Source organism: Lycorma delicatula, chromosome 2 (genome assembly GCF_047948215.1).
Source record: "Lycorma delicatula isolate Av1 chromosome 2, ASM4794821v1, whole genome shotgun sequence".
NCBI lineage: Eukaryota > Metazoa > Arthropoda > Insecta > Hemiptera > Fulgoridae > Lycorma > Lycorma delicatula.
In genome coordinates this window covers 192,136,543-192,280,721 of record NC_134456.1, presented here as the reverse complement: position 1 = coordinate 192,280,721, position 144,179 = coordinate 192,136,543, and the positions used below count along the sequence as shown (strand labels likewise).

The 144,179-nt window shown below is 31.1% G+C and overlaps 3 protein-coding genes across 3 annotated transcripts in view; all 3 read left to right on the top strand.

The window, feature by feature from the left end:
* Positions 1-39,980, top strand: part of LOC142320019 (uncharacterized) — a 51,053-nt gene extending 11,073 nt beyond the window's left edge. The window contains exons 4-9 of the mRNA XM_075357700.1: positions 4,334-4,520; positions 24,450-24,555; positions 25,537-25,608; positions 32,397-32,478; positions 39,617-39,709; positions 39,865-39,980. Of these exons, the coding sequence (XP_075213815.1) occupies positions 4,334-4,520; positions 24,450-24,555; positions 25,537-25,608; positions 32,397-32,478; positions 39,617-39,709; positions 39,865-39,980 (656 nt within the window). The remainder of the gene's footprint in view (positions 1-4,333; positions 4,521-24,449; positions 24,556-25,536; positions 25,609-32,396; positions 32,479-39,616; positions 39,710-39,864) is intronic.
* A 43,118-nt stretch (positions 39,981-83,098) lies between these two features.
* LOC142319532 (prenylated Rab acceptor protein 1) lies at positions 83,099-96,005 on the top strand. Its single transcript, XM_075356918.1, has 4 exons — positions 83,099-83,476; positions 85,096-85,296; positions 88,688-88,887; positions 95,720-96,005. Exons 1-4 carry the CDS (start codon positions 83,406-83,408, stop codon positions 95,809-95,811), a joined length of 564 nt encoding a protein of 187 aa, XP_075213033.1. The 5' UTR covers positions 83,099-83,405; the 3' UTR covers positions 95,812-96,005.
* Positions 96,006-108,946: 12,941 nt separating this feature from the next.
* On the top strand, positions 108,947-134,401 carry LOC142320344 (uncharacterized). The gene is made up of 5 exons (XM_075358048.1): positions 108,947-109,064; positions 115,062-115,233; positions 117,516-117,722; positions 122,490-122,672; positions 133,485-134,401. Exons 1-5 carry the CDS (start codon positions 109,062-109,064, stop codon positions 133,643-133,645), a joined length of 726 nt encoding a protein of 241 aa, XP_075214163.1. The 5' UTR covers positions 108,947-109,061; the 3' UTR covers positions 133,646-134,401.
* The last annotated feature ends 9,778 nt before the right edge of the window (positions 134,402-144,179 follow it).

The window sequence follows — 144,179 nt, the reverse complement described above, 5'->3', positions numbered from 1 at the left end:
TAGAACTCTTCCATGATTTGGTTCTGTCAGTATCGGCGCTTGCCTTTTCACCGTGAGCTTTTTTAAATTTTATTTCACATCTCCATTTCCAACGCAACAACCAACCGTCTGTTGCTTTGAAATCATAGTATCCCAATCATTTTGCAAGCATTTATGGTATTTGTTTTAGCATAGGACCACTGACACTTACTCCTTTATTAGTAACGGTAGAAAACCACTCGTTTAAAGCTTTCTCAACGAATGATCCTTTCCTTCATGTTTTCTTTTTTGAGAACTTCCGGCTCTTTCACGTTTGTTAGACCAGAAGAATTTCTTCTTGCTGTAAAATCTGAGCGATGTTTTTGATGCTCCCAGAAGTTCTGCAAGTTTACGCTGACCATTGTTTGGTGGATAACGTTTTATTTTGTCTAGCAAAGCAAATATATCTGCCAATCTCATGTCTTTACGCGGCATGGCGACGAATTGGATAAATTATGAACACCGACTTCTAACTAAACTAACATTTCAAAGTAAAAAGATTAAAGTGATTAAATGATTAACGAAAGTAAAAAGATCAGCAAAAGTGATTAAAAATAATTTCAGAAAAACGATAACAACAGCACCATACACAATGAACAACGGTCTCGCAATGAACAGAATAAAAACATTTGCTTCGTCATAACTGCCACCATAGATGTCATCTGTGTCACCACGCCCTGTTCTGTGCAGACCAGTGATAGAAGGAAGTTACCTCTCTCAATACAACATTAAGTAATAACAGTCAAGCGATTTAAATTAATAATAAAATTGTGATATTTTAGAAGTAAAAGAAAGAAACGAACGAGCTAGTGTACCTAATAAGCGGCATTTTTTATCGTTAAACCGGCGTAATTTTACATGAATTTTACCAATATTTTCTGTTTTAAAAAAAATTGCCCCAAATAACCAACTAACAGTCCGATAGGACTGGCGCTACACCTTTTTTTATACACTTTTTTATATTTGAAAAGTCGAGTTCCACTCGCTGTGTCTATAAGCTAAGTTAGTTGTTTCTAATGGGAGTTGTTAGATAAATAGGTGCTAAAAGGGCGTGAATCGCTTAAAATCGTTAAAGGCTTCAAAACTTTCTTTCCTGATACGGAAATATTAAAAAGAATGAGACTTAATATAAAACAAGAGTACTGGTTTGGTTACTGGTTAGTACAGAGTTACTGGTACCAGAAAAACTGTAAATAAAATAAAATGAAATATCGAGAATTTAAAAGTATCAAGATAGGAAAATAATTCAAAATCAAATACAAACGTGCCCGCACACAACGACGTTATGAGTATCATTGCTGAGAGTTAAAACCAGCTGTTGACGAATTGTAAAATAAGCATTCTTAGTAGCAAGACAGTACAAACATCTAGTATCAGGCATTGTGCAACAGCCCCTTGTTACTTGTTGGCTAAAAAAAAATGCTTGTCTTGCTAATAGTTATGTTACAAACGATGACGTCACTATTTAATTATTGGTTACACTTGTTTAATCACCTTGAATCTAATGATATTTTATTGACTTAATTATTTATTACTATAATAATTTAATAATTATTAAGGCTGGCGTAAATGCGATTCTACTTAATGTTGTCCGTTAGTAATTTCGGTAATTATTAATGCATGTCTCCATTACATTAGTAAAAGAAAATGTGCGTAATCTTTTTACCAAATGACAGTTTTACAACATAAGCTCAACTGCTTGTATATATAAAAAAAAAATACTCATAGAATTAAGAATAAATTAAAAAATATTTTAAAGGCGTTTATTATGTACGATGTGTAAAATAAGCTGAAGATAAACTGTTATATTTTTCAGCAAAAAATGTTTGCCATTTTATTTTTGAGATTATCCAGCTACTGTGTAACTTTCATAAAATAATTGTGTAAATTAAAGTTCCACTTACCAACAATTTTAAAAATATATATCCAAGTACTTTCGCAGCCGTTACTCCATCATCAGGGATTTCCCGTAAGATGTTAATTCAAATTCATATGTGTAATCATATTTAAATTAAAAATTGTTACGTTCATAATAGTCGGTCGTCAAGAAATAAAATTAATTTGTACGTCAATAAGACTGTAACGTCATGTCCGTAAGATGTTTACGACTATTAGATAATAGTCGTAAACATAATGTTAATATTTTCAGATAATAGCCATAAACATCTTCTCTAATAAACGTTATCTCTCTACGGACGTGACGGTAAAATCGAATTTAACGATAAAAATCGAGGGTTACACTTACAATAATAAGTTCAACATTACATCATAGATCTTCAATTCGTAAAGGTCATTATACTACTTTTATTAAAAAAGGAAAAATATGGTATGAAGCGAATGATATAACTATCAACAAAAAAAATTGGTAGTGAATTTAATTTGTATGTTCTAGAAAGGCAATAAATTTTAATAGTAAATCCGTAAGATAACAATCAGTAATTCATAAAAAAACAATAAAAGAATAATCTAACAAAACGCAGTGGAAGCCAAAAAAATTACAATGAAATTGTAAACCATACGGTAATAGTCTCGTAGATATTATTTCTTTCGCTCAAAAACAAACGTTTCTGTATAAAACTGTTTTTAACAAAACGATACTGATATAAAAAAAGGTAAGAAACTACATTTCTATTACCAAAATCTGTTATTAATTTAGAATTTTGTTTAAAAAAATACATGTTAAATATATGAAATAGACTATATATATATATACATACATACATACATACAATAATAATAGGTAAACAGTTTTTAAGCGTTCCATATAATGAGAAAAAAAGAAAAATTTGGTACAAAACTCTTACCGACCCGATTTCATTTATTAAACAATGAATAATACGTATCACATTTACAGAAATAATACAATTTTTATGATTATTTACTAGCCATAATAATCTTAAGAAAATTCTAAATTAAAAACAGATTTTGATCTTAGAAATGTAGTTTTATTACCTTTTTTGATATCGGTATCGTTTTGTTAAAAACAGTTTTATGTATATTAAAGAAATTTTTGTTTTATGAACGGAAGAAATTATATTTGCGAGACTTTACCGTATGGTTTATTGTAATTTTTATATTACATTGTAATTTTTTTGGATTACATTTACACATTTAAAAAAAAAAAAAAAAGTACATAAAATTTTATTTCATTAAAAGCTTCCGATGTTTTTTCATATTTTTTTTTTTTTGTTATTGAATTATTATTCCTCGTAAAACTTTTTTAACAATGACAAGTTAATAATTTTATTAATCAATCAATATATCTAAATTAAAAAAAAAAGGAGATGAAGTCTGATTTGAATCGATGTGCCTTCTCCTAAGATCTAAATATTGCATTAATTAAAATTTTATTTGGCTATAACTCTGGAACTAATGAAAATAAGTACCACTTAGGGATATATCGTTGAAAAGCTCTCAATGAGAGCTTACTACTGCTGTTAAGAAAAAAATCCAAAAATATTTGGTTTTTGGGCTTTTTGGACACATGGTTTCAGCAATCAAAAGAGGACGTACACAACTAGATGTTACAATAGTCCTAAATCCAAAATGTCAACAGCCTACGGCTAATCGTTTTTGAGTTATGCGTAATACATACGTACGTACAGACGTCACGCCGAAACTAGTCGAAATGGATTCAGGGATGGTCAAAATGGATATTTCCCTTGAAATCTGAAAACCGAAATTTTTCGCGATCACAATACTTACATTAATTCGTACAAGGAAGTAAAAACCCTTTAAACAATTACCATTCACTTCCAAATAGTATGAGTTTTATTATGCTACTGCTTCAAACAACGCAATAAGTTTTTATGAAATATGTTATTGTGTATTAGTCGTGATTACTTTTTTCTTTTTTTTTAATTTCCGGGGCACCGTTAGGTATTACTTCAGAGGATGAGATTAAATGACAATTTTTGTAGCGTGTGAAAATGCCATGCGTGACCGTGATTCGAACACGGGACCTCTGGATGAAAGGCTGAGACGCTACCATTCACGCTACAGAGGCCGGCTGTATTAGTGAATAAGGTGGTAAATATATAACCGTGGATATTTTTTTTTTTTTTAACTATGTTTTAATCTAAATTTTTACGTACATGGTTGATAATCAATAATATTTGTGAAAGCTCTAATAAAGCAGTAAATGATAAAAATAATATTTATAAATACAATGTATTTGCATTCTGCTTGGGTGCAAGTAAGTATTTAGATTGTAATATTATTCAGTGGGTTAGTTTGTCAACGTTAACTAGTATTGTTTACAAGATAAATTATATTGCAATAAATTAGTGTTATTGATTTTTTTTTTTTTTTGCAGATCCACAATTTGAAGACATGTTTGAGAAAGGCAACTATCGTCGTAGACGTAGAATGAAACGACCATACAGAGCAACTGCCGCTACACCCTACCCGAAAGCTTTGTTCCACGATTCCCCTTATCATCCACATCTTGGTAGTAGAAATATATTTGGAAGCCCTCCTTCTTATCCTGGACCGTATTCAAGGTACAATACATGTCACAATAATTTATTTTTTTAATATCGCGTTTTTAATCATCAGTTTAAGTTTGTTCCGTTGTACTTATTTATTTGCTCCTAGCTTTAGTATTTGTTTTAAAATTGTTTAACGTAAGATTCCTTTCTACAATCTTAGGAGGGTATTTTGATCTTCAAACCTTGGCCAATGGCAACACCAATCAGTATGATTTTACTTAATTTTTGAATAAAAGTTTTTGTATTTTTATTCACTGACATTTTTAACAGAATTTACATCATTTCTAACGTGAATTGAAAATTGATTTATTATTAGAGTTTACTATTATAATGAAAATTAAAAAAAAAAATACATGATTTTGCAAAGATAAATATGAAAATATTAATCTAAAACATTGTAAAATTTTATTAAAATTAAGAAGATAGCGTACTTGATTGTGCTAACACAAATAATTCATAATTAAATAAAAATAAATTTTAAGCCTATTTTTGTCGACTCAAACCGAGATAAATTTGATGTTACTATCTGTAATCTGTCACCTACACGGGGCTGTCTTGGCTTTTAAGGATTGATATAATATTTCTTCAGCGTTTGCTTCAGACCGTAGACTTCATACACACGACTCGTTTTGAAATCTTTTAGTGCGTACTTTTAAATCATCGATTTTTTCATTTTTAATGTTCACATGTAAGGGTTGCAAATACTCTTTATATGTATATTTTTTCAATTCTTTTCTTTTGTAATTATTAATTATCTAAATTCTTACAACTACAATCGGAAGATTTGTTTATGACATCTTCTACCTTTTTGTGGCATAATCTATATTATTTACGGACAAATGGAACCATGTCCATCTGTTGACAAAGAAGATAAGCTCTCTTCTTTATTCGGTGTGTTTTCACCGGATAAAAAAATTGTATTCTTCTTACTCTTTTTACTAATATGCAAACAAGTAATCAATTTTTTTTTTAATTTTTAGCTTGTCAATGAAGGTGTTTTAATGTTTATACATAAAATAATTCTGTTAATAATAATAGAAAAGTACAGGATTTGTTTAAAAAACATTGACAGTATTGCTTGACTTTCCCGCCTTTTACTAACAAAACTTGGAAGAGTCTAAAAACAGTGTATATATATTTTTTAAATTTTCTAAAAGAATCCATGTAAAGGTTAAACTTAAACAAATTTGCTTAAGTTAAATTTTCTCTAAATTTAACACTTCCTTCAAGAAAATCACAAGAGCAAGAAAAATAACATTTTCAAAATTTTTTTTGCATTTTAAGTCCGGGGTTTTCTAATTTAAAACAAATTTCAGACAGTCTTGATAGCTCTCTAAATGTTTGAAAAAAAATGTTGGAAAAATATTTAAACTGAAGGGAAATAAAACAAAAGAAGAAAATTTATATATTTCAATTTTAAGAGATGGGGGGTTGATTTTTTGAAAAAAGATTTGGATTATTTATATTTGCGTTAAAAAATTTTATTTTGATAATGTTTCTTCTAAAATGACACTGACGAAAATCAGAATTGTTTTTTCGCGATATCTCCCCCTTAAAAACGCTCTCTGTAAGAGATAAAATTCAAGAAAGATTCATATATAAAACTTTTTTAAATATTTGTAAAATCTGATCATTCTTGTATTCTTCTACATTTTTTCAATTACTCTACCATAAAAATATAATAATAATAAGTAGATAGTCTTTGTTTTCAACTACACTGTCACCTGCGATAAAAATAATAATAACAAATAGATAGTCTTATCATGACAATTACAATCTGAAAATTTCTTTGACACTAATCTACCTTTACTGACATCTAAAAGGAATTAGCGTTTATAATTACGAAAATATTTTAACACAAATATTTAATCCAAATTTGAAGAAAAGTGTTTATAAATCCTGATATATAAATCCAAAAGCAGTGCCACACACGTACCTAAATGCATACGTACACATACACTAACATATTTTCTTTTTTTTGTCTATATGAACTAGTTGAACCTTAAAACGTAAAGATTTTCAAAAAACTATACCTCATTACAATTTTATATTTTCCGGGAAAATATAAATAGTTAATTTAGCTTATTATATATAGGCAAAAAAAGAAACTATTTTTTTGTGTAACAGTAGTAGTTGTGTTCGTAACTGAATCTTGAAACATTATTATCGGATTTAATGGGGGAAAATAAACAGATTTGAATTTAGCTTCGATAAAATCCCTACGGATATCTTAGTAATTAATGTGGATTTTAGTTTTGTTATGAGGCGGTAGTTCTAAAACTCGTTTTTTTAATTCTTCATTTTTGTGTGGAACATTTACCAAAATAATTACTCAAAAGACGTAAACGGGTGCTCCAGTGGCATGTAAAATTGTACAAACAATTGTTAAACTGGTAAAAGGAAATCATAACTGCTACGATTTAAATATTTCTCGTATATTTAAGTTCTGATGTAATGAAGTATTTTAAATGCTACTAAAGAGGTAAATAAATATTTATTAGTAATGAAGGGCAAATTATTTTTTCTTGTAGATCATAATAGGCGAGCAACTTTTTTTTTTTTTAAATATATAAAATAAAACATTTATAGCATATTGAGTTAGTTAAATTTTCTTATTTATAATTTTTGAACTATTTTTCAAACATCGTGAACATACTTCTAAGTCAATTGCCTACCATAAAATCGTAATACGACTGCCGTTGGTAAACGATTAGTAAAGCAAGAGCTGTTTAAAAAAAGAGCGTAGTAACCTCTCTCACAGCTTTTTTATTAATAGTTTTTATGTCGGCTAGTGTAAGTCGTTGTTGTTTGTAACACCCATTTTATGTCTTCCTGTTTTATTCGAATTATAATTATGATAAAGTTATCATAATTGCAAACGTTATTATTTTTGTTTTTCAATATTTGGCAAATTAGTTTCAAAAATAACCCAAACGGTTAGGATTACAAAAATATAAGGTTATTATTTTAGTATTACATATAGAACTTTAATTAGAATTGTAACAGTTTTGTGACGTATGAATTTTAATTATGTGTTAATTAAGAAAAATAAGATCTGATTCATAATTTTTTGCGGATTTAATTGTTTGGCTGTCGTCGCTGATTTTAAATAATAATTTTTCATGATTGTGGTCTTTTCTGAAAAATTTATGTAAGCTTAATTAAAAATATTTACGTAGTTTCAATTTATCAGTTTGATACAGTCGTAAATAAACGGAGAAATTCGATTAAACATAGGAATAATTTGGTTAATCTTGATCTGTTTTGAATTTCAATCTCAAAACTATTTCCAGTTACGGAATACTTACAAGTTTGACTAGATTTAAATGTAATATGTTTAAAACGTTCTTCACTATCAGGTTCTTCAAGTGTTGAGGATTATTAAAGCCAGGAATTTAGGGTAACCCAGGAGAGCTTGGAAATGGAAAAGGTTAGCTATTAACGATGGTAATTATAAAAGAAACATTTTATTTTTAAAATTGTTATCGAAAATATGATACGAAGGATTTTACTTACAATAAACAGTGGATCCCGATAATTCATCATTCAATAATTCGTCACCCCTCTAGAAAATTTGTGATTTTTATTTTAGAGGTAGCTACAAAACTGATCCACAAAAGTAAATGAAATTTTTAATTATTAATTAAAGTACTCCTATCTGTTTAGGCCTACAGCATAAAAATTCACTTAATTGTGACCGATGTTTTTATATGAATCTACTGTAGTACGTTATGTATAAATTACAGTTATCGCGTGAGAAAGAACTGATAGAATTACTTTGCATATCTTTCATTCATATAAACATTTTCATTTGGGCTCTGTTATCTAATCAGTGTTTACGTATTTCTTGCACGTATAGTACTTTATCAAAAGCACTGTATTACGTCATTTCCTTTCCATTTCTGAAATTCATTACACTAGTGAACTTTGCTTCTTGTAAGTCTGTTGCTCGTACCAGAGTCCTATCTATTGCTGAACACTTAGCCAACGGAGCAAAATTCTCTAACAAACGTGGAAATTATAAAAGTTTAGAACTGACAAAAACGTTTGAGATTCTTCAACGTCTGCGTAAGGGTGAAAGTGCCGTTAAAGTATCATAGGAGTTCGGAATCCCTCGTACGTCAGTAAACGATATTAAAAGAATACTGATAAAATAGAAGAATGTGTGAGTAAAATGGAAGTTACTGACAGTGATGTAACAACAAGGAAGACAATGAAAATAGCAGAAAATGCTGAACTTGACGAGGCAGTGTACATTTGGTTCGCACAGCGTCTTAGTCAAGGCCTACCTTTAAGTGGCTCATTAATTATTGAGGCAGCTTTTCAAATGAATGAACGATTAAATGGCGTTCAAGATTTTAAAGCCAGCCAGGGTTAGCTTAATAGATTTAAAACAAGGCACGGAATTCGTCAGCTTGCAATTGAGGGTGAATAATTATCCGCTGATAGTCAGGTTATATCTGACTGTCAGAAAAACCGTTTTTGCCAAAAATTAAAAGTCTTAATTTGAGTAGTGCGCAGGTGTATAACTGCGACAAAACGGGATTGTCCTAGAAGAAGGTTCCTAAGAAAATCTTAGCATCTTCTTCCGAGAGCTCAGAGGCTGAATACAAAGTAAGGAAAGAACACACGTCTCTATTCTTGTATGTTGTAACGTAAACGGTTGTCATCGACATCCTCCTACTGTTATTGTCAAAAAACCCGAGAGTTTTAAAGCATATAAATCGTGACTTTACTCGTGAAATATTTTTTACAACGGAGTGCTTGGATGACGCAAGAATTTTTAACCAGTGGTTTTTCGACTGTTTTGTGCCTGAAGTCCAGGGATATCTTAACAAAAATAATTTAACAGAAAAGGCGTTATTTGTAATGGTTAACGCTACTTGCCACCCGGTCGACAAACTGGAAGCACTAGATGACAATATAATCGCCGTATTTCTTCCAGTAAACGCTAACTGTTAATTCCAGCCTGTGGACCAAAGGGTCATAGTAAGTATGAAGCGATGTTATAAAAAATTATTAAAGCGAAAATGTATTACAGGCAGAAGAATTTTGGAAGCAGTACACCATAAAGGATATAAATATAAAAATTTTAAGTTCGTTTGTGTACGGCTTCAAAAACTCAAAATGTTCTGCACCGATTGAGCTCAAATTTTAGCACGATATATAACCCGCATCAAAGATTGTTTTCATCTATTTTTAATAAATCTATTTATCTATTTTTAATTTGGAAATGTAAACAAAGGAAAACCGATCAGATCAATGCAAGATGGCCACTGTCAAACACAACGACCAATCACAAAGAGCCCGTATGGCCGTTGCCAATGTAAACAAAATCACAACTGATTAAGTAACAAATTTCTTTGAATTATATTTAACAGCTAAAACATCTGTATTTTATTTAAAAAAACAACAAAAAAACACCAAAACAAAAAGAAAAGCCACCAAGAAGGATGACTTATAGTAAATGAAATTAAACACCCAACTTTCTTATAGCCCAGATAGACTTAAGACTATGCAAACAAAAAAAGTCGAAATAACCAAATACACAGAAAATAATATCCCTACATAATGACTAAAAAATCCTTTGTTAGGTTATTTTTTTACATATATATGACCAAACATCGTTTTTTGGTCATTTAGCGTTCTTTGCTATGTAAAAGCAAAGAACAAAATTCACAAATAGTAACACTGAAACCACACAACTAAGTATTCTTCTTTTTTTTTCTTTTTTCTAACCTCCGAAACCACCGTTATGCATTGCTTCAGATGATGATATGAATGATTTATAGCATATGAAACAGCCATGCCTGACCGGGATTCGAACTCGGAACCACCGGATTAAAGTCCGAGACGTTACCACTCGCGCCACGGAGGCCGGCAAACATATTCGTTAGGAGCCGAATAAAAACACGACTTAACAATATGGCGTTGTGTGTCAAACCAATTTTATACGGACTATAATTACTTTTAATACGCGAGACCCTTTGCAATGATTGAACATTAACTTAAACCTCTTCAAAAATTATTCCTTTTGAACTAAGCCACATTTTGATATCATTGTTTTTCTATAACACGGCTGGAATTCTTTTCGTTTAATAATAAGAAGCGTTGTCGAAGACAATAACCGAATTCTCTTATGTCCAAAGGACATAATACACCGCTAAACTATTTCTAAATAATTCAAATTCGTATAATATTTATACGAATCGCGTTTTTATCAAAATCTCACCTTTTTCCCAATTGACCTGCGGGGTTTTACGGTCCCCCCTAGGGGGGGGGGGGAGACCGTAAATTCATTAGTAGATTCATACTCGAGAATCACGTTGTAAACTGAAGCATCATAACTTCTACTTAGGTTAGCAGTTTATTAACATCTGAAATCAACGCCGTTTGATTATTCTGTAATTTGTAAGCATTTAAAATTATGTGTTTTTTCGCACGACTTAAGGGCTTTTTTTCGCAGCCCACAAATCTTTATATATAAAAATGTTAACTTCGTTTGTGTACGCTTCAAAAACTCAAAATGTTCTGCACCGATTGAGCTCAAATTTTAGCACGATATATAACCCGCATCAAAGATTGTTTTTATCTATTTTTCGAATCAGTCACATACCCGCGACCGCGAGAAAACAGTTTTTTTAACGGTCAGCTGTGTACCAGTGACCGCGGCATCTGCCGGAAGCGAGGGGAACACTCGCCATACTGGCTAACGACAACCGCAGTCATATGTGAAACAATACATGTTCCCAATTACATTGTTTATTAACAAAAAAAAAAGTATCCACTTTCATCTGATTCAGATTATTATACAATCAGATTATTATACAATCTGAATTAAATATTCACTTTAATCGAGGTAATTTTGTGTGATCGTGTCGTGATTGAGCTGCACCTTTCACCAAGCTCTGAATTTATTAGAAAACGACCAACAGTGGGATATATGTATTAATGACGCGTGCAACACTGCACATCCAAACCAAATTCGCGCATTATTCGCAATTATATTGACCGCTTGCTTCCCTTCATCTCCCACAGAGTTATGGGAAAGATATCGATCGCATATGGCTGAGGATATTTTGCATAGAGTACGCCTAGAAAATACCAATATGACCATGGAATTTACAGAAGGCATTTACAACGAAGCATTGATAAATATTGAAGACAAGTGCTTAGCTATTGCAAATAAAGTTCTTAGTCAATTGGGAATGCCAGCACCCACCCGAGCTGCGATTGCTTCATTTGATGTGGATTTACGCCGTGAACAGAGTTACAACATCTTCAGTCATATGTCCAATCAAACATTCCCAAATTAAGGCGTGAACAGAAAGGCATTTATGATCGATCGCATAATGCAAATGATAAATGACGGAGTTGGGGGGACCTTCTTCTTGTATGCGCCAGGAGGAACTGGGAAAACATTCCTCATTAGATTGATTCTAGCAATGGTTCGATCAAAAAATGACAATTATCCTGTTGCGGAATATTAATCAGCCAAAACTCTGCAACGGCACGCGACTTGCAGTTAAGAAATTGATGAATAACGTAGTGGAAGCAACGATTTTAACGAGGCCTTTCAAAGGTGAAGATGTCCTCATTCCTCGAATACCCATAATCCCGACCAATACACCATTTTAATTTAAAAGATTGCAATTCCCAATTCGATTGGCATTTCCAATCACAATCAATAAAGCTCAAGGTCAATCTTTAGGATTGTGTGGGTTAGATTTAGATGCGGATTGCTTCTCACGTGGGCAACTGTATGTTGTGTGTTCCCGAGTCGGCAAACCAGATAGCCTTTATATCTACGCAGACAGTGGGAAAACAAAAAATAGTGTATATCCACAAGTATTGCAAACTTCTTGTGGATACACTACTGTGAATACCGCAGCGAAGCGTGGCGGGTAGAGCTAGTATATATATATATATATAGAGGGTTATCTTTTTTCAAGGTCGATTCGTCACGAAATTAAAACCACAGTGAAAATAAACAATTTTTTATTTCTAACAAGTACTTACATAGTTACGTTATTTCTCTACTTAGTCGCCATTCCGATTTAGACATTTGTCGTAGCGTGGTACCAACTTTCCAATACCCTCGTTATAGAACGGAGCCGCCTGTGTTTTCAGTCATGTTTCTACGCTGGTCTGCAGCTCGATATCTGTGCCAAAATATAATCCTCCTAGCCAGCGTTTCATGTGAGCAAAGAGGTGAAAATCGGATGGAGCCAAGTCCGGGCTGTATGGTGGGTGATCAAACACTTCCCAACGAAAACGCTGCAGGAGCTTCTTTGTTACAGCTGCAGTGTGTGGCCGAGCACTGTCATGGAGAAAGACAATACCTAATGACAACATTCCTCTCGCTTATTCTGAATTGTCCTTCGTAGACTTTGAAGAGTCGCGCAGTATGAGGCTGCAGTGATGGTCGTGCCACGTTCCATGAATTCCACCAAGAGAACTCCATTCCGGTCCCAGAACACAGTAGCATACACTTTCTGTTGGAGAAGGTTCGCTTGAACTTCTTTACTGGGAGAATGAGAATACTCATTCTCATTCTTTACTGGGAGAAACTTCTTTACTGGGTTTACTGGCAGAATGAGAATGCATCCACTGTTTAGATTGTTCTTTTGTTTCTTCAGTTTCAAAATGGACCCATGTCTCGTCTCCTGTGACAATTTTGTTCAAAAAATCTTCTGCTTCATTGTGGTAGCGCTGGAGAAACGTTAGGGAGGCGTCCGTTCTCATTGTTTTGTGATGGTCGGACAGCATGTTGGGAACCCATCTCACACACAGTTTACGGTACTGAAGTGTCTCACTCACAATGATATAGAGAGCTGACCTTAAAATTTCAAGAAACGAATCGCTCAATACAGAAATTGTGAACTGACGATTTTCTCTAATTGCCTCATCTACTCGCTCAACGAGATCATCGGTTGACACTCGCTTCCTTCCCTGACCGCCTGCATCATGAACATCTGCACGTCCTGCTTTAAAGTTCCTGCACCATTGTCGCACTTTGCTGTCACTCATTGAAGTTTCACCGTCCACATTACTCATTCGTCGATGAATTTCAGCTGCATTACACCCCTCAGCTTTCTACATTAACGGAAATAACTGATTACACGCGGAATCATCCGATGCTGCTAGTATCAACCTTTCTTTCTTTTTCCTGTTTAGCCTCCGGTAACTACCGTTTAGATAATACTTGAGAGGATGATATGTATGAGTGTGAATGAAGTGTAGTCTTGTACATTCTCAGTTCGACCTTAACTGAGATGTGTGGTTAATTGAAACCCAACCACCAAAGAACACCGGTATCCACGATCTAGTATTCAAGTCCGTGTAAAAATATCTGGCTTTACTAGGACTTGAACGCAGGAACTCTCGACTTCCAAATCATACCCCTCAGCTTGAAATCGAATTACCGCACGCACTTCACACTTGGCCGGGAGATGCTATTGTTTTAGACATGTTTACGTGCTAGCTGCGTGTTTAGAACTAAACGAACTGACACGACGTGATTGAAGGCCATACTAGAGACGATGCGGAACACATATGCGCAAAGGTTTATCCGATTTTTGTGCGGGTTTTTATTTCGCGACCGATCGGACCTTGAAAAATTAACCCTCGTATAATATATATATATATAATATAATATTGCTGACGCTTGGCAAGACATCCCGGGAAAGACGTTAAAGTTGAGCTGGAATAAACTGTGGCCTGACCAGCTACCAGAACGAGAGACTGAAGAAGAAAATGCAGTCAAAAATTTGAAACTGAAAGAAATCTGTGACAGCATTCCTGGTTTAAATGAGGATAGAAGAATGAGTAAAATTAGACGACACAGATTTAGGCTACGAAATATTAAATGATAATGAAATTGTTAGTCATGTAAAAATAAAGAAAACTTAAAGGAATGTGCTGAAAAAGAAGAATTCAGTGATAATCCAGTGATTAAAATGAGCTGCAAAGAAGTCGTGGAGTTGCTGACGAAATGCATCGAATGGTATTCCGATCAAAAAGAAGCACGGTTGGCGAAGTTAACTGCTATGCGAACAGTTCGTCTATTCGCATTAGAAGAATAAAGAAGTGTTAAAATGCAAAGAAAAGCTACAGATGTCTTTAGAAAGTAAGATTAAGTGTAAATATGTAATCATAAATTTAAGTACAGTACCTTTTATAGGTATTTATGGAATAGACGGAATACCTGTAGAATTACTGCGCAGTGCAGGTGAGGAAGCGATTGATAGATTACACAAACTGGTGTGTAATATTAATGAAAAAGCGGAATTTCCGTCAGACTTCAAAAAATGTGTTATAGTCATGATACCAAAGAAAGCAGGGGCAGATAAATGTGAAGAATACAGAACAATTAGTTTAACTAGTCATGCATCAAAAATCTTAACCAGAATTCTATACAGAAGAATTGAGAGGAGAGTGGAAGAAGTGTTAGGAGAAGACCAATTTGGTTTCAGGAAAAGTATAGGGACAAGGGAAGCAATTTTAGGCCTCAGATTAATAGTAGAAGGAAGATTAAAGGAAAACAAACCAAGATACTTGGCGTTTATAGACCTAGAAGAGGCATTCGATAACGTAGACTGGAATAAAATGTTCAGCATTTTAAAAAAGTTAGGGTTCAAATACAGATATAGAAGAACAATTGCTAACATGTACAGGAACCAAACAGCAACAGTAATAATTGAAGAACATAAGAAAGGGAGTCCGACAAGGATGTTCCCTATCTCTGTTAATTTTTAATCTTTACATGGATTTAGCAGTTAATGATGTTAAAGAACAATTTAGATTCGGAGTAACAGTACAAGGTGAAAAAATAAAGATGCTTTGATTTGCTGATGATATAGTAATTCTAGCCGAGAATAAAAAGGATTTAGAAGAAACAATGGACGGCATAGATGAAGTCCTACGCAAGAACTATCGCATGAAAATAAACAAGAACAAAACAAAAGTAACGAAATGTAGTAGAAATAACAAAGATGGACCGCTGAATGTGAAAATAGGAGGAGAAAAGATTATGGAGGTAGAAGAATTTTGTTATTTGGGAAGTAGAATTACTAAAGATGGACGAAGCAGGAGCGATATAAAATCCCGAATAGCACAAGCGAAACGAGCCTTCAGTAAGAAATATAATTTGTTTACATCAAAAATTAATTTAAATGTCAGGAAAAGATTTTTGAAAGTATATGTTTGGAGTGTCGCTTTATATGGAAGTGAAACTTGGACGATCGGAGTATCTGAGAAGAAAAGATTAGAATCTTTTGAAATGCGGTGCTATAGGAGAATGTTAAAAATCAGACGGGTGGATAAAGTGACAAATGAAGAGGTATTGCGGCAAATAGATGAAGAAAGAAGCATTTGGAAAAATATAGTTAAAAGAAGAGACAGATGTATAGGCCACATACTAAGGCATCCTGGAATAGTCGCTTTGATATTGGAAGGACAGGTAGAAGGAAAAAATTGTGTAGGCAGGCCACGTTTGGAATATGTAAAACAAATTGTTAGGGATGTAGGATGTAGAGGGTATACTGAAATTAAACGACTAGCACTAGATAGGGAATCTTGGAGAGCTGCATCAAACCAGTCAAATGACTGAAGACAAAAAAAAACCTTTTATAGATAGAAGTGCTTAGATAATAAAGCATAGGCCTACAAAGTTCTGTAGTTACTGTGTGTTACTATTTTACTTACGTATTATAGTATTGTATGTATAGTGATTTTTTTAAAGTAAAGTACAGTATATACCGTAAAAAGAATTGTGTTGGTAAATGGTTTAGTTATGGAAGTATACTACATGTTGCTGTGTAATAAAATACTAAATACTTCAGTAGAATAATGTAATTAAATTTCATCAGTTTGCGGTCTTTTTATGACACGTTTTAGGGGGGCGATGGTTAGGCCAGTACAGCGTTAATTTTTAATTAACTCTACATTAGTTACACTAATTTTTCATTTTCGTTAATTCATCACCCCATCGGTCCCAAAGGTGACGAATTATTGGGGCCCTACTGTACTTTTAGATTTTACTGTAATTTGAAACTTCACTCTCAAAGTAACTTGTGTTTTATGTGTGTGTTCCATGAGTAACTTTTTAATACTGTAGCGTTATGTATTTGTATATGAATTTGAACTCTCTTTGGTGGACGTAAAAAAGTAATGTCACTTGCGGTGTTGAATATAATATGGATTTTTGTGTGTTTGTAGCACGTGGTATGATATTCAATTATATATTTGACTTAGTGAATAAGGGAACTGAGAAACAATTTCATTCCGTACCTTCTCTAGTTGGCATGGTATTGCTTGCTATTCTTGATGATGTTACGCCAGATTGGAAGTGACGTGCGATTTATATCTCTTTTTTTCTGTTTAGCCTCCGTAACCACCGTAAGGTATTACTTCAGAGGATGATATATATGAATGAAAATGAAGTGTAGTCCTGTAGAGTCTCAGGTCGACCGTGCCTGAGATATGTGGTTAATTGAAACCCAACCACCAAAGAACACCATCATCCACGATCCAGTATTCCAATCCCTATAACTCTCGACTTCGAAATCAGCTGATTTGCGGAACGTTTGTAGTTTTCTAAATGCTTATTAACAACAAAAAAAAAACAGTTTTCATCTTTTCTGTTGCCTAAAAAAACCACCATACACGTCTTTGAAGAACTTTCATGCTGCTAACATTCGCTAAGTTTATCGTCGCAAGTTGAGTCCTTAAGCAGTTTCTTGATTTGCGGACCTATAAGTATATACTCTTCTTGAGCTTACCACCACTCAATTTAGAAAAACTTATTTTTAAATGATTAAATCCTGGCCCATCTTTATCTAGTGGCTTTACAAAATTTTTCACGAGTCTGAATTTTATGAAAAGCGACAATATGATTTTACCACTCAGTTAATGATAAATATTTTACATTTTACACCAGCTACAAAGTTCTGCCGCAATGACCAGTTCGTTACTAGGTAATCATGACTATCCCAAACACAAAGAAAACAGTATTTCGTAAATTCACCTTGTAAACCGAGAAGTAACCCAACAACTTTCACTGCAAACTACCACATACGCTCTTCTTATTTTATTGCTTCTAACATTGATGCCATAATTTTTTACGTTTCTTTCATGTACTGTATGAGCTAATGGAATGGAAAGCTGTTGGTTACCATTATGCAATGCTAACATTAGAAGAGTCAATTAAAAGACGCCATTCTTCTAGAATATGTTGAATTCCAAGTTCTTTCGCGTCATCGACATCACTACAAACGTACAATGAATTTTTCATACTAAAATAAGTTGAAAGAGTTTTATTTCGTATTCTAAACGTAGTAACTTTTGTTTTTCTGCTATAAGATTCTACTGTTGCATTCTAGACCCCCAGAAATAAGCTTGTTGCTTTGATTACTTTAAATCACAAACTAAATCATTAAGTTCATGTTGCTGAATTAGATGAGGAAATTTCTCATCAGATACAGGAATCAATTACTCAATATCCTCTTTATTATTGCTTCATTTTCAGACTGTTCTTTTAGCAGTGTTGGATTAGATGGTGGTACAGGTACAGGTAACGTCTGTCCGTGTGGAATCGGCTACCGAGTTGAAGATAAATCTGCATATTTTATGAACTTCTATTTTTGAATGAATATCAGAATTAGTGATTGCAATACCGACCAAAAATACATTACCGGTATTTAGTATTTTTTAAATGGTGTACCGGAATACCGGTCTCAATACCGATACTATTTTTAAAAAAGGTACAAAAATACAGCTGTCACTATAAAAAAAATGAACAATTTTGTTATGTACAAATGTAGAATAAAGGAATAAATGTTATAATCAAATATCATTAATAAGAGCAGTAAAATAATAATAACTTTAGAAACAAAAAATATAATATAAAAAATAACCATTACATTATTACATGCAATAAAGTAACAAAAAACATATGTATTATTATTAAGAAGAGTAAATATTACATGGAAATCTTGTTCGGTAGTCTATTACACAATATCTAATAGTAGAAAGAAAAAAATAACTAATTTATTAACTGCATATTTTTGAAATGTGATCGTAAAAAACATGCATCTATTGAACTGTCATTAAGCTTGTTACGTATTTTAGTGCACAAATTACCTGCAGTTGAAAATGCTCTTTCTCCATTCACGCTGGTTGGTGGTACTGATAATAATGAGCGATATACTTCCTCTTAATATTTGCCTCAAAGTCCTTCATTTTCTAACAACTCAGTCTCTCGTCAGACGGTTTTGGATAATCTATTTTTTGTATTATTGTTTTAGGCAATTTTTTTATTTATGGATAGTTGTAATTTCTTCTCAAGAGATAATTCTTTTTCGATTAACTTCAACATTATCTTCCACAAATTCCTGTGGATAGGTTTATGTTTGCTTATCATAAATGTTTTTGTGGAAATTAACGACAAACTTAATTAAATTTGGCCTTGTTGGTCTCTTTTCTTTTTCTTTAAAAACGTATTTAAATAACAGTAGATGCCCAATGAGTTAAATTAAACCCTTTAATTAAAAAAAAAATATTTACTTATAGCTAATACCGAGAATACACCAGAGTATTTTACATAAGCAAATACCGGTTTTACGAAATTGCAAAATAGCACGCAATACCGGTATTCGGTATACCGGTGTTGCAATATCTAATCTAAATATAATTGTCATACAAAAGTACAGGATGATTTTTTAGTCGTTTTACCCAATTGTTAATGTCTGGTAATTTTTTTCTAAGAAAGGGAAATTTTGTTTTGTGACACGAAGTTGGTAGCGCTACTCAACCTGTATAGATACGGCATTTTGAGCATATTCTTTAACAATTATGTAAGTAATAGCTTTTTATTAAATCTCTTTTGTAAGTAACAAATACATTTTTTTATTCCACCTAAATTTCCCTTTCTTAAATTACATTTAAAATTGGGTAACAGGACTAAAAAATCACTCTGTAGAAGCCGGTAAAGCGGCCCTTAGGTTCACGCCAAACCATCAGTACAACAAATGGCACGGCTCATTGTTTCCCCTTAGGCATTCAGTTACATTTACTGAGCTCGATATGCAAATAACATGAGGCGCCCAGATTTTATCTTGATCCCAAAGATTTATAAGCTGTTTTTATCAAATCAGAAATAGTCTCTCTGAGATTTAAGCTTAAATATACCAAATACAATAAAAATTGTCTCTATTTTACTGTTTAGCCTTCGGAATCACTGTAAGGTGTTACTTCGAGGATGAATGAGGTTGATATATATGAATGTAAATGAAATGTCTTGTACTGTTTCAGGTCAACCATTACTGAGATGTGTGGTTAATTGAAACCCAACCCCCAAAGAACACAGGGATTCACGATCTAGTATTCAAGTCCGTTTAAAAGTAACTGCCTTTACTAAGATTTGAACCTTAGAACTCTCGTCTTCGAAATCAGATAATTTGAGATGACGAGTTCACCACTAGACCAACCAGGCCGGTTGGTTGGCAAAAATTGGATGATTTGAATATCCACGAATTTTTGCAGAAACTATGTTGTAGCGAATAAAAACGAGAAAAATCACTTTTATGTTATAAAGAGTAGTTGAAAATATATCAAAACACTAATAACTCTGTGAAACACAACATACAGTGTAGACAAGTTAAGCTAAACTGAGTAAGATTTAAGCTCTGTAATAGGCAACAACAGATGTCTGTATGATGACATCATACTGACATTTGTACGTGTCTACTTCTGATGATACAGTGCATTTATATATTTTTTTCTTTATTAAGCATGCAGCATATTGTTAAAAAGAAAAAATACAGAAACTGTTCTTAACTGTTACCAGTAGTTGATCTAAATGAGTGATTATAAAAAAATTTACGATTTACGTAAAACCTTTACGTGGTTCACAATTTCAATAGCATATTCGAAATCAGCACCCAAATTACAGTGAGAATAGTTGTGTAACATGTTAGATACAAATACTGTGTTGACTAGTGTAATAATATAAAGCCTACCGAGGGCTGGTCTAGAAGTTAACTCGTCATCGCAAATAAGCTGATTTTGAAGTCGAGAGTTCTAAGGTTCAAATCCTAGTAAAGGCAGTTACTTTTATACGGATTGGAAATCGTGGATACCGGTGTTATTTGGTGGTTAGGTTTCAATTAACCACACATCTCAGCAATGTTCGACCTGAAACTGTACAAGACTACACTTCATTTACATTTATATATATTATCCTTTAAAGTAATACCTTACGGTGGTTTCGGCGGTTTAACAAAAAAATAGAGAGTGTAATAATATAAAACATCTAAATAAATAAATCACCGAATTTTTATGAACACTAACCGGAAATGTTTGGAGAAACTATATTAAACGCAATCTTGTACTCAAACAAATTTAATAGCTTATAGATCGATCGAGTTTTTCTCAGGCTCTGCTAATACATACACATATGTATATGTGTAATGTAATGCGTAGTAGCTAGAGGATCTGACCGAGGTATTGACCTTTAACGTGTTGACAGTATGGCACAGATTTCTTTGTTTTAAAAATGATTTGTGAGAAATGTTGGTTGTTTATAGCATTACGCTGTCGAAAAAAGTTTACTGAATAACATGAGTAACCTCTACTATTACTACTTTAGAAATCATTACCCTCCTATTTTTTCATATATATTTTTATATACATTTTTTTTATTTTTTTTTATTGATTTTGTTTATTCATCGTAAAATTTTTGTTGACAGAGGTTAATAATTATTAATAAATCAGTATATTTAAAGTAAAAAAGAAGTTCGATTTGAACCGATGTGTCTTCCCCCCTAAGATCTAAATACTTCATTAATTAAAATTTTATTTGGCTATAATTCTGGAAGCAATGAAAATAAGTATCGCTTATGAATATCGTTGAAGAGCACTCAGTGAGGGCTTATTGTTGCAGTTAAGAAAAAGTCCAACATCAGAACTTTTATGGATTTTAGGCTTTTTTTTTAACACTTGGTTCAGTCGATTGCAATCAAAAGGGAAGGTGCACAAGTAGATATTATAACAGGCCTAAAACCAAAATTTCATCATCTTACGGCTAATCGTTTTTGAGTTATGCGAAATATTTACGTGCGTACACAGACGTCACGCCGAAACTAGTCAAAATGGATATTTCCATTGAAATCTGGAAAACGACATTTTTCCTAATCACAGTGCTTCTTTTACTTCGTACAAGGAAGTAAAAGTAACAGCTAAATTTATTTTCATTTTCTTCGTTATTTGAATTATATTTTTATACATCAAGAATTCAATCGTGTAAGAATTATGTTTTTTTCCCTTTTCGTTCCGACCATTACAGATCACGTTTGCATAGTTTTGACTTATTTTTCTTTTCCTAAAAGATTTTCACATGTTTTTATTATTTTTTTGATTTTATTATTTCATGTCCTTTGCGTTTGTTGGTTGGGAAATTTGAAAATTTCGATTATTTTTCTGGAAGATAACGATTTCTTTAGGGTCGGGGCAATTCAGCAGGTTTTCAGAATATTTAGTTAATTGTATTAGATTTTCTTGATTATTCATTATTAGGACCGCTTTTTCATTCCCAAAATTAGTACAAATTTGAAGCCTGATAATATGGATTTAAAAATTTGCCATATTATTTTTAGCAAACTTTTCTTCTAAAATTTTACATTGCTGTTTTTTTTTAATGTCTTTTTTATTTCTAATGATTTTATAAGTTTCTTTTTTTAATTTTATCCAGATTTCAGTATTTTCTTTTAACTCTCCATATTTTCTTTATTTCGAGAGGATTTTCACAGAAATGATTCCATCAAACTTGCTTATTTCTTTTTAACTTAGAGAAGCCACTTTTGTCGACCCTATAATTTAATTTCTAAGTTTATTTCAATATATATCTTTTATCCGTAAAATTTTGTTTTTCAATTTTTCAATATTTTCTTCTTTTGTTAAGCTTATGGACAAAATCTTTTAGTATTGTTTGGTTTTCTTTTAATTTGATTTTGGGGAGAAATTTTAATTTAATTTGGGACAAATAGTAGTCAAAATCAAATTCTGATTTTCGTACTTTTACGTTTAAGATTTCTGTTAGATTAGCCTTAGAGATTGTAACATGAGCTACTTGAAATTCTCCAAGCATTTGGTTTGTACATTTCCATGTTGATATTTTTTGGGAATTTTCTTTATTAATTTTAAGTCAAACGTTTTATAGATTGCTATTAATCTTTTACTATTTGGATTTCTTTTCTCATGGGCTGAGTGTTTTCCCTTAATTTCTAAATCTTCTTTTTTACCATTCTGTGCATTAAAGTCACGTAATAAGATTTCTATATTTTTTGTTGTTTATTTCTTTTTTTAAAGATTCCCAACATTGCTACTTTATTTCGAAAGTTGTCTTGGTTTATTGGGGCATGACAGTTGATATTATCGTAATATTTATTTTTGTATTTTAAAGTTAAAATAGAAAGTCTATTATTTGGGGACTGAAAATTGATAATATTATTCTCATTCATTTAAAAAGACTGTTCCCCAAACATTTCAGATAATTATTATTTTTAACCGTTTCAGCTTGCTTTCGTTTTAGAATTTTCATAATTAAACTAATTTTCATTTTTAAGTCTTGTTTCTTGAATCGCGCCGGTTTTGGTTTGGAATTTATTTAACAATTTGGCGAGTTCCACTAATTTTCCGATTTTTAAGAGCGAATTTACATGTAGAGATCCTATGATATATTTCCTTTTAAAGTTCAGTTTAATTTTTAATTTTGGTTTTGTTCTAAGTTTCCAGAGTCCTCCGATCGTCTTTTCTTTATCTGGCCTCGCAGAATCAGAAGTGGCCAGTGTACACTCCTTTGGTATGATGGGGTTTTACCGCCTGCGGATTTGATTTTTTTATAAAAGAACTTTCCATCTTTACTACGATTGTTTGCAGACCCGTGAAAATCTTCTGATTTCCAAAGTAAGACTACAGTTGCAAGCTTTAGAATTCTCTTATTATTTAGTTCACCGAAACCTCCGAGGAGCTTTGGGTTATCCAGCAGCACCACGTGGGGGCAACCATCTTCATTTTGACCGTAATTAAGAATAAAATCTTCGCCAAAAGAATTTTCCGGAAAGAGAATCGCTACCGAATTATGTTTTTATTTTAAGAACCATAAATCACTCCATAAGAACCATTAACTACAATGCACTACATTAATACTACACTAATTACATCTGTCAGTTGCTAGATAACTCAGAATTTTCTGTTAGTCGCGTTGTATTTTTACAAACGAGTTTGAAGCTTAACTTATAATTGCATGACTGTAATAAAACAGTTGTGGATACTCCTACTTTACCTCCAGTTAATTTTCTGCTTTCAAAAGGTTTTTTAAATTATTTTTTAACCTTTAAAATAAAAGTGGTCAGAAAAGTTATTAAATTATGATGCCGTATTAGCAGCTTCCATAATATATATATTAATTGTTGATCATTTCCTTTTAAGTTGATTCCGGAATTGATGTTTATTAAATTTAAAAAATACTTGTAAGTTTGAAAAGCTAATTACGTAGAAAAAACCAATTACTTCGTATAATTTTAATTCGTGATTGAATTAGTTATTACTGATGATTGAAAAATAACCGTTAATGTTCACTGAAAGGTTTTGTAAATTTTAAGGAAGATGTATAATTTTAAAATATTTTACAGGATTATTTATTTTTTAATATTTGTGTTGCGTAAAATATTATACATTTAAAAACTAAGGGAATACAGACAAACATTGTAATATAAATTCCTATTTTCAGTTACTTAATTTTGAAAGAAGGATACGTTAAATTACTTTCAAATTAGATTTATGCATGTTACCAATGAATGTTAAGTTAAAGTTTTCAAATAAATAATAAAAAACGATTTTGTGCAATGAAGTGATTTATTTTGGATTGTTTCTCTGTTGCAGTGGTGCGTGGACAATGCAGCATTCTCAGTTGAGTTACCCTTCGTGTCAAGCTATGGTAGGTCGAAACACATCGCACACTCTTCCTTCATATCAGCTTCAGACTCAGGTAACTTAATCTTCTTTATTAAAAGATTGCTATTAGCATGCCCTTTAAAATTGAATTGATATGATTATGTTGTTAATAATGAATCGGTTAATAGTGTTATTATCGTATTGCAGGACGGTGTAACCTTAACCGTAAATGATGATCATCGTTATAGGCGGTTACTGTTTCCTCTGATATCACCCCCAGTGAAAAAATGTTATAATTGCAATTACATTAGCTTCAGATTTCCTTTTACTGCGTGGAAGGAACCAAAAAAAAAATTTTCTCCCGTTAAGGTGTACCCTCAATGAATACATCTAAAAATAAACCGTTTGTGATTTGAAATGTAAAATTAAATTTACAAAATATAATTCTTAAAAAAAAACATTGGTTAAATCAGAAACTACACGTTTTTATATTACATATAGATGTGTTTCTAAAATGTCCAATAATATTGTGCATATACACGCGTATCAAAACGAACGTATCCCAGAAAGATGCTTAAACAACCAAAAATTCTTATGAAACGTTATATACTGTATCTTGGTCAACATCAGCAAGAATACCGCAAATTACCTGTTTATTTAAATGTGTCCTGCAACACTGCTTGATCTAGCAGTCAAGAAGAATGCAGCGAACCGTTACACGGTGGTCACAATTAGGATTTTTCTACTGAGTGGACGCATTTACATTAAACGTTTCCTAGGGAAAGGGATGCATTGATTTTTTACATAGTTACCAATCTTTCTTATTATGGTGCGCGTGTCCACCATCTAAGGTACGGCTTGTTGCAAACCACATTAAGTATGTCCTTGAAGCGTTTCCATAGAAACACATTTTCAGCGGTGAGGGTATGTTTCGTTCAGTTGCTTCTTCGCTGTTAGTAGTGTGTTTGTGTGAGTGTATTATATTAGTTTTGTGAAAACATAGAGTTGTATTGTTTATGAAAATGATAGGCGTCGTTACATTTTTTTAAATTTTTTACATTTTCTGGGTTTAAAGGATTTACATATTAGTAGTGATCATGTAAGCGACGATGAATTATCAGGAATAGAAACATTAAGATTTGATACGGTAAGTAGCAGTTCAGATCAATGTTCCTAATTCCCGCGCCGCTTCTGCACCTTTGTTCTTTCTTCCTTCTCCTATGTCGTCAGTTTTCCTTCAAATTTATTGTGGTTTGCAATAAGCTCTACTAGCGTTGTATCTAAAATGTGGAGGTATTTTTCTGAGAATTTTATGTTAATTCAAAACATCCTGCAGTGAAGATATAAATTTTAAAGCAGAATATCATCGCCATTTTGATATACTTTGTATACTGATATGTAACTAACTACCTTGTGAAAACTTTTCAGGGAACTTCTGCTCACTTGTTCTGCAACTGTTTCCTTAGTTCGTTTAACAATGAATGTTGTTGACCTTGAGATTGGGTATGCTATCTTTAGATGACATTTTACATGTTCGGTTAAGATAAACGTAATTGTGTACACTTATTATCGAGGAACATAAGCTGACAACATAGAATTTCACGTACCATCCTGGTGAGCCGTGCATAGATCATAGACCCCAAAAAAATGTGTAATTGAATTAACCACTCGGTTTGAAAATATGTAATTTGGACCCGAAAGGATACCTGATGAAATATGAAAAATGAGAAATTTGGCAAATATATAGTGCCTTTCACACACACATTTATAAAAATCTATAGTCTTGTTTTGAATTCCAGAAATTTAACTTAATATTTTTTTTTTTATTGTTGTGCTATATGGAGTGAATACTTACTTGATAACTTGACGAAGGTAGCTACGGAGAAGTTTCATACAGTTAAAAAATCCAGCTGTACTGCAGAATTTTGAGTGTTTGGGTAGAGCATGTAACCGGCTGTGAAATTCAGGAACAAATACAAAAGAAGCAACATATAGGTCAACAAAACGATAAAGTTTCAATCTGTAGCCCATATAATGTGAATCAGCAATAGATATAAACTTATGCAATGAACTTTCGAGATAAATTCAGTAGTTGGCAAAAGGAGATAGTTTGAGGATTTTTTAAGTACATTTTCCTCTCGTGTCTTATTCTTACCTTTTATTTCATCTTTTAATTATTATTATTTTTTATATTATTCAAATTGTGCAGATAAATGTGTTGACCTACGTCAAAGTAAAAACTACTAATATTAATTTATGAGCCCTTAATTTGACTCTGACTGAAAAGTCGAAACTTAAATAAGAATTGAAAATGCAATTTTTACTTTTTAAAGTAGTTTTATTGAAATCTATTTTTTAATAAACTATAGTAGGCCTACGAAAACAAATCCTTTACGAAAAAAACCGTTTGCGTGAAATGAAAAGGAGAAAATCTACTTTACGATAAAAAAATGTAAAACAATTAGGAAAAACGACATAACCTATCTGCTAGCTATCAGTGAGGCTTTCCAGAATGCGGGAATTTGTAATATTTTTTGTAATTATTAAATAGTTTCTTACAAATATTTTTGAAATTTTGAGTGAAAATATTTTGGATAGTCGATTAATATCACGCTGTGTTAACATTTCGTCACAAAATAACAGCATTACGTAATGACGTCAAGAAAAAAGAAAAATATTTCTTAATATTAGCTCTTAAGCAATTATCTTTTTTTTTTAACTATCATCCAGCCATTTAAAGTATCATAGAAATTTACAAAGATAACATCAGAACAACTGAAAAATAAAAATAAATTTCACAACTGATTTATTTGGTAAAAAGTAAGGGTTAAATGTCTTTAAAAAACAAGTGAAACTAAGCAGCCCTTTAACTACATTATTTTGTAAAAGTATTTACGAGTACGCAAAGATAACAGATACTGCAATATAAATTACAACAACACTACACCGTTAGTTAACTAAAGCATCCACGGTCTTTTTTTAAAATTGCTATTTGTTTCCTTTTTTTGTTATAAGAAACAAAATACCCAATAAAACAACAACCAAATAATTAATTTGGTTCAAACTGATTTCAGTAATCGATAATGACAATTCTAGGAACAGAATCTTACAATTTTTCTAAACGTCAATAATATAATTGGTAATTTATTTTTACCAATTCGTGTCATTTACTTTTTTACTATTTAGCCTCTGGTAATTACTTCAGAGGATGATAAGTATGAATGTAAATGAAGTGTAGTCTTGTACAGTCTCAGGTCTACCATTTCTGAGATGTGGTTAATTGAATCCCAACCACCAAAAAACACCGGTATCCACGATCTAGTATTCAAACTACCTTTACTAGGATTTGATGGTTGGAACTCTCGACTTGGAAATCAGCTGATTTGCGAAGTCGAGAGTTCCAACCATCAAATCCTAACACATCCATCATCATTGCGTTCACCAATAGACCAATCCGATGGAGTCGCGTCATTTAGTTATACTCGTCGTAGCAAACTCTGAGGAAATCTTCATAACTCGATAAAAATTTTAAAAATAATTTCAGTAGTTGCAAATAAAAATACGTTACGAGGTGATGGATCGTAGAAATGAAATTTATTTCTTTGTCTTTTCATAACAACTTTCAGGAAATTTCCTATGACTTTATAGTTGTGTTAATGAAATTATTGACTTGCATTAATTACAGAATTTTTTTTACATGTGTTTCTTTAGCTGACTCTTCCACGTGAAATTACTAAATGATAAAATTTTCATCTCTATTTAATTTTTTTTTGTATCAATTAAGAGCACTTCTTTTTATTTCATTGCAATAAATGAATATTAAGTATTAATATAACAGTAACCGGTATCAACATATTTTTCTTGTTCTGTAACATTACTCGTTTAAAATAGTAAATAATATACGAACGAAATAAACCATGAATCTTAACTTTAAATAGAACTTAACATATTAGTTTTTAAGCTACAAAAATTACATATTATTAGTCTAGTCACTTAGATTTATTTATCTTTCCTTTCTTGCCAACTCCTTCAACTGTACTGTCGACTCTAGAAACCGTAATTTGTTTTAACTCACTGTATCTGTTTAAATGTTTAATATAATTCTCAAACGGGTGACAAATGTGAAATCAAAATAAAATAATTTAATTTTTTGATAGTCTTCTGGTATTGCTATTCGTAAAAAGAAAGGGAAAACATAAATATAAATTGTTACATTTCAGTGGCTTTCTATTTTGGTGATTTGATTGTACGAGTAACACCCAGCGGCGTTATTTTTAATTATGAATTCCGTTTGACTGCTGATTAATAAAACTTAATAGTTTATTAATTTTAAAATATACGTATAACATTTTACTCGCCGACTGTAATTTCTGCAAGGTAGCCATTCATTGTTGGAGTCATGCGTACCTGCATTCAGTTAAATGTAAGGTCGATTACAAGATAAATAACTTGAAAATTGACAATTAGATTTTCAAAATGTTTAGTCGCTATGTGAGAGGTTTTTTTTAGGTAAATTAGAAAAGAAGCTGTTTTTCAGCTCCGGTTCCAAAGGCCTTTTACTTATATCGAATAAAACTCGCGAATTACTCTACCATATTGCTTCAGTGTTGAAGCTTATTCGTTTTAAAGTTTTTATTGGATCTACTAAATTTCAAGTCTGTAAATGTATATTTTTTTATTTTTATGAAGGCGAGGTAGCACCGCAATTACAACTGCTAATGTATATATCATATCGCGTCGGCTATTTTATGAATTTAATGTTATAAATTATAGTAAATTAAAATTAGGAAAAAAATTGTTATTCTAATTTTCAAATTTAGTATTTTATGATGAAGGGGGGCACTGATTTCCTTTTCAAGTATGAAAGAAAATTGATTCTCTAATTATTTATTTTACAGTAATGTCATTAATCCGGTGATTATGCATAATTACGGGTGAACTTAATTAATCGCCTTGCCTCCAATTTTGGAGAATGGCATATATAATTTGTACATTTAACGTTAAATAAACGAGGTTATCGGCCGGCCTCCTTGGGGCAAGTGTAGGCCTTTCATCTGGAGGTCCCGGATTCGAATCCCGGTCAGGTATGGCATTTTCATACGCTACAAATCATTCATCTCATCCTCTGAATAATACCTAACGGTGGCTCCCGGAGGTTAAAAAAAAAAACGAGGTTAGCGAGCGTAGGTTATGTTTGGTGGCGATCTAGACATTGCAAATCAGCTGATTTCGAAGTCGAGGGTTCTGAAGCTGAAATCGTAGTAAAGGCAGTTATTTTTATATGGATTGAATACTAGATTGTGGATACCGCGTTGTTATTTGGTGATCGGGTTTCAATTAACCACACATTTCACGAATGGTCGATCTGACACTACAAGACTCGTCCTCTCAAGTAATACCTTACGGTGTTTCCTGAGACTAAACAGAGAAAGAAAGATTACGATAATAATCTTTTAACCTCCGGATCCACCGGTAGGTATTCTTCAGAGGATGAAGATGAATGATTTGTTGTGGCGTGTGTGAAAATGCCACGTCTGACCGGGATTCGAACCCGGGACCTCCGTATGAATGGACCTCAAAACATAACGTATGCTCGCTAACCTCGACTAAATAACAATAATTCTTGGATTATTTAAATAATAAATAGCAGTAATTACTGCTTATAATCGAGATGTCATTTTTATATGTAAAATGACTGATATGTTTAGTAGACTAGATTATAACTAATCTAGTCGATGCCCGTTGATATGTTTAGTAGACTAGATTATAACTAATCTAGTCGATGCCCGTAAAAATTCAGTTAAAAAAAATAATAAAAAAAATAACTAATCATAATTAACTAATAAGTTTATTAAATATTTATTTAATTCTCCAACACTGGATGCGATTAATCACATTCATCGGAAATTACACATAATACCGGATTAATCAAATTCACCGTAACATATATATATTACTTTTGTCGTGTAAATTTCCTAGGGTCCCTTTTAGAACATTTCAAAGGTTCATGCTTCCTGTTAACCTGTATGATACGCTTTACACTTGTTGTTTGGCAGTTGCTATTTGAAACAGCCTAAAGCTGGCCTACAGCAACGCACTGGTTGTTAAGATTATGTAGCCTAAGACTTGACACTTAAGTAAATAATATCCTTGTTATAAAACAAAACTAAACAGTAAAATCATACACACTAAATAATGTAATCTGTAATTTAATTCCTGATTTTAAATTAGAACCATATAATAATCCACAAACTGAAAATCACAAACACTAAGCACATTTCAAAACTACAGCTTTTTTTTAGTTTATTTTTTCTGTATAATATGTTAATTTAAACAATATATTATTGAAATATCCAAATCCTTTGTGTAGGTGTAAATTTTTATTGAAAAAACAAAGATGGAAAACAAAGCAAGATATGAGATTTGTTCATACGTTTTTTTTTTTGTTTTTTTTTTTTTAACTATTTCCCAAAATTTGTTAACCTATGGAATTGATTTATTTTATTTTATTTAAATGAGGCGTTTTCAGAATGAAAGTAGTTTTCATCTTTTGCTGTAAAGATTGAGATTGACATTAAATTTTGAGATATTAATTAAAAAATAATAATTTTAGTTCAGATATTAAAAAAAAAAATGTTCTAATTGTCTTTAATTATACTTTATGAAATCAGGATTTTCAGATATCCACAAATTCAGATTAGCTTTTTTTTTAACAAATAATTACATTTTTATAAATTTATTTAAGCTCTTAACTAAGCCTGTAAGCTCAATAAATTTTCAGCTTTATCACCTAAGAAAGTATTAATTTTATGTTCCAGAAAAATTTCCTGAAATGAATTTTTATTCTCAGAGTTTTTTTACCGCAGATGTTCAATTCGATAGTTTCAAAAACCTGTTTTAAAAGCCGTAGCTTTTGCCTCTTTTGATGTAAATAATTGAACTAAAGATGACATATAGATCTGATTTTTATCTTTTTACGCGAAAATGATTGCAAATATAACTTTAGAAGGTAGCTCATTTTTACTATCAGTACCTCAAAGTTTCTTTTCTAGTGTTTTTCACAAACATTTATATTTCTTGATGACTGTGACAAAACCCAACGTTTATAAATTCTAAAAACAAAATTTTACGATCTGTTTATTGTTTGTGTAATATATCTCTATAAGAGTTTTTTGGGAGATAAGAGTATTTCAGATTCATAACCTAGGAAAACAAAAATTAAATTGCTAATCTCCTTTGACATACTCGTAAATACATTTAAGAAAATGAGATATTTTTACATTAAAAATTATTTTTCAAACTATGCCTCACCGCGCAATCGGAGGACAATATATCCCAAATAAACCACATAAGTCTATTATACTTGAATCCTCCAAAGTTTCCTTGTGAAAAACGATGCCACATGTGGAAAATATGTTGCAAAATATGAAACACCATTTTTAATTACTATAAAAGCGTTTGTAATACATAAAAGATCGAGTGATTTTAATACCAACGTTCAATATAGAATGCAGAGCCACGAAAACACGCAAGTTTAATTATGTCTTTAATAGAAACTAGGAGTCGGTCGGTCATGACTGGTCCTCACGAGTCCTATAAATGCAGGATGACATTTTCCGCGTGGGAGTTTTTACTATTACGCTCAAGCAACATTTTATCGTATAATTTATATCTGTCGAGATAGCTGAACATTTGTTTTATGCATAAAGCTTGGCTTATCATAATAATGAATCTGATATTTAATCTTAATTATCATAAAACTTGCACATTACTTCCGTAAATTACTTTTTAAGGTTTTTTCTTTATTTACATAGGCTACTCTAATTTTGTTGATATGATTTAGTAACGTAGTAATTCATTTAAATTAATAACACTATTAAAAAATATATATACACCAATTTAATTGTAACTGATAGAAATTAAAATGTATTTCAGCTGCAAAGTCCGCTTGTGCAACCGATCCAAAATATGCAACTGTCTGGTATGAATAATTACAATCAGTTGGGAGCCAGCTTAGGTAAGTGCTGTTAGCGATTATCAGATCAATACATTATTTGCTATGTTACTCTATAAGTATTTAACTAATGACAGAAGATTAATATTATTTAAATATTAAAACAATAAATCCTGTTGTAATTGATGCTTTATTTTAAATAGTTGCATTTTATCTGTGTTAATGAGTTTGAAACTGTAATTCGCTTTATAGTAAAAAAATGAAGGGTGATTTTATTTTATCCCAAGTTCAAGTTTTTGTTCCAGTTTGAGGAAATGCTGCTAGATACTACTGAGGATGAAATAAATGAGGCCATTATTAGGACAATTGGAGATGAAGAATAATATAAAGTAACAACTACTAGACCGGCGTATAATGACACCCCTTAAACCCAACTTTCATCACAAGTATACGAGCAGCCCGAAAGATGACGGACGCCTGGCACAATATAGGTTGGGTTCTATGCAGAAGTTGTATTAGAGACAGATGGGTGCCTACGTTGTTGGGGACTTGGGCACACAAAAAAATGTACTGGTTCTGACTAGACACAGTGCTTCTTCAACTATGGTAAGGAGGGAACAGGAAGCACCAATGCACTAGTCCTACAGGAGAACCACGGGATGCATATGAGGTGCATCCAGCTTAATACAAACAGGAGTAGAGTGGCCTCAGACGTCTGCTGGATCGTAGTTTTGGAGCACAACTATGACTTGATGTTATGTCTGAGACTAATGAGGCTGCTTCTGCAGGAACACATTGGATGGCAAGCACCGACAGAACAGCGGCCATATGTTTTCCAAGGTCTAGTTTGCTATTAACGGCTAGCGGTAATGGATCGGGTTATGTTTAGGCCGAAGTTCGTGGCATGGTGGTTTACTCTTTGTACCATTCGCCTAACATTACATTAGTAGAATTCGAAGAACATATCGAAGCATTACAGGACTTGATAATGGTGTCATTCCGGCGATTTTAATTCTAAATAGCCGAAATTGGCAGAGCAAAGAAGGAATCACAGAGGCGTAATACTCGCAGAGATGGTTAATGCACTGGGACTTGCCTGCTTAAACACGATCCATGGATCTCACCCTGGTCTCCGAAAACCGTCTGGACATCTTCAGGGACTGGTCAATACTGCAGTAGGTTGGTCTCTTTGATCACAGATTGATGTCCATTGAGGTAGATTTAGCCATAAAACTTTAGCCTTACCCGAAGTGACTTGTTTCAAGAGCGGCATGTCTGCGCTTCTCACGAAGAATCGTTAAGAACCTGTGTGGTATAGAATCCCCCACGGAGTTTATGGATGTCATTATCGAGGAGCGTGATGAATGTAGAGTGTCCAAGACGGTGGACTCCACAATTATGCATGCCTACTGGTGGAAAGAGGAGATCGGGCAGCTAAGAGCAGTATGCTCGACCGCCAGAAGACTGCCAGAGATCCTGAACCAGAGGCGATTTGGAGTTAAGGAGAAATCTTAGATTCCGTTACGTTGTGGTCAGAAGACAATACAAGAATGTTATACTTTTGGGAAAGAGGAATAGCTGGAGAGAGCTGTGTTGGTCCGTTGATGGGGATCTACGGGGGCGTGAATTCAGAGTGGTTACGGGACGGATTGGTAGGAGATTTCTTCTCTTTACAGAAGAGCAATTCAGAGATAACATAGACAAGTGTTTTCCCAATTACTAGAATGTCGTATGTAAGGAGATTGTTGCTAACAACATCCCAGAATTCACTATTAGGGAACTGGTGGAGGATAAGGGCAGGATGAAACTTAATAAATGTCCGGGTCCGAATCTTGTTCCTACCGAGAGTGTCCGAATCATGGCTGACATGGCACCGTCCGAGCTTCTGGCAGTTTACAACAAATATTTTTAAAAATTATTTTATAACGCCTGCATGGAGGACTAGGCTGGTGAGGACGAGCGTAGTCCTACTCAATGGAGGCTTCCTAATCAGGATTATGAAGCCTGCTACGGGTGATGCTGTGCTTGTATACAGACCATTGAATATGGTCAACGGCTTCACCAAGTTAGAAAGGTTGATTGCTGGACGATTGCAGGCGGAAATTAAGAGAACGGGCGGACTATATGAGAGGCAGTATGGTTCAGGATCGGAAGATTCATTGTTGATGCTGTCAACAGACTAATGAGTTTGGTCGATGAAGCGACCCGCGGTACTTGGAGAGCGCGTCAAATTCCGGTCGCAGTTCTTTTATTGGATGTTCGTAATACCTTTAATATGGCCAGACGAGACGCCATTTTTCAGTCACTGGGGGAGAGAGAAGTAACATCCGATATAAGAATAATTATACTACGTTACCTGGAAGATTCATGGACTACTGTATGGGCGATGATTGCATCTCTTTTCGTGTTACGGGTGGGATTCCCCAGGGCTTTGTCCTGGGGCCCATTCTTTGGAATATATCTTTGCATGGATTTGTAGATTACTTCATAACATTTGTGTATATTGCGAGAACAGATACGCCAGCTCATACTGTATTTGAGGTGGGTAGCCGACCGCAGAACAATTGCACGTTTGGGTGGACAACTTCGTTGTTGATAATATAAGTAAAATGCTATGTTTAGAACGAGATTGTAACACGATCTTAGTTTATGTTACTTTGTTTAAAAATTAAAAACTTCATGTATTTTCTCGTTTTTAAAAATCGGAAAATAATATTAACCATGAAACAAGATTTAATATTATTGAAATAAATACGATTCCGGATGTTAGCAAAGAAATGTGGACAGTTATTACTCTCGTTCTATTCTATTAATTTCGGAGGATCATTCATCAAACGAAGGGACTCAATTTTTTTTTTTAGTTAAGCTAGGAGTTGACCGGTTTGTAAAGAGGGAATTACATTTGATATTAAAAAATGAAGTCCTAGCATATTACATATACGCCAAATTAAATGCGCAGTAAAAATATGCACAGACTTGTACTGCATATGCGTATTTTTCGGGGTTAATTCAGTTTAGACTCAACATTTATTTATTTTAAAAATTGGGTCAATTTTTTAAATTTATTAGGTCAGTAATATTTAAATGATGGACTTGTTTTAATAATTAAATTATATTACCGTTTTTCCTATATACTCGTACAAGCGCCATTTTCAAATAAGTAGCCAACTTTTTCCAGTTTTTACTATTCAGAATCTTAATCACTTCCTGTTTGTATAAAAACTCTTTACCTATACGTTCGCTCTCCTGTTTACCCCTAATATTGTAGGTATTTTTCCGTGAAATAAAAGATGATTCCTCTACTGGCACGTGGAGCAGAATCTGTTATTCAATTTCTGATATGGTATATTATTCAGTAATAACACAGAACCCTCTCACGAAGAATAAAATTCACGGAGTTCCTTTTGTGCCAGCATTAATAAAGATGTTAATTAAATTAAAATTTCTCTTAGAATACAATTTGTGGAAAACCTCTATCTGCTCTTTCTCTCCGTGACTGTTCTGTTTCTTCCTTTACGTTCCTTTTAATTCTAAGGACGTAAACTTCATACCGCTCGGTCCCTCATATCAAAATCAGTTTCTAAACCAAATTTCTCAATAATATTTTACCACGTCATAAAGTATCAGACTTTTCTTTCGATAACACAACAAGCCTATTTCTTGGACAACCTATTTATCACCTGTCAAATTAAGTACTTCTTAAAGTATATGTGAAATGAATTTCTTGTGCCTGCTTATCCATAACTCCAGTTCAGTTTCTAAGGATAATATATAATTAGGCGTGTTTACGGGAAGTTAAAATACTTTGTAAAACAATCTAAGCTTTCTAAATCGTTAAGTCTTTTTATAACCCCGTACTTACGTTACGTAGAATTCTTTTAGGTAGATTTCATAGGCCGGCCTCCATGGCGCGAGTGATAGCGTCTTGGCCTTTCATCCGGAGGTCCCGGGTTTGAATTATATATATATATATATATTTCACTTTCTTGTAGACCCGATAACTGCCGTAATTTTGCACCAATCGCTTTCAGATTGATACATAAAATATAATGACCCAAAATCTCGGTCGAGTTCGTTAATGGGCAAAATCGGACCATGGGGGTGGCTTTTTCGAAAAAATAATATCTATAGCTTTCTTATTAAGTAAAATATCAAAATCGTTTTAAGTTCTTACTATTCTTCGGAAAAGGGCCTAAAACTTAGCTAGGTATTGTTTTTTTTTATATCACCATTGGTCCAGGGGGTGGAAAAAATGGGGTTTCGAAGACAAAAAAATCGTACCTCCCTTAATAGGCACAGTATCGAATCGGTTTAAGTGGTTGTTAGTCCTCTAAACATTATCTTAAACTTTTGTCTAAAACAATTTTTGATATGACCAACCCTTACTGCAAGGGTTGACCAAATTGTTGCTGGAATTGTAAGAAGATGGGGCTTGTCGTATGCTAAACATGTGAAACTTTTTTCACATGCGACCCTTGTCGTATTGAGTAAGTAAGAAGTTTTTCTTAAATTTAAGGTGGAAATATTTTTTATTCCCTTCTTAGCACCGGTGAAATCTATCTCCGCCTTTCAGCGTGCTGTAAGGGATTTTTTTTAACTTAAAAAGTATTTTCCATCTAACACAATAATTTTACCTATGATTTTTTTTTTGTTGAGAAGCTTGGGTTTAAAAAATAAGTCATCCACATGAAGTAATAACCTAAACTTTAGAGTACCTTCTCGTAAATCCTCTTCGATCACAAATCTTTCAATATAAATAAAACCATAAAAACGACAAAATACAGGTTTGCCCCATTGGATTTACCTCATTGGTCCGATAATGTGATCTCTTTAACACATTTAGATAAATGTTTGACAAACATATCTAAGGTGCCGGTGCATATCGACAATAACGAAAGCTGTCACGAGATCGATGTAAAAATAGTAAATCTTTCGATCCCCTTTACGGACTTTTAAAGTGACAGTATTGTAAAATATAAGTTATCGGCTGCAGAATATCTCCTGCGAAAGCCCGCCTGATACAAATTCAGTGTATTATTTCTGCATACCCATTTTTCTAATCTTTGTATCAAGATTTCTGTGAAGATTTTTGACGAGGTTTCCAAAAAGGATATTACCGACTTAAGGGACCTTTTTTGTGCAGAGGAAATTGATTCCATTCGTAAAAGATCCGAACAATTATTAAATCCATTATGTTATTAAATACCTAATATTTCACGATATTCATCAGCGACTACTTACAGAATTCAAACCGGATTTTATTCAAGCCGGAAACTTAAATATTTATAAAGTCAATTTATCATTGACTTCAATATTTATCTATTTCATTCTTATCAAGTAGGCGATCTAAAGTCTCATCATGATTAGCTATAATAATAGCTGTTGAACTGGATAAATCTGAACGATTAAATAATTTAAAAAAATAACCTACCCAATGATTTCGGTTTAATATTAACTGAACGTTCAAACTAGCTATTTTAAAATGCTGTTTTTTTGCCGCTGAATTTTAAGACTTATTAGCTGTAATATAATCAAGTTTGACTAATTAAGAATTATTCGATTGGTAAAACTTATAACAACCACAATACCCCATCCACCTTCTTCCTACATTACGCATCAAACCATCTGTGTTACATTTCTATAATGCTGATTAGCTCCTAATTTAATTGTATGCTGCTTGATAGATAAAATTTATTAAAACACCTACAGTTCATTCAAATTTTCCGGTAGTTGTTTTACCTCAGAACACAATCTGCAATCTATCCTGGAAATAAATATTTTTCATCATTTATAAACCACTTTAATTTCGGCATAAGGGAAGTGTTTCAATACTTGTATGTTACCTTTTATGAAATATCTCTTGGACAGTCGGTAAATGATCTGAATAGCAAGACTGTAAATAATAATAAATTATTATTTATGGATTCGAGTCTAATGTAGACGAACCTGTTGACCCGATAAAAGTGTATTTCCCTGTATATCGCCCAATTAAATCTAATATCAACATCCAGTATGATTTCATCCGGAATAATCTAATAATCTGTTACTCGTGCATTAAAAACTCGTTTAACAAAATATTTTTATTTAATAAATGAGGCTTAAGTAATCGTTTACTCTTCACCTTACTGTTTCTACTGATATACAGCCACCAGCAATACTTCCCGATCTAAAATTTCATCGGTAAAACATTAAAAATCACGTAACTTACCGACTTTTAAGTTTATTTTCTATATCGTACTTATGACCTTTTTCGTTTTTCTGTTTAGCCGGTTACTTAAGAGGATGATATGTATGAGTGTAAATGAAGTGTAGCTTGTACAGTCTCAGTTCGACCATTCCTGAGATGTGTGGTTAATTGAAACCCAACCACCAAAGAACACCGATATCCACAATCTAGTATTCAAATCCATGTAAAAATAACTGACTTTACTAAGACTTTAGCACTTTAACTCTCGGCCTCCAAATCAGTTGATTTAGGAAGACGCGTTCACCACTAGACCAACCCGGTTGGTTCGTACTTATGACCTAGAACTGATCATCCTTAAATCACAAGACTCACGTATTATAGCAGGTAGCCAAAATACTCATGAAAATAATCACCCCAGTGATTCAAATCCAGCTTCTACACATAAGTTAGAAGGAACAAACATCACATTTAGTGACAAAAGCCCTGAATGGAATTTTTTTTGTTACGTAAGATAGAAATATTTTAAGACGAAATGGACCTTATTATTGTCATCATAAGAAAAATAATTCCTGGGATAAACTGTTCGGATAATCGTCGTTACAGCCTTGTAGCAGATATCAATACCAACCGCAGTTAAACCTATATCAAGACCATCTAATAATTTCTCTACTGAAAACATTTAGAAGTCTCTAACCTAGGCAATGCTAGTTTAAAATAATAATTATTAAATACGTTTTTAAAGGTTGTGCAAGAGTTTTATTTTATTAATCTATTTTAATTACAGTATGACTAAGACATTTCCCAAAAAGGAACTCATTCGTATCTTTTAAATCCGCATTTTTAGATTTCATAGTATTAAAACATGATACAAAGGACAGCTATGTTAAAATGATTTATGTTAATGATATAAATATTATGAATAATTGATAGCTCTACTTTAGAGTAAAATTTATAAGTCTACTTATAGATTAGTATTTATATATACATATATATATATATTTTTTTTTTTTGTAGCTGGCATGACTTCCGGTAGCAGCTTTTCTTCATGTGCATCAAGGAGGCATGATACCGACACAATGCGTTATTCCTATTGGCCTACTCCCGAAAGTAAGTATAACTGACTTTTCATTTTGTGCAGGCCTATTGTGCTGAAATAGGTATATAAACATTATAAATTAATGTGCAATAGGCCTACATACATTAAAAAAATATTCTTTTGAATTTTAAAAATAAATCAATAAGCCTAGTTACATTTTTTTCAGTTAAAGATGAAAGCGGTTCAGAATTAAATACTTCATCTAATGGTAGCCCATACTCCGGTTTGGCGGGAGTCGACTTTTCCTTAACTTCTGGAAGACCTAAGTGCTACATGACGTGAACTGGTGAGTCGAAACTTTTATCTATTCTCTTTTGACTGTAAGAAAGTAATTTTGAGGTAATGTTTGGTAAATATTATTTACTTACCCATTAATTTCCTTAACATGTGAATTAACAAATTCTTTTCACGGTCTGAGTTTATATATGCGCACTCCATCTTTGGCAGTGAATTTAAAACTTAATAATTTGTTTTTAATTATGAAAAAATAGGGGCCTTATTTTTTCTCTTCAGTGATTAATTTCTTTAACGATGAAATTTAGTTTCAGTATAGATAATTTTTCTTCAAAAACACTTTAAAAATGTACATTTTTGAAATACGTTTAACCAAATTCGAATGTACGTCCTTTTGAAAGGCGTAAAAAACTATCAATCTTTTCTCATTGTGTGGTATTAAATTTAGGCGCTTTTGTATAAACTGTTTTCGAATTAACAACTATTTTTTAAGTAATAGAATTTTTTAATTAGCCGTGATTATTTTTAAACAAATAATCATAACTGATAAGTTCGATTTGGTAAGTTCAAAAACAGTATGTATATAATATCAAAAAAATAAAATTACACGGGATTAAAGTGATGTTAAAAGAAAAAAAATTTAAATAAACATTATATTAATTGCTTTGGTGAGGAAAAATTACATTACCATTACGTACTTATTAACATTCACTGCTTGCTGCTGATTTTAAACACTTGCAAGTGCCGGTTAATCTATCTTACTAGAATAGGCTAGTTGACTGTATTATGCATCACGGTCTATTTTATTAAAATATAAAGATTATACATAAACGATCATTTACACGATGTATTTTGCATTTTTATAAACCAACTAGCTGACCCGGCAGTGCTTCGCTATTCTTAGATTTGAGTATCTATATAGATTAAATGAACACAATTGAAAGTTTGATAAAACATTAACAAAATACATTACAGAACTTCACACTAAATCTTACCTTTCCTCTTTTCCTTTCCCCATTTTCATTTTGACCACATTCCCTTACCCCCATTTTCTCTTTTCCCTTTTCTTTTTTCCATTTTCCCCTTTTTAACATTTCTATTTTTCCCTATTTCCATTTCTTCCTTTTCCCTGCGCTTAAATCGGTCCAGTAGTTGTTTTAGTCCATAGCGGCCACACATATCGGAAACAATGAAATAAAATCGTAAAATATTTAGTATACTGTGTGTGTTTCTTTTGCATTCAACAGATAGCACTGTTAAAAAAAAAAACAAACATGTTTTTACCCGTCACAGGTGTGACATCTTAGGTATATAAAAACGCGCGTATTCGAATGCAATATTGCGTCAAACTTTCCTAGCGATCAGTGAAGAACTTTCGGAGATTTAAGATTTTGTACAAACGAACATTTACATTTTTATTTATATAAATTAAAATTTTCCCGTTAAAACGCTCAAATTATCACAGCCTTTCGTATGACGTCACGTCTTGCAAAACAATCAGATGTTTAGTGGAGTGTTTCAGGTGTTTCGAAAATTACTAAGTATAAAATGAATTCAGTTTTACATGTACTGTGTAGTGCCACTGTGTGAAAGTACTACAATTAAAATGCCAAACAAATTGTTTATTTAACTCTATACAAGTTTATTTAACAAACTGTATATAATTTCTCACGAACTTTATGTTCCGGGCACATTTTACATACTTTGCTATCACGCTTTACCTGCACGTAGCTTATAGCATCATCTTCATACGATGCTCTAGAGGATCTAAAATCAAATTTAGGCATTATTACAACTATTTAATTATGAGATACGTTTTTCTTCTGACAACTAACCTCAAAAAACAATGCGGTCAAAATATCCTTTATATGCCCACTTAATAGTCCGTCGACCAATAATTAGTTAGTTCTTAGACGGCGCCACTGGATCGCTATATTGAAATAAAATAAATAAATAAAATTATAAACATATTCTTCTTTTTTATCCTTATTAACCACCCTGGGAGTAACCGGCATCACTTTGCAGCATTACCCTCTAGTTACTCCTATAGTGAAGTGGAAGCAGATTGCCCCACCCTAGCTTAGCCCCTTTCCGGGGGGCCCCCATAGAGAACTTCCGTGTGTCATCGAGACGTTCCGACCTCCTCTTCTAGATAGCCGAAACGCCCCTCCACAGGGATATAAACATAATGTAACCAAACTTAACCTACGTCGCTAGTCAAGGTTAACGAGCGTAGATTAAATTTGGTTATATTATATTTATAAACCCACCGGGTTGGTCTGGTCTAGTGGTGAACGCGTCTTCGTAAATCAGCAGATTTCGAAGTCGAGAGTTCCAACATTCAAATCCTAGTAAAGGCAGTTACTTTTATAAGGATTTGAATACTAGATCGTGGATACCGGTGTTGTTTTATGGTTAGCTTTCAATTAACCACACATCTCAGAAATGGTCGACCTGAGACTGTACAATACTACGCTTCACTTACACTCATACATATCATCCTCTGAAGTTTATGAAAATTTTCCACGCAATTTGGTTTGTCATATTCGAGTGTTCAGAAAGCTACTAAAAAATTAAAATTTTCTCCGTATCGCGTACGATTAATCCAAGAGCTTCAGCCTCCAGATTTAAACAAGCGATTGCAATATTGCCGTTGGTTTAGGTCTCTCGTAAATGATAACAGAATCGAATTTTTAAACACAGTGTACTTTAATGATGAAGCTTTGATCCATCTCGATAGTTATGTGAACAGTCAAAACCTTTCCGTGGAGAATCGAGCAATCTTGTTTTCACATTCTCTAAAACGTCATCTGTCAAGCGAGTTGGTCGACAACTACGTTTTCTGTCGCAAACACTACCTGTCTCTCGAAATCGGTTTGCTAGCCTAGAAACTGACATTTTTTCTGGCGGAGGAACACCAACAAATTTAATTTGAAATGATTCTTTTACACTCGCGTACGATTTCGTAGCAAAATATTGTTCAAGAATGAAAATTCGCTGTTCTATTGTAAAAGACATTCTGTTTGTAACACGACCGGAAACGGCACAAAAGTTTACACAGCTCAAGGAGAATCAACTCACACTGCCGTATCTATACCGGTTGAGTAGCGCTACCAACTTCGTGTCACAAAACAAAATTTCCGTTTCTTAGAAAAAATTACCAGATATTAACAATTGGGTGCTTTCCTTACTTAGTAGGAAAGCAGCACATATCTAGGTAGTGAGCGCAAGTTTAAACAAACCATCCCATTGAATCAAAGGTTTTTTCTTGGCAGAGGTAGCGCTATTTACGGAAAATACCTGTTATCTACTCTCTTACCTTTAAATTGTACAATTCATTATTTCGTTTAAAATTGAGGTAAAGTAAAATTGTCGTTTTAATACCTAATATCTTCCTAGAACAGTTTACATGAGTTTCTTTTTTTAAATGATACCAAAAATTGCCTTATTTTACCCGACTACGTACATAGGAGGAGTGGTATGTGTTTAACTTTATCTAAGTTTGTTTATTCCCTTCTGTAGCTTCGCATTTCCAACCAAGTACAACCAACTTTTGGGTAGTAACAGGTCTTCGGTCTGGAAGTAACATAAGGTATCTTAAATTGTCTGAACATAAAAGAAGAGAGTTACACACTGGGGTACAAATTAGAAAATTACGCTATTTTCAAATTTTAACGATAATATTCCATAAAACAAAGAAAAATTAACACTTTTTGCCTCTTGTGTATTTTTTTTAGAAAAATTCATCATTCTCGAGGAATAACGCGGCTAGCATCCGCCTGCACTCTATTTGTTGCCAGTATGCGTTGTACTGCATCGCTGTTAAATTCAAATTTCAATTTAAGTAGCACAACGTTTATCGAAAAAACGTATACCCGTATCATACCGTGATGTAATGTGGAAATAATAAAAAAACCTCTAAATAAAATAATTATTAAAAATAAAACAAAGCTACAATTAATTGTTCACATCTACCTGAAACCAACAAAAAATAGTTAAACAAGTTTTTCTTTTTTTTCTTAGTCATTTTTTCAAGATACAGTAAGTTAGTCAGCGATGTGAAATTTAATTCTACTTTTATATTTTATGTTGTAGTCGGGTGCCTGTGTAGGTTATGAGATTTTGACTTAATGACCTCCCCTTTAAGACTACCTGAATAGAACATAAAATGTAGAAGCAATATTAAATTTCACATCGCTGACAAACTTAGTGTATCCTGAAAAAATGCGTGTAAGAAAAGAAAAAGCTTGTAATTACTTTTGTTCGATTTTCATAATTATTCTAGGTAGATGTGTACAAATAATTAATAATTAGTAGTCGGGATTTTTTTTTTTTTTATAATTTGAGTATTTTTCAATTTTAACAACGAGAACCGTGTAACGTTGTAGAACATAATATATCGAACGACAAAAAAAATTACTGTACGAAAATGTTTTGTTTAAACTTTATTTTTCTTCCTATGATGGAGTTGTTGGTTGTAATTTATGCTTAAAATAATCTCATAATTCAATAAATAATGCTTATAAAAAAAAAAGAAAGAAAATGGAACCGACATCAAAATGCGCTAAAAAGTAAGAAATAATTTCTCCCAAATACTTAATTCATTAGCCGGTTTTTTTAATCGGCTCCTACTTCTACAAAATTAATTTGTAGATAATATAAATTTGTTCTAACGCTATATACGTATGCTTATATAAACCAATATCGATATTTCATCAGTGGAATTCATACTTATGTACTGTGATTGCTTTTCCGTTTGCGATTATTACGTCTTTTTATATACGCCATTTATAGGTCCATTCAAGTCCCACATAAGTATAATCATGTATTCTGGCTCCGATTCAAATAGTGTCTAAGGAATATATTTGGACGAAATTATTTCTTACTTTTTAGCGCATTTTGATGTCGGTTCCATTCTTTTTTTAAAAAATTATTCATAATTTTCTGTGCCTGATTAGGTTTTTCGGCGGATTTAATGCGTTCCTTTTTGGTGATACAACGCAGCTACCTCCAGTCAAAGGAAATTGGTGTTTAGTTTAACCTCCTTGGCGTGAAGCAGAAATTCTCCTCGGGAATGTTATTCCGGTAGTCGTCTATAACTGTGGTGGCCTGTTGCATAATTTAAAATTGGCAGAGGATGTAGAAATACATATGCTACCTTTAATTTTAGGTTGGGCTGTAACAGTGCACAAATTGCGCAAGGTATAACATTAAATAGAGCTGTACTAGATGTGGGGAAAAAAATTATTTGCAAAAGGACTAAGTTGCTCGAAGTCGCGTCACGAGTCAGAAGCTTAGATGGTTTAGCTTTGAGTGATTTAGATCCACGTGAAATATTGAATAGCCCTCACGATTAAAAACCACTTGCTGAGACGGAAAGATTGAGAAACCTTGTACAGAATTGAATAATATGCTACACTTCGCACAAGGCGTCGGTCGATACATTGATTACTAAGACCGTGCAATGTGATACATTATAGAAATAGGTCTGAAAGGTTTAAGACGAGATTTCTCGATTTTTGATAATTTTATTAACGGTGCTACATATCTTGTTGCTGAAACTCGCATTACCTATACTACAGAAGACCGTATAACATTATCTAACGTGACGCATACATATAGAACATCAGATTCCCACTGTCCTTACTTACCCACAGGACGCCGAAAATGTTTTTTTTTACTAATTTTTAGACCGAATTTTGTGTATAAAGTTTTTCCTACATCATAGTACCTCCGATAAAAGCAGCTGCGTCGATTGCAAAAATATTTATTTCAATCAGATTAATAGGAAAAGGTTATACGCGAACATAACAAAAACGTATACGGGCGAATAACATAACCTCCTTTTTTGAAGTCTGTTACAAAAAAATTGAAAGAATCATTCAGTTCAGCCCAATAGTTCCTGAGTTTATCAGTACGTACATGCAGACATATGATTTTTGTGCAAAGATACGAAATACTACTGACGTAAATATGTGAATATAGTGATGTTAAAATAGTAATTAATCATTACAGAATAAAATAAAATTTAAAGGCGAATTAAGTGTGGGTATATTTGTATACTTTTATCAAAACTGGAGAAAATTCAGATCTATTTAATCAGTAATGTTATTTAATATCTTTCCGCACTTACATCCTTTCTTTTAACTCGAATGTCACGGAGTTGTTTCGCGATTAATAATTTTCTTAATATAAGTTAAACTAAGATCTATTAAATAGTTTGTTGAAGACTGATGAACAGGGAATAACAGAAAATAATGAAATTAATTATTAATTTTTTTAAAACAGAGTTAAAGTTTTGACAAGTGTTTAGTAAATTAAAAAATATAAAACAAAAAATGTAAGAAAAAATAAGAAGTGGTATTTATTAATGCGTGTGTATGATGCAGTTGTTGAGGTCGGCGTCAAGTCGATAGATGTCTTAATGTTGACACTTCTTTAGCACTATTTTTAAAACATTTCCCCTTCTCTAATATGTTTCAAACCCAAGTGGCGGTAGAAATATTTAGTACCCCAACACTCGCTTTCAGTTAATCCGTGCTTGGCATCCACTACTTTTCCGACAGAATACTACCACCGCTACTACGATTTACTTAGGTTTTAAAGTACCATTTGTTCAGTCGTAAATGATATACGATAAACCAGTAAAAAAATCAACACTATTTATAAATTAGAAAAAACTTAAAATACTTAAAAAGGTTATATTAAGTATCTTATATAATGCAGTCCTAGACCCAACTTCCAATAAATTTTATCCCTGAATAATTGTTTCTTTTACTATAATTATTTTGTAAAATATATGGTACTTTTAAAAAAATATAAAGCCGTTGTTGTTTTTTTTAAATCGCACAAAAAAGTAATAAGAACAGCAGCAAGTAAGAAACTATTATAACCGTTTAAATTTTGAATTTTAGTAACTAACCAATGAATGCTAAATTACAGTAGAAAAAATTATCAACTACCAACCCGTAATTTCTCCAGTTTTATTCCTTAGGTAAAATGTAAGTAGCCCTAAAAATTTCAGCCCTTGCAAAAAAAGTACCATAAACTAAGCCAAAGTGAGAAACTTCCGTCTATATAAAAATAATTTAAACAAAAACAAATAGAAATAATATAGAGAAATTGCTATCGATCGTGAGATAAGCTCCTGAAATGGACTCACAGATGTTGATTAGTTTTCCAAGTAATTTTCGCGAGAAAATACTTGAAATATCTGAGATAAAACTTTCCCTTGTTACCAGTAACAATCTAATACTAGATGGAAAAAGAAGGAAAATAACGTTGATGAAGAGTAAAGCTGAACACATTAAAAAACAAATTGTATGATTGAATTGAGAAATTGTAAATCTCCTTTTTTGAAGTCTAAAATTAGCTAATTATCGAAAAATTAATATATCGAAGGAATAATAACTATATTTTATGATAATGTTCATACACAATTTCGAAATTACACGGATCAGCAAAACAATTCAATGACAGTATGTCGGCAGATTTTTCCAAAAATATACTGAGTTTAATTTCCGTAAATAAAAAAGAAAAAAATTGGTTTAGTTCCGGTTAATATCCCGTCCTTTCAATTTGACCAGAAGTACGAAACGAAGCTAAATTTTATTTTTCTTTAGCGTAAATGTGTATGTACTGTGATGTTTGATGTGAAGTACTTATCAAAAGAAAGGGAATTTAATTAAAATCACATCTTGTCGCAAAAAATCTTTTATTCAATTTTCAAACTACCAAACCTAAAAAACATGCTAAATATGCTGACTATATCTACCTGCAAAATTCTTTTTCACCTAATTTCTTCATATCTATCTATTAAATGAATTTTTACCGTGCAAAAACTTTATTGAGTTATATTATTGCACTTCTATTACATAGAAAGAGTGACGGAGAGCGATGATGTTACCTCAGGATTATTTGCGACCTAATGAAGAGGTAAACGTCATTTCGTAAAAAGATATTGCAGTATTTAAGAACAAATGGTATGCCTATTATTCGAAACCATCCGCATTAGGAATAATAATAATAAGTAGTAATTAAAGCAGTATCGTTGATTTTTGAACACAATAATACGTGCGTAGAAAACGACAGGTTTTTTCACGGTAATTACTCCGTAATGGTATGTATTTCGCATATTATATACAATAACGCAGTGAATCCCAAACTGTGCGCCGCGGCCCTTTCACAGGGACTCCACGAAATATTGTAAAAGCTTCATAATTAATTGAACCAAGACAGTTATAATTATTAATTTAATGTTAATAAAGTAAAAAAAGTTAAATAATGAAGATACCCGAGTTTTATTTTTTATTTTTTTCTTACGTACGTGGAGTCATTCTTTTACTTAGTGTAGGGCGCCATCGAAAAATTTTAATTGAAAAAGGGAGCCGCGACTCGGAAACGTTTGGGAACCACTGCAATAACGTAAATTATATTCATTTGTAGCCGAAAAAAAATTAACAAATAACACATTTTTATTAAACGAAATATGTAATTAATGAATAATAAAAAAAAATTACTTAAAAATGTGTGTACGCTCTCTGAATATTTTTCGTCCGTCTTGTCTTTGTTCTATATAGTTTGTTATCGCAAATGTTTTTCAATGAATTATAATGTAGAAAATATGTTTCTATTCGGGATTTTTTTTTAGTCAAGTCTTCTACCAAAAGGGTCTGGCTGAACAGTGTTGTTATATAGTTCAGTCGGACATTTGCATAAGCCACAAAATTCTGAGAGTAGGCAAGGTTGTTCCTTTAGGAATTTCGCACATTTTTCGACTGGCAGTTCAATTTCTGGAGGAAAAGTAATTTTTATTATTAACATATTTTTAAGCTGATCAACACAAAATCGTTGATCGGTTATGTGCTGCTTCTATTTTAATGAAGCTGGTGAAGCCGAACGAATTAAGGCGACGCTCTGCTTCTATTTTAATAAAATGCTTCCCGATCTCCCTAGGAAATAGGCAGGATGAAGACCTGCTGACTGGATGGTGTTCTTGATTTTTCCTGTAGTTTGGTTGTATGTTTTTCCGGTAATAGATCGTTGTTACTCAACTTCTCTTTGACATATCATTGAACCTTTTTCTTCCATTTTCGTTTCTGTGGGTTTAGGTTTGACCTTGCTAGGTCTGTCCTGAGAATACCGAAACCTTTAGAACCAGCCCATCACCTATTGATCTAATGAACCTATTGGTTAAAGCAGCTATGTACATGTGCATTGACACTTCACAAATAAGAGGCCCAATGATCTGATCGCCCTCTTATCAGAGAACTGATTGAAAAGATTGAAGTTCAGTCCGATACTTCCTCACTCCAGACTATCCTTTTGGCTGGTTAAGGATTTCTTTTGGAAACCTGATCATTATTCTAGTTGGTTTATCTAGAAAAAGAGAAATTTGTAACATCATATAATTCCGTTAACGCAAAAAAGTTGATGTAATCCCCTTCTTACATCCTGGTTAAAGATAGCCTGAAGAGATTATCCTCTCGTATAACTGGGTTCGAGATGAAGTTCACTATTTGGAAAGGGCGGCCTCAAAGTACTTTTAGAGTTTATCAATTACTATTTATTTCGTTTTGCGTTTCCGCTGTAGGTGGTTCAATCGTATTTTTTTTAATCATTTCCTAGATTCCTTTCTTTCTGATGCTGTGTTTTGTTTTTAGCTAGACCCTACTAGATGATTGAAGAAAGACACCAATTAAGTTATATGGAATTTAGAGTTACTACGTCCTTGATACTTGTGAAATTTGATGGGGGCGTTTCCTGTCTTATGAACCTACTTGGATATTACCTCTAGATGATTTAGTATCCTACGGCTGTAAAAAGAAGGCCTTGTGGTGCTGATGAGTTTATTACAATGGAATAGCTGCAGATCCGAACTAAATAAGGTTACGCTAGAAACAGCGACTAGGAAATTTTATGCAGATTTTTAAAAATGTATTTATACTGATCTTGCATACACGTAATGTTAGATATATCATCAAGGCTGACTAGTAGTTTGCGATTGGATATTTTTTAAGAATTATTATTTTATTAGAATTAAGTATAGAATATAATGAATTTTTCCTTTTTTTCAGATATCCCTCAAATATGATAATCTACATTACAGCTGATGGATTAATCTAGCCAATTAAAGTTAATATCTGCTGATGTAAACTATACAAGGTATTATTGTCCGCTGTTAGAAGCTTATCGATTAAATTTATATTAAATAAAAAATAATTCTATAATATGAATTATTATTATTATATACAACAAATACATATTTCCCGTTTTAAATATTATAAGATATTCTATATAACATGATTCTAAATGTTATATATTTGTATTATAATTGTACTACTGTTTTAATCATTATACTTTTAATTATAATATTACTTTTCTAACGCTATTTTCATGGGTTGATAATTATTTGCATTTTTTTTATTATTATGAATAATTTAATTTTGTATTTTTATTTTTTAGACGTGATAGTATTCTATTATAAAATTAAAATAAATTAATGTTCACAACCCTATTAAGTATATTTTTGACTAACTGATTACTGTGGTTAGAAAATAATTAACAATATATTATATCAGTTTAAATATATTATATTATTAAAGAATTGTAAAATAAATACTCCTATTTACATAAATAAAATGTCATTGTAAGTATATTTACTTGTGTAAACTATATATGTTAGTGTATATTTAATTTATTTTATTGAAATATCTTAACATTTTTAACGATTAATTTTATATTTAATGTAAAATCTGATAAACTGTGATTTTTCGAATGTAGCATATTCAATCGTACCTCGTTAAGAACTGTATATTGCTCGGAAACACCTCACCTCGCTCGATATACAAACCGCGAATGGTAAAATATTTACTTAAGTAATAAAATGATTCCAAGATTAAAAGAATAAAAATATTTAAATTCAAATTATTAAGTATTTGTTTCATATAAAAACTAAAATCAATTCTATTTTATTTAACAAAATACAGAAAAGCTCCTAAAATTAATAAACAAAGGTTGATATAAAATTCACAAAAAGCCAGTTCGGGGAACAAATTTTTGTCTGAACGAATGTGATTATATAAAACTATATCAATTGAATGAAAGATTATCTGGCACTAGAGAATTTTGAAGATACACTATACGCGTATTAACTCGTTATTAGTTCTGTATTCGTAAGCTTCGGTAAAAAAAATTCTGTCAACTCTGGAAGTTGTTAACCGTAATTGTACAAATAAGATTAATTTTTCTATCGTAAAATCCGCAAATAAATACAACATAAGCGTTGAAATCGCAAAGAATTAAAGAAATGCTTATGTAAAAATCACGAGCAACATGGTACGATTGTAATATTAATATAAATACTGTATTTTATTAGTAATTTATTCCTATTAAGTAAAATATCATTAAAAATGACAAAATAAATTTTATCACTCGTTGTAGAAAGTATATGTATACTTAATTAAGTGTATTAATACACCATAAAATTTAATGGATTAAAATTTTGAAGATTTTTTTCTTTTTTTTAATACAGCCTTTAACTATCATTTTTATCGAACGTAAAATGTATTTTGGTGTATTGTCATTTATATATTATTGTAGTTATTAAGTAAATGAAACATTTATAGTTTATATCTATATATATATACGGACTATTTAATATCTCAAAGCTAATGCATTGTAAAATAATTAAATAAATATGATTGTTATTATAATTATATAAACTATTTTATTAATTAATTCATTTATTGATAATTTACAAGTATGTATGAGATTATTTTATAATTTCGGTATAATTAAATAAAATCGCGTTACATGTTATTTTTATAACTATCTATATTATTTATTTATTTTTATCTTTACCCTTCAATAACTCGTCTGAATGAGGAAGGTGAGTACTGTATTTAAAAAAGTTATATTTGTAGTATTCTAACTATGAAATAATTTCACGAATAATTCATGATTAAAGTATTAAAATTTTTGTTTGAATCCAATTGATTAGTAGATGTGAAAAAATAGTTAAAATTAAATGTAAAACACTAGTAGCCAATTTTTGCCTACATCAAAAATTCAAAACTATTACAAATCTTCTATTTTATAAGTTTTCTATTTATTTTCAAATGGCATTAAAAGAATAATGAATACAGACCTGGACAAAGTCAGAAGGAGATAAGCTGGGGCTACTACTTCGTTATAACTTTGACTTCTCGTCCAACCAAACTACTAACTAGGATAATTTACGGGCAAGTAAACCAAAAACCAACACGAAAACCAATTTGAATTCAAATACAATATGAATATAAAGAAGGGGAATCTTTTAACTCTCTCAAATTAAACTTGAAAAGAGAGCTGACGAAAAAACAGAACTACCTACATGTAGGTACTGAAAAGCCAAGATTGAGATTTGAGAAGAGAATCTTTGAAAAAAATACGGAATGGGATAAAATTCTTAAATTATAGATTATAAGGTTGAAATACATGTATTAATAGAAAATTTACAATCTGTACCGCCAACACAGAGTTGTAATTAGATAGAAGTCCATAAAGAGTAAGCACCAGTACGACAGTAAGAGACATAATTATCAGTATTTTATTAATTTTCATAGAACGTATAATAAAGGTTTTTAAAGATAATTTTGAGAGCGGACTTGACTCCTGTGGGAATATATTATGCATTAAAATTTGTTGATGATACTGTAATTTTAGATAAAATTATAATCAATTACAAAAAAATATTAAACTGTGTGGAGTGATTGATTGGAAACTAATTTTAAATTATATAAGAATAAATCAAAGCTAATAATAAAATATTACAAAAAAATTAAACATTAAGATAGGTGAACCTACACCAATACACCAAATATTACAGAATTTTAATGTTTGGGAAGTAAAACTACGAAGGTTTGATATTAAAAAAAGTTTTTAAAGCAGATTTGGTTTAAAAATTCTTAATTTTTTTTGTTAAAGCAGCTAAACTTGGACAGCAGGAAATCCAAATAGTGAATTCAGGCTTTTGAAATGTGCTGTAGAAGAAAGACGAAATTAACTATGTTAACAAAATTCAAAAAGAAAGTGTTTGAGACAAACCAGGAGAAAAAAAGAAAAGGGACGTGCGGTAAATGCTTTATAGAACAATTTAGACGCCCAATGTAAGTTCATTTAGTATTAAGGGTAGAAGGTAAAAATTATTAAGGTAGCTGAGGATTAAACATCTAAAGATAATAAAATAATTAGAGATGCAGGTTGGTTTTTAAAAACACGTCAAACCATATACAAATATTTACTCTAAAAAAGAAGTGTGTCGAAATATTTTCATTGACATCTTCTGTAATGAAGTTGCTTTCCTTACTCAACATTCTTAAGGGTTTTTTCTGGTTTAATTTTTTTATAAACAATGTCAAATATTACTATTAGTAACTGGAAATGCTGTCATCGTACAGTCACTTAAATAAGGGTTAATCCATTTTCAACTTTGATATGTACGTAAACTGGATATTGTAATTAAACGATAGTTTGTTCTGAGATCTAGTCTTAATGCATTCGTAAAAAAATTATTCAAATTTTAATTCTCTTTCGTTTTAAATCGAAGGTGAATGAATCGAATGACCATTCACGAGCAAGGAAAATCATAAATTACATATTTTTTTAAATATGTTCAAAGTAAAATACTTTACGAGTATTTAAAATGATGATAATGAGATAACGTTTGTTTTTTTTTTACGTGATTTTCTAATAAATATTAATCCCAAAAACATTAAGTCTCCGTATTGCGTAGTAGAAATTTTATTTAAATATAATGAAGATGAAAGTTCATCTTCATGAACTTTAAATTATTAGGCACAAAGACTAATAATTTAAGTGATAGTTTGTATACATTAATTAAAAATTAGACGTAAATTTACCCAACTGATATTTTTCAATTATAACTTTTATTTTCAGGTAGTATACGTAACAATATTAAGTTGGGATAATCTCGGTGATAATGCTTAAAGCTCGTACTAAGCGGTAAAATCCTAAACGAAGTTTTTTATAAAAATATAACTTCTCTTTGTTAAACTAACTTTAGGTTATAACTTAATGAATAGCCTCCCCTTCAATAATATTTGCGGCAAAGAATTATTTTCTCGATTTTGTGTTCTTATATAAATAAAAAAATCAGTTTTACTCAAAACATTTTTAATAGCTTACCTACTAGTATTTATCAACTACAATAATTTAATAGAAATCCTTAACTTCAACGTTATCTTGTTCCCTAGAAGTTACATTGTTGCGAATATGAGATAAAATTTCTCCAATCGAAAAGGTTAAAAACCCATTTTTAACCTTTTCGATAGCCTCCAGGCTATGTATAAGAATGGTTGAATTTGAAGAAAAAAACAGCTTTGTTTTTTGTACTTCCTTTTAATTAAAAATACAATACTTAATTTATGTTTTCGCTCATAGTAGTTCATGAGTTTATTTACTGAAATGGTTAAAAATGTTATATGCTCTCTCCTTTTCCTTAAAAGCCAATAAAATAGTAATAATTACAAAAATCACTTCACCACGTGTTTTTCCCCGACGTAACTGTATCACTCCAGAAGAATAATACAGGCAATTTATGGTCACCTTAAGTAAGTGTGGGTCAGGTTTACATATTGAAGAAAAAAGTGAATATCGGTTGAATAAATGATGTAGGTCGAGATGTATTCTATATTTTACAAATTCATTTAAGCTGTAATAGATAATAATATTTATAAATAATGAAGATGGCCTGTGGACAGATGAAAGGAAGTCAAAAGTACCGCCAAAGCCGCGGCAAATGTTTGTGTTAAGTGGCTTGTTATGTAAATGTCAAAACAAATTGATACTTCCTTCGGAAAGTGCAGATGGCGCCACCATTTTGTTAAATGCGTGCGCATCACAGATTTATGAGTTGCTTCCCTTCCGTTCGGGCTGAATCTAATTTTTGGGATTTAGTAGTAGGGTAGATCTTTCCTTTTTGCCACCACCACTACCACTTTTGTTGAAAGATTAATGGGTCCGGGCTACGGTAATTACCATATGAAAGAGATAATTTCATAGAAATTGTTAAAAGCTACCCGTTGTAGTTTCATAAACTGTTACAGACATAAAAAAAGGAAATATTGTTTTGAATAGTTGTTTAAAATCAGAAATTTTGATATTTTTAAATAATTGATGATTAAAAATAAGCAATTTTTAAGTATCCTAAGATCTTATCTAATTTTTAATATAAAAAAAATATGAGTTATTAAAATATGTTATAACAAGTAATAAAAATTTATAAAATAATTCTTTTTGTAATAATGATTATAAAAAGAATTATTTGAATTATTAGAGAAGTAATGTATAACAAACGGTTTTAATTTTGAATTAATTATATTCAAATTATTTTTTATAAAATAAGATGTGAAATTATTGACTTAAATTTTAAAGCGGATCCGTTAGGCTGCGATGGTGGTGAGTATAGTTGTTGCTTTACATGAAACTGCTTGGATCAACTGAGAGTTAGATTCCCGACCAACGCCCTTATTTGTTTTAACTTTGCTAAAATAATTTTTTATTGTAAAATATTGAAAAGCTGTATTAGTTTTTCTATAAAAATATATTACAATTTTTTACTTTCCAACTAAACTTTTATTTCCAGGAGTAAATTATGATGATTAAAAATAAGTAATTTCCCATTTTATTTGTTAATCAGTACATGGGGTATTTAAAAAAATGCAAAAGATGATATTTAGCCCTATGAAGGGTGACATTTAATATATATACATATATATATATTTATATAAACTCCGTACCCACAAATTACTGTACCGGAAATCTAAAGAAATAATATATGAGAAGAGACCGGGTCACAGGCTATATTTTAAGAATGAAAAACAGAATTCTCAAGGAATTCATCTTTTATCTAAAAAGAAAAAACTAAAACCGTATTTATTAAATAGCGATAAAGTTAAGAAAACTTAAATAAAACAGGAAAGAAATTTTGAATTAACAATCGGAAATTAATCAAGAAAAAATTTAAAAGAAATCTTGGAAAAGAGAATTTCTACGAAGAAGAAACTACAAATAAAAAACGAGTAGTAACAGAAAAAAGGATAATTGAGCGTTAATAACTGGCAGTAAAGAAAGGAGGACACTAAGAAAAGTATTTCAAGTCGTAGAAATGCCCTTTCTCCTTCAATGCCTTCTAAATTGTAAAAAATTGCACAAGATGAAGTACTTTCACTGCAGTAAAACAACCTTTCATGTTACTCGGATCGAAATTTATCAATGAAAATGTAGGCGATTTGTCTACAAAAAATCTGACTTCTAAAGGTGATATGATGGAATCCAAGTAAGGGATTATTAAGAGACTTTTACAAAATTTGGATGGATTTTTAGCTGGGTGATTGCTTCTCTCAGCCAACAATGCGAGTGGAGGTTACAAACATTCAAATGCATTGCAATGTCGCCTGCTTATTTTAAAACGGGCAGTCGTTACGTTCTCCGCATCTTCCCGATAAACTCGTAGCATGTCAAGAAAAGTTTAAATGTGCTGATTGGCTATGACTACGTCAAGTGTCTTCAACTGAAGTGCATTTGCTACGGGTCCCAAAACAGCAGAATATTTAGCAGTTGGTGCTATTGACACAATAAATAAAGATCTGCATACATTTGATAAGTATTTTTTCTTGCTGAATTTATCTCTTTAGCTAAGGTCTCTAATGCAATAACAATATCACCTAATTAATCCTTAAAAACACGGAAGCTCTTGTATTTCTCTGGCCACACAGTCTAGAAATGCTGTCAATAAGCTTGCTTCGTAAAACGGACTCACTAAAAAAATGTGAGTATCTCTTTGATAGCTTCAACGCAATTTCGAATTTCTAGGATAATGTTTAAATCGTTCACGACAAGGTTAAACTTGTGAGAAGAACATTGTAAGCGGAAGGCAAAAAAGTACAAAAAATTTGTACTTTTGTCTCGAGATCACCTGCACAGATGTGTTGGAACATCTGTCGAAGCCTAACCCCAGGGGTTAGGTCACATCAGGGTCTAGTTTAAGTTTGTCATAAAATTGTCAGTACCTTTGCCAACGTTCATGGCATTAAGTCCTTCAAGCTCTACAAAGCTCAAAAATTGTTCTTCGATTTTATTGGTCTTTTCATCGAAGAAACGTAATCCAATGGACAACTGTTCTTCGCCAGACATATCCGCGATTTCGTCAGGCAAAATGCTATAAACACAAGCTTTCTTAACCTTTATGACGATGTAGCACCGCATAGATCAATTATTTAATTTTGGATGATAGGTGATCGGTATGACCCGTTTTTCGGTCCTTGTTCAAGATAGTCTTTTAATTGTGAATTACCTGCTTCGATGCGTAAATTGTATTAGTCGATAAGTATCCCTTCATCCAGAGTTTTGCCCCCTAGAGGTAAATCGTGTGTCGGAAAAATGACGCAGGAAACAGTTAAGGAAAGTATTTCTTTGTTTTTCTATTAATTTTCGTGAAGACTGGAGAAGTTGGATGACCACTGGAACTCCCTTCGTGAATGGTTTTGCAGATTTCATTGCAGTCCAATGACACTGGGACTGTATATGTGCTTTGTAATAATCGTGCACGTCCTTATACTTAGTGAAAGTCTGATAGAAAAGGAACCCCAACCGCCTCATTGTTTTGAATGAAGGCGGAAACAACACACAGTACCAATAAGTCGGCCACGGTGATAAGGATCCAGCTACTGGTGATTGAATTTCCTCTTGAGGTGTTTGGTATTTACCTCAAAATGTAATTCTCCGAAGGTACCCTGATATTTTCCAAGATACGGTTTTTCTTATCAACCGACCTAATGCTCATCAGCCCGACGAATTTTCTAACGTCATCTTCAATTTCACTTTTACCGTGCTGCACATTGTTTTGAATCGTAGAAAGCCCCGCAGCGGCAGTTTGAACCAGAGGGTAGTTGTACTTCTTGTTCTCATCCTCATCGCTGCTGCTGGTATTTTTTCGTTTTAAATTTACTGCCAAAAAAATTTAATTTGACCAACGTTTATATGGACGCGGACGTAGCACCTTGCTGCATTGGTTTGACAATGAAGGTTCTAACTGACATTTTTGTCAAAATTGAGTTTTATACAGCAGATGACTATACCAGTTGAGCTTAATTCAAACGTATGTCTCTTATCATTACAATATTAAAACGTTATAGAGAATCATCAATAGAAAGTTTCTCAGGCATTTTCTAAAATTCACTTTTTTAGACTCAGGGACTCCAAAACGAAAATTTCCATACATTCGTATCATAACTATACATTTTTCAAAGGTAGTTAAATATTTTCCTCTCTTTACTGACGAATTCAAGATAACTAGAAATGAGCCGATTATACTGATATAAAAACCGAGCAGTTGCCAAAAGCAATACTGGTAATTAGGCCACGTTTTGAATTATTTTTAATTGTTCATCAAAAATGTCGATTATTTAGAAAAACTTAAGTACGAAACTCTATTTTCTGCTGAAAGATCCAAAAGAATACCCAGTGGCAAAACACTTGCAAGCATAGAAAGGTAACAAAAAAAATTGAAGAATAACAAATTTTAAGTTACACGTTTTTAAATCAAGAGCCGCGCTTATGTAAATTTACATAACATGCATTGCAAGTTAAATAAAAACATGTAATAGACGTCATAGTAAGCTACTTACCAAAAAATGTTCTAAAATCCATCGTTATAATAAAGTAGATGGCAGGTGGCCGCTACGAAAAAACAAACTTTACAACTGTAAAAAATTACATTCACTACTGAATCCATGTGAAAATTACAACCGCAGTGACTAACCAGAAATGCGTACGCTCTTCTTATATAATTTGTAAATAGTTCCTGGAATATTCCTGTCGCGTCGTAAAATGAGATGAAACTATTTTAGAAAACTCTTGGCGCAAGTAAGATGGCGCCGGCGTGTAACAATAGTTCTTAAATATTCTCATAGATTGTGCGAGTATCTCTATTTGTAATTAGTTTCTTTCAGAATGTTTAAATTTTTTATTTTTTACATTTTGGAAGGGGGCAACACTCTGTGCTTGCCACCATCTGGATACGCTCATGAAACTGTTTATAACCTATTTATGAATTTAATATTTGATTTATGAATGCTCGGAAGAAATTAAATATTTTATCTTTAGGTAAAACAATAAAAATATTAACGACCTAAAACTCGTTTAAACTTCCTCGCGTAATGAAAGCTAAATAGATCCTTTCTTAAAGTTTATTTTCTTAAATAAAGACTCCAAAACTGTAAAAAATAAACTTCAGAAAAACGAATTTCAAAAATAATTTAATTTAAACTCCTTGAAATTTCCACGTGGTTACAAAAAATAACTTTTAACTTGGCAGCGATTTCGATAATTTGAAATTTGAATATTAGTGTTTCCTTTGCAACGTGTTTAAGTTTATTTTTAGTCTTGTTTGCTTAATTTTTATTTAGAAAAATAAGGGTAGTCCCACAAAAACGCTATCCGTATGAAAAATGCCAATCGCAAAAAAGTATTGTTAATAAAAGTGAGATAAGCAATTCACAAAAACGATATAAGCAGATTATGTCCGAGCGTTTAAGTAGATTATGCTTCGCTGTAATGTAGAGGATGAAAATATACAAAAAATTACTTTTTATCTTAAGTTACCCTCCTACAAATTAAAAAGTCAACAGAATTTTTTAAGTCGATAATAAAATAGCTCTTATATTCCAGGGAACATTAATGCGGAAAAATCGTCTATAAACAAATTTTTATACTTTCCACTAAGTGATGTGGTAGAAACTTACTGTGGTACAACCGTTACACTTCCCCTAATTATTACTATTTTGGTTATCGTATGTGTGTATATATATATATATATATATATACGCACACACACACACACACTATACACACACAATAGGGACGTAAGGAATAGATGTATAAAAAATATATATTTATTTAATAAAAATATCTTGTAAAGTACTTGTATACTTGTATATTTGCATTAAATACATTAAGTATAGTATATAAAAATTGTAAACCAGGATTCGAACTCTGGACACTGAGAATAATGATATATTACGTAAAACACTCAAAAATGTATAAGCTTATTTCTAAGGTCGAAGGTGAAAATGTTTCAGTTTCTTAAACAACAAGGAAGAATAATGATAATACATCAATGTGCACGTTAATTTGTACAACTTTAAATAAGAATTCTTAGTTTAACATATAAATCTACATATATAAAAAAGTGGAGAAAATGTTCAGCTCTGAGCCGTCAAAATACAAAATTATATTTCTTTATTCTGTTCGTCTAAATGTCTCAAGTGGTTTTCAAAACAAAAACTTTCTATCGCCTGCAACAAAATCCCGAGATAGCGCTAGAGAAGTACCCTCAGCCAAGAGATATGTGGTAATAGTCAATTCTTTCTCCATTCGAACCATTACTGCTTGGTAACGTTTGCCTCTGTCATTATATCATGTGTTATCCACGCGTCCAGTTATTTAATTATGTGTACCAACGCGTGACAAACTACCAGCAGCAGTAAATATTAAAATTTCATGGAGGCTTATATTATTATAGTTTATCTTTTGAAGAATTACTTTAAAAAGTGGATTAAAATAAAAACAAAACAACTCAAATTAGAGATTAATGAGATGTTAATTTGTTTGTAATTTGGCGCCGACTTCCCCAGTCGGCGCCAAATTACTGGTAAAAATATAAAAAATTGAATAAGTATTAAATATTAATTTATTATTGTTTATTTACTTTTAATAAGTTTAAAGTAGTCGTTTTTGTGAGTTTAAAGTAAATTTTTTAAATATTACAAAAAATATGCGTCTCTGTTAAGCTGTCGATTTTATTATCTTTTAATAATAATCTTTTAATTAAAAATATGGAGAAAATTAAAAAAAGAAACTTCTAAAAAAAAATAATCGAAATCAGTGCCTTTGGTCGTTAGTAAATTAAACACATAATAAAAGCAAAAGGTTTAAGTTTAATTGAGGGCTGATAAAATTTTATTTAATTAACTTGGATGACTAAAATCAGAATCTAATTTTGGTATGTATTTTTCAGTATACGAGTATACTAAAAAATTACTAGATCTCAAATTAATGCATTCCGAAAACTATCTATTTAATCTCCAAAAACTATTAACAAAAACCCTTCAAATAAAATTAGAACTGTATGGCCTTTGTTTTTATTTGCGTTAATTAACTTTCTTACCTAGAATTGATTGCCATTTTTTATTTAAGTGTAAATAATTTCAATTATAAAAAGTATTTTAATAAATTTTACAACTTTGTCGTAAACGTATCTCGGGTTGGATTGACTTGCAACAAATGTTCCTTGTTTTATTCGCGACTGTTCTTGTTCAGTTACAGTATTTACTGGTCTTGTAGGCTGGGTGAACTTAGCCTGCCAGACAAACCTCACGCACAGCAGCAGTAAACTTTACTGCCTTCATCTCTCCTTCTTCACCATTTTTTTTATGTATTTTTTCTACTCAATCATAGTTTATGGTTGCTGTGTCACTAGACTAGCTACAATTCTTGTTTTTTACTTTGTTATATTGTTAAATAATTTGATGCAACCCGTATACGGCTCCTTATTTTTCAAATAATATTTCATAGCGACAGTATGTATTTAATACAATACTGTATTATTTCGTTTGCTAAAATATCCTGAACTTACTGCGAATTAAATTGGTAAGAGACCGAACAAAAACAATCGACTCGATTTAATTTTTACGAGGTCCCCGTTATAAGATAGTGTATTCTAAAAAAATTAATAATAAATAAAAATAATTATAATTTCAATTATGCCTGTTGTTTACGTACTCCACGAATCAGAAAATTGTCATTATCTAATCTAGGTTTAGTACCTGAGAAGTCTGATTAAAGAAAAAAAATTAAAAGTGAAGGAGGTGAAGCGGATAGAGCTTTCATAGCCAATGTTCTGCAAAGGAGTGATACAACTATCAATCACCAAATATCCATTGTAGCTGGGCTGGAGGATTATTCATTTATATACAAATTTTAACCATTTTGAACTGTGATTGCTAGATTGGAAAGCCCTACAAATAAGATATTATTTTTGCATTAACATACTAAAAGTTGATGAACTTTAATTGGTACTATAGATTGCTGGTAGGTAGTATAAACTCAAAATATAAATAAAACGTTCGTCTTGATATGTTACAGACATTCAGTTGCGATGAAAGTTATTTTGAGTTGTAATATTTATTAGAGTGTGCGATGTTAAAGAATAAACTCCGAACTAGATTGAACTGCTCCGTCTGCTTAGTCAGACCGGTTAACTTTCTCGAAGAGATAAGTTATAATGTTGTCAATAATGTTGAGAATAAGTGAATGTTCCCCACGCGTTCACTCATTCTCTCTCTCTGTTTCAAGAACATATAAATTTTTTCCTTTTATAAAAAAAGTAAATCTTTTTAGAAAAGATACTGGCCTAAGGGAGCTTGTTGACCCATTCATTTCACTCATAAGGTAATACCTTTAACCAGTTCAGTTTTATCAAAAAAAGGAAAGAATTGTTCTTAAACAATGAGAATGGCTCTGAAAGAATTATTTTTTATTATTTCTATATCACATCTTACGATTTAATAGTTGTAGTTGACATCAACAATAACTATTTTGAATTATTCGATTCTGTAACAGAAAATGCTTATTTATCTTTTAATTACTGAGATGTTTTAATGATCAATAAATTATTATTTTCTAATGTGTACGGTGTAATCTGTTTAACTAGTGAACGATAAGCAACCCCAACCCCGACCTAATGAGATGAGGATTTATGTATGACATGTAAATGAGGTATAGTCTTGTTCAGACTCAGGCCGACCATTCCTGAGACGTGTAGTTAATTGAACCCCAACCATCAAAGTACACCGGTATCCACTGTCTAATATTCAAAATCTGTATAAAAGCAACTAGCTTTTACTAGAATTCGAACCTCAGAACCTTCGACTCTAAAATCAGCTGTAAAACAACTGATTTGCTCAGTTGTGAAACAACGGAGTTAACCACTAGACTATAGCCCGTTGGGCTTATGATTAATGAATGGTACAGAAAATATTAAATTTACTTTATCTACCCTTAGTTTAAAATTAATTGTTAAAAAAATCAATTAAAATGATGGGATTGCAGCAAGAAATTTCTAACAAAAATTGAGAATAACTCTGGGTATCCAATTGCAAAAAATAAAGAAATATTTTGAATAGAGTATTAAACTGGTTCCAGAGCCTAAGAACAACAGACACAAAGAGCAACTCAGATTCTGCATCATTTGTGAACGGACAATTTTTCTTCAATCATCTCCTATTTTCTTACAGATTTCCTTATCGATATGATCTTCTGATTAAGTTCCTATACTGAAAAAGAAAATAATGAAGAAGTTGGTTAAAAAACCTTTGATTGATTGATTTTTTAAGTACTGTTATAAAAACGTTTTGCATTCTTACCTTAAATTTCCAGTTAATAGTTAAAGCGATAAACTAATCCGTCTTGTAATTTTTTTATAATGTATTTTACTTTACCTATATTTTAAGTTGTTGTTAATTATTAAATTATTATTCGAAAAAATGAATATATTTATAACCGAGGTAGCGCAGTATAGGTAATTATTTTATTTTCATATTTTTTTAGAATTTATTAAAATTCAAGTTATATTATTACAGGTAAGGGTACAGGTAAAGGCAATACACCTAATAATAACGCAAGAAAAAGAATCAAGAAAAACTATGTTACAATAATAGCGGATAATTTAGAGGGCATAAAGAGATCTGGCCCAATTAGTAGGCGTGAAATGTTTGTTGATATTTTTGGACCATTGGAAACTTTACACCGAGTGTTTAGTTAACGGACATGATTTGTGTATAGTGGTCTCGTAATAGTGCTGTTGCCAGGAACCATTATCCCCTCGTACATCAACGCCACTCGTAGAACGGTAGCAACGCTGTACACCGACTACGTTTGTCTTCCCCACCCACCCTATCGGCCTCGGCTCCTCTTGCTTTATAAGAATTAAATCCATTAATCCTTTCTACTTTCTGAGTCATAAAATGTGACTAAAAACTATTTTAAAAATGAGTAAATTAAATTATCGTGATAAAATGTTTATCACTACATTATTTGTTTTATTAATTTTCTTTTTTAAAGAAGTTAAAAAGAAATACGTGTATATGATGTTATCAAAATGTCCAAACAGAATTAGATGTTTACTAAACATATTCTGAGAAATATAAACAATAAACACACCAAATTGCTGTATTGAAATGAAACTGTTAAATGAATGAAATAAATTTCTTTAATACTAAGTTAAATTAACTGAAATAGTGTTGTACGGTTGACAATCGTAGTCCGATAAATGATTATAACTCTAACAGTAAGTACAGGTACTACTTTTAAATCCAACTCGGTTTTAATAAATAAATTAATTCAGGTGCCTGCCTGTAAATTTACTTAACCCAACCTTTTTTCTTTTCTTTTTCCTGTTTAGCCTCCGGAAATTACCGTTCTGGTATTACTTCAGTGGATGATATGTATGAGTTTAAATGAAGTGTATCTTGTACAGTCTCAGTTTGACCACTCCTGAGATGTCTGGTTAATTGAAACCCAACCGCAAAAGAAAACCGGTATCCACGATCTAGTATTCAAATCCGTAAAAACACGTAAGCCGACCTAACACAAGACGTACATAACTCCAATTATCGAGTTGCCCTCAAGGGCAATATGTATACCGTTTCCGCCTTCTAGGGAATGAAACATAGGAAATTAGTGAAGTGGTTTTTAATTTTCGCTGCGCTGAATGTAATGAGTTCTAATCAGGTTTTTGCCTGATTAAATTACCCATTTTAACAAAGCTATTTTACGCCAAACATAAAATAATGTGTTTTTCGATATCATAATATTTTGTCTTTTACCCCAGATTTTTTGAAAACTACTAAAAATGCAGTTCTGGGGTCTGCAGATCAAATTTCATATAAAACCACCAAATTTATTTCTTAATTTGGGTCCTAAGAATTACAGTCTGGCTTAATTTTACCAAAGGCGCAAAAACCAGGGAAAAATGTTTCGCCAGTCGACACTTGTTAACGTTTTTCTTCTCGTAAAATTTGTATTCTTTTATGTTTGTTAACTTGGATCGATGTGATCGAAAATATACATCAATGTCAGTAAGTATAGAGAAAAATTACACTTTTATCGAAAATTAGGTAAAGTAAAGCAGTATGGTAGTGTTCCTTCTGCGTATCCGTAGCCTAACCCAGAAGTGTTGTAGATAACCCACCGGGTTGGTCTAGTGGTGAACGCGTCTTCCCAAATCAGCTGATTTGGAAGTCGAGAGTTGCAGCGTTCAAGTCCTAGTAAAGCCAGTTATTTTTACACGGATTTGAATACTAGATCGTGGATACCGGTGTTCTTTGGTGGTGGGGTTTCAATTAACCACACATCTCAGGAACGGTCGAACTGAGAATGTACAAGACTACACTTCATTTACACTCATACATATCATCCTCATTCATCCTCTGAAGAATTATCTAAACGGTAGTTACCGGAGGCTAAACATGAAAAGAAAGAAAAGAAGTGTTGTAGATAGTATTAGAAAAGTATTACACAGATGAGGAAAAAGTTACGCAACTTTTTGTATCAGGCGTGTTACACAGTCTCGAAGTGCATTTATTGTTGGGTTTTTAAGAAGATTTCATAAGAAAGCTACATATTGTAATGGGTACCGTGATTCGACTTCCAGAAAATTTCGACATATCTTCGCGTTTCACATCTCCCAGTCACCAAAACCACCATCAGTACAAAGGTTTATATACGAGTATATATATTTCACTCTCTTGTGGACATGATAACTGCCGTAATTTTGCGTCAATCTCTTTAAAATTGATACATAAAATATAACGACCCAAAATCTCGGTCGAGTTCGTTAATGGGCAAAATCGGACCATGGGTGTGGAAATGGGGGCTTTTTTGAAAAAAAATCGCTGTAACTTTCTTATTAAGTAAAATAATGAATTCGTTTAAAGTTCCTATTATTTTTTAGATAAGGGCCTAAAACTTATCTAAGTAAAGTTTTTTTGATATAACCAATCATTGGCCGAGGGAGTGGAAAAAATGGGGTTTCAAAGACAAAAAAATCATACCTTCCTTAATAGGCAAAGTATCGAATCGGTTTAAAGTGGTCGTTATTCCTCTTAAAATCACCTTAAACTTTTGTCTGAAATAATTTTTGATATGACCAACCCTTACAGCAAGGGATGACAAAAATGTTACTGGAATTGTAAAAAGATGGAGTTTGTCGTATGCTAAAGATGTGAAATTTTTTTTCACATGCAACCATTGTCGTATCGAGTAAATTTGAATTTTTTCGTAACTTTAAGGAGGAAATCTTTTTATCCCCTACTGAGCACCGGTGAAATCTACTTCCGCCTTCCGGCGTGCCGAAAAGGATTTTTTTACATCGCAATCGTTTTTAAAGTGCCAGGAAGACTGCTGTAGCTTTTCGTCGCTTTAACGTAACCAATAAAGTAACACTTTCTCAAATATTCATTCTTTTTGAAAAACCGGGAATATAAATGAATGAAAATAAAACCGGACGGCCAACAGTTTTAAATGACGAATCTTCAGAACGTGTTCGTACATTTTTTGAATGACGATCACGAAAGTCAATAAGAAGAAAGTCATAACATTGGAATGTCATACGAGAGTGTCCGCAAAGCCATAAAAAAATTAAAATTACGTCCGTACAGTATTATACATCGTGTAGAAATAGCGAGAACTCGATCACGGAAAAAGACTCAATTATAGCAAGTTGTTCATGCGGTTTGTTCGCGGCAATTCTCGGATCTGGGTAAAAGTTTTTTAGTGACGAGATATGGTTTCATCTAAGTCGGTACGTAAACCGCTAGAGTAAAGAGAACCTCATGTTTTCTACAAGAGTTCTTTATATTTAGAAAAGATCAGAGTTTAGAACGCAATTTCTCGGAAGAGAATATTGGGTCCAATATTTTTCTCAGAAATAGTTACATCCGAACGCTATCAGAAACATATAATCGACTTCATAATCTTTAGCGCTGCTAGGAGAAGAACGCGATTGATGGTTGTAGCAAGACGTTGCAACAGACCACACAACAAATTACACAATGTTGCTGTCATGTGAGTTTTTTGGAGGAGAAGATAATTTCCTGCTGTCTGTGGCCATCTAGGTCGCCATATTTATTTCGCACAGCCTTTTTCCTTTGGGGGGTTACAATAAAAAGTATTCAGAAATAAAACTTGCACAATTTATCGACTCAAACGGAACATTGAAAACGAAATATCTTATATCAGTGCTGCAAAAAAAGTGGCTGCTAACATGAAGAAACTTGTTGATGACTGTATAAGGGCATTTGTTATAAAAAAATAATTGTAAATTATGAAATTATTATTTCTTTCTTTTTTTTTTTTTTTTTTTTTTTTGTCTTCAGTCATTTGACTGGTTTGATGCAGCTCTCCAAGATTCCCTATCTAGTGCTAGTCGTTTCATTTCAGTATACCCTCTACATCCTACATCCCCAACAATTTGTTTTACATACTCCAAACGTGGCCTGCCTACACAATTTTTCCCTTCTACCTGTCCTTCCAATATTAAAGCGACTATTCCAGGATGCCTTAGTATGTGGCCTATAAGTCTGTCTCTTCTTTTAACTATATTTTTCCAAATGCTTCTTTCTTCATCTATTTGCCGCAATACCTCTTCATTTGTCACTTTATCTACCCATCTGATTTTTAACATTCTCCTATAGCACCACATTTCAAAAGCTTCTAATCTTTTCTTCTCAGATACTCCGATTGTCCAAGTTTCACTTCCATATAAAGCGACACTCCAAACATACACTTTCAAAAATCTTTTCCTGACATTTAAATTAATTTTTGATGTAAACAAATTATATTTCTTACTGAAGGCTCGTTTAGCTTGTGCTATTCGGCATTTTATATCGCTCCTGCTTCGTCCATCTTTAGTAATTTTACTTCCCAAATAACAAAATTCTTCTACCTCCATAATCTTTTCTCCTCCTATTTTCACATTCAGCGGTCCATCTTTGTTATTTCTACTACATTTCATTACTTTTGTTTTGTTCTTGTTTATTTTCATGCGATAGTTCTTGCGTAGGACTTCATCTATGCCGTTCATTGTTTCTTCTAAATCCTTTTTACTCTCGGCTAGAATTACTATATCATCAGCAAATCGTAGCATCTTTATCTTTTCACCTTGTACTGTTACTCCGAATCGAAATTGTTCTTTAACATCATTAACTGCTAGTTCCATGTAAAGATTAAAAAGTAACGGAGATAGGGAACATCCTTGTCGGACTCCCTTTCTTATTAGGGCTTCTTTCTTATGTTCTTCAATTGTTATTGTTGCTGTTTGGTTCCTGTACATGTTAGCAATTGTTCTTCTATCTCTGTATTTGAACCCTAATTTTTTTAAAATGCTGAACATTTTATTCTTCTTATCGAAGACATTTCTTTCTTAAAGTTTAAAAAAGCCTTTTCGATGTATGATTTTTTTTTTTTGTAGGGGATCGTACAATTTTCGCTCACTCTATAGAAGAGCAAAATACATCAGTGGTTTTGTTATTACTGTAAAATTTGAAAAAATAAAAAAAATAAAATAATAAATCTTATTTTAATTTATTTCGTAAATAATACACTCTACGTTTGCAATGAAGGCAGAAACGGTTTGGTTTTATTTTTTTATTTGCAGAAAAATGTCTAACAGTGACAGTTGTGTACAAAAAATGAAGAATAGTAAAAAAATACGGTGTAATAAAAACATTTTTACTTCGGAAAACCTTGTTTTCATGTAGAAAGCACATATCAAAGTTGCTGTGCGGTTAAATTCAGTTCTTGTCTGGTTAGCTAAGAAAATCATGAGTTCCATAAAAAAAAAGAATGACGTTCAACAACGAGTCTTACTCCTTTTTTTTAAAAAACCTAATTTTTAAATAATTAAATTATTTAAAAAAAGGAATAAATAATAATAAAATTATTTATCCTTGTCATTCTTATAAGGATAAAAAAGTATTATATTAAAAGGAAAAAAATTGGTAGTTTTGCTTTAATATTAATATTGCTAATATCACTACTATTATTAATATGTAACTGTTAATGACAATAAAATATATAACACAACCGAAAAATGACTGTTGACAATATTATTTCGTTTAGTCTTTGCTAACTAACTTTAAAGAAAAATGAAAATCTAAAAAACATTTGATGTACCGGCCAAATCGTTTTTTTTTTTTTGTAGAGAATTTGGTACATCATTTCTTAAGCGTTTCTTTATTGTTATTTTTATTAACAGTTGAGCGTGTCCGAATAGTTAATTCATTTTTAAACATGCAGATTAATACATTGCTAATTGATATTACACTAATAGTTAGTTTCTAAGTTTTAAATGTTTTTTACCGATCCCTTAGTGCGTAGTCATCACCATCTTCAGAATCTGTTCGTACGTATAGGTGAGCGTAGATAATATTTTGATAACTTCGTAAATGGAATTAATAACGTAAGGTTTAAATAAAATATCAACGGAATACCTTTTTTTTCAAGCATTTTATTAATATCTTAATTTATAGTCGCATCAACAATTAAAGTCATTAGCGACTTATCATTGTAATGTATCTGTACCGGTAAATTTGCAGTCTTGAATAAACTCAAGTCGACTACTCCTGAGACGTGTGGTTAATTGAAACCCAACCACCAAAGAATAACGGTATCCACGATCTAGTATTCAAATCCGAATAAAAGTAATTACTACCTTTATTATGATTTGAACCTGAGAACTTCGACTTCGAAATCAGCTGATTACCGACGACGAGTTTACCACTAGACCAATCCGATGGGTTACAAAGATTTTATTTATCTTTTCATACTGTAAAAATTATTATTTAAGTTATATGACCTCGTTATGCTTTAAATAATTATTGTATTCAGAACAAATTAAAAAGTCGATTTATGGTAAAAACTCTACAATCTGCTCCTTCCAGGACTGAGTATTCTCTAAAAAACTGAAAATAATAAAAAAAGGAAATTACTTCTAATGATCACAATTATTATGAAACAAAAAGGCCTAATCCCAAACAAGATTGTTATATGAATTTTTACATATCAATTACAAGACCGCAATATATCTGAAAACGTCTGGAATAATATATAAAGATTAGTCGCTCAATTTTTTCTTATGATGTATGAGTTATAATTAATCTATAAGCGCTTTATTTGTGAGTTATGAGGTCAACTCATTCTCATAGTCTCTTATTGCGGAAATGCTTCTCCGTAAGAACTGCGGACACAGAGATAATTTACGATAGACGTAAGTAATGGGTGTGTGGTAGCCTAGACACCTCGTTTTATATATAATAGATTTTTACCACACTAATGTAACAAATTACCGTGTAGTTTTTATTAACAACTGTTATTAAATATATATGAAAAAAATTTGCTTATTTTGATGGTGCAAATTTTCGGGTTGTATATAACTATTTAAAAAGCAACTTAACGTAATATAAACTATTAAATCGTAAATGATTCATGAAATATGACGATTTTGCCGATGTTTGTACCAAAACTAAGATCCTGGATACGAATTTATTTTTATTTTTTTAATAATTTATTTTTTTTGTTATTTATTTTTTTTTTGCTTAATTATATCGCTATATAAGCTTGAAGCTTGTGCGTGGGATTTGGAAATGGAATTTTCTCGCGTATGAAAATTACCCTGCCTGGCTGGGATTCGAACCCGGAACCTCCGGATGAAAGGCCGAGACGCTGCCACTCCATTTTATTTTTTTAAATAATATTTAATATAATAAAATATAAACAAATATAAATATGAAATAAATTAAATATATTTTAAATAAATTTGGTTTTATTTTGAAAATAGAACCAGATTTGTTCATTGTATTCAATACGTAGTATTTTTAAGGTTTAAATAAAATTCATGAATTTAACCAAGACGATATATTTTAAACAGACTTTACAAAACACTGGAGGTTCTCAATTCGACCTATGTGTATTTTATTAATACTACTGCTTATTTATTTATTAATGTACAGCTTTTTTTTTATTTTTACTTAGCCTCCGGAACCACCGTCAGTATTACTGCAGAGGATGAATGAGTATAATATGTATGAGTGTAATTGAAGTGTAGTCTAGTACAGTCTCAGGTCAACCATTTCTGAGATGTGTGGTTAATTGAAACCCAACCACCAAAGAACACCGGTATCCACGATCTAGTATTCAAATCCATATAAAAGTAACTGCCTTTACCAGGATTTGAACTTGAAACTCTCAACTTCGAAATCAGCTGACTTGCGAAGACGCGTTCACCACTAGACCAACCCAGTGGGTTATTAATGTAAAGCCTAACGGACGAGAAGTGCACTGATTTCGATGATTACTTTGTTTTTGTAGATAGATATTTTACGGGTAATTCCGTAGTAAGTTTATTCATCATAACATCTGTGGATAATGTTTAAATGGAACATGATCGTGCAGAGAATATTTGTATATTTTTATATGTCTGACGTCATGATTTCTAACCTACTGGAGTTTCTAGCTTAATGATGTCTAGCTTGAAATCATTCTGGTAATTTAAAAGTATTTATACACGAGCTTAAAGAGAATTAATTTGAAAATATAAAATTATAAAATAATACAAATACATTCCTGTATTCCAGAGCGCATTCTTGGTAGCAGATTCTTTATGTTGTTTCTCGTTTATCTATTTTTATGAAGGTTCGAAGATACATATTCTCGCAATTGTGTTTCTTACGAACGAACGATTTTTTTTCATAGCCGCTTTTATTTTAATTTTTAATAAATCTAAAAAGTTAAAAATAAAACTAATCTAAATTAAATAAAATAGTTTAAAAACCTTAAAAACTAAAATGTTTCTTTTTAAGTTTCGAATTTCTGAAGGCGACTCCGAATTATGAGTTAGTAAGTTGTTTGTTTTTAATTTGACGTTGAAGTTGTTGGTTATTAATTTGAATCTTTCAAGAAGTATATAAAGAATGTGATAGAAATTAAAAAGTTTAGCCAATCGTCTTTCTGTTTTCAGATTTAGGAAATTATATTTCGAATATTGTTAGCTCTATCAATTTCTGCCGTCCTATGAATTATAACTGGCTAAGATCGGACGACCGGGCGTTCTATTGACATTCCGGTTAGATATCCTGTACTCATTTGATTAACGTACAGTCCCTACCAGCTCACCTGGAACTGCCAATTACCGTGATGCAAGGTACAGCCGCCACTTCCATAACATTGTATTCACAAAAATCCCTCTCCACTTCCACACCAACATGGATCATAGAACGGATTTAACAATTATCTTCCGAAGACGTCTATTCCAGTTGATTATATGAAAAGTTCTTCCATGAATCCAAACCAGAATGTATATTCTGCTTACCCGACATTTTCCTAGACTCTAGAACGCTTATGTATATATATATATAGTGTCAATTAAGATCAAAGTTAGGGCATATTTTCTAATTAAATCGGTTGTCGAAGCATCTTCATTTGTTGTCACGCTAACGAAAACTAACCAGATTTTAGTTCTGAGTTTCTTTCCTCACCGTAAACATTGGTGGGGTGTTTATAAATATTGGTATGAATCAAAGAATTGGTCACATAAACCAAGCACACATAATAAGCCGTACACACACACACTCTCACACACGCACGCGCGCGCGCGCAGAGAGAGAGAGAGAGAATAATGTTTGTAAGTTAGTGAAAAATTCTGACTCACTCAAGTGAAGCATTTATTAAATTAAAAAGTTACGCATTGAAGCTGAAATGCACAATTTACTTCCTTCCGAAATGACAAAGTATAATTCAATTTTACTAATACAAGTTTTCATGTTTGAAAAATAGATTCCGGTTTTATTTTAATTTTTTTTTATATCGGACTCTACGTTCCCTTCGCTTGCTTCGCTACCAAAGTTAATGAATTTCTCGAGTGGTATCCGATTCAAAAATGCAGTACAGTATATAACTGTGCCCTTAGCTCTTCATCTATAAACAGTGTGGAATTATTAAAAAAATTAAAAAAAAGAAAAGTTAAAGCATCTTAACGAAGTACTGTTATGTTGTAAGTATGTGTATGTACGTCTTTCTTTTCTCGTGTTTTTTTCTGGGTTTATGCGGAACTTTACGGCCGGTTATCATTCCTGACACTAATCTAATGGAAGGAATTAAGCATGTAAATCTTTAGTACCTTATATTGTGTTTATCTGTATAATATTATGTAATAATAAAAATAAATAAACGGTTGGAAATAAAATAAAATTTCTTAAAAGAACACAGTTTCAGCCACCATTACAATGAAATAAAAATTACATTTTCAAATAATGTTGGCACAAATTATGATATGTGTAGACCATGTTTTAAGAGTAAAGCACTCATTTCCTATTAGCTTCCACACTGGCAATATTAACTGGAGGATCTTCATAATTATAGTGAAGTTTTCACTTCAACTACCAATTTGAGTAAAATACATGTATTCATGTATTCAAAATACATACTTCCCGAAAAGTACGGTCGAACTCAATTTTTTTTGTTAATGAGAAGTTCTAAAAAAGTTTATTTTTTGTGAACCTGATTGTTAAGTTCAAGTTGTGCCTAAAATTTATAACATTTAATTTTATTTCTTTGCTAAGTCCTTATTATATTAGCCTCGCAGAAGATTGTAAAAAAATATTCATTCCGGATTTGTATTTGAAGCATAGCGTTTTTAGGTATTAATTTCTTATTTAATGGTAATTTTAAAGTCTCTTGCTACTGGCTACATTGTTTAGTGACAGTATAAAACTTAAAATTGTTTTTAACATATTATAATAATTCAATTGTTAAATTATGATGGTTTTAAGCGCACTTCTTTCCATCATCCGCTGTAAATTTCTGTTTACAAAAAAATCCATTGTTATAAAGAAAAAATCACTTTACCTTATTCTTTCACTGGTTGAATCCGTGTTGAACTGAGCTTGAATGCTTATTTACCTGTGCTATGTAGTAATTTATTTAATTTCATAATGATTACAAAAAAAAAAAAAACATGGAAGTTAGCGGCACTTGTTCTACTTCTTTTCGGATGATTTTATATTTACTCATTTTTAAAGTTTGATGTTGTAGAAATCACTTAAAATAGTAAAAGTAACGTGAAATGTAAGAAAATTTAAAGCTATATTTTAACTGTTAAAATAGTACTGAACCAATCATTTTCTAGATTTATTTTCTGTACATAATATAAGCGCTACCAAGGGGAAAAAATAATTCAAATTGTCAAACGTAGCCTACCGGTATTATTCTGAATTACCAAGTGAAAAATTCAACGTGTTGGTAATTAATTAAAATACGAATTAAGTGAACAAATAAATGTAATACAATCTTTAAAAAAGATAACAGTTATTCTACAATATATTTTTTAAGAACTAAATTAATGGATTATATTTTGAGGTTAGTAAAACAGGTTATTTTTTATTTTTTTATTTATTTTTTTTTTAGCCTCCGGGACGACGTTAAGTAGTTACGGTTTCAGAGGATGAGATGAAATATGAAAAGACAATTCTGTAATGTGTGAAAATGCCATGCCTGACCGGATAGTAAAATAATAAGTTAAGAATTTTTTAACTGATAGTCTGCTGTAAAAAAAAGCTAATGTACCTAAAAAAAATTTTAACCGAGTTTTTGTGAGGGAGAAGAAAAACAAAGAAAAAAGTTATTTGGAAAACATAAGTAGTTCTTTATCGTAAATGCTGAAATTAAAGGAAATATTCTTCAATACTGTACATTAATTCAGAACATTTTTAATGAATACATTTGGCAAACATATTTGATATACTTACCTAATAAAAATTAAAGATGATAAAACGGTTACTCTAAAAAACTGAGTTGACAGCTGAAATTCCATAATATAACCAACAGCTTTGATCTCCATCTGTTGTGAAAAAGGTTAACTAATCTAAATTCAAAATCTACTCTGACGGTACTATTAAAAGAAGTACAGTGAAACGCGTATCGGTCTAATTTTATTCATGGCATATAACAATTTCCATTACTTAAAATTATGGGAATATAAAAATATCAGTTTAATGAATTCGTGTCAGTTTATAATTTTCTTTACCAATAATCGATAAAATTTTGTAATTAAGTATAAGTACAAAATAAAAAATGAATGATTGGTGTAATAATGAGCAAGTTCACATATCAATTAGCCGGATTAAGGTTCATTTATCTTTTATTTAACATTACCATCCTTAAAACAAACCAAGGTTTGTTATGGCCATTCAGATTTTTTCGTTATACATCTGTAAAACATTGCAATACTGGATTTTACCGTGACGTTAATTATTAGGTAACACTAATGATTTAATTGCAATTCAATCTAAAAAGAAAATGCAAAAAGTGCGATTTGAAGAAAAATTGATGGTTCAAAAATTTTAATCTGACGAAATTAGACACTAATAGGCATCAAATGAGCTTGAAAAGTAGGTTACAAAAGTTAAGACACATAACTGATGTGTATAATGTGCGCGTGCGCGTGTATAAAATTATTCATAATTTAGTCAAGAAATATTAAAAGTGTTAGATTCATGATTATATCAATAATTATGAAAATTATTATGAATGAGTGATTTAAAATAAATATAAATTTAATTGAAGGAAGTTATTGGTAGAAATAGATTAAAATTAGTTATAAAAATAAAAAAGTAAAAGGCAATCGACATAAACTGGTAATATTCTAAAATTTTATTTTAGTATTACATCCTCAGACATTGTTTTATCATACTTTAACGAAGCTGGGATAAATGAAAGGTGGTGAAAAAATAACCTTTCCCCCAGGAATCGCATCTAAAATTACTTGAACTAAAAACTAATATAACTACTGTGTAATCATTAATGCTGATTTTCATATTTCATGAAGAGAATAAAAAAGTATTTATTCGTTACACTGGCGTCTTCGATTTTTCCTTTTATTAACCTACACATTTATACGCTTCTGTAGTTGTTTGATTTAATAAAATTAATTCCTGAAAATACTTTTATAAGTAACTAGAAATTCCACGTTTGCATTCGACTAGGTAAATTTCACTAATTACCCAGGCTTAGCACTCAGGTCTCAAGAAGAAACTTAACTTGTATTTAACTAGCAGTCATCCAGTTGCACTCGCCTATTATTTCTTTAAATAAAATTATGTAAAATTTAAATAAAATTAAAGATTGCATTATCTTTAAAAATGGAATCTATCAGTAATTATTAATAATGAATTCGTTTTTTATGGTTTATGAATAATTCATACCTACATCCATTAATTTATTAATTTAATTTTATGTACTTAATATTTTATTTAAACTGATTACACATTTTGAGGTAGTGTTCAAAACTTTGCCAGCCTTAGTTTCTATTAATATTCATGTTGTTTACAGTTTTTTTCGTGCAAAAGGGAGAGTAAACAAAAAAATAAGTGATTTATCTGCAGTGAAATAGGGCAAGAAGTATACATCCTCCTTTAACCAAATCAACTAAAGCCATATTCTTTTTAAACTAAATTGAAATTTACTCGAATCGCTACGAAGAGGTTTTGTAAATTGTTGACAGTGACAAAAACATTGTAATCTTTTCGTGTAAATCAAATTGAAAAATTTTGTGTGATTCCGAAACGGTGTATGTAGGTGAAGTACTTTTCACGATTATGTACTCTTTTTGACTTCAAACAAGGACACTATATAGGAAATATTCTATGTGTATCAAGATTGGTGAAATTAAAGTTTTTTTATTTTTTTTTAATAGTACTGTTGGTTTAAATATAATGATATTATGAAACAATAGGCTTTCTTTATAGAAAACATTAGTCAGGATAATTATGACTAGTTTTGTAGTTAAGACAGCAGTAGCAATCGCATCGAATTAAAATTGATGCTTTAAGCTAGGGCTTGAAGCATCAATTTTAATTCCAATTTAGGCGTGAAGCACAAAAGACACTTGTTTTATTTCTCAGTGACAACAAATTATATATTAAAACAAATTATCTCAGCAACTTAACAAATTACACATTGAAGTTGTTTGTAAAATATTTTGTATAAACATAATGAATTATTGATCAAACATTAAAATATTTATGTTAAAAAAATCAAAGGGATTTCCAGTGTCTAATTTTAAAACTTTTCTTCAGTATTATTCACACACAGATGTTGATGAATTATATAATTTTGCGTTTTTACATCATAACTTTAAATCTCTGAACAAATTGTATTAATCTTCATTGCTTGAAATCTTCAATATCACAAGGAGAGGTAGGATGTACGGAGAGCAATTCAAAAAGTAGCCACAACCCCTCTTACATTAAATAGTCTTCATTTTCTTTGTGTTATGTTGAAATGTCAAAAAAAATCTAATAAAACTATAAGCATAAAATTTTAAAAAGTATTGTCTAAAACAATTTTTAAACATCTTTGTGTGGTTGCTCCAGTCTTCTGCTAAAAAATCTTGTTTATTTTGCATTAACTAAAAAACTTTACTCTTACTAAGATTAATGTTTTCTAAAATTTAAAAAAACTTTTGTTTACAATCCAAATAATTATACACTGTTTTTAATGAGGTGTGGTTTATTTTTGGGACTTTAAATAACTGCCCCTTTATTTTACATATTTTTTGTATTTCTGTGAAAAATTAAAAAAATGATAGAAAAAATCCACACTGTTTTTTGTGTGTAATAATGTACTGTAAGCTATCACTTGTCTGGTGCCATGACATACCGTTGATAAGCAATTAAAATTTTTTTTTTAATCTTTGTTTGATGTTTAACAATGATAACATCATTTTTAATGCTTCACAAAATTATTCAGTTCAGTGAAAGAAAGTATTTCACCTAGCTTATCATGTTTTTTTTACCTCCGGGACCACCTATAGGTATTGCTTCAGTAACGTGTATGAATATAAATTGTTGAGGAATTTGATACTAAACTGAGATATCTGAGTAATATTTGATCACTTTTCAAGGTCTTAATTACATTAGACAGCGATTGTACTAACATGGGGGAACTTAACACTTAGGGGTTTGAAAAGTGTTTCTTTATTAGGTATTTCAAAAATTTGTGTAAGAAAAACCACAAACCAATTCAAGATGAATAAGCTAAACTATAATGAAATTCATTCTACTTATCTGCCTTAAATTTAATTTTAGAGACTGAAAGCTGTTTATAAAACTATTCTTGAAAAATCTATTTGAACCCAAAAGTGCTTAATCACAACAGGCATGGTCATTGAAATCAAGGGACTGATGTAAATGCCAGAAGTATAACAATGAAATATTGAACTAGTATGTAAACGAAAAAGGCCTCGAGACAGATTCAAGATACAGTAAAAGGATAAAGAGAAAGAATGCGGAAATAAGTATGTAATTCGTGAATAATGTAGGTGGAACAGAGTGATAAGGTGGTCAGGTCACTTCCACCAAATGGTTCAGTCGTTTTAATAGATCATGTTACTAAATTACGTTTGCAAGTAGATCGGTGTGGTATAGTTTATTATACAAAACATTTTTTATTTAATGCATTTTAATTATTTTTTTATTAAATCAGGTTAAAAGATGTGTGATTTTCATATGCAACAGTTTTTCTGATCACAGACCTGAAGTTCAAACTGTGTATTCAAATTCACTACCTACACTACAGCCTAATGGTAAAATACAACCACATTTTTTTAAAAATTGGATAAATTTACAGTTGGTTCTACAAATTACCAGTTTATGTAAACATAAACATAATTTTTTGTCTGATTTCTATATTTTTTCACATATTTCCAATGATTTCAGAGTTTGGCTCAAAAGGTTTTTGCAACTATAGATCTACAGTTGAATTTGGGTACATCTTTGCCTTAGATTGGATGTGTATTACCAAGTCATAAAATGGTGGAAAAGGAAACTCGAGGAAAGATACTTTAAAATCGCCAGAATTACCCAAGCAAGAGTAGTATTATGGTGCATAGAAAAGTACATGAGTTAGATATATTTTTATCGGGATCCATAATGAATTTTACTGATAGATCAACAGTATAACTGATAGATAGATACAAAGGACTAACATTCAAAAATGATGCTTTTTAGTTTTTTATTGATAGAAGGGATAATGTGAGGGCTTTTTTCTACCATTCAAGGGGTCTTTTGTTGGGGGTGTTGATAATTTTGTATCAGTTAAGAGTTATGATTATACATCAATTTATTATTAAAAAAACCAGACATCTCTGGCAACGTGTTTGACGGAAAATAGTTTATATGTATGTAGTAGGTTTTACACACTTTACACTTTTTATCTTATATAAGTAAGAACATATTAGAGTAAATAATATGTGTCAAAGTCAGAAATCATTCTTTTTTAATCAAACTTACCAATGACGATAAAAGTTTCTTACATTCCTATGCAACGATCGCCGATATTGCGGCCTCATTACTAAGGTATAGTTTGTCTCACGAAACAGTGCTGCAGTTATAAATATGAATTCAGCATGTATGGGTAATATCTCAGTAGCTTAGGCTGAATCATTTTGTCACTCCCAAGTGCTAGGGCAATTACTGCTTCATGGGTATAATAATGTACTGTAAGCTATCACTTGTCTGGCGCCGTGACATACCGTTGATAAGCATTAAAAATTTCGTTTAGTCTTTGTTTGATATTTAACAACGATAACATCATTTGTAATGCTTCACAAAATTATTCAGTTCAGTGAAAGAAAGTATTTCACCTACGTTATCATGTGTTTCTTTTTTTTTTCGAACTCGGAACCTCCAGATGAAAGGCCGAGACGCAACCACTCACGCCATGGAGGCTGGCAGGTTATCAGGTTATGTTACTCTGTATGGTGCGATACATTTTTATAGTTCATTTTCATAACAGTTTTATTAAGTGCTATTTTCATTAATTTTAATTTGTGTGTTTTTGTGGCAATCGGGTTTTAACAATAAGTGATTCTGTCGTGAAACAAAACCGGGAAAACCCTTAAGTAGCGCTGAAAAAAATCAACGTATGTAATAACCTTAAAACAAGATAATACTGAAACTGCACTCAGAGGCATTGCATGGAAAGCAAGTAGTGTAACAGTCGTTAGCGAAAGAACAATTTTTAATTTAATAAACACAAAATTGATGGTAAAAACATGTTAACCCTAAAAAGACTCGAAAGCGTGTGAAAATGACTGAAAAATTGGATGATTTTACTAAAACCGCTATCAGAAAGGTAGTTCATTCATTTTATTCCATTAACGAGCTTCCTAACTTGATCAAAATATTAAATGCCGTGAAATAACGATTCTGAACTGCCAAATTTTTGTAGAAGTACATTATTACATTATGTTTTAAAATCAACCACTTTTCATTTCATATCCAGAAAAAATAATTCTTTATTGATTGAACGCAAACATATTATTTCATGGCTTAGGGAATATTTAAAAGAAATTAAACGGTTTCGTGTAGAGGGCAAGACTATTTATTATATAGATAAAACTTGGAATGTGAGACATCTTATTGGTATGGATGTGAACGCTAAGTCATTACTGTGGCATAGCGGCTTCTCGATGATAGCGGTGAATTAGAGGGCTTTTTAGCCCAATACGGTTTACAGGTATTCGATGTATCTGGTGAGTTGTTCACGTACGCAGGTACTGTAAATGTATGTCGGTTGTTTGGTGGAACAAACATCGATGTTACCGTTGGTAGGTTTATTCCTGCGAATGTCTGTAACTGGGAGGTGGTGGATAATTGCTCGAGCTATCATCGATTGATTATTTATGAGATTGTTGGTGGTCTCACTACTTTCATGAGATTCGTACGCCGAAGAGGGATTCCTGGCGTTCTCCTTTGTGCATGAGCAGGGTAACAAGGATACCTAGGGAGTCGTATACAGGGTTTTGGGACAGAAACTAAGGAAGGACGTTCCTCTATCTGCTCTCTCAACCAGGTTTGGTGTGATTTCAGATACATCTGGAATCTTGCACAAATTACTTGCCTGATGACGACGAAGCTGGGGAGACCGCATACCATCTGCGGGTGCGGAGTGAGGTTGCTCATTTTCGTGGGGGAGCATTGTCTTTGGAGATTACTGAGGCCGAAGTGCGCCAAGCCATCTGTAGTTTTGGTAGGGGTAAGGCTCTGAGCTTCGATGGAATAATGGCGAAGCTCCTTGTTCGCTCGGTAGAGGTAAGCGTGAGAATTATCACGCGTATTTTAAATAAATTTTTGTTTGGCGGATGCTTCCCGGTTTGTTGGAAGAAGGGGATTGTTAAATTGTCACTTAAAGGTGGCGACAAGGATCCCACTGTTAGTTCGTCTTATAAGCTCTTGATGTTACTACCAGTTATTGGTAAGGTCTTTGAAAAGGTTCTATCCCATAAATGAGAGGTTAACCTCGCGTGGCTTATTGATGTAGAATCAGTACGGGTTTTGTCCCGGAAAAAGTACTGAGAACGCCATACTTCGTGTGATGAGTGTGGTGACAATCAGTGAAATGTGTCCTGGAAATTTTCCTAGACATTTCAGGAGCATTTAAAATTTATATTTTGCCTGAAAACTAAACAAATTCCAAACGCTTCAACCCGAAAATTGGAAATTACCGAATGGTTAAAATCGAAAAAATAGCGTACATCGAAGACACGTTAAAAGTAGAACTTTTAGATTAGCAAAATCTAAAAACAGTAACTACAGAACTTTGTAGGCCTATGCTTTATTATCTAAGCACTTCTATCTATAAAAGGTTTTTTTTTGTCTTCAGTCATTTGACTGGTTTGATGCAGCTCTCCAAGATTCCCTATCTAGTGCTAGTCGTTTCATTTCAGTATACCCTCTACATCCTACATCCCTAACAATTTATTTTACATATTCCAAACGTGGCCTGCCTACACAATTTTTTCCTTCTACCTGTCCTTCCAATATTAAAGCGACTATTCCAGGATGCCTTAGTATGTGGCCTATAAGTCTGTCTCTTCTTTTAACTATATTTTTCCAAATGCTTCTTTCTTCATCTATTTGCCGCAATACCTCTTCATTTGTCACTATCCACCCATCTGATTTTTAACATTCTCCTATAGCACCACATTTCAAAAGCTTCTAATCTTTTCTTCTCAGATACTCCGATTGTCCAAGTTTCATTAGTAAAATCAGTTAAACAAAAACAATTGTTTAACTAGTAAAATCAGTTAAACAAAAATTATAAAGTAAAGTATTATAATAAAGTAATCATTATAAAGTAAATGAATAAGTAAAATTAAAAAACTGTGTCGTGTTGCATCTTCCTCCATACCTCTGCAATTTTAACTCGATGGAATTGATATGGTCACATGTCAAAGGTTAAATTGGGAGTAATAACACAACATTAAGTTAAGTGATGTAAAAGATCTATTGAAGAAGGTCTTAATAGAGTAGATGCAAATTCTGGAAAAATTGCATTCAACATGTAATTAAAGAAGAAAAAAAAACATGGGAGGCGAGCAGAACTTTGAGTGAAAATATTATTTATTGACGATATAGTGATACATTTGGGAAACGATGATAATAGTTCAATAGACAGTAGTTTATCGGGTATTGAAGAAATACATTAAGGTAACAAATATTTTTCCTGTTTTACTTGATGAAATTTTAATATAGCGGTATCGTATTTTCTTAAAATTTTTATTTTTAAGGTAAATATATCATTTTACCACAATTTTCTAATTTTTTTGTTTTAAAAGTCATTTTTTAATTCATTTTTTTTGTTAAAAATAAAGAGGGGTGGTTTTTTCTTGGTTGAATTGTGTTAAATTAGAATCATCATACTGTTGTTATAGTTTGCTTGCACGCTTTTGTGAGACAAATTATAATTAAAGCTACTTATTGTTTTTTTAAAAATCATAGCTGATCAATGAATCAGGCATCTCATCAGTGAAGAACCGATTTTTAATTATTTAAGCGCACGATTCTTAACTTCCGTGAAAATAATCTGAAAAATTTCAAGGATACCCAAGAAATTATAATCACTTGTTCATTGTAACTAACTGGTGTATTTCAATTTTTATAATTATTTCAGTTAAAAAAAATTGAAATAAGGAAGTTTAACAGCGGTACAAATTCGATACGTTCAGCTCACAGTGAATATTCTATCACAGTGGTGTATTACGAACAAAATTTCGTTTCATTGCACACTAAATTTTTTTGTCTTTTATTTATCAACTTTCTCGCCTGAGTGGGGCCAACGTTGCATATCCCCACTCTAACATTAAATTTTACTGCGTTATTTATGTGGAAACATCTGCCTGGCAATTGATTGTGGGTTGCTGATAAACGAATTCAACAGTTTAATTAGAGGTTATATTGATATGATATTTAATTGTAATTTTTATAGTAAGTGAACAGTAATAGACTTTCTCTCAAGATGAGTGATGTGGAAATTAACGTAACTGGTTCAATGGAAACACCTGAACCAGAATCCAAGAAACTGTCGGAGTAAGTAAATTAATTTCTTTTAGTAACTAAGTTAATGTCAGCCTAGATGTATGAAAGAACATGTTTTATCAAAACGATTACGTTTGTTGCATTAAATTTGTATTTAAAAATGTTACTAAGATTTCTCCCAAAATCTAATTTAATTGAAACTGGTTTAGTAATCATGGTTTTGGTACCTATTTGTTAATGAATGATTGATTTATTTTAGGAGGGGCTCATCAATTTTGTATAATTTCTAGAATTATCATTAGTTAAACACTAAACATGATTGCTTTAATGTGAGGTTTCTTAAAAACTTGTGATTTACTATGTTGAATGTAGTGTTAAGGTTATAATTTTTATGATGCTAACAATTAGTAGCGAGTATTACTAATAATGGAATGTAAGGTGAACTTAATTTCAGTAGACTTAACAATGTTATTCCTAACAAATTTCAGATACGTGTATGTTTAATAATGTGATTAATAAGAGAGAGGAAAAAACTAAATTTATAATTCCATGAAAATATAGTTTTAGATTTTTTGAAGCTATTATTTGATTCCTTCATACATTATCTTATAGGTGACCAATTGAATTCATGAAATAAACAGAGTTCTGATTTGTACCTCAAAACTGATATAATAATAGGTGTTATTTTGGTTTTGCTAGTACAATGATGTATGTTTAGTATTTTTATCATAACAAGTGATAATTGTATATATTATTTAACATAAACAGAAAAAGCTACCACTAGATAAATAGAAGAGTATAATAAGGGAGAAGATTCAATTAAATAATTTAACTTAATAAATGAAACTAAATTTTATCAATATGTCAGAGAACCGATTGATTGTTTCAGGTAATGAAATGATACTTGTGCGTGATGAGTTGTATCTTATAATCTTGCTGGAGGGCTCTATTTGCTTCAAAGCTTGTTTTTTGTTTACTAATGAGTAAAGCATATTTCAGCCCTGCTTCTCCCATAAATATAGAAATTGTATTTAATTTCCTCCTGTACATATTATTAATACTTTATTTATTTAAAATAATTTAAAGTTCTTATCAAGTTTCCATGATCTGTTAGAATTTTTTGTGTGCAATTTAAAAATTAGTAACATTTTTATTATTAGTAACATTAGTAAGATTTTTATTATGATTATCAACAAATTATGTTTTGAGATGCATCAGTATTTCTGGGTAGTCAAACATTGTATAAAAATAACTGGACGTTAAAAGAATGTTCAATTGAACAAAGTTCTGTACTTTGTACAAAAAAAAAACAAAAAAAAAACTGTTTATCTGGTTATTCAGTATCTTTTGTACTTGAAAAATTAAGGATTCACCGCCTTTTGATTTTACCTTACAGCCAAAAGTGAAGTGAATTAAAAGTGTGGTGTCCTGCCCCTTTGGAAGAAATTCCAAATGAATTACAGGTGATGCTTGATAGGTATGAAGGAAACTTCTTGAAAGAACTTTGTTTCAAATACATTTATTTGAAGCAATTGAATAAATGCACAACTAAATACAGCTAGCTGTTTCTATTTAGTACATGGCAATTTGCGTGAACTAGGTGGATGTATCTATAAACAACTAGTTTTTGCTTTGTACATAACTAATTAATGCGTACATTTTAATTTCAGTGTTTTTCCGATGCCTGGACATGTTCGAGAATGGTTATCACATAGACGACAAAATATTAGACCATGGTCAACATTCTTCAATACAAATTTATTCAAATCTCCTGCAAGCTTTCAGTTGCTGACTAGAAGAGTTATAAGAAATTTGGATTATTTTATGAGCAATTACCTTATTGTATTTGGTATTCTAACAATTTATTGCTTGTAAGGGTTATGTACAGAATATGTTTTCCTCTTTTTTTTTTTTTTTAGTACTTGTAATTAAATTTTTTCTCAAATTTAACTAATTTATTCATTAAAAACTTATATTTATAGTATTTTACTGTTACATGTATCATTAACCTTTATGATGCATACAGTAAAATCTTACTGCTGTGGCTCTCTTTGTAATGAGAATTTTTATTGGTCCCATTTACATTCCTATAATAAACAATGCATTGGACCATCAAGTGATTATTAGTTTTTTAGTAACATTATTTTTACTTGTGGGACAAAGATTAGGTTAAATGAATACAATAATAAAAGCATTTAGTGTATCAAACAGTTCAATATTCTGCAGTCTCTTCAGGAAACAAATTTAGATTTTTACTTAGGATTCAATCATTATTGAAACCTACAAAAAGTTATAACAATGTCTAGCTACCTCTCTTGCTGAATAATGAAGCGGGAAGAAATGTAGGAGGCAGTAAAAATTAAATCAGAGTTGTTATCATCAAATAAACAACTGTTAGATGTTTGGCTAATTTCCTTGTATTTCTGATTGTACAATGCAAGTGACTGTTTACAATGGCAAGGCATAAATATTGAAATTTTTTTCTACAAATCAAAAGGAGTTAAAAATTACTAATTATTTTAGTCAAGCGTATAAAGTTTTTCCAGGACTGTCAACAATAAAATTATTTTGACATTGTAAAATGGTTTGTTTGTTTTCTACAATCAGTTTTCCAGCTACTGCCAGATTTGGCTGTGTGTGTGTATAGGCAAATGCAGTTACTGCTATTGGCTTGCCAGACCTGACATAGCCGCAGATGTAGTGCCATGTAAATGTAAATGTGCCAATAAACATGTAGTCTGAAACAGACTCAGGTCAACCACTAAATTTATTGTGAATATTGAATTTTTGTAGTGTATTTCTTCATAATTATGTTTTTTGTACCATTTTAATATTTTACTTATACCCACATTATTATAGGAAATATTTTCAGAAGCTCATTTTCCTAATTTTCTTGGAGTAACTGTATGTGTTTTCTTTTAGATTATCTGATTATTCTTTTGGATTATTTGTGTAAAAAAATTTTTTATTAAACCTTACTAAAATTTTTAAATGTTACCATAATTATGAAATAGATCAAAATGCATTTATTTTTAGTCTGTATTTAAGTTTTTAAAGAGAATCATGTCATTAGCAATGAAAACTGTAGGTCCCTTTGATTTTATAATAGTGAGAGTTCACTTTATAAAAAAACTAGAAAATGTTCTGAAACTGTTTGTATAACGTATGATTAAATTCAACAATGTATTTGATTGTCAACTTTTTCATGAAAAGAGACAACCAAAAGTGTATCTTCAATATTTTTTTGTTTTTATCAGTAAATCTGTTTTAACACCAGAGTAATGTTACACATGATATGTAGAATTATAGAAAACAAAATAAAGAAAAAATATTCATCAGAGATATAGTTCTAAATTTTGAAGAAATTTAGTACATATTCTTCACTTTATTAAGCAATCGCTATTTTTTTGTAGACTAGAAAACATTGTTGGAGAATAATCAGGTTGTTGCTATTTATAATTCTATGAATAAACTACAGTTTGATTTATCTTTATATTCCATTAATCTGTTTCCTAGACTGCTTATGTTAATTAGCTGTAATGCAGGATTTCTCCAATCAGCTTTATACACCACTGATAATTAAGAAAGAAAGAAATTATAGTTTAAAAAAATGATATCTGTAACATTTTAGATTAATGTGATTATCATCATCTTTAGTTTAACAGTTTTTGTTAAAATAGACATTGTGATATTAATACATAAAAATGTTAAATGTCCACAACCTATCTTCTCTTCCAAACATCATTCTTTGGTCAAAAATCTTTACCATGACAAATTACTGTCAACTGTATTAAATTATTTCCAGTGCAAGAGGATATATAATTGTCTGAATAATTTATTGATTTGTTGTATGATAACATGCCATTTTATTATGTTAAAACTTAATAAAAAATAATTAATTTAAAAAATTTTTACGAGGTGTGGTTGTAAAGTTTAAGACTGGGCTTGTCGTTTCAAAAGAGTAATAGTTACAGGCTACTGTGATGGATCTCCTTCAAAGTAGTCTCCTTGTGACTGAACACACAGACTTCTACAGTGTTTCCACTTTTGGAAGCATTCCTTAAAATTTTCATTCTTAAAAAAAACCCTCTTCATATTTGCCTGGAAGTCTTCAGTTGAGTCAAATCAGATTCCTTCTAGTGAAAATCCCAATTTAGGAAACAGGTAGAAGTTGAAGTCGAACAGGGCTAAATCAGGTGAATTTAGAATTTCAGGGAATTTGGAATTTAGCCAAAAATTCAGTAATTGAGAATGCATGATGAGCTGGTCCATTGATGAGCACGATGAGCTGGTGGAGGACCCAATTCTTGCCTTGCCAGAGTGCGGGCCATTTTTTACACAAATTTTCTCACAAATGCTGAAGGACACTTTTGTAGTATTCCTGGTTGTCTGTCTGTCCGCTAGGGACAAATTCATATTGCACGATACCTGTAAAATCTAAGAAAACCACCAGTATTGTCTTCACATTCAACTGACTTTGTCATGCTTTCTTTGGTCGTGGCAAACATGTACTCTTCTATTTTGATAATTGTGCCTTTGTTTCTGGGTCATACCCCTAATTGCACAATTCATCATCGCCTGTAATTATCTGATTTAACAAATCTGGGATATTTTGGGATTCTTTGTTGTTTCTGCTGGTCTGACAACAATTTTGGAAAGAATTTCGTGGATGCTCGACATATGTTCAAATCTTCAGTTAAAATTGACAACTGTAGAAACTTAAATTCAGTTTATCAGCCACCATCTTAGTTGTAAGTCTATGGTCCGTGCACTCTAAATAATGAACTTTCAGAATGTTTTTGTGTTGGTTTTTTAAATGGAAGGCTGGTCAGACTGGGATCATCTTTGACTGATTCACGGTCATTTTTGAATCTGATGAACCAGTTATAAACATTTGACTGACTTGAGACATTTATTTTTGAAAGTTGTTTGAAAGAGTTCATTAGTCTTTAAAGCTGATTTCCCAATTTTCAAACAAAATTTGACCCTTAACTCATTCCATTTTTTCATCCATTTTGCAAAATCAATAATCCACTGAGAACTGAAAATACATCTTCACTCAACAGGATGCCATTCTCTACTGAAGAAGATATAATTTTTTCAAAAAATTTCAAGGACAAAACAAGCTTTCCCTTACACACATGTGGGCAAACTTACCCTCTCTACTGAACAGTGGTGGTACCTATCTTAAAATTTTCAAACCACACCTCGTATAATGTTCTATTCTTTACTGTTTTTAATATATACTTTGTTTTATTTCAGATTAACATCACCGCTGTTGATATTAGCTATATGTCTTAGCTTTGGTGCTTGTTATTTTTTGCGTTTAAGATATGCTGAAAGACAGTTGGTATTATTTGGACATCATTTGACATTACATCAACAGTATATGTTAGTAGGAATTTGCTCCTTGCCTATTTATTTTATGGCTGGTGCTGGTTCGGCAGTGTTTTGGGTGTTAGGTTAGTGCTGATGTTTAAACACTATATAATCCCTATTTTTTTTTATTTAGGCTGTAAACATCTGCATCTGTGGGCAACTGGAGGACTCGCAGAGACTGGGTAATTCTTGCTGGCTTCCTTCGCTTCCTTGCCCTGCGCAGGACAGTCGAAGGGATGTAGTAGAGTAGGAACCTGGGTGGCTAGGGACCATCTGGACAGTTGATTGGCCGAAAGTACGCACTTTGGCAGCAAGTCACGGTTAGTCAGATAAGAGGTGTCAATTATTGTAAAGCTGTCGGTGGAGTGGCGACTGCACTGCTGATGGGCATGGGATGCCATGCAGCTGTGAGATGTAGCAGCATCTCGACGATAGTTTATTGTGGTGAATGTCACGTGGGTCTCTGCGATGTAGCCAAGTGGGAGTAGAAGGTCTGTCTGCCTCTCCCTAGTGGACCAGACCGGAGTCTATAATTTAACCTAAGTCAAGGGTTTATTAAAGCATATGCTGAGTTTCACTAAGGGAACTAGGACTAAATTTCATTGTTGCGATCAACATGTTTGGTGGTATGTTGTGTTTATTTTGCCTCGAATTATGAGAAATTCATGAAATCGGCTCATAAAAGTAGAAATAGGCGTGGGGTTTGCGCTCTGCGAGCTCAGTTAGCTAGTTCAGAGGGAGACGATGTAGGACATTCAAGATGTCCGGATGAGACCTACAGCGAAGGCAATAAGCTGAGTTATTAAATCACTGATGTAAATGTCTACCAAGGCATTTACATCAGTGGCATCCCAACAAGGCTCGGCTTATTATTATGAGATGTAAAAAGTCAGAGGGTGATAGATGACTCCCGTTAAAGCCCAACAGGACAAGAAGGGGGTGGGGTGACTGTAACGTCACTAAGTCGGTGTCTTCCTCTATGGGGTTGGGATGTAAACATCTGTAAATTTTGATGCAAATCTATTGAAATAAATTAGTAATTCTTCAGTTGTAATAACACAAATACGAGTGTTGTCTGAAAAGTTTTGATCCTCAACATGATGGCAGCACTTGTCAACAAGTTAAGGAATGTATTTGCACTTATGTTGAAAGGACCTCACAAAAATTCAGACATTTTGGGTGCTCAGTTGTTGTTTAATAATCATTTGAGTAAGTCATTGTGAGTATTTTTGTGAAAATGGAAAAATCTAGAATGATGTTGTGACTAAATACTTGCATTTGAAAGGCAATACTATGCCTATGCAAATTAAAACAGAGTTGGATGCTGTTTACAAGGACTCTGTCCCATCATTTGCCACTGTGAAAAGATGGGCAGCTGTATTTAAATATGGTTGTACCAGGTTGGTTGATGATGAGTGCTCGGGATGGCCAAAAACTGCAACCACCATCAAAAAAGTCCACCTAATGGTACTGGATGACCGACAAATTAAGGTTAGACATAGCAGAGGTTATAGTCATAATGAAAGAATGTGTTTGTCATACATTAACTGAAGAATTGGAAAGCTATCCACACATTGGGTGCTGCATTTGTTCACTTTGGACCAAAAATACATACGAATGAACATTTCCAAGGCCCTGCTGGAGCAGTTTTAAGCAAAATCATTCAGATTTTTTGCATAGATTCATAAATGTAGATGAAACGTGGATCCACTATACTCCTGAGATGAAACAACAATCAAAACACTGGACTGCAAAGGGTGATCCTGCTCTGAAAAAGGCAAAGATGGTTCCATTGGTCAGGAAGGTGATTGTGACTGTTTTTTTGGAATAATGGAATTTTGTTTATAGATTGATTATCTTCAAAAAGGTAAAACAATAACAGCACAGAATTACACATCATTACTTGACAAGCTGAAGGCAGAAATTGCAAAAAACAACCACATTTGAAGAAGAAGAAAGTGCTTTTCCATAAAGACAATGCACCTGCTCGAATTTTGACAATCGCCATGGCTAAAATTCACGAAGTGCACTTTGAATTGGTTGACCACTTACCGTACTCATCAGATCTGGCCCCAAGCGACTTTTTCTTGTTACCTTATCTTAAAGTTTTGCTTGGAGGAAAGGGATTTTCATCGGACGAGGAGGTTATCACATACATAAATGCCTATTTTGCGGAAAGATGTGCCAGCTACTATTTGAAAGGGTTAAAGAGGTTAGAGCATTGCTGGAAAAAGTGTATCGACTTGAAAGGAGACTTTGTTGAAAAATAAAACTATATTAGACAGAAAAAATAAATCTTTCTATGTAACACAAATATATATATTTTTGTTATTACACACACATACGTGCACGCGTGTACACACACACACACACACACACACACACACACACATTGTGAGGGTAATAATATCTTATAAATTTTTAGGAACTTCACAAATAAGATGTACTAAATTGATAAGAGTGATATTCAGTAAAATGAGATAAACTGTTTATATTTTGTGCATCATTAGATGTTTTCTACACTGTTACATGGTTAGATATAGGCCTCATGTTAAATGACGATCAAAACTTTTGAAATACAAGGTCTGTTCAGAAAATAGCCGAACTTTATTTTTTTTTTTCAATCTTTATTATTAATTTGACAGATTATTAGTTCATATCTCCTTCAAAGCATTCCCCTCCCTTTCCCAATCCACACACTTTTCCCAGCGGTGTTTCCACTTCGCGAAGCAGTCCTAGATAGCTTCATTAGAAATGGTCTTTAAGGTTCGTGATGAATTTGCTTTAATATCGTCAATATTCCCAAAGTGGTGTCCTTTCATCACTGATTTTAATTTCAGAAGTAGAAAAAATCCCAAGGAGCTAGGTGTGAGGCTGAGTAGGAGTATGGCGGCTGAGGGATGACAGTCATCTGACTTTTTGCTCAAAATAGACTGGCAATATTTAGACGTGCAGGCAATAAACAGTCCTCCCCACTTCAGCTCCAGTCGTACAAACATCTTCAACATTATTTTACCAATTTCATACTAATATATGCATTAATATATGCATATATATATATATATATATATATATATATATATATATATATATATATATATATCTCATATAGTTTTACAAGTATACAAAGTATCCGCAATCAGATGGAAATGTCCAAATTTGACAACCAGTCCAGAGCACCTGGAGTCTACTTTATGTAGAGTTCCCAGATCATCAAATGCTCGAAGGGGGCCCTCCATAACAATATGTTCTATTGTTTGCTCTTCCACTCCACAGTTGTAGTCAGCAGATGGGTGGGAACTCTACCTTTTTGAGGTGAACCACACCTCCCTTGACCCCATACTAATGCGGTTCACCCTCGACCAGGTTTGGCGCGGTAGTTGGAATCCTTCAACCTTCTTTGTTGGATCTTTAACCAGGGGAGCATTGTTGGGTAAGCGATCATTCCAGCTTCGTCGTCACTTGGAGGCCACTTCAACAGTATTGATACTTTCTAATCAGCCCAGGGTGGTTTGTGTGACCTCAGCTTAGTTATTGGTATATCTTGTAGGGCATCATACAAGGGACAGTAATTATGAAAAGTGATCCCCAAGAGCAAGTCTACCTTAGCTGCTTTCCTCTTCAGATCTTGTGGAGCAATATTAGCCAGGTCAGGCAACCACTGAATGGGAATAGATCTAACAGTACCAGTGATAATCCTCATCGCTTCATTGAGCTGCACATTAATCTTTGTTGTGTGGACGCTGTTTTCCCAGACAGAGGTGTAATATTCACCAGCCGAATACACGAGTGAGTGCCGCAGCCGTATAGAGTATTGGGGTCTGCACTCCAGCTGCTTCCAGCAATCTTGCAAAGTAGATTCACTCTTGAGCCAAGTTTCTTAGATAACCTGATGCTGTTGTTTGAATGTCAAGAACCGATCCAGAATGATTCCGATATATTGGATTGTAATTATGGGGCACTTCGATTCTGTTCAGTCACATGTCACAAGTCAGATATAGCTTCCTTAGAAGGCTTCTGGCTGAAGTCTCCATTTACAGAAGTAATCTCAATTTCATCAGATCACCTGTCAGCACACTCCCACAGAGCATAATATTCTTACTCTGAAAGACCAGTGCTAGATTGTCTGCATACTGGATTTTTATGGAGTCCGTGTCTGGCATGTCATGGATATACATATTAAACAGAATGGGGCCAGAACTGATCCCTGAGATGGGCCATTATTCAGAGTTCTCAATCTTCTAGCCCGTCCATTCAGGGACACCTTAAAGTGTCTGTCAGAAAGCATGTTGCTCACTAGAAATGCCAGCCTTTGACATGGGATGACCTCAGTAAATTTTGATATCAATCCCTCCCTCCCCGCAGTGTCATAAGCTGCCGTAAGATCTACAAAAATTGCAGCCGATTTGAGACCTTGGTTAAATCCAGCCTCCACTAGAATTGTCTGTTAAGACCTGGTCACAGCAGCTTCGATGCTTCCTAAAGCCATCCTGTTTGATGGGGATAATTTGATCAGTGGCCTCTTGAATGTGATTTAGAATAAGTCTTTCTAGTAGTTTGTAGGTCATGCTGAGTAGTGATATTGGTTGATAGTGAGAAGCATCAGTTCCGTCTTTGCCTGGTTTCAGGATGGCAATTACCTTAGCCTCTTTGAAAAGCTTCAGCAATTTTTCACTTTTCAGAATCTCATTGAATTCTTCAATGAGCCACAATCTAGTTTTAGGTCCAATGGTCTTAAGAAACACCGGATATTCGCCATCAAAGCCAACAGCTTTATTTACCTTCAGCATATTCAAGGCTATATCAAACTCCTCATGTGGAGAAGTCACATGGGTAGTCTGAATGTGATTTCATATGGGACCTCTTTATGTACAATCCTTTTTTCACGGTTTGTGTGTGCGCACCTTGTCTTTTTTAGTTTTCAAAATCTTCATTAGTCTGAATGCAACATCATTGACATTCACATGTGTGACTATACTGTTTATTATTTCAGTAGATTACATTGTGCATTCTGCATAAGATAAAGGGGAAAAAGTGAAAATAATGCTATATAACAATTTCTTAGAACTTCATATGCAGACAGAGATGGCAGGCAAATACAATATTAGCTAAACAGAAAGAAGAAATGTTTTATTTTTTTTTAATATTTCTTGTTCTCAATTTTTCTTTCTTTTGTAGACTGTATTTATGAATAATTAGGAAGTTAAACAATTGTGCATAATATAATTATATGCATTTTTTTTTTCTATTCATATTGTCTATGTTGTAATCTGTTTAACTTGTGAACAATAAGCAACCCCTTGGCCCAATGAGATGAGGATGATAATATGTATAACGTGTAAATGAGATGTAGTCTTGTGCGGACTCAGGCTAACCATTCCTGTGATGTGTGGTTAATTACCAACCACTAAATTTAACTGGTATACAATCTAAATAGTATTCAGAACTGTATAAAAGTAATTTACCTTTACTAGTATTTCAACCTCAGAACATTCAACTAAACCACTAGATTAATCTGGTAGGTCAATATAAGAAAAAAAAATTGAGTTATGAAGCATGCTAAATTGTTATGATTGCTATCTTCTTACATATAAATATATATGTTCTTATGTATTAAAATGTCTCAGTTAGACATAGAATATTATAGTATGGTAGCATGCAAATTAATCCTAACAGGGAATTTTTTGTTTATTTCTATGTTGTGGCTACACTGCTGGATCACATCCATTCTTTAAGTTGTCTGCGTAATGTGAGGTTATAGAGTTTTGTGAAAGTTTATTTCATGTTTTATTAAATGCATTTTTTGTTCTGTTTCTTGAATATATAATAATAGACATAACTCCAAGAAAGCATTCAAAATTGTTTCTCTTTCTGCGCATACTACTATGACTCCACAAATAGAAGCTTCTGAGGGTGGTGTTGGACTAGGGACAGTAAATGCTATTTTAAAACAAAGAAACTGGTTTCTTTTCACCCCAAAGGAAAGGCAAATGTGGCCATAAAAGAAAAACTACTCCAACACTAGATCAGTAGTGAGAAAAAGTTAACTTGATGCAGAATTATCCAGTGTGGACTTAAATCGAGAATTATCACCCCGTGGAACAGATTTACTCATGATAACTGTTAAGATGTAGACTTCTTGCAGCTGAGTGGAAAGCTTGTCAGCCATCTAAAAAGCAGCTTTTAACACCAGCAATTTGCAAAAAAAATTGTTCATGTGGGCCAAAGTATCAAAGAAGCCTGGAAATATATTATGTTTACCGGTGTCACATTTTTATGTTCAGGAGCAAAGGCTTATGTCTAACAATAATTTAAACATCACCAGAAAAAAATGTTTTGGGATTATTTCTCATTTGAAGGCTTGTTCATTACTTCCAGTAAATGGTATGTTGAAAAGTGATAGATACATCAAGGTACTAAAGGAAAGGGTTGTGACCTTCAAAATAATTCCCACCCACAAGGGAACAAACTGAGTGTTCCAACAAGATTTGCATCATGCCATACTGCCAAAAAAGTGGAAAAAAAAAAAAAAAATGAAACATTTAAGTTCTGCTGTGGCTATATGCAACTCCCCAGACTTAACCAAACTGATGGAGAACAGTCAAAAAACGACTGAAAAACCAGTTGTGCCGAAAAAATTGACCTCATTAAAGCAATAATATCTGTATGGTTTCATGAAGAAATCATAAGTATGTGTGTGTAGTACTATTGTTGAATCGATGCCAAATGCCAAATCATGTACATGAAGTGATTAAGAATAAAGTAGAACATATTCACATGTGATTTTTTTTCTAAATAAATTTATTTTTTTATTAAATAAAATCTGTGTTCAGATTAATTTGTACTCTACCATATATAAGCATATTTAAGCACATTTTATTGGAAGTTTAGTTAATGGTTGCCAATGTTTTTCAGGTGCTTCATTCTTTGTTATAAATCTTCATGCAGCTTTCTTTAACATATCAGCATTACAGTTACCTGATGATCATTTTCTTGAAGATGTGTGATACATTAATTCCTATTTTAAAACTGCCTTCCAATAGAGTAAAAGACAAAATATAATTGCAAATAAAGAAATTTACTGTTTGATAGACTATTAAATGTCATTGTGATAAATCTTTATTTAAGAATATTTTAAAGTATTATAAAAAATTCCACTATTGTAAATTTAATTATTAAAGTATTTGCTTTATTTTAATAATTCTTAGAATTTTTTGAAGGGTTTGTATGTGTGTAACAGTCCTAATTCTTAACCATGAAAATTTTATTTTAAACACCAGATCAGATAATGAAACTGCAATATATTGACCAATATGTAACCATTAGTTTGAATAACTTAGTATTTAGTTTTTTAAAAATTGTTTTGAATTGACATTATTATATGATTATATATTTTATAAAAATCATTTATAATGACCTCCAAAATGCCAGGAAAAATTGTTTATGCAGAAAAAATTAATTACTCAGATTTTTTCTGTCCATGTTTTCTATTTTGTTCATATATTATACAAAATATAATTCTTATTTACTATTTATACAAATCATTTATAAAACAACTAATAACAAAATACAATTGTTTTTGGCAAATAAAGTAATAAACGTATATTACATTTATATGTAATATTACAGAAAAAAATAATGATTTAGGAAACAAATGAAAACACTGTAATAACTGAAAAGTTTGTTTAATATCAAATGTTAAAAAACATAACACTTCATAAGAGTTACTGAGGGTAATGAATTTTAAATCTGCTACGTTTTAGTTTTAACAAATAAATAAATAGTTTTAAATAAATCCTTTATTTAATTTTTTTTTTATGTACTAGCTGTAGAGGCAGCCCTCCACAGCTAGGACCTGGCAGGCAGCGTCTCAGAATGGGATTATTAGGTGTCCGAAACTGATTACCTCTTGTGTAAAAATACATTTTTTTTTTTAATGATGAAAATTGATATAACGAAAGTTAAATTAGAAATTTAACTCTAGAAACTGATACTAACTAATCAGGATTTTCCACTAGTGTTCGATACATTCCGGCGCCTACATTTTGGTTATAGTTCATTATTTTATGAAGAAAAACAATTGCATAAATAAAAAAATATAAATATATATTAATAATGACAATATAACAGTATAATAATATAACAAATACTTGTAATAATATTACAAGTATTAACCTGACCACCACGAGATACATACTAATGAATCAGGACTTTCCGCTAGTGATCGGTATTGTGGTGCTAAGCTAAGGGGGGCGGACATACACATGGACACTCATACAAATGCCCTTTAGTAGGGTAGGATTTCTAATTTTTTTAAACCTAAAGAATTACTTTTTTCAGATTCTAATTTAATTTTTTCTGAGTGTTTTCAAGTTGTATTTGTAACTGAAGTTATTTGTAGATTTCTGTATTATTTTTTCCAGATTCTAACTATGTAATATACAAGAGGTTATCTCTAAAGTAAAAACAGTTTGTAAAAAAATCTATTCTGAAAATTTTGTATTTTTCTTAAACTACATACCTTATACTACATCTCTATATACTCGCCACATGAATTAAGGCAGTTATCATAGCGATACACCAGCTTCAACATACCCTCATCGTACTCTGCTGCAAGTCTATTTAGCCACTGATTAAAAGCATTTTTAAGTTCATTGTCACCCATGAATTGCTTACTACTCAAAAATTCTTACAATTTCCTAAACAAATGGTAATCAGAAGGAGCTAAATCCCAGACTATATGGTGGATGATCGTAAATTTCCCATCCAAATGTTCTCAGTAATTTCCCAATTCCCCAGTAAACATCTCATGGTCAACAAAATACCTTTCACTTTTTCAAACAACCTTCTTTCTCCTCTACAATCATTATGATTTTTAAAAATACTGTAATTTCTAATACCATAAGATTATTTTTGTTTTCACTTATTATTTTACTAAAACGCCATAAATTTATAAATAACATGTGGAATTACTCTGCTTACAAAATTTAACTTGTAAATTTATACAAAACTGTATTCATAATTAATTAATGATTTGCCACAATTTAGTTTAATAATTTCAAAATATACTATGTAGGTCATACAGCAAGGGGTCCTCAGTCAATCTCAATTTTTCTTACTTGCAAGCATAAAATTATAATTCCGTTATCTATTATCTGTTAACAGTTGTATAGAAAAAAATTACATGTATCTACATGAAATTAGCAATTCTACTAAAATTTGGCAAATATCAATAAAATTAAAATCTGTACATCAAATTTTTTTTTTGGTAATGACAAAGTATAATGTAATATATTGTCGATGTTTTTGCACATTACTGATGTAGTTATAGAGAATTTATCGTGTTTTAACATTTTCTTAGACCACAACCAGTATATACTGTAATAGAAAGAATTAATAAGATGATTATATAAATGATAGATTCTATAAGTTGGTTGGTTGTCAAAAGAGCTCAGCTCTTTGGCTCTCATCACACAGTATAATTAATTACTGACCTTATGAATCAGATATTTCTGCTGACTCATATGCACAAATAAAAGACTCATATTATCCTTTACAAATTTGTAATTTATTTATTTATAGTTTTACTTACTTAGTTAATCACCACACTTGTTATAGTCAATCACCACACCTATTTAGTAGTTATGGCTTGCTTCTTTATTTGTTTCATTGTTAAAATAGTTTTTTCCGCACAAGTACATACAAGTGGACATCAAATGCCTGCTCAGTTTTTATTAAATTTTATGAAAATGTACTGTTAAATTATTGAATATATATCTTAACACAGCAATGCTTAATTATTATTATTTCTATTTACTGTGTAGTGTAAATGTTAGTGCTTAGAATTTTAAAAGTTATACATATAAATAGATCTTAGGAATTTGCCTAACACCTAAGAAGTTTATTTTTACTAAGCAGTTATTGTATAATTAAAAGTTACTTTTGGGGTGCTTCAGTTGAAATAAATGTCTAAACTAGGAAAAAGTAAGTCACTGAGTGGGCAGCCTAGGGAAATAATAAAAACTTGGTTGAATTTATAAGCATGAGGTACAGCATTTCTGATTGATAACAAAAATATCTTTAAATAAGTTTCAAAAGTTACAAACCTGTTAGCATGGAAGTTAAAAAGGATTAAGGATGCTGTGAAAAAATAGTCATTTTTTTCAATTTCCTTGGCAAAAAGCTTTATATTCCTAAAAATGTAACTTGTACATGATTTTGACCAATAGTTCTCAATTTTTACATCTGCACACAAGCTTTAGAAGATGGTAACCTAAGGAACTTTAAAATTGATGGGAATAAAGTGACCAAAACGCAAACTGGTTGAAATAGAAGAGGACACCATACAGTACAAACAATTCCAATTTCTTTGACAAATTGAAAAATTTAGGGAAATTTCAACCAGTTGCCTATATCAATGAAACTTATGTTCTCATAGTCACACTCGCAGTAAAAGTAGTCGGTCACATAAAGTTACAGAAGAAATGAAAGTTTTTTATTCAAAATGACAAAGAATTAGTGAAATGAATTAAAAAAGTTATTCAAATTGGCGGTAAAAAAAAGAATTAACCAGATAGAAGTGTATTGGTGATGCATCAATTTCTTATTCTAAAAAAGTAGATTATCCAAAATTACTTAAGAAATCATGAAATTCCTTTCAGAGACAAAATGCCAAAAGTTGAACTGATATAATAAAACAAAAGAAACTGCAGTATGTTTGCTGTTCTATTGATGAAATATTAAATGCAAAAGAACATAGTATTAAACATCATCCTCTGCATCACCCATAATTTAATTACAACTGGGTTAAACTCAAGAATGGATGCTTGAAGCTTGGAGGGGGGGAGATTTGAAAAATGGTCAGTTGCAGATAACATCCCAGAGGAGGTAGTTGGGTGGTCCTTTAATAGGTAGCTTATTTGGTAGTTTACCACCAGCTGTATTTACCTCTGTCTGCAAAGGTAAAACTTTATGGACAGGAACTTTCAGGGCGATCCCACTAGTGTTAGTTTCACTAGTTGGAAGTACAGACTTCTTATTTGTTTTCGTGAACTCAAAAGTAGTTGCAGTAAGTGAAGCACCCTGATCAGATAAAATCTGAACGAGCTTTATCAGCTCACTGCATGATCCGCACTGTTGGTTGTTTGCATTTACAAGAAATTTACTTGATGTCGCAGCAGCAAAAGAGACATCTGGTGTAATGAGGTTTCAGGAGCTAAGTGTCTTTATATTTTTTTTGGACTGCTGAGAAGGAAATCTTTTTCTTGGTACAGATCGATTTCCAGGATTGCATTCTCTTCTTTAAAACTTGGGCAATCTTGAGATCAAGCTGAATGTGTTCCTTGTTCCTCCACAGTTTTTGCACATTTTTTCTCCTGACAGTCAGTGTCCTTGTGGCCTTCTTTTGCACATCTAGCACATATTGTGGTGTTCAGGCAAGAAATTGTAGTATGGCCATATTTTTGACATTGGAAACACCGCTGTGGGTTAGGGATGAATGATTGTACTCTGACCAATAGGTATACTACTTTAATTTTCTCTGGCAGTATGAGAAGGTTGAAGGTTAAAATAAGAGAGAGAGTAGGTGCTTCCAACCCACTCTTGACATTTCATTATTCTTTTCACTTCTGTAACACCTTGGGGACAAAGTTCTTCGGCAGTTTCTTGACGTTCATCTCAAGGAGATCCTGGCATAAAATAACTCCTCGGCTAGTATTCAAGGTTTTATGACATACCGTACTTATACTACCTATATTTATCAGACATAAGAGCGATCTACTTTGCTCATCACTGAGAGTCTCTATAATCAATATTAATAGAGATAACTATTAATATAAAGAAAACTGAGGGACAGATCAATATCTGTCCCTCAGTTTTCTTACTTTCTGGGAGAACCGCTTGCACCAGTTACTACCTTATTGATCAGGAAAGATGAGACCTTATGAAGCCACCTTCCTTATTATTCTGAAGAACAACAAAATGAATGTTTTATACTTTATGTCTGATTGTTTACAACTCTCTTCTGCAAGACTTTTATCCTCGTCATGCAAAGCTGACGAGGAACTGAAATTTTGGTACCATGAGTCCAGCAAAGCGCGCACGTACTGGAGCTAGCAGCTAAATACAACTGGGTTCGCTCAGAGGACTTCATTTGAGATGAACTACGTAGAGGCATTCACCCATCAGCATGATAGTTCCCACCTTAGGTTATGGTTGTGTTTCATAAGATATCGCAACACTAACGAGTGTAAATGTAAGAAAAACAGCATAGGATGTTGTTGTGTAAAGGTATATGTTGTAATTGGTGTAGTGTATGTATATAGTGTAAAGTGTTCTGCAGCTCTGGGTGTAATGGGAAGAAAAGCTGCAGAGGCTAGGGCTGTGGGGATGCCAACCCCCCCCAAGTCTTAATAAGACTCCCTGTTAGGGATTGCAAAATACTGATTGTAAACGTTGGTAACTATGTACGGTGGATAAACTAACTACATGAATGCAAGAAGGCAACTGAATGCCTGCTTCTACTCAATCCTTGAACACATCACACTATCCCCCTACCATACTAGCATTGTCCAAACCACTTTACATGCTACTCCCAATCGAGTTTCTGCACATCCGTGTGTTTACATTTTCTTAACTTACAACAATTATACTTTGTGCATGACAATGAGTCATGAAATGCCAGTATAGTCAAAAGCTATTCGTTAGCAGTTTCGATTTAAATGAAACGAGATACTGAATGATTTAAACAATTTGAATGAATGCTTCATTTTAGTCTTGTTTGCACATACCAATTTTCATCTTGTTTTATAAAGTAGTGTTCTTTGTTAAGTGTTTAACTGACAATTTATTAAAACAATGCAAAGCCCTCTACAACTATGAGCAGAAAACAACTGAAGAAGAGCATTGCACTTACCAGAAAATTCTTTCTTTCAAGAAAATTGGGAATTACAGTAATTTGTATTCAAGGAAAAAATAAAATTTTATGTTTGATATGTAGAAACTCCATAGCGGTTTGTAAAGAATATAATATTAAAAGACACTATGATTATGATATAATTCATAAAGAAAATTATGACAAATATGTAGGGAAGCTTCGAAGATAAGTTACCAGAATTAAGGTTGATACTTCAAAAACAACAAAGCATATTTGCCAAACCTATTGAAGATAATACATTTGCTATAAAAACAAGCTATTTGATAATACATTTAATTGCAACCAAATGAAAACCATTCACTGAAGGGGACTTTATTAGCAAATATATGATTCAGACAGTGGAAGTATTGTGCCCAGAACAATTTAAAAAATTCAAAAATGTAAGCTTAAGAAATACCATTGCCAGCAAAATTGTTGATATAGCTGAAAATTTACGTACTCAACTAAAATCAATAATTCTAATATTTGAAACTTTTTCCATTGGAATTGACAAAAGCACAGATGTACAAGATAAAGCTCAGCTAACTGTTTTTATTTGCGGATGTGATGCAAACGTAAAAAGAAAGTAAAAAAAGAGCCTCTGCAGATTATCCCAATGCATGATACAACCATTGGGGTTGTATTTTTAATGCAGTGATGGATGTTCTCAATAAATAAAATTTATCATTACAGAAACTAGTTTCTCTTGCAACTGATGGTGGTCCTGCTATGATTGGTGTTATTAAAGGAGTTATTATACAGGTAAAGGAAAAATGCACAGAACAAGGTAATAATTCTCTTCAACACTTTCAATGTATTATTATTCAGCAAACATTATTCTCCAAAGTTCTAAATAAATATCGGGCATGTTTTAAAAAATGTTACTAAAATTGTAAATTATATTTACGCATGTGGACTTAATCACAGACAATTTAGTAAATTTCTAGAAGATATAGGAAGTGAATACACCGATCTACCTTAATACACAGAAATTCTATGGCTTTCCAGTCATAAAATTTTAAAGTGATTCTTTCAAATGTTAAATGAATTTATCATTTTTTTAGAATTAAAAAATTTTGAATGTGAAATATTAAAAGACGATCAATGGATAAAAGATTTGGCTGTGGCTGTTGACATTACAAATCACCTTAGTCAACTTAATCTCAAACTACAAGGCAAACAGCATGTGGTTATCACCTTATTTGACAATATCAACATTTTCAAACAGAAATTATTACTCTGGCAAAAACAAAATCAAAAAGAAAATTTAGCTCACTTTGAATGTTGCCAGTCATTACAAAAATCACCACAATTGAAGTTTTCAGAATACGCCAATGAAATTAAATTGTTAGAAAATGAATTGCAAAGAAGATTTCTGGACTTCAAAAAACGTGAAAATCAATTTCAATTATTTAATTTTCCTTTGTCCATTTATGTTGATGAAAATATACAACTGGAACTAATCGAAATTCAGTGCGATAACATATTGAAATAAATATATATGGATGATGGGATTCCACAGTTCTATAATTATTTATCACCGGAGCAATTTCCCAATGTGTTATTAGCAATTAAACATATTTTATCTATGTTCGGTAGCACATATTTGTGTGAACAACTATTTTCTACTTTATAAAATAATAAAACTGCAGCAACATCAAGATAAACAGACAAGCAATTTTAAAAATAACTACACCTCAACAAATTCAACCAAATTTTGAAGATTTGGTTAATGAAAAATGCTGCCAAGTTTATATTAAAAAAAATTATTTTATTTAAGTAATGTTAAATTGAAAAAAAGAAACTTTCCTACATACATATGTATTTCTTAATAAGTTTATATTCTGTCAATTATTATTTTGTATGTATTGATTTGTTTATAATAAAAGCTATGCTTCATCTTTATTTACATTTGTTTTTTTCATTTTTATTTTGTGGCCTGCGATTTAATATATAATACGGTCCTCGGTGGTTAATGTGTTTGACATGCCTGGTATAGAGAATGATTCAGGAACTGATAGAAGACATCATTGAATACTTTATCATTAACATCAGTAATGGCTAAAAAGTTTGTATGATTATACAAAACAGCAGTGTAAAAGGTAATTGTGATTTTACTGGAATTAAAGAAATGGAAGGTTGGAATAGTGAGTTATAAATAAAAAAGGTACTTGTTATGTTGTTGATTTTTACATTTTCATCTTATCTGTATTTTTTAGATGATTAATTTACAAATTCTAAATAAACATGGTAATTTTAGTTTATATTATAACAATACATTTAAAAACATATTTTCATCAAATTTTATATTATAATGACAAATATATATTTCACTCAGAAAACTGAGTGAATCAAATTTGTCTAGAACAAATTATTCTAGTGTTGATATGTCAAGACTATACCATTGAAGAGATCAGAAGCATTAGACATACTCCTGCCTACGTGAGTTTGTGAAAACATAAATCATACGTTAGTAAATTTTTTGTTCTTTATATACAATATGTGAATTGATCAAATTTATTTGCTCATTTGAAGAGTAAAGTCTGAAAATTATACAAATAATAAAAAATTTGTTTAAAAAAAATTGTATAATTACAAAATTTGATTCAATTTTTTTCCTTTCCTCATAAAAGAAAAATAAATGGCTAAAAAAAGTCAAATATATTTTAGCTTTGTTACACTTGGATTACAAATAAAAAAAAATTGTTTTAATGAATAGTTGAACAACCAAAATCATATGATGACGGAGGGTTTCAGATTAAAAAAAATTAAACTATTTAAACAGAAGTTTTATTTTGTTATAAATAAACTATCTTTGATTATAAGAACTGTTGGACTGGAGTGAATTGCATTATGGCAGTTACTGTATCATGTATTTTTTATTTTGACACAAATTGTATTAAAAAGCAAAGAAATAATTATATTAGAATAGCTGTAACAGAAATTGTGATACACAGAAATTTACAAATAAAAATATTATCAAACGGCTGTGCTAAAAAAACTGTAGAAATTGAAAAAAGATAACAAAAATGATTTTTAAAAAATTAACTTAAAACTAGATTGCAATTTTGGCCATCATTAATAAATACCGAAGAATTAGTACATTTGTACTTCTAAAAAAATCGAACACTAATTTAAAATTAAAGAAAAATAATTGAAGAGTATTTTGAAATGTTACAAAAAGAATTATTTCTACTTGTATCTGTGCTTAAGAAATAAAACTAGCTCGTTTAAAAGATTTCAATATTGTTTTTGGCAATTCCAGTTGTAAGCAAAAATAGTTTAAAACATTGAATCTATTTATATCTACTAGTACATAAAGTAATTTTTTATATAAATAATTACATAAAGGATTTATTTGTCTTACTGGGATAATCTCAAACTACTTAATCAATCCTTTTCAAACAAGTCCGTTTGCCGTGAATGCTGTTGAATTCAAACAAATGAATTTGCCGTGTTTTGTTGATTATCAGATATTTTTTCCAATTGATATCCAGGAACTTTAAACTTGTATAAAGAGAAAATGATATTGGGTATTGATGAAATTCCTGCCAGTATTTTAAAAGAGATCATAGGTGCTATTCAACCCATTTGCAAATTTAATTAATGAATCTTTCAACAATGGAGTATTAACTAATTGCCTAGGAGGAGTTCTATTATTATTCTCTAATTAAGAAAGGTTCGGCACGTAATTTACAAAATTATGGGTCAATTTTATTATTGTCTGTATTTTATAATGAATTTGAAAAAATTAAGAAAATCAACTTTTAAGATTTAAATGTATTAATACATTTTCAGCATGGTTTTTTGAAAAATCGCATATGATAGCAGCCATTTCAAAGTTTTTGAATTGCATAGATACTAAAAAATTCCATTTTCTGTTTTTATTCCAATCGTAAACAAGTATATGTAAAATTTAGACCTTTATTTCAAAATGTTTTATACAGAATATCTCAGGGAATTGTTCTTGGTCCCTTGCATTTCTTATAGCTTATTAATGATCTGCCTCAAAATCTTGAGCCATTCATTGCAACTCCTTTTTGCTCATGACAGCTTCATTTAAAAGAAACTGAAAATTCTACGATGACAGTTCAAACAATTATTCACTGGATGGATTATAATCATCTAATTTCAAATATGAATATTGTATTGTGCTTCTTAAGTAGACAAATAATTTTCCATTATTGATTGCAAGGATAGAATTACCATTAATGATAATGATAATATTTATGCTGCCCATAAAGTAAAATTTCTTTCTTTATTTTATTAGATTACATGTTTTCATTGGATGATCAAACTGATTTTTCTTTTGACTGATGATTAAACTGAATTCAAAAATCAATCTTTTGATAAATTTGTAACAAAATTAAACTGTACTATTTTCTTTGAAGCATCTTAATAAAAGATAAGATTGTCCTTATTATTAAATATTTATTATGGCTAAACATTTATTCCTATCTAAAGTAAAATGTCATCTCTTGGGTCTCTCTTGAAAAGTCAGAATGAGTTTTTAAGATCAGTATAGCCTATCAGATCATTATCTGGTGTCCTTAGGTAATATGTTAAGTTGTAAACTGATGTTTAGAAAATTATATATAACTTATACTGGTTATACTTAACTTACATTTGGATTTGTTAAAATGAATTTGCTCTTTGCTAAAAAGAAGTTAAAAAAATATATCTATATATATATTAATTTATCTGAAAAAGTTAAATACTGTGATATTCAAAATGTATATATATATATATATATATATATATATATATATATATATCTTTCAGATTATGAGAAAGAACTTTATTATGATTCCATTGCCATTTTATTAAATTACTGAACAATTTTAAAAGATCTTCCCACCAAATTATTTAAGATACAATTAAAATATTTTCTTTTATGGAAATAATATTACACTGTCAATGAATTTTTAAATACTATTTTTGTTATTTTAAAATAAATAAAATAATTATTTTTAAATTCAAATTTTCTGCATTCTGTGCTCAAAATAATTTCTTTATACTTACGTATTTACCTTAACATTATTTAATTAAAGTTTTTATATTAAAATAATTTATTTGTATTTTAATTACATTTATTTCTGTATTACAGTTTATGTTTATAATTTATCTTATAATGATGTGATCTATATAATGTATCATATACCAATCAGAATAAAGAATTATTTATTTTACATGAAAGATACCTACACTGTTTTAATACTTCTTTCCTGAATACTGTAACCTAATGATGTACAGCTTTTTACTGTAAATGCATAAACCATAAAACTTCCAATCTTCAAAGAATAAATGTTAATTGATAAAATTAAAAAATAGTTAATTGTGAAGAAATTGTTTATTATATATCCACTTAAACGTTGATTCTGCAGAGCCAGTAACATCATCACTAGGGTTGAAAAGATTTTAATTACCATAAATATTTTGGATTCCACTCCCAATCAACTTCTATGAAAAAGTTAAATACTGTGGTATTCAAAATGGACTCTCCAGGAAAAGTATAAACACCAAAAGTAGAAGCAAAGGTTGAGATCTTCTTCCCTCCCAGTACCTAAATTAACAACATTTGAAATATTGCTATATTGAAACTTTTCTTTTTTAATGTGTATTATACCTTCAAAAAAACATTTTAAATCATGTAGGTTAAGAAAAGGTTTATTCTACTTGCCTCAAAAGAGCTCATGTCTCTTAGTCTCTCAATTAATAAAAGCTGAAATTTTGCATTAATAACAAGGCTGTTATTTTCAAAATACTTTACGTTCAGAAAAAATTAAAACCAAGAGGCTCAGGCATTATTCCTCACAAGAGTACTTTAATCCACTTAACTCCTCAATTAATAAAATAAAATATTATGATGTTTGAACAGTTCTTTTTCAAAATGTACCATATCGTTAGAATGATTTAAAAAATGTATAAATGTCCAAGTGGATCGACTTCTGATCTCCAATGAGCTCTAATGCTCCAGCTCCCTCAATTAACAAAATTTGAAAAATAACAAACAGTATTGCAACAGTGCTTTCAAATGTGTTCTACCATAATAAAAAAATTAAAATGCATATTAGTGTCCTGGAGATTTTCTTCCTAAAGTAGTCCCAAATTGTAATATTAGATATTTTGTGCAAGAGTACAATAGGCATAAGTAATTTAATAATGATAAGGTAAGCAATTAACTAAGATGCTTCAAAGATAAACAACATTGTTCTATTTTGTTGCGAATGAAATCAGTTATTTGAAAATATTTGCAGGGCAATCAATTGATTATCTCCTGATTGAAAATTTCCTAGATTAATCATATTACTTCTCATCAAATCAGCAATGATATTTTAGAATGAAAAGGATGTGAAACAGTTTTACCATGTTTAAAGTTGGCAGAATTCATCCAGTAAATAATTTTTGTACTACTGATGCAAAATTTTCTATTCAGTTAATTTAATTTGGGTAGAGATGTGATGGTATCTATTAAGAAGGTAACGATGAATGGTGTGACTTTTTTTTGAGAAAGATTATTTACAAACCTTAACAATCCTGTATTCTTACATTTAAAGGGGAGGTGTTACATTTTTTAAGGGATCTCTTTTCAAAAGTGAGATGTTTAAAGTAGAGTAATATTTTTTCTATCATTAGTAATATTTTAAATTACATGAACTTAAACAGGGGTGAAAGGGTGTATTTTTTTTACCTGTTACACAGATTAAAAATCGGTTTTCAACAAACTAGTCTTCTTATAGAATGCAATTCATGAATTTTATCGCCCCAGAATTCACTGTTCTGAAAGCAGAATGCCTGCATGCTACCTCACAACACAAAATTAAATTTAAAGCTCCATCGTTCAAAATTTCCAGCTGATGCTGAAGAACATTGCTGGCACAACTACGAACGAAAATATCTTTACTCATACTGGAACAAAATTCATTCTGTTTTTCTATTCGATTATGTGAATGATAGGATTAGTTATTAAAAAAAAATAATAATAAAAAAATAAAGATAGATAAATTATTTCAAGCAAAATCATTTGATAAAATACTGTAGTATTATAATTAGCAATTCCAATAGTGCTATGACAATTTGCTATATTACAAGACAATATATCTTACAGTTGAAGTGATATCAATCATTTCGGACCACCAGGTCTCTTGTGGTAGGGAATTTTCAAAAGCGATCAATTTGTGTTGTAATTAGTGAATTTTTTCAATACATTGTCTTAGCCGTCGGGTTGGCTGCAGTTGATAGTATGAGTATTGTTAGCGGTATTTTAACGGTTTTCTCGTTGACGTTTAATGTATTTATTAATTAGTTTAATTATATTTCTGATAGGAGATTTTGATTTTTGAAATGGTAAATTTTATGGAACATTAAGTTTAAAATAATTTGTGTTATGTCTATAAACTTGTCTGTTATGTTTACAGATAACGTGGTAGGGATAATGCATTGTAAACATCAATATTTTTTATGTTAATGTGATCGAATTTTGTGGATAGTAATGCAGATTCTCTTATGAAGATCGCAGCCTTTGGTTTTACCCAAGAAAATAATGTTGACAAGTTTTGTTTTTAATTATTTTTCACATAACCTATTTCTCTTTATTACTGATATTAACTTCTAGCTGGTTTTTTCAGCATTTGACGCTTAGAATTTACACTTTAATATTTAAAGTATGTTAACTGGTGTTATGTAATGGTTTTTTTTTTTTTTAATAGAATGATGAATTATAAATTACGTTGAAGAGTTATTTTATTGAACATTACTCTGCGATGCTTTTACTTGTGACTTTATTGTTATTACATATTAAAAACATAATAAATATGTTTGTGAGTTCTGGATTGCAGTTTTGGAAATATCTCTATGATCTTTTTTTTTCTTTTTAGTCTCGGGAACCATCGTAAGGTATTACTTAAGAGGATGAATATGGATGATATGTATGAATGTAAATGAATTGTAGTCTTGTACAGTCACAGATTGACCATTCCAGAGATGTGTGGTTAATTTAAACCCAACCAATAACGAACACTGGTATCCATGAACTAGTATTAAAATCCATATAAAAGTAACTGCCTTTACTAGGATTGAACCTTAGAACTCTCAACTTCAAAATCAGCTGATTTGCAATGATGAGTTCACCACTAGACCAACCCGATCTAATGAACTTTATTACAATGATTGGTTTTTGTTAATTTTACATGATATTAGTAGTAAGAGTTTGCTAAAATTTTTAGTTTTCTCTTGCTAATATGATACAACAACGTAGTTTTTTCTTATTAATATATGAAAACAAGTAATAAAAAAAAAAAACAACATATTCTTATAGCTTGTAAAACATTTCAAAGATTGACTGATATTGTAATGTGATATACACTTAATTCTGTGTTTTTCTAGTTTCTGGGGTCTGCTTAACAGATTCACACTGTTTCACATTAAAATCTTAAGTTGTTATTAAAGAATAAATTTTAATTTAAAAAAATCTATTCAGCACTGCTACTTCTTTACTATTAAATAACATGAGTATAATAAAACTAAAAATTTTATGAAAAATATTAAAGGTTACAGCAAAACTATTTACAGGTGGCTTTTGGTTCTTAGATTAATTATTTATACAAAGTTCTATGTAGATCTAAAATTGGTTACATGACCACAGTAATTTGACATGCAACAACCCACTGCGATGTTAACATTTTCAGCTTGTAAGATATATGAAATATTGAAAAAGATTTCCTCTACCTCTGTTCAAACATATTTTTCCCAAGTTTCTACCACTTTCAAAAAACTTAATTGTACATATTAACTTGAAATTTAATGTTTTGATAATTCATGAGACAGTATGCATAAAGAAAGGACACAGTAATGACAATTGAACATTCAGTATTTTCCCTGTTGTTCTATGGAACCATAGAAAGTTGTTCTGTTAATTTCAATAAAAAGCCCATGGTTTTATGAACAATTTGAAAAAGGACATTAAAGCAGGTTGGGTATTTATTTGAGTTATTAAACTTTTTCTAAAAGCATATATTTTTCTTAAAAATTTTAACTTGGCAAATTTCTTAAATCTAGATTTTCAAAAAAAAAAGTCTGCAGTAATACTTGAGAAAAAAGTTGTTTTGTAATGTAACAGTTTTTCCCTAACATAGGTGTAACCAAAAATCTGAAAATCGGAAAAATTCATAGGAAAAAGTATAAATCTGGGCAAAAGTTTTTAGAGGTAGTAGGATATTAACAGAAAAAAAATGATAAGTTCTATCAAAATCTGAAATGGTGGGTTACACGACAAGGGTGATTTTAGATTTTATATTACTGTACCTCAAAAATATAGAAACATATCAGTTTCATAGTTGTGATGTATTATCCAATCCCAGGATCACTTTTATATTGATAATGATATTACAGTAATTCCAGTGACCAAAGTACATTGGTAAAAAAAAAACATTCATAGTTGATTAAAAGTAATCTTTTAACTGGTTCATGGTTAGTTGTATTTTAGGGTACTTTGTGGTTTAAGGCACCTCAGCCATTAAGTCGCCACTGGAAACAGTCTCATGATTGGTTCTCCGGTAGCCAGCCGTATATATGTATTTTTCTATTATCCTCAACATAGATGTAAACTTGAACTAAAAATTATGAAAAGTGACAGATAATGAGACACGGCAGTCTGTCTTTCCTAAAATTCCTAAAGGAAAGGTTTGCCCATATCTGAAAAGTTGTAAGGTACTTGGAAGAGTAACTGCAATAAACTGTTTTCATTCTAATATGCCGGAAACAGATGGGAACCAAAATTTTATTTTGGATCAAAAAATACTTATGTCCCAAGATAGATATGGTACTGATCAAGAGTCTCTAACTTAACATAGAAAAAGAGAGGGGGAACCATTTATATACACAACACTATATTTTCAATCAGATCTGCATGAATTTGAAAATAGTAATTATTAGAAAATTAATTTTTTCTTCTTTTCATACACATTTGTTGTTATATAAGGCCGATTTATATTTTCACATATACAAATTACTATAGGCGTATGTAGAATTTACATTTTCTGATGTTATTATATTTGCCAGACCCCCAACTGAGGGTATTATATTTATTGCTTGACAAGCATTTTTGTGAGCACTAACAGTTCACTTTGATGTTTAGCCAAAGCAAATTAATAAAATTTAATATTAAAAATATTCTACACTTAATTTTTTTTTAAATTCCTACTATATTGAACTTTATTTTGACAAACAATTTGAGTTCATCTACCCAAGCCCAATTTAGGCTCCAACCTAAAATTAAAAACTTATATTTGGAATGTGTGAGTTATGGTAATTTTAAAATTGTTGTTAAAGTAATGATTCCTATAATCTTTTCTGCTAAGATCACTATAGTTTCTAAGTTTAGTACTGCTTATATTTCTGTTTCATTCTTTTATCTCTTGTTGGTGCATTTCAGAACCACTCCTTTGTCAAAACTTGTAAATATAGTGATTAAAATTGTCAGTTTATGAAATTGGTGAATGTATTAATAATAAAACTTCAAAGTATTTTAAACAAGTGAAACTAACTACTTAAGAAGTAACATGTTAATTCAAAACTGACAGTATAAAACTTATGTTAATGTTCTCAGTCTGATGGGCTCTTCTTCTTGCTATCTTTTTTTTTTGATTGGAATTCGTTCTTCTTTCAGTGCTTGTTGATAGGTGTACACATATAATTACTGAGTATAAATATATCTTTATTATCATGAATGTCTTTTAAAAAGAAATTCATATTATTTAATTTGAATTTCTTTAAGTACATTTTAAATAAATTTTCTTCCTGTCTTTTATTGAATTTTTAATTGAGTTATTAAATTCATATTTATGCTTTTTGTTTGTGTCTTCTATAGAGAATGATTCTGGAGGAAAGGTAAATACTTTGGGAACTCATTCTAGAGTTTGAAATAGGAAAAAGTTCATAAAAAACATATGTCCAAAAACGTTTTGTTATCGAATTATGGCTCCTTTTTTTAAATTAAATTAAAATTATTTTAGTTTTTCAAAGGTCTGAATTTATTGTACTAAAAACAGTGGTTTTTAATTTTTACAAATTCATAACATTCTTTTAAGTTTTGTTCCAAGTTTTTAATAATAAAAGTTGATTTATTTTTGTTTTTGATAGACTATTACATAATTTTCTCAGAATTAAATTCTCTACAAGTTAAAAAAAAAACAAGTTAAAAATTTCAGTATGGCTTCATTTCACCTCGGCACCTGAAATCTGGGTGAAATTTTTCATTAGCTGTAACTGTATAATAAAGCATTTTCGGAATATGTTTATATGAACTTATATAAATGATAAAAAACCATTTGTTTCTATTAGGTTAAACTGTTTTGAGCAAAAAATTAATCATTTACTGTGAAAATTTTATTTATTTATTCATTACTAACTAAAGACTGATGTCCAGTTGTAGCTACTCTCCCTCTGTTTGTTATTATGAGAAATGAAGAGTGAGTGAAAAATACCAATAAGTCTGATTGGGATTTGAACGTCCTACCTGAAAGGCAGAGAAATTAATACATCATAAATTGTTAAACATTTTTAATATCAAAAGTGAAAGTATACAATTAGACTTATCTGAATTGAGTTATTAAAAAAAAGAAGAAAACCAGAACATATCTGGATGGGTTAATTAATATTTTACACTCAAGTGATTGTCAACTCAAATAGTCATTGTAGAAAGCCATTGTTTGCAGATAACCAGACATGAGACACAAGTCACTCCTGAAATGGTAGTTATTTTCATGAATAACAAACTTACTAGAGCAAATTAAGAATGAAGTGGTTTCTTGTTGTGTTCTTTATCAAAATACTATTGGATACTAGCTTCACAGAAATGTTTGTTGTTTATAGTTATTTAACTAATACCTTTACTATGGCTACCGTATGGACTAACAACATTGTAGATATTATTACTCTAAAAAAAAATAACTCTGATGCTTAGGTGCTTTATATATATAATACTGTGACATATTTAAAGCGCTTAAGGCTGTGACATTGCCACAGCCACAACATGTACTTTTACTGGTAACGTAAAGCAACAGATTAATGTACTTGTTTCCACTGGGAAACTACATTATAATACATGCATCTGATATTCTTTATGATATCTCCCACATTGCCCAATCTTGGCCTAAAAATAAATGCAGATGAGACATGTACTAACAACAGACAGCTCATGTACCATCATCCAACTGGATGGTGTGCAAATTAAACAAGTCCAAGAATTAAAATATTTGAGCTCAGTGGTCCAGGAGAAGAAAGTAGCAGCTACGGCAGAATCCGAGTCGAATTTGCATTTGCTTCCCTGAAGTGCTGGTTGTGGAAACAAAGCAATATTTCGCTGAAGATCGAAGTTTGTCTTTTCTGAACCCTGATCCTGCCAATTTTATTGTTTGGAGCAGAAACATGGATACTATTTAAGACAGACCTGAACAAACTTGAAGTGTTCCAAATGCGATGCCTACGTCAGGTCATCAGAGTCTTACTTTGCAATTACATCAGAAAAGAGGATATCCGCCATTGCTGCAAACAGCCAACACTTGAGGAACAGATTCAAAAACAAAGACTGCAATGGTTTTGCCATGTCTGGAGAATGAGTGAAAACCGATTACTATACAAACTCCTTTGTCATGAACGATCCATCCATTGGAGAGTCCAGTGAACAGCTCCAAAGAAAATGTAAATCAAGCAGATGGATGACAATATAAAAAACCGCAGGCTAAACCTTAATGAGGCCAGGACAATGGTCATGGATGGCCATGCATGGAAGCATCTTGTTAGTGAAATCAGACAACCATTGGCACCCACAGCAGCAATCCCACCAGGGATCAAAAGAAAAAAAAAGAAGAATAATGAGGGGTGTTTGCTCAACATAGTAGGCAGGATTGTACTGTTCTAGTCGAGCAGATACACATGATCTAATAAATTATATCAGGAATACATGTAAGGGTAATTATAATTTATATGGTGTCATTTTCAAAATTTGTGTTTGTCTGTAATTTTCTGGACATTCGATACTTGACTGTTACTTTTGTTTCATAAGAATCTGAGAAAATTGATCACTAATTGTATTTTATTGATTTTTAAAGTTTATTATAAATTATAGTTGTTTTATTCAGTTATTTATTTCCTTATTTAGGTCAGATCCAAATTCTAGTTTTCAAATGAATATTCTTTATAGTTATTAACCATCTCTCATTAATAATAAGAATAATGTTAAGCTACAGTATATTTAAATGTATGTTTTTAATTATGAATTAAAGGCATAGTACATTTATCTATTTTATAACTATATTTTAAGTGTCACATTTTTTTATATTACAGGCGTTTGCAATTAAAAGGAAGTGCCCAAAGTTTTTACTTGATTATAAGAAGGATCTTCAGAATAATGAAAAAGCATTACCATTAGCTGTTGTAAAACAGAAGGAACAAATCATGGAGGAAATGCTAAAAATATCCAAAAATTTGCTGTCTGGTTTAAGAAATGAAGAAAAAGGTAAGCAGTACATTTTTAAAGTGTAAATGTAATAGTGATGGTCTAAAACACTTAATTCTTGATAGTGCTGGAAATATTTTTATTACATCCATCCACAAGCAAATTGTAAAATCTGCTAAAGGTGTTTAAGTAGTATAGAATAATTTTGGCTGTGATTTATTTTATTTGGTATGTAAATGATTTTCTAATGAAAGAAACTGAAAAAATCTGCAGTTTTAAGAAAGAATGCATACCTGGTTTTAGAGTAGTAATAGTAACTTTAGTTACAAATTTTCTAGACTACTGATATGAGTGGGCCAGTTGAGTTATAGCTACTATAATGTTAACCATGACCATTCTGTTTTCTGTTTATATTAAAGAAGAGCAACATACATGATTTTTTTTGAGGTTTAAAGGTGTACCAGGTGCTGAAATTCATTGAAGATTTTCAGCACAATACAGGTACAGTGTTTGCACAATGGAGTATTCACAAATGGATTAAAAAAAAAAAAAGAAGTTGCATTAGCACTAACACGTGAAGAAGATGCTGGATATTCATCCACAAGTGATAAAACTAAATACATCATCACCTGACTGTGTTATACAGAGTGACAATAAATAAAGTTAGAGATATTTGGAAATTATTCAACATTCTGTGTATGAAATCGTCCCCATAAACTTGGCTTTGAAAAAATGAAGGTTGTGCATGATGGGTCCTTCAACAACTTACAATATTACATAATTAAATGTACTTGAATATATACAAAAACCATTATAGGACCATTTGTATTGAAGATGATGGCTTTTTAGACAGAATCATCATTCATGATTAAATGTGTTCTACTGTTATGAGGCAGAGAATAAATGGAAATACCGTAACTGCTATGAAGAAAAGTTTGAAACTACCCATCTGTTGGAAAATTTTATGGGATTGAAAAGGCCTAATATCGATGCTTTGCTTGGAGGGAACTCAACAATGAAGGTTGCCTGATACAGTGAGATATTTTGTATTGGTTGGTGTTTTAAGGATGTAGTTTGAAACATAAAAAGGACTGTTGTTAAAATGTATTCGTGTTATTACATGCAGTAAACAGAATACAATGTTGAAATGCTCCAGAAAATGAAGTATGAGGTAATTGACTCATCTTTTATAGTCCTGATGTCCCTTCAGACTACCATTTATTTGGTTGTTTCAAAGAGGGTTTCAATTTATGTCAGACCAAGAATTGAAGGATGTGATGTGTTTAGTCAAAAACCTTTTTTTTTTTGAAGGCATAAAGATAAGTTTATGCAACAATAGAACACGTATTGAAAAGAAGGAGACTGTTGGAAAATTATGTTACTGAACGAACTGTTACATAAAGTTTCAAAAGTTATATTACAGATAATTTTTTATCTGTCTTTGTACATATTGTATTAAACTGATGAATGAAGATCTTTAGAGATTTGCTTAATATTTTTCAAGGGTGAAAAGTGAATGGATTGTTTTTTTAAAAGAAATCTATAGAATTAAATCATTTAAAAAAAAATTAATTGACAAATATGTACTTGCCTAGTTTAAATTTATGGCTCTTTAAAACATGGGATAGACACTCAAAATTTATTTTTTTAAATGCTTATTTTTTTTTTTAATGCATAAAATGCTTAAATTTGACCATAATAGTAAATTATTTTGGTAGCAGAAACTTAGAGATTAGATGGAACTGCCACTCAAACTCAGAATGAAGTTGTAAAACGTATGTATTCTAATAATGCATATACATCAGTAAGTAATGAATTAAGAATTTTTGTATGACTAAACTAGATGAAGTATTGTGTAAACTGGTGTGTAAACATTTACTTAAAAGAATAGCTGAGAACATAATTAATATTCCATAATAATATTGTTTCATTAATTTTTTTTATAGCTTTATGAATTTTTAAAATTCTGGAAAATTTGGTTGTTGATTGTGGGAGTTTATTGAATGTGAGAGATGATTGATGTTGAAAAATAATTTAATTTAAGTAATTCAAATTTATATTGTCTAATATTTCAAATTTGGTAAAAAAAGTTTCCTACCAACAGATTGTAATAGCAGCAGTTAGCTCATTTTATATCAGTAAACATAACATTTCTGTTGTTTTAATATTTAAAATTGTATTTAATTTTTTAAAACAAGATTCTGATGAAACAGACTCCTGTAAAAATAATAAATGAGGATAATAAACAAAAGTATTATATGAAGAAAAAAAATAATTTTAATAAATAATTATATTCTATTGTTTTGAGACAATTTGATAAACTAATATATTTTTGTTTACAGTTGTAAAGGAGAAAACAAAACAAGTTTCAGATAAATTGAAAGAATTAAATCTACTGGATCAAAAACTTTCAAAACATTTGAAAGAAAGTACGGATTTAGAAGTTCAGGTCAAATTTATGAAAGAACAAATTAATCAGATTGAAAAAGAAATACCTGATGACAGTGTTATTACAGATTTAGAGAATAAGATTGTCTCCCTAGAGAAAGGTAAGTCAATAAAGTGAATTTGTGACAAAAGAAAATAGTGTAAAAAATTAAGAACATTTGTGTATTGAGTATTTTATTTTTATTACTTTGAACTACCTTTTATGTGTACGATAAAAGTAACACCAATAAATATTTAAATGTTATGTTTATTTATTTAAAAAAAAAAAAAAACAACAGACTTAACTATTTAAGCAACTTTATGTTAGTAGTATTTTGTAGCTTATGAAAATGCCAAACCTGGGTATTTTAAATTGTAAGTATTGGGTATTTGAACCCAAAACCTTCTGGATGACAAATACATTGGATGTCAACATTTGTTGACATCCAATTGTAATTTGTTGACACATGCTTTCAGAAATGTATCATTAAGACTTAACCTATATTATGCTGTTTAAAAAAAGTGCTGCAATAACATGCATTATTGTAAAATGAAGTACAGCTTCGGACTTTTAAGAATCTTTTATTGTAACATTATTTTGTTTGCTTTCATTATTTGGTTTGCATTGTATATTCAGAAAATATGTCGTGCAAACAGAAAAATGAAATTTGGGAGGTTATAATTAAATATTAACTATTTTCTTACTGTTGTGAAATCAGCACATGAATATCCAGCTAGAGGAACACCTGTTTGAAAATTATAATAAAGTATTAGTGGGAGAAGAACTACATACCCCCACTTAATTAATTAACAATGAGTATAATAATAATGATGATATGATATTTTAAATGCTGTTTTTTATTCTCTGTTTTTTCAATTATTTTGTAATGCTACTGGAGTATGGTTATTGGGTACTTATATTTCTTGAAGTTATTCTATCCATACTTTTGTATATTTTCCTTTTTTATGTGCTAGTACCGGTTTGAATTATTGAAATGCTTAGACTAAACAGTGTCAGATTGCTTGGAGTGTCATTTGTTTTCTAATGTATTTAAGACTTAAAAACTATAAGTGTTAGACTGTAAAGGCTGCAAATCAGTTTAATATAAATTCCAAAATAAATATACTAAAGAACTGTGTGAATTGCATTATTTATATTTTGAGTATATGTTTGCACAATTCTTTCGTATATTTACTTTGGAATTTACATTTTAAATGTTTGGCAGCTTTTACAGCGATACTTTTACTAAAAGTGTCAAAACAAGGTAAACTCTGAAGAATTTGAAATAAGGACAGGTCTTTGAAAAGGGCATGAAGGTTCTTCAATATTATCTCATGAAATCTCAAATAAGCAGTCCAAGAATTTCATGAAAAATCTGTTAAGTGTGTAACTAAAAAACCTTAAAATCCAAATATTAGCCTTGTGGATGTGTTCTTTTAGGTAATTTTTAATTCTCATGATAGGAATTCTTTGCTTTGAACTTAAAAACTTTAGATACAATCTTAGTATCTAAAATTTTGTAATGAAAGTGAAATAGATAAAAATGTGGCAAAGGAGTGGCTTTGTATTGATATTTTTAACAAAATATTTAAGTTATTATTTAAGGAGGCAACTACAGACAAGTATGATGAATGCAGCAAAACTGGAAGGGGAATTAATCCACCTGAAAAGAAATCATTTCAAGAGAGTTATGATTTACACTTTTCAGATGCAGAATAAGACCCACTGGCTTGGTCTAGTGGTGAACGCGTCTTCCCAAGAGTTCCAGTGTTCAAGTCCTAGTAAAGTCAGTTATTTTTACACAGATTTGAATACTAGATTGTGGATACCTTTGGTATCTTGGTGTTCTTTGGTGGTTGAGTTTCAATTAACCACACATCTCAGGAATGGTCGAACTGAGACTGTACAAGACTATATTTCATTTACACTCATACATATCATCCTCATTCATCCTCTGAAGTATTATCTGAAAGGTAATTTACCGGAGGCTATACAGGAAAAAGAAAGATGCAGTATCAAGGTTACCCTGAAATCTACTGATTTCAAAAACAGGCTGCCAAAAACAGCTAGACCCACAAAATCCTGACTCCTGATTTGCAGTAATGTCTCCCTACTCTGATATTAAGTAATAGCTTTAGTTTTTATGTAACAAAGTTGTGGCCATTTAATTATACGATGTATGATAGTTCAAGTGGGATTGCATATTGTATGATGTGGAAAGGACCGCAGGATGTGGAGGTAATGAAATAACTTTAGCTAAATTTTTTTTTGATAGAGCAACATGCATGTGGAGGCTGACAATATAAGGATATTGTCAGCTTCCACTCAAACAAAAAAATGGATTCTTTATTAATACTGACACTAAAGGATTGGTAGCAGTTAGTTTACCAGTGTTCAAAGAAATAGATTGTATGCAACATGGTATTGAATGACTTCAAAAATTTCAAATAACTCTATGATAAGCTGAAGTCATGCTCTGTTTATAGAAGACTAGTTAATAAACTACTAATGCCATCAAAATTAGTTCATCTTCATGTAGAGCAACAGAATATTGGAACATTATTTTTCAAGTATGAAAATGATGCAGGTTCAGATTTAATGGAAATTAATTTAAAAAGAAACTTAAGAAAAATTACATAATATTTCCAGATCCATTTTGATAGTATTAGGGACAATCCAAAATCAATTTCAATGTTGAAATATTATGATATATTGTTTCTCTTTCAGTTTTTAAAATCCGATTATCATCATTTTTACCAGAACACTCAGATTCACAATTATGTGGAAGATTATCCTGAAGAACCAATTGAAGACGTATAAAATTATTTATTTTTCTAAAAATCTTTACTTTCCATTTAAAATAATTTTATTCCTAATTGTTCTCATTATTTTTTAAATAAAAAAAATTGTGGGATTTTTTAATGTTTAGTATTGTTGGTTGTGTTGTAATTTCGAGTTGTGAATCATTAATTCTTTCTACAAAATTACTATATAACATTTTTCACATACTTATAGTATTATCATGTTATTTCAGTTCTTAAAGCTTATTTTTTGGCACTTAAACAATTGGTTTTTTGTATTAACATTTTGCATTGCATTTGGTCAATATAACACATTTTTTATCATTTTATCTGCAATGACTTAAAATAATACACTTTTTATTAAGCTAAGAATTGATTTCTTTTTATGGCTCATTGGGGTGTAGGATGTACTCGTATGCTAATATTTTTTAGTATTCTTACTTATAATTTGTTTTTTTTTATTAAACAAAATTAAACAATTAAAACTCAATTTGAGGTGTAAGAACACTATGTCCATATTTTAATTAAACAATTGGAAAATACATTAAATTTTATTAGCATGTGTAATGTAAATCAAAATAAAGTTTATTCAATAAAAAAGTGTGATAGAAGAAACATACATATTCAAAGATTAAGAAATAGTGAATTTTAAAACTTTAAACTGCTCTCTTGTAAAAAAGTAAAAAATGTGACATGGTGTCCTATACCTCAGGGCCACAGATATAATTTTTGGTAAATAATAATAAAAGAATTAAATTTTCTAGAACTGTATAAAAGTAATTTTATAGCTAATTTCCTTGTAAAATGACACTCATTCTTTGTGACCATAACAGGGTGTACAGTCACCCTGAAATTTTCAGGTGCCAAATTAAACTTGTTATAATGCCCTGTCTTTGATTTTGTATGTTTTTTGGAATATTAAATCTTCAATAGAAATGTTTAAAAAAAATTTTTTTTTGTAAAACAATAAAATAAATTTGCCTTTTTTGAGTTTTACAGTCATGAAAAATGTACTTTCAAATGATGTATTTTACTCTACATTTGTATCAGATGTAACAAATGTTGTATTTTTAAAATGTATTTAGTTTCATTAGTATCAATAAGAAAATCTGTAGTGGACATAAATGAGCTGAATTAGTCATTTATAGAGAAATGGATTGTCTAATTGTTTAAAGCTGTTATAATTAAATTTGTTTCATTATTATTATTATTTGCTAAAACCTTATAAAATAAATCTTGAATTTTAATGTGCAAAGAATGACCTTATTTTTAATTATTTAACAAAATCTGTAGGTCTGTTGCACAACAAAAATTTTCTGAGTTTAAACAAAATATGTGTTGATATGTGAAATATAAACCCAAAAATAGTTACTATAAACTTTTGCTTTAGTCAATTTTCATCATACTGTCACTCCAGAAAATGAACTAACTAGTTTAAAAAAATTTTTTTGTCCTTATTACTTGTATCTTAATGTACACAGTATGTATTTATTCATTCATTTATTCAATAAGTAATGTACATTTATCTATTTTAGTTATGCTATTGCCAAAACAACTACCCTCAGATTCTTAAAAGAGAGTTTGTTTTGTATAAGAAAAAAGTAAAAAGTTAAAAGTTTTTGTAATAGCAAAAAAGTACTGGATATCATTTTATTGAATTAAAATTTTTATTTTATTGTGTAATCAAAAAAAAAAAAAAACAATAAAAACTATAATTGACAAAAAATTGGATGAATTTAAACCAATCCAAAACAAATTATCTCTATTAAGTTGAGATTATATCTTACATTACCAAACATCACTTTCCTAATATAAATTGAATATTCAAATATGTTTACAAATTTTAATATGCTGGCTGAATATTACAATTTTTTAATTTGGGAAAACAAGAGAAATTCGAGATAGAATAAATACTTGCTGTAAAGAGTACAGTTATTGCAATGAAGATAATCAATCTTCTTAATGAATTTACTTTCAGCATTAAATAAAATGATTCTAAAAATTGTTCATCAAGATATAAATTAAAATTTTTTTAATTTTAATTCTGTTTTTAATTAATTCATATTTATTCATTTTTTCTTTTGCAGAACACATGAATAAAAAAGAAAACTTCAAGAAAAACCACACTGCTGTTTTGTTTATTTATGATTTCTATAAAAAATATTTAGGTTGTAAATTAAGATTTGAATCACCTCAGGTAGTTAAAATTGAATTTTCTTCAAGTTGTTATGTGATATTGCACTCAGAGGATATGAAAACTAATTGGACATGTAAGTTTTAGATATGAATACTACTGTTAGTCCTGAGTAGAAGAATTTTTATATGAAAACTGTTAAAGTTTAGACTTTAAAACTAGTTCGAATTTTGTCAGGTAGTCATTTAGTAAAGAAAATCTTGACATTTTATAGATATAGGAAACTTTCTTACTGTAGCTATTATTTATGTTGCAGAAATTATCTTCTTGATATCTTCTATTGTCAAAAAACATTTAGGGATTACTTATGTAAAGTTGTAATTTTATTGTTGTATGTGGGTAAAAAACATTCATACTTTTGTTGAAATTTGGATTGAATGTTTATTTTGTAGAAATCGGCAGATTATATATATATATATATATATATATATATATATATATATATAATCATCAAGTAACTATTATAATATTGTTTGTAGATCAGTTAGTATCAACAATAACCATCACTCTGGTGGTGTATGTTATTTATAAAGAAACACATTTTCAACTAAGGCTGAATTAAATATCTGGTATTTATATATTTATGTTAGAAGTTGTGTAAGAGTATGTAAGGCTTATCAATCAGAATTAATAAATAAAATGAATACTAACTTTTGAACAGCCGGCCTTGTGGCGTGAGTGGCAGTGTCTCAGTCTTTCATCCAGCGGTCCTCGGTTCAAATCTCATATATGGAAACCCATATGTGAGTCTCTGAATGTGACCAGCTATATTTGTCTTCATGTAGTTACATATAAATTCCAAGAGACGGCAGGAGATGTTCTTTCAATCATTTAGATACAGAAATTCCTGATACAGTGTGATTGGAACTATTTTACTTCAGTTATAAGATGAGTTCAATGACTGTGTGTAACAAGATGTGTTTGTTTACAAACTGTTCCTTCCAAAACTTCATTTTCGGCTTGCTTCATTTGAATTCAAACAAAATTTTCGAGAGAAAAATTCAGAAGGAAATGAATAAAAATATTTATATTATTATAATAAATACTATTACCTGCCTACTATTCCCTGCCTCGGTGCACTACTTCTTAAAAATTGCTATTGTTATTATATTACCATCAATGTTACTACTGTTACTATTATTATTTAGTATCTTTTATGTGCAAAGAACTCATTGTAAAACATAGCCAAAATCATCACCTGTAGTTTGCAAATTCTAGTGCACTCAGTGAGACTTGTGCCATTTTCACTTAAGCTTTCTCTTACGAGATAATTTAACAGTCTTCCTTAACCAGATTAGTGGCAGAATATGTTGTTTTTATGCATGAATGCATAAGTTTTAAGTTACTTTAAATAATTTTTGCATGAGACTTAAATACTGTATGAAGTTTTAAGAAACTGATTAAATTATGCTATAACAATGTTCATAAGAAAATAAGAATATCTACAAAGAAAAAAATAATTGTGGTTTACAAATGTAGTAATTGAAGCCTGAAGTTGTTAAGATTAATACCTATAAGAATTTGGTACAATAAAACTTAAACTGGAATTACTACAAGAAAGAATGAAATAAATTTGTAATGATTCTAAGAAAAGGAAAACCATTGTAATATAAAATACTAAACAATTTTGGAAAACTATTGAAGAAATAATAAATTATTAATTATTGGAAATAATAAATTAATATTGGAATCTATTAAAGCAGATGACACCATGGAATGGACTATAATGATGACAGTAGGGTTAAAATAGCTATAGGTTAAATATTTTCTTTGAATTGGCATTGTGAGTATTGCTGAAGATTAAAATAAAATTAGTGTTTTTTTTCCTAATAAATAAATTTGATAGTAACTAAGTGAAATAAACTATCTACCCCTGGTTGAATTTGTGGGACTATCAGAACGAGAACAGAAAAATATGATGAAGGGAAAATCAATGCGGAACAGTGTGGTGTACCAATTATTTTGAAAACAGGGGCCACTTTGTTAAATTTAGAAATGAAAAGTCAGATGAAAGCACATATATTTATGGAGTTTGTTAAGGGAGTAAGCTGGGGCCACTGTTGTTTACATTGTTTTTAAATAAAATATCCAGTATATTCTACATTGGTATGGTGCGTTTATTTGCAGATGTAGCTTTTTTTATTTACAGTGATATCTCTTAGTTTTATATAATGATGAACAATGAAGTACATTTATTAAATTAATACCTCATGAATAATAAAACTAATGATAATAATCAGTAATATTAAAACTAAGTATATTACTATCATTATCATGATCAATTTATAGAAAATTTCAGATATGGGATTGTTAACAGAATGAGTATTGTATAGAGGAAGTTAGTAACTACAAATATTTGGGCGTTACTGTAAGTAGTAAATTAAAATTTGAAAAGCTTTATGAATAAATTTATAATAAGATTATCAAGCATAATCTTATTATTAAGTTTGTTCTATTGATTAACTTCCTATCTAATTTATAATTCTAAACTTATGGTGGTCTACGGTTCTATTTTATTATCAGATTTTGAATATTTCAAGATATGACCTAGCTCTGGTTTTGATTTAAAAATTTTCACAAATGGTTTTGTATGATAATACATGAAAAATTGTAATTGTACCATACTGTTTTTATAGAAAATATGGTAAAAAGTTATTAACTTTTATTTAGTAACTAGCTAATACCACAGCATATGTTGCAATGCCACTCAAAGAAAGAAAGTGTTTATGTTTTAATTCTGTTTATTGAAGTGCTTTCTAATGCACAATATTTTTTGTTTTTCCGTCTGGTGCGTACACAGATAAATCAGAAGGTTTTCCTATGTGTGAGCAGGCCACATACAGCTATCCATGTGAGAAGCATGGATTTTCCAAATTTAGTCCACGCACTTGTAGTGATTGGTCCCTATGCTTTGTTGATGGTCATTGCAAATGCAAGTGCACCGGAAACTGAAAACGTTTGAATTCGAATGGCATATCTGTTGGAATCGGTGGGATGCATGGCAACAATACATCTTTAAATATTCCATTTAAAATTGTAGCTATGATATCAAAGATCATTATCTTTTTCACTGAAAGCCTGGTACTGTTGCAAAGTCGTGGTGGATTGATGTTTCGGAGTAGAATGATAGGCACACCAATTTTCAATGTTAAAACGTGCGGCAGCATGCCTGGCAAATCAAGTGAATTCAATAATTTAGTTGGATAATTGATGACTTTGTCTTGATTAATTACAGTATCGATAGACTTATACATTGTTGCTTTGCCTGGTATTTCATTTTGAATGCTGCAATTGATGGTATTGACATCATTATTTTTGGATGCTAATGTAGCATGTGCACTGAGCCACTGATGATTTTTTTAATTTTGTGTGATATTTGGGAAAACTTTGTGAATCAATTCATCTGTGTTTGCTGTGATTTTATAGAAGTTTGTTGGGAATGTGATACATTTTGTCAATTCATCTATTCTCATTTTCCTATTCCCAATATCCAACAATTGTTTTGCGAAACGTTCAGCAGATGCATCATGTTGTAGTTGTACATGCATATTGGTCTTCAAAGTCAATTTTTGTACGTGTCGCCATAAGACTGATGATTTGAAACATGCGTTAAGTTCAGTTAAGTGGGTGTTGAACATTGTATAATTGGTAGAGTTTGTTGAATATACCAGATAATAAAATATGCATACCATCGAAGAGCTGTTCATTTCCTCTCAAATTTTTTAGTGTTTGATGAAGCATTTCTAATGCTTTTTTGTGTACCATAGTATATTCTTCTCATATAATGAATTAAATGATTTAAGTAATTCACCCATTCCAGAATTTTTGTTGATATTGCATGTTGATGCCTCAGTGATTTACATATTCAACTGCAATTTCAGTACTGAATGCACTGTTTGGCCACCATCCAAAAGAGTTGCCGCAATTCCAGATGATGCAATTCTCAGTGCAATATTTTTTTGTGATCATATGGTTGCCAAAATAAGTGAAAGTTTTTCCTGTGCCTCCAGGTGCATCTAGAAAACACAATCTACTGCTTTGGCTTGTAATTACATGTTTAATTCTGTCATACGCTATGCGTTGTTCTGGAACCAAATTCAGAAGATTTGTTTGAACAAATGTACCCATTTCGTTGCAAATCACAATCGAAAAAGTCATTTGCAGATCGATTCAGTGTAGCCATTTCCAGTTGTACCAGTGCTTTGTTAGTGATTGCAAAACATATGTCCTCAATCAAAACCAGTGCCTCATTATGTACGTTTGGTGTGAAATGAATGTCCGGATTTTGAGTCGTTGCATGCAAACGATTTAGGATGTCGTCACTCATGTAGTCTTTGTATTTTTCCAAAGAAATTTTAGACTGGATGGGAAACACATATGATTGCAAATAATGTGCATATTTTCTGTGGTTGAGTTGTATTCAATGGGCCATCGATTGTACTGTCCCAATGTGCATTGTTTTCAAGAAGATTTAATTTTTGTCAAGCTTCATGATAAGTTGCACATATGTGACCATTTACTGTTTTCAATTCTTGGAAGGATGTCGGTCCACGTACGTTGATTAAAAGTAATCGCAAGTAAAAGCATTCTGCATTGTATGGGTGAACAGTGTACAGACAGCCTGACACGTCGGTCGAATATAAATTGGAATGTCCTTCAACTGCTTTGCCTTGTTTGCTATGTTGAAACTTTTTTGCTGATGCATTCCATGTATAGTATGTTGGTACTTCAGAGTAAAGTAGTGCCTTTGCAAACATATCATCCCTGCACAATGAGAAAAATGCAGTTAATGTTGTTGGCGGTGGTGACAATGCTCTTGCACGTGCATTTTCTGTTGTGAAGTATGCGCGTTGCCCATTTTCAAGATGCACTGCCAAATGAACAACTGTTGGATGTCGTTCATGGATTGGAAATGATTGGATTTAATAAAATGTGCCATATTGCTTCATTGCTACTAATGTAGCGTCCTAGTTGATATTGGCCGATTTCATTGATAGATGCAATTGCATTTCGCACTCCAAAAACTGCTATATCGCATCCTTTGTTGACATATTTGCAAATGTACTTGATTGATTTCACCAAATTGCAATACTCGACATTCATGTGTGCTTTGTATGTTTTCGAAAGTAATGGTAAATAATGTATAACCCAACGATTATTGTTTTACCTAACATCATTGTTTTGTACTTGTGATGAATTTGCATTCTTCAGTTGATTGTCGACGATAGAGTGGATATTCATCATTGCCAGTGATAGTCTCGGCAAGTAAGTCTCTTGGGTATCGTTTTGTGCATTTTCCATCAGACATACACAGTGAAGTGTTGTTGAGTAAGCCACCATAAATCATGTTTTTTGTCATGTTTTTGACAACTTATTTAAAGTCGTCATGAAAACCACACTTTTCCAATAACTTTTTTCATAATTTTTAATCATATATTTTTAAAAATTATAATTAGCATTGTAATGGAATGCACCAAGATTTATTTGACTGTAATCATAATTAGCATCGTAATGGAATGCATCAAGATTTGTTCATCTGGATCGAGCAGTGTGTATTTGATCGGTTTCCAGTCTTGCTTTCCATTGCTCATCTGTTTCAGACGAACAGGCTTGAGCAGTGTGTACTTGAATGGTTTCCAGTCTTGCTTCCCATTGCTTCTCTGTTTGTGAAGCTCGTAATGTCTTTTTCTTTTGTGCTTGAGGTGTAGATGGACCAATCGCTTGTTGTTTGGGTGGCATAATTGATTTTACAGCAAAAGTAATGCTTTGTGACGACTACAACCATATACAAATTTGTTAAACACTTTTTAGCATCTTTGATCTTGTAATTCATAAATAACATTATTGCATTAATTATACATTCGTAATAAACATATGTAGAGTCTTTGAAGGATGGAACAATACTGACCCAAAATAGGGCATTATGTAAATAAAAGTAAGTGTAATAAAAAAAGTGAGAATTTTTATTTTAATATTTAAAAGTACTCGTTTATTAAAATTTAAAGTTTCCCTCTTTAATAAAATTCAAAGTTCCTTGTTTTAATAAAAAAGAAGCAAATAAAACTTGAATCTTGGCAGTTTTTCACAGTCCTTTTTCTTGCCACTTAATACAAATTTGTTAAATACTTAATTTTTTACAGTTTATTCACTAATGCACTTTCACAGTGCTTTTTCTGATCACTTAAAGAAAAGTGTTATAGCTTAGATACTTTTGCCTGCGAGATCTTCAGGTTTTTTCTTTTTGCTTAGGTACTTTGCTGCTTGGGAGATCTTCCGAACAGATTTAAAAAATTTTATATTTTGTAATATGTATCTTGTCCACATGGGTAGTCTTTTATCTTCTGTATGTATATATATATATATATATACGGGTAATCTTTTATCTTATATATATATATATATATATATATATATATATATATATATATATGTATAAAAAAGAAGAAAGTCTGTTTGAATATTTGTTTGTTTCTTTTGTAAATATCCAAATCTGACCAAAAATACAATCTTTAAAATAACTTTACTCCTGTACCATCTAGCAGGTCCATTTTTGCAAAAATATTCCTTTTCATGTAACTAATTGGACCATAAATAGAATTCTTTGAAATATCTCAACTCCAGTGCCACTTGGCAGGTCCAAACTAATTCAGAAACCATCGTGGGAAGCACAACAACTCACCAAAGTTTCATCATAATGGGATAAATGTGATGATATTTCCCTTTTTCATTTTTTTCCTTTTCACATTTTCCCCTTTTTTGCCCTTTCACCACATGTAAATTAGTCCCCTAGTTTTTTAGTCTATAGCAGGCACACATACAAACATTGCCTATTATATACAGTATCTTTCATAAGTTTAAGGACAAGTTAAAAATAACCGAAAAATCAGTATTTCATGACAAAATCTTTATTTTATACAAGTAAAAATAAAAATAACAGAGATAATGCTACATCATTTTTTAAATGTTTAGTATTTTTTATGACCTCCATGTGATTTTAGGCATGCTGCTACTCTATCAGGCATTGATTCAATCAATTCCAGACATTTTTCTTTTGTCACCTGTTGCCACAGACTTGTGATTTGAAGTCGTAACTCAACCTTACTTCTAGGTTTTCTTTTAGCAAGTTGCAGTGCCATCCAATTCCATAAATTCTCAATTGGATTTAGGTCAGGACTTCGAGCAGGCCAGTCCAAAAGTTCCACATCATTTGCATCAAACCATGTCTTGGTAACTCGTGATTTATGACAAGGTGCATTGTCTTGCTGGAAAATGAAATTCTCACCCAACAGGTTATGGACACTAGGAAGCATGAATTCTTCCATTGTTTTTATGTACTGTATGCTGTTCATTGTCCCATCCATTATTCTAAGGTATCCAGCACTCTCTGAAGTTATGCAACCCCACACCACGACAGCATCTCCTCACGACAGCATCTCCACCTTGCACAGCAGGAATGATGCAGGCTGGTAGAAACTTTTCAGTTTTTGTTCGCCTGACCCTAATATTTATGTTAGAATACAACTGGAATCTGCTTTCATCAGAAAAGATAACCCTTCGCCAAGCTTCTTTCAACCAGTTCTTCGTTTGCTTGCAAACTGATGACGTTTTGACTTGTGGACAGCGCTTAAAAGAGGCTTTGCTAATGCGAAATGTGATTCCATTCCAGATTCTTTTAAATGTCTAGAAAGAGTGGCAGTATTAACCTGAATTCCATGATTTTGTGCTACTTTTGTCGCTATATCAGGCAAACTAGCAGACTGATTAAGTTTTGATACCTTTATAATTGCTCAGTCTTGCCACATTGACGTTTGTTGTGGTTGACCAGATCGTGGAAGATTAATGACACTTTCTTGATCACGATATTTTTTAACAACTTGCTGTACACATGTTTTTGATATTTTTAATTGTTCAGCAATGTCTCTGTAGGTTTTATTTGCTTTCCAGAGACCGATTACTTGCCATTTTTACTTCTACATTTTTCTTACCCATTGTTAATAAAAAGTCTTTTCACCAACCTAACCTCAAAGAAACAAATGCTAATTTATTACCGTTTTGGTGGGAAACAGCTGATAATAGTGCCAACTTGACATTTTTAATTACTGTTGGTATGCCTGACACTCTAAGTTGATGTACCTGACACTTTAAAGTGATTTGTACATTTTTGAACATTACTCTCTTAAAAACAAAAATAAATTTCATGAAAATTTTAAAATCACTTAAGCCCTTTTAACTCAAAAAATAAATTTTTTAGAATTTTTCTTGTTACTCTATTGAAAAACTATAAAACACAGTTTTAAAATGATATCACACTCATTAGCCTAGGTTACATATTTTACAAGAAATAGTAATTTCTTTATAAAAAAACCGGCTAATTTTAGCTCATTTAAAATATTTAAATGACTATAAAGTTTTAAGCATCTAACTTAGAAGCTTGTGGTTTTAAAAAAATTTTTAACAGCTTTAAAAAATACATCTTTTGGTAGATGTATTTTTTAAAGCTGTTTCTCACAGATATATAAGATTTGTATGTAGTTCATAAGTTTAAAGACAAACTGTCATAAACAGTTTTTCTAAGGTGTCCTTAAACTTATGAAAGATACTGTATATATATATATATATATATATATGAGAAAAAAGCCTGTTTGTATATTTGTTTGTTTCGTTAATATCTTGACACCGGTGCCACCTAGCGGGTGTAGTTTTTGCAAAAATCTTTCTTTTCATGTAACTAATATATATTCTGAATATGAGTCAAATCAGACCATAAATACAATTTTTCCAAATACCTCAACCCCCAACATCATATAGCTGGTCCAATTTTTGCAGAAGTATTTCTTTCCATATAAGCAATCAAATTCGCAATAGGAACCAAATTATACCTTAAATACAATTTTTCAAAATATCTTGACCCCCCCAATTCATTTTTGAAAGCTGTTTTTTAACTGTTACACAAAGATTTTCAAATAGTCTTAAGTCTGGGGAGTTGCCTGGCCACAGGAGCACTTTAATGTTCTGTTCTTTGAAATTTTTTTTTTTACTTTTCTGGCAGTACAGCATGGTGGAACATAATCTTGTTAGAACACTCCGTTGCCTTGTGGAAATTTGTTTGGAAGTTGTCAGAAGCCTTCCCTTCAGAATTTTGATTTATTCATCACTTTTCAACGTACTCTACTAGAAATAATGAATAAGAGCCTTCAAATATGAAACAATCCCATAATATACTTTCTGGGGTTGTTTAACTAATTGTTAGATATGAGCCGGTGATGTATTTTCAGCTGATGCTTTTTGCTTCTGAACATAAAAATGTGACTCATCAGAAAACATAACATTTTTCCAGTCTTCTTTGGTCCAGTTAGCAAGTGTTTTGGCTCACAAGAACGAGTTTTGCACATTGCTGCTGTTAAAAGCTGCTTTTTAGTTGGTCGACAAGCTTTCTGTCCAGCTGCAAGAAGTTGGTGTCTAATATTTATCACTTGTAAATCTGTTTCCCTGGTTAATAATTCTTAATTTAAGTCTACATCAGATAATTTTGGATCAAGTTTACTTTTTCTCGCTAATAAATGCTCCTGTGTTAGAGTAGTTTTTCTTTTATGGCCACATTTATTTATTGGATTATGCAAACATTCACGTCTATTCACTTTCTTGTTTAAACATGAGTTTGTGTGTATGATTCTTACTTTAAGTAACAAACTATCTAGAATATAAGATATCTCATTATAAACGTATCAAAATATTTTGTGTAGTAGGTCTACATTATTATCTGGAAAAGTACATGCTGTGAATTTTCTGGATACATTGTTCATGGTTAGAAGGAACTGTGTTTTTAAAGGGCTTCATTGCTTCATTACTTGTCAACCTCTTTGAGTAACAAAATAAATTTTATATGGTTTTATAGTAGATAAAAAGTACTTACTGCTGAAAACATTTCAGATTTTTGCCACCTATCTCACATGAGGTTTTTGGGCCCCAAAAATGACACATTTTCAAAATCTTACAATTTGGCAGCCATTTTTTTTAATGAAGGACACTTGGTAACAGTCAATTTTTTTTTATAACTACTACTAGTACCTAAGAATTAAAAGGTTAAAAACAGGCTTGTTACCCTAATACCTTCATTATTTATTTTGGGCCCAAAATCTGAAAAAAAACAAAATTTGTAAATGTAACTTCAGTAAACATTACAAGATTTGGTTATGTAACAAAATGAATTTTGAGTGCACTGAGATGAAGTTCCATCTTTATTCTTTCCAAAAAGTCCTTTTTGACCTCTGCATGAGTAAAATAAGACTGCTACAGCTTATGGGAAAAGTTAAAAGTGGGTGTTTTTACCTATTGGCAAGTTAGAAAATAGTCTATTACTCAAGAAAAACATTTTTTTTAAATATAAAAAGATATTTTTTGCCCACTACAAGATGGGTAGTTATCATATACCAAATATCAAAATCAAAAATAGTGATGCAATAAAACTTTTAAAAATTTGTTGAATTAAAATGGAATACCCTGTTAGTAAAAAATTAGTTTATTTGAAAGGAGTTTATGACAATTTACTCTCTATTATTATTATTGCAATTTGGTTGACATTCCAGTAAAAGAATTAGTTATGGACTTTATTGTTTATTATATTAGAAATTATGACATTAATCTGTTGTCTGTTGATAAGTTTTGATTTTGTTATTATCCTGCTAATAAGTTTTATTTTTAGTTTGTATTTTTTATATTGATAATAATATTAGAGAAATATTGTTTTGTATTATTAAATAGTTGTACAAACTAATTGTTTAGCTTACGGTCTTTTCCTTAAATAAATAAATAATTTGTTCATTTATACATAAGTGATTTATATATATGTAAATTACTTTTTAAATAATAGTTGTATTATTTATTCCAGTAACTGACATCAAACCAAATGTTGAGAGAGGTGAACTGGAAAAGAACTTGATGGAAACAGATAATGTGCAAGCTCTCTTAGCTTGTTATTATGATTCTTTTAAATCATTAATAAAACAAGAAATTCAAGAAAACAAAGAAAATAAAATGGAAGTTCAGTGAAATATAAAATATGGTAAAAATACTGTAAATGTTCAGATCTATTCGTTTGAAGACTACCCCCTCAACTTTGTTACTAATTTTCACCTTTACATCTTTTTATCACTGGCATTCCTCAATTTATATGAGCGACTTCAATCTGTAGATTTTATAAGTAATTCTATGTTAGTGATGTTTTTAGTATTTTCATTTAAATATATTAAAAATTATATCTACCTTTTACTGCATCTTTCTTTCATTTTGCATCTACAATTTATTTTGTGGGATTTCTGTATTAGAGTGCCTGACAGATATTAAATATGTATACTATGATTTCATAATAAGATGTTAACTCACAAAATTTGGTATAAAAACTGTTAGATATTGTGAAGCTTAATTACTGTGATACAATTTACACTGAAGCATCATATTAAACAGATTACATTTATTAGGATATCTATAAAACTGTACCAAAATCCATTTTGTTTTAAATTTTTTCAGATTCATTCTGAATAATATGACAGTGTGCAACTGGATTCTGTAAATCATACACAAAAAATTAAATAATCAATCTAACAGATGCATTAATCAACCCTTGTAACCAATTGAAATTCTTATAAATTATTTTAAGATGCTAATAGTCTATATACAATTGTTAATAATACTTGTTATTTATAGTGTATTGTTATTTATGGTGTTTTTATATATTTGTACTAACCAGATTTAATTCAATATAAAAAAATTATTTTATAAATTAAACTTATTTCACAGTATAGACTGGTTTATTATTATTATTATTATTATTATTATTATTATATAGGCAGCGCAACCAATCTTGATGCTTGGTGCCATGGCAGAGACAGTGGCACCTCAGATCATTCTGCTGCCCTTTTAGCATAACATTTGCTTCATTACTTAACAGCAAGTAGGCCTTCGTAAAATATTTTGTTGCAGAACATAATTTTTTGAAATTTTAATCACCTCAATGTATAGCTAATATTTTGAACTTTATTCAATTTTTAAATTGAATTTTATATATATATATACTCTTACTTCACTCTTTGAACTTTGGATCGTGACACCCCACACACAGCTGCTGTTTTTTCTTCCCATTTTTTAATGTGATTCAGGTGTTTATCTTACTTTTCCAACTTGAGAAGTTGATTACCTTCTTGTGTCATAAACTCATACATATTGTTTATTATTTTCCAGACCTGCTGTTTTAGTTTTTTATGGTAGACTTAAATTTACTCAATTATAAAACACTAACACCTATGGATTTCATTGCTCAAATTAATTATAAATCAAATCAAGTAGTAAATGAATATTATTAATGGATAAAGTTGTATACAGTATACACAATATGTTATCTGAATAATAATATTCTTCTCACAGCATGATAAGCAGGTTTTAACTAGGCTGTATTATTTTTTTAATGTATCTGATTTTTGTTTTACAAGTCCCCATTGTCCAGTATTCTGTTTCCACTAGTACATTATAGGATATACAAATCTTGTAAGCTTTTGCCACTTCTAACGCTATTTGTCAGTCATTGGTAGAACTATTTGTGTTACTTAGCTAGTGTTTTATGTATAGTAAAACACTAGCGACCTATATGTCCGGTATCGCACCAGATTAACAGTAAATTTTACCAACTACTTAGGACCTGCACCATGCAGAAAGAAAATTGAGGAAAAAATAGGATGCCTCAATGTAAATGCTCGTACAGGACATAAGTAACTGGTACTTCAGCCATTGTGAGAAATAGATGTAGCCATATTTTTTTAAATAAAATTTGTGGGGGTATAAGGTCTGATGTCTTCAATTTTTCTATAAAAATAATGGTGTTTGTTATCTCTACTAATTATGGTATAGAGACATTAAATGATTTGTTGCTTTCATATTCTGCAATAACTTGAGATGTAATTCATAATAAATATATGTGTATGAGTTATATGTGACAATCATCTCGCAGTGCTGTTCAACATAGTTATACCAAAATTTTATGTGCATGTTTATCATTGTTCAATCACTGGAGAAAATCCATATACTTTTGCAATAGAAGTGTATTTTTGTAGATGCTTCATTCAGCCAGCCCTGATTATTAAAAAAAAAAAAAAAAAAAAAAATAGCTACTAAGTCAAAAGAACAGTATTGTCAAACAGATCATCCTGAAAACATACCTGTCATTGAACATTAAAACCCCCAGAACACAAGATGACACTGAAGACTGAGGCTTCAGAGGTGGAATCTTCTTTCATCATTGATGGTAGTTCAGAGGATGTTTTGCGGCTGGTAATGGCTGGAATGGGGAGTATTGCATCCAAATTTAGAATAGATGCTCTCCCTGTCAAGATTTTTGGGGTAGCTTAAGTGCTCACCCTCTCTTTTGGTTTTCAACTCCAAAGGTTTTTCATTCATAACTTCCTTTTAGTTTTTCTTTAACTGCAGAGCTACTTGTTTAACAGTCTCTTTATGCAATCATAATCTCATCTTTTTTGCTTCCCTGATTGGGGATTTTCTGTACCTGAACTAAGGCCTGCATTAAATTAAGTTCAGACTTTTGTATTTTTGCTTCATTTTCCTTCACCCTATCACTGGCCGGAGGCCCATTCCTGGGTTGAAAAAAACATTTATTTAGACATCTAATTTTTTCTGTTTTGGGCTGCATTCTCTGGTTAGTTGATTTTTTCATTCATATTAGCCACGGCTGGTGCTAAGCCATAGATTACATCTTTTTCTTTTAAAGAAGTTGCAGGAGCTGTAGCAACCTGTGGATAAGACGTTACGTTTGGCAATTACTATCTCTTGCTTCAAAGTAGCAGACCTGTATGATCTTTATTTCCTGAATTGTTACTTCTTCCTTATACATTGGACAATTTTGAGATCTTGCCAGATGATGCACTTCTTCCTTATACATTGAACAGTTTTGAGATTGCCAGATGATGCCCATGACAATTGCCATAGACAGGTGGATCCTTGCACAGATCATCTGGATGCAGTGGGTAACCACAAGTACAGATCTGTTGCCTTGTACATTATGCTGTATGTCTGAATCCTGATATCTAAAGCACCACAATGGATTTGGTTCCATAGTTATAATCAAATAAAACTTTAATTAATGGAATATTTGGATCTTACAAGGGGAAGGCACATCAGTTCGAATTCGACTTCTCCTTTTCTTTAATTTGAAAATATTAATTTATGAATAACAACTATTAACTTATGTAAAAAAAAATTACAATAAATAATAATTCAATAATAACAATAAAAAAAAATATCAAGTTATTAATGAAATAAAATTTATGTACTTTTCATTTTAAAAAAAATGTGTATATGTAATTTAATAGGCATGCAAGGAAGTCATGTGATGTCTAATCAGATTTTCTAATGTTGGCGGTTATAATGTTCTGTATAAAACTCAAAACTGTTCTTATGTTTTGATCAAAAACATAAAGTTTTCCAGTCTAATCCACTGGTTCTAACTGGTTTTAATATTTTATTTATAATTTATAATTTTTTTTTATAATTTTTTGGTGTGCTGAATGATCATGAAAGCAATCTAGATTTAAAAAGATTTTGGTTTTCTTTTTGGAGTTTTCGAACTTGTGATCTTGAAATCCCACAAGCTGAAGCAGTCCTTTCTTCACATTTTTGAATGCATATTAAATGTTTGTTATCTTCTAATTTTCCTAAATTTATAGCTTCTTTCTTAATAAAATAGTATACATTATCAACTATTACGTGAGCTTGACTACAAATCTTATTCTTAACTATGGATTTAAATTCTGCCATTGCAAAAAAAAACTAACAGAAAACATATGAATTTATTAATACACACAAAAAATTAACCAACACACCACACATTACAGAAATATACAGCTATACAATTTGTATTGGGACATGTCAAGAATTGAACTAAATCAGTTTATTGAAAATGAAAAGTAAACATTAACTAATATTGAATATTAGTAAACAATGGAAAAAAAATTACATAGCTCTTCTATGAATACATATAGAATGACTAAGCTATTAATAAATTATTGTAATTTGTAGGGTTTAGGTCTATTAATTAATGATGATATTTTTTACTATAAACATTATCAACAAGTGCATATAATTATAACCAAAATGAAATATTTTGATAACCTGTATACACATAAAGTGATCATTAATTTTATGATTCACTTTTTTAGGGAGTGGAATAATAATCTATTAATACAAGTGTAAGTTATTAGTTTTTGTATTGTATACAGTAAGAAATATAGTATCTATGCTAAATATTTTTAAATAAATTATTGTCAGAAATTAAAATGATAATCAATTTTAATTTGTACATAAATTTCTATTACACTGATAACTTCTGTTTTTTTTTCATATATTTTTTTTTATTGTTATTATTGAATTATTATTTATTATAAAAATCGTTTACAATCAAATGTTAATAATTATTAATAAATAAATATATTTAAATTAAAAAAAAAGTTAATGAAATAAATGGAAGTCGGATTCAAATCAATGTGCCTTCCCCTTGTAAGATCCAAATGTTTCATTAACTAACCTTTTATTTGACTATAGCTCTGAAACCAATGAAAATAAGTACCATTTATGATATATCATTGAAAGCTCTCGACGAGGGCTTATTACTGCAGTTAAGAAAAAGTTCAAAATCCAATTATTTTGGATTTTGGGCTCTTTTGGTCCAGCCGATCGCAATCAAAAGGAAAGGTGCACAACTAGATGTTATAACAGTCCTAAATCCAAAATTTCAACAATCTACGGCTAATCGTTTTTGAGTTATGAGAGATACATACGTACAGACGTCACGCCGAAACTAGTCAAAATGTATTTAGGGATGGTCAAAATGGATATTTCCGTTGAAATCTGAAAACCCATATTTTTCGCGATTACAATACTTAGTACTCAGTACTAAGTACTAAGTACTTAGTACTTAGTAGAAGTGAAAGATGAAAAACTATATATATATATATATATATAATTTTTCAACGGGTACAACTTGAAAGTTTTATAATTCCTTATATCTATAACTCCCATTATCGGAGTAATTTCCTTGCACGTAAAGAAAAAACTAAAAATTTAAACTGTTAAAAGAAAAATACTCCTTTTCTCTACCCTAAAAATAAATAATGTGTAAACCCAGATTGTAGTTGACAAAAAGGATTCGTTAAAAGGATGGATTTTTAGAAATTGTTTTGAAGCGTTATGTTCACGAGAGACGTATGTTAAGTTAGAAAGTCAAGAAAATAAACATTATGAAAGAAACATTAATAAACGGAAAGTGAAAAGTGAAATTATTTGGGAAACTTTCAGAACCATTCGAAGTTAATACTGGAATAAGGCAAAGAGATAGACGGTCTCCAATCCTCTTTAATTGTGACCTGAAAAAAGATATAACGCGCCGGAGCACGCCGGAAGGCGGGTAGTAAATTTCACCAGTGCTAAGTATGGGATAAATAAGTTTACCTTAGTTAAAAAAAACTTCAAATTTACTCAATACGACAATAGTTGCAAGTTTAGCATACGACAACCCTCACCTTACAATTCCAGCAACATTTTCGTCATCCCTTGCCGTAAGAGTTGGTTATATCAAAACTTGTTACAGACAAAGGTTTTAAGTAATGTTTAGAGAACTAACGACCACTTTAAACAGATTCGATACTGTGCCTATTAAGGGAGGTAAAATTTTTTGTTTTCAAAACCCCATTTTTTCCATCCTCTGAGCCAATGGTTGGTGATATAAAAAAAATTTACTACATAAAAGAATAGTAGGAACTTTAAAACGAATTCGATATTTACTTAATAAAAACGTTATGGGGATATTTTACTTTTTGAAAAAGCCACTCCATTTCCATGGTCCGATTTTGGCAGTTAACGTACTCGACCGAGATTTTTGGTCGAATTTTTTTTAGAGAAAATTTGAAAGTGATTTGCATAAATTTATTGCAGTTATCGTGTCCAGTGAAATATATATATATATAAACCTTTGAGCTGACGGTGTTTTTGGGGTGTTGAGCCAACGCGAAGATATGTCGACATTTGCTGGAAGTCGTATCATGGTACCCATTACAATAGGTAGCTTTCTTGTGAAATCTTTCTAAAAAAAGGCATAAAAAAGAGAGAAGCGTTATTTACGAAAGCTAGAATCTTTAATCAGTAACAAATTAAAAATATATATGTATAATATATTAAACGTAAGAGCTATCTTACATGTAGCTGTTGTTTGTAGTAATGAGATTTTATTGCAGCGTGTGCGATTATGTTAGTGCAGTAATGAGACAGTGTACCGACTGACACAGTTTGTTAGTCCTTAGCAGTGTTTATACATAACATAGTATGGTAACAATTCAAAACAAGAGAAGGAACGTTTATAATTTTTTTTCTTTAGTTTTCAAGGACAAATTATAAAGATTAAAATAAACATTTAACAACCCCAGTGTATGTCTATAACTGATATTCGTACGTGTTGGGTAGGAAGGAGTGGTGTACATTGGTCGTTGTCATAAATAGTTTTTTTTTTTGTTTACATGTACACCTATTACATGTACTGCCATCTAGTGAGACAAATTACAACTGTATTAGTTAATTACAAGGCTTCATAAGAGTAACAGCATAACTCATAGTGGTCTTTATTCTTAGCGAAAGAAAACGTAATTTCAGTAGATTAACTAAATTTAAGTTTTAAATAACATTAGTCGATTAAAATGTGTATTTACACACACAGTGAATTGTTGTTATTGAATGATTTAGTGAATTTACTGAAATTTTTTTCAGTAGCATATATTGTAGTGAAAAGTATTTGTGTTCTTAATATTCTACTTCTAAATTTTTGTTAACGGATAACAAACGAAAAAAATACTAGTTCAACGATAAAAAAGTAAGTACAAAGTATTTTACGAAGAAACTGAAAATATTTCAATACATACTCTACAAGAGAAAAAAAAATAATTCTTTATAAACACTGATCAGGAATCGCTTTTTTCGAGTTATAGCGTGCAAAAATTTTCCTTAACTTTTGTTCCAAGAGTAAAATAAATTCATACTGAAATTCTTGTAATTTAAATTTGATAATTACTTTAAAATAATGTCTACGTAATCTTTACTTTCCCGGCGAATATAGCTACATTAGTTATATTTAAGGGTTAAAGGGTCATGTTAAAAATGGGGTGTCGGGTTTTTTGAAAATTTTTACGTTTTAGGGACCAACTACTTTTAGATAATAAAAAAAAAATACGTGTGCTTAAGACCGCACGGCCGAAGTGATAACTTGTATCGGATCGCAATCGTTTCGAATTAATATATATTACAAGTACCATATAATGTTTACATTCTGTATCCACTTTAACCTTTGACCCCTAGAACCAATTTGACGCACAATTTGAACGAGTGTTTTCCACGATTATCCCTTGTTTGTGGTTAAATTTTCACGCTGAAAGAGTGGATTTACTGCAAATTTTTAAACAATCCTTTCTTAAATTATTAATTTTTTAAATAAAAGTCAGAACCTTATTGTAACTTTTTGCAGATTTTGCAGTGAAAAGTGCAACGTATTGTATGAATTGATCGGCGTAGCCGGGAAAGTCATGCAGTACTTTACCAGCTATTTAGAGAATCACTGTAATCAAAAATTTGTTGTTGCCGCAAAATACAATTTATAAAGAGCCATATTTACTTTAGAAAGAATATGTTGTAAAACATTGAAGATATAGCCCTACATCTTAAACCGTTTAGAGCTGTTTCTCAATATGTAAAACCCTATAAATTTTATCTTCTTCCATAGATAGCGAGCCGAGGAAAAAAGGGCCTTTTCGCATTTTATTTCACCCTTTTACACAAAAAAAAAAATTTTCCGTGCGTAAAAATCTCTAAAGTAATTTAGGTTATAAAAAAATGTTATAAATATATGCATTTATTAATTTAAAATAACAACAAAAATAAAGAACTTTTATAAGTGTTCTAGGTCGAATAGAAATGAAGATAAAATTATTTTACTTGCTGAATATGGAGTCTTAAATGATTAAAGATATAGATCTTTAATCAAAGGGGTGATAAGGCTGTAAAAAATTCATTGAGATCTTTGTAGTAGTTTTTTAATGGCAAACGACAAAGTTAAAATATGTGACAGAGGGTGCAGAAAATGTTGTCTTTTTTGTTCTTACCACAATAACATACTTTAAAAATGTAATAAAAAGTTACCATTTAAAATCATTCAATTCAGAATAAAATTATATAAATGATGGTGTGATTTGTTCTTTAAATCAGACGGGTAGTTTTTATTTTATAAAGCTTCAAACTTTATAATGCTTTAAAACTTATGTAACTTTAACTGCTTTAAAACTTTATATGTTATTTCTGGGTTGATAGTAGATTCGTATCTTTAGTAGGTTAATGTAGAGGCATCGTAACCAAGGTAACGATTTATTTTTTAAAAATAAAGAAAAGTTAGTAATTTTTTGATCAACCTCCATAGTTGCCGGTCTCCGTGGCCCGAGTGGTAGCGGTTCGACCTTTCATCCGGAGGTCCGGGTTCGAATCCCGGTCAGGTATCGCATTTTCACACACGCAACAAATCATGCATCTCATCCTCTTAAGCATGCTTAACCTGGCGGTTCAAAAAAAAGAAAAAACCTCGATAGTTAATTATGTTTTTCTTCGATTAAAAGGAGATTCTTTATGCGATATAAAGTATTTATTTTTTAGCTTCCTATTACACTGTAAGATAACTTAAGTAGTTTATGTACTTATAAATGTGATAGTAGAATTTTAAAAATGCAGGCATCCTCTATAAAAGACTCCCAAAATTACTCCAGTCACATTATAAAAAACTCTGATAACAAAGTTGTAATACTTTTCTGAAATTGGTTATTTATTGTAATTTAGTGGAAAAATAGTTATCAAACGTGAAAAAACGTACCTTTTTTTTAAGTAAAAGAGAAGTTAACAAGATTTCTTTTTTTGTGGTGGGGTGAATTGTGACGAAATTTTATTTTAATATTATTACTAAAATTTTATTATTATAAAGTTTAAAGTTTATTATTATAAAGTTTAAATAAATCAAAAGTTTAGAAATTCAAAAAATCTATATTATTAAATTTCTATCGGCTCCCCTACCCACAATATTGCCCCTAAAGTATTCTTTTGGGGGTCGCTTTCACTGTTATTATGACTAGGAAGACATTAAAAATGATTCAATTAAAAAATATGCAATAAAGAAAAAGATAAATTTTTTAGATTTTTGGGAAGAGGGAATTTTGAGGAAGATTTTTGAAAAAATGGCAAGATAAGAATGTACGCATGTATTGAGCTTAATACAAAGTGGGGATATATTTGTAAAATTTTGGGAAAATTGGCTCCAAAAAAAACCATTCTCCCCAATCTCTAGGTATACTGACCCCAAAATTTTACGTATGTACAAATATTATCCCCATTTTTTTCTGTTTTTTTTTTGGGGGGGGTCCCTGGGTCATGGAACCTCAAAAATATCAAAAAATCCCATACCCAACTTTTTGGCTAATTACCATTACTTTCCTTCTTGCAGCAGAGCTCTAGAGCTATGATACTAAGAAAGAAAAAAGCTGACAGCACAGTTCTAAAACTGTGGGTTGTTTCTGATGCACGGCTTACATATACAACTTAATTTAAAATATTTTTTCTTACTTTATTTAAATAAAATATTTTTTAGTTTATTTAATTCCATGAGTCTTACTAAAATGTGCGCGCACAGCGTATTTAATTCGCGCGGGTGTAGTAGTATTAGTGGTGACGGTCGACACTAACTAAATTAATGTAATTTCACAACTTACAGAGAACAAATTTCGCTTGTACGGTCGAAAATAATATTTCACTTTAAATATTATTCATTTATTTAATTCTACCGCTCACCTACCACGTCACAACATAGAAGACGACTACAACAGCTTTTTTTTAGGTGGGAGTGCGATTTTTCAAAAATTTATTTTTACAAATATTGTTGTTATGTTTTAATTGTTAATAGATGTGCCTAAGAAAAATATGACCTTAATTAGGCGAAATCTCGAGATACTGAGAGTGACCTTGCTCTACATCCTCCCCCTTAACCTTTTAAGTTGAAAATTTAATGGCATCAATGCCCCGTATACGAGTAAGAAGTAATCTGACCAAGTTTCATCAAAATCGGTCCGATATTTCTTGAGGTATAAGGTAAAGACCAACACCGAACACAGTACATACGAAATCCGGAAAATTTCCATCGTTTCTTAAGTGTCAAAACATCAAGATCCGGTGAAAACTTCACATGCTCAAATTGGACCGATTACAATACTTTCCCTTCTAAATCTACAGCTCTACTATAGCGCTATCTAGACGGGAAAGTAAAAATAAACAACCCAATTTCAGAAACCAATACTTACAAATTTAAATCCCTCCCAGTTTAAAAAAATAACAATAACAATATAATTAATAAAAAAGTATATAGGGAAATAGTTAAATATTATTTATTTAAATTATTTAACAATTTATAATTTAGTTATACGAAAAATAAAAACGGCAAAAAATTGTCAAT

Excerpts from the sequence above, each read along its gene's own strand:
- LOC142319532 (XM_075356918.1), top strand. The coding sequence starts at position 83,406 with ATGAGTGATGTGGAAATTAACGTAACTGGTTCAATGGAAACACCTGAA. Across the intron at positions 83,477-85,095 it reads GAATCCAAGAAACTGTCGGA|TGTTTTTCCGATGCCTGGAC; the intron begins GTAAGTAAATTA and ends TTTTAATTTCAG. Across the intron at positions 88,888-95,719 it reads GGCAGTGTTTTGGGTGTTAG|GTGCTTCATTCTTTGTTATA; the intron begins GTTAGTGCTGAT and ends AATGTTTTTCAG.
- LOC142320344 (XM_075358048.1), top strand. Across the intron at positions 117,723-122,489 it reads GATTGTCTCCCTAGAGAAAG|AACACATGAATAAAAAAGAA; the intron begins GTAAGTCAATAA and ends TTTCTTTTGCAG. Across the intron at positions 122,673-133,484 it reads TATGAAAACTAATTGGACAT|TAACTGACATCAAACCAAAT; the intron begins GTAAGTTTTAGA and ends TATTTATTCCAG.